The following is a 119,764-nucleotide window of genomic DNA, read 5'->3' on the forward strand; positions in this document are numbered from 1 at the left end:
TCTCAGCTTCAGTATCTGGGATACACAGAAACAACTCTGAACAAGAGTGAAGAGTCAAGTTGTGAATAATGATCCAGTCCAATCCAATTTTATTTATAAAGCACTTTAAAATACCCAGCACAGGAACAAAGTGCTGTACAGAAAGTTAAAACAATAGAATAACAGAAAACAGCAAAAATAAATAAATAAAACACATAATACATAAAATTAAAACAGCCCTATATTAAAACAAAAACAAGATAAAACAGCATCGAATCACCTAAAAACAACTGAAATAAAAACAAAAACCAACATCTCACGTGGTGTCAAAGGCCAGGATAAAGAGGTGGGTTTTCAAGAGTGACTTAAAAACAGATAACGAACTGGCCTGTCTAATCTCTAAAGGAAGCTCGTGCCACAGTTTTGGAGCTGCTACAGCAAAAGCACGATCTCCTCTAAGTTTACGCCCAGTCCTGGGTACATTCAGGAGCAGCTGATCAGCTGACCCCATATGGAAAAGATATATATAAATCTTATAAAGTTTTTATCTGTCTTGTATGAAACTTGTATGAAGAGTGAAAACACATATAAGATCCCTTGAAAAATTATATAATGAAACTTGTATGTTTTGTATACTTACTAAAAAAATATATGAAAGTAATGAGAAAGTGGCCACTTTCATGAGTAAATCATATATGTTTTTACTATTTCTTTTCCATATGGGACCTGAGAGAGCAGGTGGGTGTGTCAGGCTGTAGCAGCTCAGAGAGATAAGATGGGGCTAGGCCATGGAGAGCTTTAAAAGCATTTTAAGAAGAAAGAATTTTAAAATGAATCCTAAAAGAAATGGGCAGCCAGTGAAGTGAAGCTAAAACAAGGGAAATGTGCTCAAACTTTCGAGTGCCAGTTAAAAGATGAGCTGCGGCATTTTGCAACCTCTGTAGATGACTAATATATGATGTGCTTACCCCAATATAGAGTGCATTACAGTAATCCAGCTGAGTGCTAACAAAGGCGTGAATCACAGTCTCAAAGTGCCGTGAAAGAATTGGCTTTATTTTTGCCAGCTGCCTGAGGTGAAAGAAGCTAGATTTTACCACTGCTTGATTATTAAACTTCAGATCACAGTCCACTTTGACCCCCAGATTTGTGACAGTTGGCTTAACATACTGGGCCAGGGAATCTACATACACATTGGGGGTCTCAGTGGGGCTACCAAAAACCATCACTTCTGTCTTTTTATCATTGAATTTTAAAAAGTTAACAGACATCTAAGCCTTAATGTCATCGAGACCCTGAAGTAATGGCTGTGTAAGGTATCTGCCTTTTTTCTTTAGAGGGACATAGATCTGACAGTTATCAGCATAAAAGTGGAAAGCAATGCTGTGCTTTCTCAGTACAGAACCAAGAGGAAGCAGATATAAAGAGAAGAGGAGGGGGGCTAGAACTGAGCCCTGTGGGACACCACACAAAAGGGGAGCGGAGGACGACGCATAGTCACCGAGACTGACACAAAAAGTTCGCCCCGCCAAGTAGGACCTGAACCACTCCAGTGCTGTTCCCCTAATGCCCACCCAGTCCTCCAAACGAGAGAATAAAATGGCACAATCCACAGTATCAAGCACAAGAACAACACAGTCCCCAACATCAGTCGCTAAAAATATGTCATTAAAAACTTTTAAAAGGGCTGATTCAGTGCTATGAAATGGTTTAAAGCCAGATTGGAAAACCTCTAACACATTTGTGTTAGATGATCTTCTAACCAGATGAAAGAAAAAGTAAATTAGTCAATGAAACACATGGTTTCTAAGACTTCTCTTTATTCTTGGATCTGTATGATGTCAGAGGGCAGATATCCTTAATTTGGTCATGTTACCTTCTATTCAAACCTACTATTTCTAAAGTGCAGCCAGTCAAAAGAAAGCCAGCTTAAAGGGAAAAATGGATTATGAGGGAGAGAAGCTGAAACAGTTTGTTTCAGACAGCTTGATAAACTGAGGGGGCTGCACCAAAGCCCAGTATAAGATTAAAAAAAGGGGGGAACAGTGTGTGCATACAAAAATGTATGTCTACAGAACGACAGATATAGTTAAGAATGGTTGGCTGACCAAGGCAATATACTCTGATGTGTTTGCATGTCCCAAGGGATCCATGCCGTGTGATTGTTCACACGGGATGGGGTGTGCCCAAGCACCTATCTCAGGAACATCTCCAACACTGAGGGAGATTTAGCCTGTCTGACCCCTCTGTCTGACCTCTGAATGGTCTTCCACCGGGCCCCACAAACCTCCTGTCTGCTGGCGTCTGGATATAAGCCCCTGAGCAAGATTCTTTCAGGTCTGGTTTATAAAAAAGCCGTGGGAGATAGTTATGTCACATGTACACAAACCTCTGTAAGATTGCAATATTAGCCAAACAATACAGTAAAGCTATCCGAATAGTCCAAGCTAAATCCAAATGGGTGTAGTCTAAGACAGATGTAAAACACGGCTCCGCACGTCATGACCTGTAAGCTCACAATAACTCTGGGCGTGCCACATAACTGATGTTCTACCTATGAAACAAAAAGACAAAATAAACATGGTAAACATGTCCAGCTTAGCATCTGCATGTTAGCACTGTCTACAAGCTAACATTAGCATGTAGCTCAAAGCTTGGTGGTGGATTACTAAAGTCTTGCTATCATGCCTTAGACCTTTTCTTTTTTTTGGACTGCACCCTACTCATTTACCAAATTTTCTTTTTTTTTCTCAGGGGGGGCAGCTTTTCAAATCAAGCAAAAATACATTTTGTGAGGCAAGACAAGGAAATCATGTTAGTGGTAGCAGGAGCAGTTTTATTAACCCTCATGGCAGTGATTTTCATCCAGTCTACTACTGCAGCTAATAGCTCAGGCCAAGAGGCATTATCGGCTACAGTAAGGGGATTAGGCCGCCATGTTGGTTCACACACACTGAGGGGGGAGAAGGGGTAAGGAAAAGCACGAAGGGGTGGGTGAATTGCTGGTGGATCTGGAGATTGGGATTGTAGAGATTAAGAGATTTTCTTTTTCATTCATGTTTTTACATTTTATGTGCTCACACCACACAGTGAACTGCCAGCGAAAACAAGCATGGAGTGACCTCCAGCTGTGTTTTAATTTAGAGCACAATCTTTTTAATAGTGCTGACTACTGAATTTATATTAAACTGACTCTACATTTGCCATCACGAATTTACAGCCCCCCCTTTTCAATTTTGTAGGATTAAGATAGCGTTGCTCTTTATGAGAAATGTATCTCTGTGGATATACTGAAGGGTTATGAAAGAAGCAGTCAAGGATACAAAAATATTCAATTTATTAGCGTTCAGGAGGAGAGGAGCTGACGAGCCTCTACCATACCTTACCCATAGACTGTGCATTAAAGACGGCGCTAGCTTCTGGGTCTAAAAAATTATGCCAGTGTTGAAGCCCCTTGAAACTTGGTTTCAAAAAGAGGTCAATTTGTATAGACGTTTTATTAGAACGTTAACATCTTGACCTGTAACCTTAGCCCTTCCCCGATGAAATTATGCCTTAATCATCAGTTTCAGTTGTCAGTGATTAGAACATGATGCTTATTTTGTATATAATGGCCCCCATTAGCGTCAGAAAGAGTAATAAGGCAGGCCCATCCCACAGATAATGATTTGGGATGGGCCTACTTTGTGACTCACCTAATGTGTTAATTCTTGTCTCAATCCGATTAACCTCTCACTGGTCACATTAGGTTTCAGAACACGAGTTACAATGAGACTTCACTAATCAGTGAGAGATGTCACCATGGCTATGTCCATCTTTTATTGCCTATGTGTTTACCAGATGCAATCCAGTCAAAGAGAACAAAACAGATTTCCAGGCTAATGTAATCAACACACCTAGCAGCCTTAGTCTTTCTGACTGTATTGAACATCTTCCTTGCCACTAGCATTTTCCCATGAGTAGATGGCATCATTATCACTGTGGAAGCACTGCTACTATTGCCCTGGGGTTAGGCAGGTCTCCAAGCAAAGGTCTTCTTTTTACTTTGTTCGTGCATTGCTAATTACATTGATTAAATCTACTGGGCTTGCACTGTCGTCAGTGTTTTTGTCTGCGAAGTATTTGAACAGTCTGTTTTTCAAGGCCATGTGAAGGACACATACCTAGCCAAACAAGGCAGCAATCCACCCCTTGAGAAGGGAACAATAAACAAGGTGGTCACACCTCCAACTTCCTTTCATATCTAGTGTAAACTTACTTACAGGTCTGAGTGACCTCTGCTCTGGTGCAGAGCAGTTAGAGCCAGCATGTAAACAGGACTATTAATATACACATCTTGCTTACATAATGCACTTATATATACATAGAGAGCTTTCATACAGCACACATACATACATGTATGTCCAACAGCTGTACATTTTGCATTGTGTTGTCTAGTTTTATGTTCCCATGTTTTCTGAGTAAACTATGTGGCAACAACCTCGACAAAACTGTGATTAGATAATCACTTACTATAATATTGTGCAGAACTATTTTCCTCTGACGCAGTTAACCCTGATCTTCAGATTGATATATGTGTGTGTGTGTGTGTGTGTGTGTGTGTGTGTGTGTGTGTGTGTGTGTGTGTGTGTGTGTGTGTGTGTGTGTGTGTGTGTGTGTATAAGAACTGAATAGCTGAATCCTTTGATTTTGGGACAAGGTTAACAAGTTTTTTAGGCCTGTGTGAGATTTAGTGCCTTTCTATATGCAGTCTATATGCAGACATTTAAAATTAAAGTTCACCAATGATGCTAAATAACAACCCAAATAAATGTGTAGTGGTGAGATTTTCTTCTAGAAGTACAATGCATTTGCCATTCTTTATTCTTATGTGAGATTATAAACATATTTTTACCATTACACTAATATAAAAACACTCCACTTAAAATACTCCACATGGTCAGTGGAGGCGGTCTTGGGTTTCCAGAGTGTATGCTGCACATAGCGAGTGCAGAGAGCAGATATATGTGTAATAATGAAAAGAAGATGGAGAAAGCGGGATTAGAAAACAGATCAGTCACACAGCTGTTTATTCTTTAGGCCCATGTCATTATCTACACAAAAGAGCTAGTGAACAAGCATGGAGTAGGAGGTAGAAAACGAGACACGGAGAGAGGGTGGGCTGGTGAAAGAGAAAATTCTGAACGCTGTGCCATACAGTATCATATGACTTCTAAAGCAAGACTGTGCAAAGGAGCTGGGAAAGGGAGGCGTTACAAGAAGGGAGTGTTGATCTCAGCAAATCAGACCTCTCACTTGTTCAGTCTGGTTTGTACTGCCCAGACCTGGATGTTCCCTGCAACTGTCCTGTGGGAAGATTGGATTCTGCCTATGTTTTTAGTCTACAGGTTGGCTGCCCTTCTAGGACCTCGTATCTCATCCAGTTCTCTAACTTGAACCCCACTGTGACATTCTGACCAATGGTTCGAGAGACTCTGTCCCCTAAATAGAGTGCTGCAGAGGAAAATAATCTATTTATACTTGTTCTTTTTAAAAATATAAGACACAACAGACCTATTAAAGCCCTGATTTTTTTAAAATGTACATAAGAAAGAAATTTGCTTATAATGGTTACATTTTAATAAGCTGTACAAGGTCAGAAATATTCTATGACATCAACCTCCAGTCAGGACATTCTAACTGGCTGATCTAAATGACTTTGTATAACCTTATGTGTCTCTAAATGAATTAACTTGACTTATTCATTTACAGACTTAGCCTTGTTTATGTATAAGAAGAATGTTCCTTCAGAGCTTTCCTGCTCATGATGTCCGGCACAGGAAAAATGATACGGGAGCTCGACTTGATCTGCTGTTTTCTGTGCCTTATTCTGATATGTGTGAGGTCTGATCCCTGGGGTTGACCTTCAGTGCTGCCATCTGTAAGGGTAAGCATTGTGTAAATAGTCTTAATGTGTCTTCATTTCTCTTTTTTCCTGTTTGAAAACATCAGAATTGTCTCTAATGAGTTCTCAGAATGATTAAAGAGTGAAAAGACTACAAGCTGTCTTTGTTGCAGTAGAGAGTGGTTCTCAAACTTTTCACAGTGAGTACCACCTCATAAAATATATGGCTCATGAAGTACCACCCTTATGTGGTATAGTAGTATTTCTTATTTGAATGTTATTTATTTTAACTGTCATAAACAGGATGTAACGAGTGATAATAATAACAACTGTACTGGCATCCAGGCGACAGTTCCCGACTCACCGACGGCATCTCCCACACCTCCACCGATTCTCCCGGGGGCCTTCGACTCATCGATGGTGGCTGGGATCAGGGCACGGCAGCACCACGGAAAAGGGCTGTGTTTTTACCATCAGTGTGACAGTGCCGTGCCACCTTTGCAGTTTTAAGGCCCAGGGAAATGAGCCCGCCAGTGCTCTGTAGCGGCGATAAGGAAAGGCTGCTCTTCATAGAGGACTCACGCTCAGGGAGCCGTTTTCTGGTTGACTCCGGTTCCCAGAAGAGCCTCGGGAACTCTCGTGTCATCTTTGCATGCTTCCATGATAGTATATAGTATAGTAGTATATTATTTAATCTTAAAAAAAATTGGAGATTTCCTGCGTACCACCAGAGAGAGCCCAAGTACTACTAGTGGTACGCGTACCACAGTTTGAGAACCACTGCAGTAGAGGAGCACTGCTGCAGTGGCAAAAACAGCTGAACTGTTCTCTGTGCGATATTGATTGATCTCAGCTCAATGTGGGTCATTTATTTAAATACTCATGGTGAAACAAACTTAAATGGGCACATTTAAGTTTGTTTTGTCAGGTGAATAAGGTGTCTTATTCACCTGACAAAAAATTTGTCAGGTGAATACCATGTACGCACATGACCTATGTAGTATAATTTGTTCTTGAACATTGGCTAAAAGGAATGTTTGTGACTGTGGGTGTGAACAAACAGCTGTGACCTTCCTCAGGTAACTCAGTGCACCTAAAGCCAACTGACAGACGCAGGGAGAGAGACAGGGCATGCAGATAGATTAGATTACCAATCTGTGAAGAGAGACAGTGCCAGAAAGCGTGCTACTGTATTCTTATCAGACGATAAAAAAGCACGCAAGTTTGAAGAAGCACAGGTTGTCCAAAGGTATTTATGTAAGCAATGGTTAACAAGAACTTGCACTAGCACAGTGTTGAAATCTCCTTGTTGGCTGCCACAATCTACAGTTTTAAAAATACATCATCAATTAACTCAGCAAAACCTGTCAGACTCAGCTAAAATACCTCACTTGCTAACAGCAATTCAAAGTCTGCTTATTCTTCAAAACAAGTCTTAGTTTATCCTGAGACTAAGGCAGGCAAAAGGGGAAAAGAGCCCAGGGAAGAGGAGTATGTGGTTAAACACTTAAAGCTAAAACACATGGAGTAAGACAACAGCTTTCCAACACATGGTGCATTTAAGTACAGCCCATGTGTGGATGCACACACTGTGTGGGTAATTAACTCAGAATGTAGCTTTATCTTATATAGAGGAACAACAAAATACAAGCACGGCTATGTAATGAAATGCAGATGTGATGAAAGAGCACCTTGGCCATTCAGCTTTGTAAAAAAAGGAAAGGTTAAAGCGAAAATCTGGTGCAGCGTATTTATTTTACAGGTGACAGAAAGTCAGACATAGTTTACTCGCTGAGGACAAACTTGATCTCTGAAACTACTAATGTTAAAAGAAAGTGATTGGACTTCTACTGTTAGAAATATTTGTTGTCCCTTTAACATCAAAGATAAGCAACTTTTCATCAATGCATCTGTGAGGACCAAAGAACTTTTAAATCATAAAAATTCCTCAGAAATTCTCGTTGGTCTGTTCTCACATTCATTTTGCAGCAGCGACAACAAATGTCTGCAGTGACCAGCTGTCCACAGAACCCCGATCACGGTGAAAGTAGAAAAGCAGCAGATTTTAATCAAACACCTTTAAATCAAAAATTCTTTATTGATAAACCAGTTAATGTTAAAATGTTAAATTATTTAACAGCACAATATTTCCAAAATTACATCAAGATAATATTTTTATGAAAGATTATTTTTGTCCCTCAGGAAATGTCATAGACTAACTGTCGGTCTAGAGCGTGACACCACAAAAGGCTAAAAAAGGAAAAAGACGAGTTCTTTATTTGATGTCAAAGAGCTGATGAGCTCTTTGAGTTCTCTTTTCATTCGTAATGACTAACTGGGTCCCTTTGTCTATGTATTGTCCTGCTACCTTTTCTTTTCTTTTTCCTTTCCCCTCACCCCCCTACTGTTCACAGCAGATGGCTGCCCCCCTTGAGCCTGGTTCTGCCGTAGGCTTCTTCCTGTAAAAGCAAGCACTTTCCCACTGTTGCGAAGTGCTTGCTCACAGGGGTCGCTTGATTGCTGAGGTTTTCTCCAAAATATAATATGGTCTTTACCTACAGTATAAAGTCGAGGCACTTTAATGACTGTCATTGTGATTTGGCAATATCGAAATAAATCCTCTCTTATGCTGAATCCATTCAACCATTCATTCATTTTCTTCAACTTATCCAACCATCCAAAGCCGAGAGGTAGGATACACCCTGAACCGTTCACCGATCTACCGCAAGGCTTTTGTCCCGAATGCTTTTCAAGTATATCATTTAGGATTAAATGTTAAGCAGTACACTCTTGTTGAATAATTGAAAGTATTTCACATTCAAATGGAAGTTCATTTGTCATACATGGAGGATGGCTCTAGGCACGGCATGTGAGTCTGACTGCGCAGCGCAAATCTGTAAATAAGTTCGGGAGGCCCCTTCTGATCACAGAAGGCTTTAAGAGATCAGATAGGCTTTAGGGGGCCCTCTCATCACTTGTGGGCTGCAGGGACAGTAGTGACAGCGAATCTACACATGGCACATGCATAAGGAGCTTTTTTGTAATGAAGTTTGCTTTGCAGTACTGTGAGGCTGGGCTTTGTGAAAGCAGTGCTTTGAGCCAAAATCTAATGTAGAACATGCACGCTGTTGAAAGTGTACAATCCTGAGAGTGACGGTCGAGATAATGTTTCACTAAAAACCACAACTTCAGTTTACTTTGACATTTGCGTATAAAATGCACACTTCACTTTTTTTTCTCACATAATACTAAATGTAGAACTGTTCAGGAGTCAGGATCAAAGTGCCATTTCAAGAGTGTTTTGTATCGCTGAGCACACACAGTGTATGATTGAACAGCACACCTCACTTATCACAAAGCAAGAAGCGTAAATGTTTGCTTCATAAACATTATGTTCTAGCAAACAGAGTTCGAGCATAATGGCCTAATGGCATGGCTTTCCCCATCTCACTCTCTTCTTGGTTCCTTTTTTCAAGTTTACCATAGTTTGCATGAGTATTATTCCTCAGCCTCTTTGAATATTCAGTCATGAAATTTCCCCTCAAGGGGTCTTAGTGGGGAAAAAAAATATATTATTTCCAGACTTTTCCTCTGTCCAACATTCCTTCCAGATAAACATCCTGGAATATATTTTCATCATGACTCTGCACCTTATCATAACTCAGTACCGCAGTACAGCACCATGAGTCATCACTTTGTCGATTATTTAGTTTGTGGACGACTACTCTTAATTTTGTATTTTTTTATTTATCTTGTTTGAAAAACAGCGTGGAATAAGTGGAAGTGTTTTCATACTTCACCCTGATCCTGCGCGATGACCGCAGCAGACCAGGATAAAAGATAGGGCATTGCTGCACTGGCACATTCAGGTGGAGGGGTATCAAGTTTCCTTTCAGCCTTTCTCATTTCTTTTCTCCCAGTCTCTCACTTGCTCTTCTCACGATACTTGAGACAGCAACGTTTTGTTGTTCACGTCCCCATTTCATAGGTCACACGAATTGCCCCCGTTTGTGCGCCGTGTCCTTATTCATGCTTGATTATCAAGCATCAAACTGTAGAAAAAGAGGGAACTAAACCTCCGGCCAGATGCCACGTGATGATAAATGCTAATGTTTACAGCTGAGGTGGTGCTGAATTTGCCATGTTCTCTGCCTTGGTTTAACGTGTCAGTGTTAAAGACATTTAGATTCAGCTGAGGTTTTCTGGACATATCATAACATATTTCTTCCAATTTCTTTTAAAAAATGAATAAAACCTCATCTCCAAATTAAGTCAGTTACAACTACAAAAACATAAGGGCAAAGTAAACACTCTTGGGCTCAGTGAATATAAAAAAAACCCACTTAGTGCAATTTTAAAATGCCAAAGGAAGCCTTATCCTTATCACAAGGCTGACCGAGATCCATAAAAAAACCCTCTCCAACAAATATTTACTAACTTAAGTGCTGCCTAATAAAAGTCTTATATAAGACTTATAACAACAAGCCAAGGACACCGGTGTTATTGAACCTGTTCGAAGAACAGTACAACTTTACTGACACACAGATGTACGACAAAATGCTACATCCACCCACCAAATTTCGGTCTTCTTTGAAGACTTTCTCTACTTTCTTTATGCGGTCAGAGCGTAGTGAGTCAGTTAAAAACTCCAACCTTCACATTTAACTAAAGTTGAACTAATAACTCTCACCCATACATGTGTTATCATAGCATTGCTGTTGTTTTTGCTCTGAAATATGTGCATTTAGAAGTCAGACACTTCAGTTTTAATATATTAAATAACAGCAGAAACTCATCTTCACAGCGTGTGCATTGTGTGTTATTATAGATGGGGCCTTCTCAGCTCTTGTGCGCTAGCTGGCTTAGCCATTGAAGTTGTCCTTTCTCACAGGGTAATGCACTTTTCACAGAATCACGGTGATTCCTTCAATCATTCACACAGTCAGGGCGAACAGGGCCTAAGCTTTAGATAACAAACTTGGCTTGTAGAGCACAGCTTCCTGCCAGTCTGAGATCTGGTCCTGTGGGCATTATTTGGTGTTAAAGGTGTTTTTCCCACAAATTTCAGCCAGTGGGAGTCTTTAAAAAAGCACTTGAATTGTAGTTTGACTGTAAGCTATCCTCAGTATGTCCTGAACACTTACACATAAATTATAAACAATCGGACTGTAGGCCTCTGTGGCCCAGACAATGAGTCTGTCTCTTATTACATCTTTGTGCACACCTAGCCAATGATTGGAAGTCAGGATACTAACATTTCATGGATGTTTTAAGCCTTTATTTTCATCTGAAAGTTGCTTTCTTACTCAACACTGTATTACTCACTTTCATTCTTAACTGCTGTGAACACATTTCCAAGAAAAACACACGGCCCGTTGCTTCACAGTCATTCACTCATCACTACAACTGGGTGAGAAACAGTTAGCAAAGAACATACTGCTCCTCAGTGGCCATTCTTTGCCATCCAGACACGCCAGATGTCAGATTAATGTTATTACTGCACTTGTCGTTCCACGTGCGTTACCCTTTCATGATCTAAGAGGTTTCTTCTTCGTTGATTTGTGACTTGGGGAGAAAGCAAATAAACCCGCAGAGGAGGGAGGGCACATCAAAGCCCCAGTGGCTTCCTCCACAGTTGTAGAGACGAACCCTGGTGGCTTCCTCCACAGCTGTAGAGACGAACCCTGGTGGCTTCCTCCACAGCTGTAGAGACGAACCCTGTACCTCTCCTCCGCTAATGTGCCCTAGTTCAACTGCTGTTCTAATGAAAAGAGGTAATCTGGGAAGGGATTAAAGCTGACAGATATTCCAGTGGATCTGCATCATTTTTAAATGTGCCACACCCTTATTTAAGAGCCCCAATACAAAGTAAATGTAAATAGTTGTATTCACTGAAAGTTGGAGACTTAAAACTGTATCGTCACACGTGGTTGCCACTTTCAGCCCTCAATGGAAGTGTTGTGATGTCACTGCATGATGCAATATATGTTGCTTGTTTTAATCTAGTGAACACCACACATCATGCAAGCATCTCATTATATAATATGAAAGTACTGTTAATATCTACAGACTTTCTCTGTGCTGTAACTGATGTTAAATTAACCAACTTTCCCTTTTTTAAAAGGTAAAAGGTCTAAAACGTCTCCTTACAGAAACACTTGTTTTTTTCCCAATCATCCAGCCAGAAGCTCATTCATAAGGCCCTTACCATATTCTTTCTTTCTTTTATTAATGTCATGGAACATGTCCCTGTTAAAACATGCCAAAATCTACGTCAATATAAAAAAGCAAGAACATTTTCTTTGTTGATGTGTGACTTGATGAATGCAGTAGCAGGCTCCACACCCTGTACCTCTCGTCAACTCATGTGATCTAGTTGTTTAACTGATGAAAGGTAGTAATCTAGGAAGAGATTAGAGCTGGCAAATATTCCTGTAGCACTGCATCATTTTGAGTGTACCACACCTTTAATTAAGAAACCCATTATAAAGTTAATTTCGACCTTTTTTTATTTATTTGATAAAAGTTGGACACTTTTCAAAGACTTTTCAACGTCTTTTGCACGTGGTTGTAACTTTCAGTTCAGGTGGTTAGGGGAAATTTTTATGCTGTCTTGCTTTTAACAATGCGTGACGCAACGATCGCCTCTTGTTTCAGGGTAGTGAAGACATCAAGCATAAAAGGCGTTGCTGTTACATCAGCGACATTTTTTTTAATACGTTTCCGTCCAAAAACGCTGTTTTTTTATAATGAATGTTGCAGCCTTGGTTAGACACGCCCAGATTACTAAGAGGTGGGCGTGGAATGCTTCCCGGTAGATAAGAACCCACGCGGTCCTCAAGCGACATTCACTAATCGCAGGAGGAAATTTGTATGCAGTTGCCTTAATTTTAGAAAGGTCTCCTGCCACGTTGCTGCTAGTTTTCAGACACGTTTTCCTTCGTTAAGTTTTAGGGGAAGTTTAAACGCGCGTCATGGCCTCGACGGTAGACATGATAGAGAGCAGCAAGGAATCCAACGGTGAGGCTCACCTCGACGAGCCCATGCCCAACGGGCTGGACAGCCCCAAGAAGAGCACCCCGGAGACGTTGTCTCAGCGCGTGCTGAGGATCGTCAAGGCCAACCTGCTGGTGATTCTCACCGTGGCCGGGGTTATCGTTGGTGTTTTTATTGGACTTGGTGTGCGTAACGTAACACTAACGAGAACCCAGGTGATTTACATCGGCTTCCCAGGTGAGATTCTCATCCGGTTGCTGAAGATGATCATCATTCCTCTGGTGGTCTGCAGCCTGGTGTCCGGAGCGGCCAGCATCGACCCCAAAGCCCTGGGCAAACTCGGCGGCTTGGCTATGCTCTTTTTCCTGATCACCACCTTGATTGCGTCCTCGATTGGGGTCGTGATGGCTTTCATCATATCGCCGGGGTCTGTGTCCGTCAGCAAGCCGGCCTACTTGGAAGAAGACGTGCCTGCGCATAAAGAAATTATAGACTCCTTCTTAGATTTGATAAGGTAAGCGAAACCTTAACTCTTGCTCACACACAGTCGGTCTACATACTCTCAAAAAAGTCGTTAAACCTTCACATGTAATTAGGCCTGTATGTAATGACGCGTGTAGGACGCTCCAAAGATCTAATAATAGTAGCCAAGTTACACAGAGTAACCTGTTGTACGTGTAGCAGTACTTGTAAGAACCAGATCGGGCACATGTCTTCTTAGTTGTCCACTACAGCCGGACAATGCAGTGCTGTAATGCCAACAAACGGTTGCATCAGCTGTGTCCTCGCTGAGGGTTAACTCCCCGGCACAGTCCTGTTGTCCCTTCTCGGGCGCTTTATAAAAAAATGAAAAGATTTTATTTTGTGTTAGTGTTTTGGGGTTTTTTTGTTTTTTTTCCAGGACCACTAAACCCATACACTGACTTATTTGGTAATATTCCACGTCTTGTCCAGTGTGACGTTTACACGTGGAATCACAAGACGTGCGTGAAACTTGTCCCTAATCGCAACTGTGGTTCAAACACTTCCTGCTGGGGGCTCACTTGTACTGCTGCTACACGTGTTTTATCTTTAGTCTGACTCGCTTTACGCTTACGCTCACAGGTTTTCTGTTCGCAACTTTTGTCAAAGTTTACTTTGAAACACATAACACGGAACATGGCGCAATGCCGTTTAAACTTGTTGAACTTGTTAAGTAAAAATGACTTCCGTCTGTAGGTGCCCATGCGCCCCCACCCGCCCGACATTTTTATTTTTATTTTTATTTCTTAAATCAATGCGTCATGTTCACAGGGCATTCATGAAGCATGTGTCACCTCTATGGTGTGGGAGAGGGGACACCCGGAAGCCTCTATGACCATTGTACACAAACAACTGCGTCAGAAGGAAATGTTCCACGTCATCTAAATAACTATTACATGTTCCTATTGATGTTGGTCCACTGTGCACGCTTCCCCTGTACCTGCTGTGTTTTGGTCTAACACTAATTGGGGGGTGAGGGCTTTTCTTACATGTCAACAGCAATTCAGTGAAGCTTAGTTTTTCTATTTTTTGGAATTTTTTTTATTTTATTCTAAAGACATAACTACACAGCATGATGCAACAGCATAGTCTGAAATAAAGTACAGTGTCAGTGTTTCCCACCACAGAGGTTAAAAACATGTTTAGAGTGTAAACAAGAAGACTTTGGGTTTACTGTTTGGATCTGTAATCTGAACCACGAATCACGTTAAGCTTATTTGGTTTGCCTCAAGTAGACGAGATGGAACACAGACAGTCTTAAAACACCTGTAAGAGTCTGTTTACATCCAGTCTTAGTAATGCTTGCAACTATTGCATCATTATTCCTGGTTAGTTTGACTGGTCTGTTCATGGTTTGCTCAGTCTGGCGCTCGGTGAATCACGGACTTGTGCGCTATGAAAACCAGAATATTCCACTCGCCACCCACCCCTTGCATCGTGACTTACCCTTGGCAACACATCCATAAAACAGTCCTTGTGCCCTGATGGAGATTAACATTTTTACCTGACGTTAATTGGCACGTTACATAACGTGGGGTGGGAGGCAAAGACAAGAGATGATAAATATGAAACAAGGGTAATGTTTGTCTTGTATTGGACACATGCCACCGTTCCACATGCACGCACATTATCCCAATAGAAGACCCCGTGCCTCTCATTAGCGTGAGCCTGGTCAGCCGGTGTCCTGGTTACCTTTGACAACAAAGGCAGCGTGGAACTTACTGGGTGGAACTGACTGAAGAGCTGTTCATTAAAGTGCAATAATGGCCTGGTCATTGTTTGCAGACGCACACTCATACGAAACAGAGCAGGGGAAAAAAAGACAACACACCACCCACACACCACTCCTACACATCCTTGTTGACATATCTTATCAGTTGCATTTTTTTTTTTTTTCCCTTTTGACCTACAAAACCTGTGGGTGATTCCGCGAAGCTAGAACATGTTTTTGTTTTTTCTTAGTAAACTTAGTTATATGAAGATCTTCTCTTTGTCATCCTGTCCTTAGCTGTCAGGAGCTCAACAGGCCTTTGAGATGCTGGGATTCATTCCCATTCTTTAGAACCATAATCTATTTTTCAGCTTAAGTGTTTCATCCGTTTGTCCACCTTATTAAGTGCCCGAAGTTTCTGTTGTTGGGTTTGATACTAAACGTGTACCATTTTCCCAAAGCAGCTGAGGGATGGTGTAACAGGATGGTGTCAAGACGTCAGAAGATCTGAGCACAAACAATTGTCCGTTTGACATAGGAGACCCACCCGCCTAATAGGCATGTGATGGCCCATTGTTTTCATACCAACATTCCAGTTAAACAATAAAATCAAGTTTATTTACATTCAAGTCGCAAGTTCACCTCAGAGTGAACAGTTTCGAAGGAGCATGGCATCCACATGTAGACTTGAGTAGGATAAGGCGGAAAAAACGAAACATTGTGTTCTTTTTGTTTTAAATTTAATTAGCGCTGCGGTTTGTACCTGTGCCAAGAATAAGTAAACACAGCGGAGCACAAGGAAGTGGAAGTGTACGAGTGAGCCACGCTTGTACTCGGGATTGCCATCTCTGTGCAAATGTAGTGTACGTGTACCTATAGTCAGGAGTCCTGCCTCCCATTAATACTATACAAGGATGTGATGGGATGTGAATTCTAACAATGCTTGAAGTCTGGATTCTCTTTAGATTCTACACACAGATTATTATGCTGATCACTTTTGTGCTGATGAAACATTAAATACTTAAGCCTCTTTCCTCTCGTCATCTTACTACACTCAGACTATGCCAATCCATTTGAATATCCAAATGGTGTGAAAGCTTAGCAGCCGTTTAGTCCCCTTTCACGGCTGTTTGTGACGCAGCCGGTTTTCTAGTTCTGCCACGTCATGCAGTCACATGATCCTTAAGCTTGAAGCACTGCAGCGCCAATGGAAGGGACTGAATGACCGGAAAGCGGTTGAGGAGTTAATGCCTTATTACTCTAGATCTGTTGCAGACAGCTGAGCACAGGGGTAACGGGTGCACTTTGGGTTTTTCGTGTGTTCTTGGGAAATTTAATACACAGCTGTACCTACTCTGTGGAAGCCAGTGTGTATGCATGCACTCGTTAGCAGGTGATGGATAAGGTCACAGCAACACGGGGGGGAAAAAAACCGAGATTAACAGTTAAATTCTCTGAGCTGTTTTTTTACATGGCGAGCCTTGGACTCCTCTCTGTTTGAGCTGTCACTGATCATTTGAAGAGATAGCATTTGTGCTTTCAATGTCACAGGATCAGTAGCAGTATTGCTCTATAGTTAGCTGAAACTCAGTAATGAGTCAAAGCAGGTCAGCCTGTGGTTTTTAAATTAAATTTCCAAGCAGCACATGTGACATTACTCAGTGTTACTATTCTGTGCTTTTTTTAAAAATAAGTAAAATGTATTTTGAGAACAAACCCAAACAACCAAACCTGTTTTCTGCACTTTAGTTCTCAAACCTGTCATTTCTCTGCTCTCTATCACAGCTAGTAATCCACTTCACACTGAGCACAAGGATTTGAATGTGTTGTATTTTTTTATCCACAGAAACATCTTTCCCTCCAACCTTGTGTCTGCTGCTTTTCAGTCTGTAAGTGTTGGATTTGAATTTTTTGGGTTGTTGTGGGTTTTTCTTTTTAACATAGTCATTCCACTGAATTGTGTAACAGAGCTATGACGATAAGCTGATTATGTGCTAATTAGTCTACTAAACTAGCAATTTCTTGCCTCCTGTACAGTATGCGACCTCCTATAAGCTGATGAAAAAGAATGGCACAAACGGAATCGCCAATATCACGGTGGAGAATGTGAGCAGAGTGACTGGCTGGAAAATGAACTATAAATACACTCAAACTACCTGACTGTATTCTTAAACTGAGGGCTGAATAAATGTGTTTTCTTACTCAGTGTTTTGTTTTTAACGTGTGTGCTTTTCAGGTGCCTTTTGGAACAGACCAGGATGGCATGAATATTCTTGGTCTCGTAGTGTTTTCCATCGTGTTTGGGGTGGCTTTGCGGAAGCTGGGAGAGGAAGGAGAGATCCTGATCAAGTTCTTTAACGCCTTCAACGAGGCCACCATGGTGCTGGTGTCCTGGATCATGTGGTAAGGACACCTGGATGCTTTTTGGGTTGGGGAAGGAATAAAAGAACAGAAAATGTTCACGTGTGAAGAGCAAAATATTCAATTACAGCAAAGTGTTTTTTAAAGAGGACCACGCTGCTGTTTTAAACCTGCTATTTGAATGAATAGAAGCGTCTGCATCCTGCAACTACTGTGCATGTGCAGTTGCATAACATTATGGCTTTATTAAAGGCTTGATTCGCAGTGTCGACAAGATCCCCGTCTCTCCTAACATTAGAGCACTCAACAATATCTTTGCTAGTTATTTTTATGGATGCAGTACACCAAGACAAACTATTTAAAAAGTTTTGCTACATTTCTGGCTGGAGTTGTGTATTTAATGGACAGATACGCGAGGAATATTGTTGTTGTTTTTTTATCTTTAAGTGTGCTCTGTATCAGAAACTTAAACTACATCACTGTCTCGTCTCTTCCCTTGCAGGTATGCCCCAATCGGTATCATGTTCCTTGTAGCTGGGAAGATTGTGGAAATGGAAGATGTTGCAAGCCTGTTTGCCAGTTTGGGAAAATATATAGCCTGCTGCCTCATTGGACATGCTATCCATGGAGCACTTGTGTTGCCAGGCATCTACTTCATCATTACAAGGAAGAACCCTTACACCTTCCTCTGGGGGATATTCACGGCTCTAGCCACAGCCTTTGGAACAAGCTCCAGGTAATAAACGTGACTCTCAGGTTGTTAAATACTGAATGACTTAGATTTCTGTCTTCTAAAGCAACAGTGTATCTCTACATCCTTTCTGCACGCTCACGGCCATCGTTTCTTGCTTCTTAGCTCTGCCACGCTACCTCTCATGATGAAGTGCGTGGAGGAAAAGAACGGCGTATCCAAGCACATCAGCCGCTTCATCCTGCCCATTGGAGCGACGGTCAACATGGACGGTGCGGCTCTCTTTCAGTGCGTGGCCGCAGTTTTCATTGCACAGCTGAACCACGTTTCCCTTAACTTCATCCAAGTCATTACCATCCTGTAAGTCCCAAAGCCACCAAAACACACCTTTAGTTAGACAGTGACATGTAATACTAAATCAATTGTACCACTGGCTTACTTATCAAACAGTTGCCTAATAATAGAGGTGATTTCAGTGGCTTTTATAATCATGACAATAGATTTGTGTCTAACTGCTACTGTCCATGCTTTTTGTACTTTAGTGTTACAGCTACAGCATCCAGCGTTGGAGCAGCGGGAATTCCTGCAGGCGGTGTTCTGACTTTAGCTATTATCCTGGAGGCAATAGGACTCCCCACCAGCGACATCTCTCTTATCCTGGCTGTTGACTGGCTTGTGTGAGTATACAAACTTTGGACGATGTTGACCGTGATGCCCTAGATTTACAATAATGTAGGGCACACAGCTGGCTGTAAATACCCTGAGATTAAAATGGCGTGCCATCTGTTTTGTCTTCCTTCAGTGATCGTACCTGCACGGTGCTCAATGTGGAGGGTGACGCTTTCGGCGCGGGGATCTTGCAGTTCTTTGTGGACAGAGATGCCAAACGAAACGGAGCAGAGCTGAGCGAGGTCCGGCTGGAGGCCGCCCCCGAGAGCTCGCCGCTCATTAGTAAACGAAGCGATGCTCAGAAATCAGGGTCTGGTGAAAAAGAGTCAAGTATGTAATGTGACTGATGACATTTTCAAGGACTCCTGGCTCAGTTCTGATACTTGTCTGATATTGTGGGGGGAGAAAAGGAAAACTGAGCATCAAGCCCCTCATTTCCGTTGTCTGCTCTGAAGAAAAGAGTATAGAGAGAGACTAGACAATGTCTCTGACTTCAACACTTTTCTGGAGGGGTAGCTGAAAACACACATGGGGCGCATTTAGCGACCTTTTCAAGATTTTTTTTTTTTTTTTTTAAATTTTTCATTGTGGGTGAGATTGTATTGTACACTAGACTGGCTGCTTTAACTCCAGTCTGATGTTGCACTCGATTGGTCCTCAGTGTGTGTGTGTGTGTGTGTGTGTGTGTGTGTGTGTGTTACTAGAGAGTAAAAAATGTGATTGGTGAGTAAGTTTGTCATGTGACCAGTGCATCCACCCACAAAAGCTGGACCAATGAACTTCAACACGTAATAGGCGGAGCTTAAGTTACATGAATGCACTGGTCTGTCACTAACGTTTTGCCCCATTTCATTTGTATTATTGAACCTGCGTCTTAGTAAATTACCGGCAAACACTCCACGGGACAACGGAGAAAGCCTCTGACTTTATAAGTAGAGGACCAAAACAAATTATAAAAAAAAAAAAAAATTATATATATATATATATATATATATATATATATATATATATATATATATATATATATATATATATATATATATATATATATATATATATATATATATATATATATATATATATATATATATATATATATATATATATATATATATATATATATATATATATATATATATATATATATATAATATATAATTTTTTTTTTTTTTTATAATTTGTTTTGGTGGAAGCATCTGTTAGTCTTTTAGTGTGTTACGGTTATTATGTGAAATGACCTTCTCACAGTGAGGGGATGAAAAGGCAATAAATCTGTCCTAGAGCCTCAGTTCGTCTTCTGAAACACACCAAATGAAAACACGTCCTCAGTAATCACCCAAAGTTGAATGAAGGCCTCTTTGCTCATGGACCTGCAATATGTAATAAAATGGGCGCATGTGGAGAAAAATGCTGCGATCACCAACACATCCTCAGGTTTTGACTTTGGCTACAAGACTTTCCTCTGCGTGCGCCTTAAAATACTCCAGGACCAAAAGTTAAATAGACTCTGCAACAGAATTCTAGTCACACTCTTTGGTCTGCTTTGCTCTTGTGCAGGTACAAGTGGTTTAACACACACTATGCAACAGTGACTGTTTGATGTTATATGTCATATATGAGCAACTAACTTCCTTACACTACAAGGATGTCTCTATTTTATGAGAATGAGAGGTGTACACACCTAAATAACTTTGGTAAAGGGAGAATCTCATAATCTGTCTTGGCTATCATGGGTGTAAATGTGGAGTAATAGCCGGGTGGCCTCCACCCAACCAAGAATTTCTGGTAGGCATTTGTAAATTTATTTCTTTAAGCTCCAAAGACATTTGTAGTATTTAATTTTGTAAATGCTAGTAATTCCAAACTTTATTTTTCCAGATTCAACTTTTGGCAAGTTGTTGGATTTGGATATTTTTATTTATCAGTCTCTTCTATTTGGTGTGAGCTACAGTTTTAAATATATTTTATGAGATGCTTCTTTAAAAAAAAAGTTTATATCAGTGGGGTAGACTTTAAGGCTCTGGAGAGAAGTTGTTAGATCATCGATACTAAAGAGATACTGTCTGGGGTTGGGGTATGGTGATGTATCCAAGAGAGCAATGCAAGTCCGGCTGGCCGGGAACTGAACCTCTTCCCTAATAAACGCTTGGCTATTGAAGTACCCAGACACTTTTTAAATGGATGAAAGTAATATAGCACAATAGTATATCTTTTGCATCCATATCAATTGTTAATTAACATCTTATATAGACATGAGTTGGGCAAATACTGTTAAATCCAAAACCAGATATTTTTTAAGCCTGCTTTCTTAGCCTTCTCATTACATTAGCTTTACAGAATTTCACATGACAATCATTTAACTGCAACCTTGAGGTCTTAGCATTTATGTCATAAGAAAATTCTTTATTTTTTTTTCTGTTCCTTTTGTGGTGCAAGATTACTTCCTGAACTCTTCCATTATGTGGCTTGATCATGGTTTTGTTTGTTTAAAGTGGACTATGGTTGTAAAATAACTTATTGTCTGAATGTACTGTCAGCAACCTTTCAGCAATAAATGTTTTTTTTATACATATAAATAAGAGGATGTGGCTTTTTGTGGACAAACCCTGTTTTTAACTCTTACTGCAGAGACTAATCAGAAGCACACAGTAATACAAATCAGAAAAGACACAAAATACTTTGTCTTTATGTTTAGAGACTGTAAAGCAATGCAGCCTCCCACTGATACATAAGCCTGGGCACATTAACCAGGCCATATATGAATACTAGAAGCAAAAAAACAATATAAACACACCTCTAGGGACACAATATGTAGAGCAACAACATGGGAGAGGCTTGATTGTAATGCTAGTTTGCATGACACGTTGGGTTTGTGATGAACATGTGAGCCGTGTTCCTGTAGAGTTGTATTCCTGCCTACACTCCACCCCTTTGGTCGTCACAACAACAGCACTTGGCGTTAATTAGTTGTGTTGCGCCATCTAGTGGTAACAGCTATTTACAAAATACATGAAACTTATTCTTTTATTGTAGAAGTACATGAAATCATTTGACACCCTAGTACATTAGATACAGGAAAAACTACAGGAATCATGTGGCAACCAGGGGAACTGAGTAGAATACTGAATTTCCTTTTCATAATATTTATAAATATGTAATTATTTACTTGAATTCTAAGGCATGGTAGAGCAATCGTCCATAACAGCATGAATAACACAGGTGTGCTTCTCATTTCATTAGATGGAAGTCTGCTCAGCTGCAGTTACCAGCTGGCTCTACCACAAACTAACATTCACTCATAAACTGAGACGTGCAAAACAAGGCAACAGAGTTCAAAAATCATAAAATACCTGTTAGGCTAAAGCCACTTATTTAACACACATACGTCTGTATAATACCTTAAATCCTGCTTAAGATAAAATACATTTTAGTTTTTAAAAAATCGTTTTTTTTTCAATTATCTACCTTTTTTTTAAATTTTTTTTTATTACAGCAGTAGTAGTTCAATGTTTCTGTACAACACATACACACCACAGCCTTATGTCAGTACACTAGTGTATGGATTTAAACTTTTCAAGTGTGCCTTTCAAACAAAACGCTACTGCTCAGGCAAATAAATAACGTGTGTTCAACATTAGACTTTACATCCGAACCACAGGAAGAACAATCTAAGCATGCAATACACAGTCTTCTGATACACATGTGGTGAAGGTAACAGTAAATGCAGTCGTTTTGGCACCATATTAAATCTCTTTTTTCACACATGACCTCCAGAAAATGTTGAGATGATTAGATGTGGATGTCACACAGACAAGAGGTACTCGACCATTTACGGTCAGATAAGAATGTCGGACATTTGTGCTCTCACGTGAATCTCAGTTTGGTAATGTCTCAAAGCATTCAGGGCTGCAGTGCACGTGTGTAAAAGGCTTTACTTTCCATTATCTTTCACAGACAATTATTTGAGGCAAGATTTTCTTTGTATGTATGTAAACCTAAATGGGTCTGTAGCCCTCCGGTATGACTCATAATTTGCTTCTGTCCAGTCTCTTTTTTGCAGGGTTGGGATACTGGGGGTTCTCAATCGCCCCCTCTCCAAATTTAAGTTCCAAAAAGGCTCTGTTGTTGTTAGGGCCATAGGCAGTGATGCCAGCAAAAGGCATGGGTACCAGTGGCTGCAGGAAGTGTTCTGGGAACTCGACATCTTGTTTATGTTCAGTCCACGTATCTTTGGTCATGACGCCATTACGTGGATAGAACGGCCACAGGTCAACGTGCAGGTGGTTAGCCTCACTGTACTGGACCCTGTAAAAGTCTCCTTCCACCGCACGCTCCCACACATAGCCATTAGCATCCACCAGAGAGCCCGAGTCCAGGTTCTTTAAATGATCGCAGTTGGGTACATCCTCCAGATAGATACCAAGGTCTACATCATAGTCCCATGGGATGATATCTTGATGGCGTACGGCGCCCAACAGAGTACCTCCCTCTAGCCAGTAGCGCACACCTGAGCGCTCCAAGATATTGACGACATACTTGGTGGTTTCCCTGAGTGCTCGCAGACAGCAGGGAGGTGTCCAGCGGTCCAGATAAAGATAGTCTGGAGTGTCATCCTGCACAGTGCCAAAGCAGCGTGGTGTCTCTTTGCTGCAGCCGTACCACTGTTCCCTCCCATCAGGCAGCAGAAGACGCTTCAGACCGAAGCTCCTCATTAGCTTCCCCGTGGCCTCCTTTAGTCGAGTGTCAGCCTTCCACTGGTTGTGAGCAGAGCTGAAGAGAGGCCGATGGTTTGCAGAGAAACAGGGGCCTTCCAGGAGTTTGACCTTCCAGCCTCTCAAAGAAGTCTGGATGAAGAGTGAAGAGAAGAGAGGCCTTCCAAGAGGGACAGAGAGGTTAAAAAGATCCTCAGTCCGAATGAGTACGACTGCATCTCCCTGTAAAGCTGTACATACACTCCCACTGCTCCCTGATGCAGCTGTTGAATAGATAGCTGTCCACTCTCTGAGGTTCACCCGCAAGTGGAGACACTGCACAGCAGATCGAGCCAATACGGGTGCAGCTACTAACCTCACAGGCCCTCCACCCTCTCCTTCCAACTCTCTAATTAACCTCTCAATAGCCCTTGGTTGCTCCAGCTCCACTCCATCAGGCACTAGCAGCACAAACTCTGTTTGCACATGAAACTCAGGCCTGTGAGCTTGTGGTGGTTGGTCTGGGCTGGGGGAGAGGATAAGAAGCCGAGCACCCTCCGGAAGCACCAGTGGAGGGTACGGTGATGTGTCAGCTACAGCCAGGAATGGAAGCTCTGGCCTCTGGTGAAGGAAGGAATTAGCCACATCCCCAACATAGTTTTCAAAATGTTCAAATTCCCGAAGTAGAACAGTTACACGTGGGCCTCGACTGTGTCCCTCCACTCCAACCACTCCAGGCTCACCTCCAGCTCCTGCAAGTAACCCTCCGAGACCAGAGGCTGGTAGGGCAGCCCTTCTTGTGCCCCTGCCAAGTTCTTTCCTCTTCTCCATCATTTGCTGCTGGGCTCGGGACACATAATAGAGAATGAGGAGGTTGAGGATGATGGCAATAGTTAACAAGCCCTGACAGAAACTGATCCGCATGGCAACTAATATTTCCTTTGCAGTTTATTTCAGGAGAATAACTTAAGTTTGAATCAAGAAATCCAGTGGCTGGTCTCGGACCCCCATCAGTGTAACAGAGAGTCGCATACAACCTGTAAATGACAGAAAAATGTTGTGTTTTGGTTCCAATACCACAGGCTTACGTATAAGTATAATGTATTGATCTGCATATGAACATCACAATTTGCACACAGGATATTTAATTTAAACAAAGTAGTCAGTGAATGACCCAAGCCATAATCACATTCTTGTGGAACTAGGACATGATTGTTCCATGACAGGTTCTAGTTGCATTAGAAATTAATGAAAATAGGATAGTAGCAACTCACCTTCATCTGAATGTATCGGTTTTATTTCATATAAGACAATCGTTTGTAGGGCCATAATATCATTCAGAAGTTAAAAGAGGCTTTACCAACGTTAAGCCAATTATGCCCGTTATGCTCGCTATATGTGGATTTCATGATGATCTTTTTGAGCTGGTAGCGTAGTAGCTACCGAGGTTGAATCGGCAGCAGCAAACACAGATATTAACTTGAGTTTAGCTCATATTTGTACGGCTGTGGAAGAAATAGTCTCCAATATTTTTTGGAAGAAACTCACACCTAATGATCAAAAGAATATATCAAAAGCGCAAGGCTTAACACAATCCCAAACAAGAAACCCAGCTGCACGACTTTAGCATTAAGCTATCACATTGTTGCCCGCAGCAACAGGACAACTTCCGGTTGAAATCCTTCAGAATAAAGCTATTGTAGGGGGTGTCCAAATCTGGACCAATCTATGAATCTATTTAATGAAAGGCACATATTTTACGCAATAACCGCTTCAGAGTTATCCCAGTTACCTGGCGTCTATACCTAATCTCTTACGTTTTAAAAGAATAGAAAAGCATATTGCTATAATATAAAATATGAGATATAACTGCAAATGTTATTGCAGAGGTTATAAGGATATAAGCAATACAAAAAAATATAAACATAAATATAAAGATGATATGGGGAAAAACTATAATTCACGTTAACATGTTATATATTACAAATGTGTCCCAAAGGCTTTTGTATTGCTGTTCTTGGCTATGGCTGTCTTCGTTTCACAATTTATTTTCCAAAAATCAAAAATCAAAATCAAAGATAAAATCTCGACCGGAAATAGCATTGTTGATCACTGCAGCTAACTTTTTCGTTCCCGAAACCATTCCTGCTCACAAAATGGCAGGAAATTCATTCCCCTAGCGACATGTTTATTGTCTATTATAGAAAACATGGCCCTTTATTTGTCACCCGCACTGGGCATTTCACGAGGAGGAAACTGATCTGGGATCCGGGATATACAAAATAAGAGCAGCAAAAAAAAAAAAAGGTTAACGTTTATTTTCAGGTGCATTACATTTAATAAACGCTGCCTGGTGTTACTTTATTTTGATGTTAGTTTTAAGACTGCACGTAAGCCGTTTTGTGAAAAGGGATTTGTTACGAAATCAATGGGGCCACGATGTTACACTGCGGTTAGATTGTGTTTTGCGCTGAAGGCTTGGAAGCGGAAGTGTATTATTTTACCAACAGAATAGTAATTTTTCTCTGTGCGTGTGAGAAAGGAAGAAAGGAGGGTAGCTTATAGTGAAGTGGAGCTGGGTTTGGAAAAGGGCACGGGGTACTTTTTTTATATTTATATTCGTCCATTCTGCCCGTTCCCATCTCATTATCCTGGCGAAAGGTTGAACAGTTAAAATGGAGGCGGACAGAACCGGCGGAGGATCTAACCCGAACTCCGGAGGCGGCGACGGCAGCAGTGGAACGGGGCGCAACCCAAACGGGCCTAAAGCAGGACCGGGCCAGGCGACATCAGCTGGTGGGACCGGGGCAATGGCAGCGGCCGCAGCAGCAGCCGCCGGGGCCGTCCCCGGACCGTTGCAGCAGTCACGGGAGCCGCAGGACGGGGAGTCGGGGATGACGCTTCCTGGGATCCTGCACTTCATCCAGTACGAGTGGGGACGCTTCCAGGCCGAGAAATACCGCTGGGAGGCTGAGAGAGACGAACTCAGGGTAAACGTATTCATCACTAACCCCGCGTTTGTGTAGCTGTAACGCCAAGGAAAGGCCTGGAAGGATGTCACCGGAGCTCCTCCGGTGTTGCTTCGCGGATGTACACATGCCCTGCTATCGGTCAGTTAGAGGATGACAAAATGCTAATAGGGCTAGCATTACAGTTGACCAGGATGCGTTATTACTATACAGTAGATGACAATGTGGGAGCTGTTTGACCTCCAGTTGGAAGAAGAAACAGCCACCAGCACTCTTTTAAACATAAAATATTTTTTGTGTCAATAATAATAATAATAATAACAATAATATATATATATATATATATATATATATATATATATATATATATATATATATATATATATATATATATATATATGCCTTAGAAGCCTTCTGGGCTTCTAAGTCGATACAGTCAATACAGATACACACCACAAGATTAGATAATAGACTTTTATGTCTGCCCGGAATAGCAAGCAGGCTGTGGTGCAAATAAAGAGGTAGGCAAACAGTTTAGGTGTGGCTACCTTGTCTTTCCATATTATTTCGTGCAGGTACACATGGAACTCACGCTTGGGTCACACGTTATTTTAAGATTTCTGGCATTTTACTAGGATGTGCAAATACACGTTAGTTTGTAAGGAGACCCTTATCTGATTCTTTTGTACCCCACACAGACAACTCAAGTGATCTGTGAGTCTGTTGTTGTGGTTAAAAAATGATAACAGTGTTAACCAGCTTTGATTTCCCTTAGCAGTTGCTGCATTCAAAATAATAAATGTGTAAGCATTCCTAAACTGCCCTTACTTAAGACAAGTCTCCCTAAAAACAGTAATTTGATGGCTGTGATATGTATTTATAAAATAATTTGCACAATTGATCAGTTTGACCTTTGAACTTAGGCGCACAACACAGAGATGAAGTTCATGAAGGGATAATGCTTTGTGATCTGTAGTACCAATGCCTCCATACCCATGGCACACACACAAATCAGCATTTTGAGCTAGGACCAGTTACACACACACACACACACACACACACACACACACACACACACACACACACACACACACACACACACACACACAGTCAGTCAGTCAGTTGTGTGGTGTATCTGTGTCTATGTATGGACTAAAGTTGTATTTTCATTAGCAATGATTAATACATGAGTATTGATGAATAACAAGTGTTAGGATGAAAATTTGTAGTAGTCTATCTGCAGCCAAACTTGTGCTTGTACTTGTGTTTGTATATATTATCTTTACTATGAATAGTGTGTGATTAGTGTAGATTGACCTTAAAAACAATGCATCTGCCTATAGGCTAGAGAAGTTGACTTTCATTCTTAAAGGTAAATGGTTTAAAGCTGTAAAATACCCGCCCTCCAAGAAAACGAATGTGAGCTTGTGACTCGGTGCCATAGGAAACCCCATGAGCAATACCTGTCACAGTTATTCAGATGCCAGCAGCAAAAGACAGACGTTGTACTATTCACCTCAGCTGTATGCATAAAATTAAAAGGCAGAGAGCATTACTGGACAGATTTTTCCATGATTAAGAAAGGTTAGGAAAACATACAAACATATTTTACCTCTGCATTTGGACAGTTCATTTTTTGTGGTTATCCCTCAAGTAACTACAGTTCTTTTTTGTAATAAGAATGAACTCTGGAGTTCATGAGTTCGACAGAACCACAGAACCCCCCCCCCCCAAAAAAAAAAAAAAACCATATCATTTCCCACTCCTCTGTCACTGTGCTTCTCACATTGCCCCTAACTCAAACATACATAGTTATAAATAGTGGCTTGATAAAATATGAATGAACAATAACAAATGGGCACTGCTTTTATAAAAACGAGGGAAGAGCAGGGAATAGAAAGCAGAAACAGCCAATTGCTGTGTCCGACATGCCATTAAGTGCTTGTTATGGAACTTTGTATGTGCACATTGGCTGCACATGGTCTGGCTTCACGGGTACAATTAGCACCACGCTTGTGCTGAGAGAAAGAGAAGATAACTGGAGTGCCACGCTGAAAAACTGACCTAGCTTACAGTTTAACACCCACGGGCCAAAGGCCTCTGGCTTTTGTTGCCAACATGCTCTCCTCTCACTGAGCCAGTTAGTGTGCCCCCTGGTCATAACCTGCACAGTTAACATGCTGTAAATGTTTCCATAGTGTAGTTTGCTCACATGTTGTCTGCACATGGTATTTTCCACACTTTAATTTCAAAGGCTTTACTGAGTCACATGCAAAATTAACTCACAATCATTTGAGATCTGTGTGACTTTGTGTGCAACAGAGGAGATCTCTTCATGTGTGTCTTAGCATGTCTCTGCAAGATCACGACACGTGCGCCGCTAATGTGTTGGTGTGTAAAGCCACCTGTGGCGCTGTGTCTTCACTGACAGGTGGCTGTGGCTTTTGCCTGTCTATAATTCAATTACTTAAGAATCTGCTCTGTGAAAACACACACAGTAGCAGTCTTGTTTCTAACTAGGCATTGTTTTTGCATGAGAAGAATCCTAATTAAATCTACAGGGTATTCCTCAGATAGTCATTTATTCTACAGAGAAAAGGGATGACCTCAACCTGTTCCTCTTTAAAGTGTTCTCATTTTCAGCCATTTCATTTTATTAAGGATGTTAGTAGACATGTAGAATAGATTACTGGTGACCCAAATTACATCACGTCCTGTTTGGTGTGAGTCTTGCAGTCCCTGGGTACGTATCTCTAATTAATAGCTCTGTGTACTCAGCCGTGACACACATATGATGTCCATGTGTATTGTGTTGTTTCACAGCACTGCTCTTGCATTTGCAGTCTTCAACATGCAGCGTTCATCCTTTATTTTCCTTATTTAAAAATTTCCATTCCCTTTCTCTTAAAAAAAAAAAAATTATATACTGTTTGTCAGTCAAGCATGTTGTAACCTTAGTCATAAAATCCCACTAATTGGGATGTCATTATCTATCTATCTAGCTACCACTCTTGGACTGCACACACAGTGTCACTAGCACACTCCAAGCACACTGTCCCAGAAAAGGTTTTTTGCTCTACTTGTTTGCTCATGGATTCTCTCACGGGGTGCGAAGGGATAAAAAGATGGAGAATATCCAGTGGAGGAGGAAAGCTGCCCTTGACCCTATTCTGCAGCTAGTAGAGAAGGACTGACAGAATAGGCTAAATGTGGATGCGCTCCATGCAACAGCAAACTGTGGAAAGGTCAGCGGCAGCGGGCCTCATGAAGGAAAACCCACCCACAGGAAGGCTAGATCAGATGGCGCGACAGGTTTGCTTGCCCCGTAGGCCCTTTGTACTTTAGCCTTTGTTAGTTTACCAACATATTATGAAGAAAGTAACCACAGTGTCATTGTTAGCTGGGCTATGATAAATGACACCCTAGTGGTTTTATTACTCTTTGACCTGTTTATCAGATGGAAGCAGATAGTTCTTTTGCTTTTGATATTAAAAGCAGTGATAGGTTTCTATCTGCTGCTCCACATCTGTTGTGATTGTCTCAACAGCTTCTGTTCTGACGTTAAGTGACAGTCTTGCAATAAGAGCACCTTGACTAGTGGATGAATGGACGGCCTTGTCTTAAAGCTCCTGGCCTGGATCCCTCACATGAGTGAAAACAAGAATTTGAAGCAGGCAAAGGGCAGAATGACAGAGACAAATGAAAGTGAAAAACAGTGCGGTTATTACATCCCCTTGTGTAATTACACAGTCTGCTGTAGCAGTCCCATGGTACAGCTTTTTTTTTCTTGTTCGTGTAGAAATTTTTAGTTTTAGGACCCTATTTTACTCACAAAGTCAGACATAGAAAGCAGCATTTGTTCTATTTTTAAAGTGAAACCGTAGAAAGGAAGAGCTGTTGGTAAGTCCTGCATAAACACTTCCATATAACAATAAACCCTTTGAACCTGTGTTTTGGTTACCTTTATGTATCAGAGAAAGGTTGCTCTTGCATTGTACTTGGGGTGTGTGTGCACAAATGCAGCCTTGTCTCCAACTTCGCCAACAAGACAGTGTCAAGGCTTTGAGGCATGAACCTGTCCTTCTAGGAGCACAGGGCGAGACTGGTACACAGGGGTGTGATGGTTATCCGTGTCCAAAGGCAAGCTGTAGCTTGTCTGTGTGTGAGTAAGAGTAGAAACGTGTGTCTTTGCCCCACGAGGGTGAAGTAAACACATTGATTTAATGCCTTATTCTTTTACACAACTGATCAAATTTACGCCATTAAAAGAGTTAAGTCATTATTCAAGAAGAGATTTACTGTTACTGTGTCTGTCTACAGGAGGCTGCTGCTGATTTAAGCACTTTTGTTCACTGAAGTACAAGTCTGGCTTATAATTAAGTTCACAAAAAGCACCTTTCTGCATCTGGTGTTATCTACATAACTTTTAGTCACAGTCTTTTAGTAAGCTTTTAAGCAGGACTTGTGTCAAGGCTGTCAGTACACTAAAAAATCTGTCTGAACAACTTGTTTACATACACAAAACCTCCCTGAAAATTCCTCAAATACTGACCTCTACTTAAATCATAGTACACAGAACTGCTGATGTAAAACAATTATAGCATTTAGATTTGAAGTAGGTTTTTTTCCAAGCTCGGACTGCATTCCATCTGTGCTCAGCCATTTATAGTACACAGTATACAGTGTACATGCTGTGCCCACACCATGACATTGCCCAGCTTTGCCTATGTGGTAGTTTAGTAAGTTTATGCACATTCACATCTGATTATGTCGCTCTAAAACAAGTGTTTTTGCTTGCATGTAATGTGCAAAATACATCTTCTGCATCGTCTATTACAGAACCCAACTGCACAATTACTGCATGCATGTGTGGGAATGCAAGCCACAGAAATAGAGCAAATGAGTGAGACTGTGTCTTATGGATGGCTAAGCTAAACTGGTTTTCATTTCATCTCAGTTAATGGCTTAGATGTTATTTCAGTTAATTCATTAGTTATTCTACTTGTGAAAAGACTTTAGATAATGTACATGTACTGACCTGCTCCTCTTAGTTTAGGCCAAGAATAACCCCACAAAATCTCTGTTTTTCATGCCCCTATTAGCCCATGTCTACAGTGTTAATGTACTAGCTTTGAGAGTTCTCTCCAAAACTCTCAGATAAGCATATAAATTCACGTTGCATTAATCAGGATTACTCAGCAGCAGTAGCAGCAGTAGGAAGGTTTGCTTGGCAGATTATCCTGTGTTCCACTAGCCCTCCTAGCTGGTTACATGACTGTGTGTGTATGTGTGTCTGTGTGTGTGTGTGTGTCTGGGTATATATGTGCGCTTTTTCTCAGAGATTGACTACCCTTCCGAGCAGACCAAGTGTCTGCCCCGTGAGACGGCATTTTTAGATTGTTCTAGTTTTATAGAATTGCGTATGTGTGTGGGAGCAGACTCGTGGACACAGACAGGGGCATGCAGAGGAGAAATGGGCTGTAAAACAAGCTGTATTAATGCTTCAGCACCACTTGGCACAGAGAGAGAAAATGCCTGTTGTGCTTGCAGTCACCATCCTGGGAGTAGAGACAGGGTTAGGGCTTTTTAACCTACTTCTGACAGGGATCACTGTTTAGTTAGTTAGTTTGTTAGTTGTTTGTTTGTATTGTTTCTCCTCACTTGGGCATTTTTTTTCTCCTTCTAAAAGCAGGCAGGATATTTGTTGCCTGATGTTAAATGGGTTTTGCACAAAAGTTGCATACTGTGAGCAGGCACAGCCGGGTTGAAACCTGCATTAGCAATCTTTGTCATTAAGTCTGGCAAATATTTCACATTTTTGTCAATTCTTGCATTATGATGGCTTACTCAAGGGAAACCCTGTCTCGGTGTAGTGCTTGGAAGCCGTGTCATCACTCTGTAGTCTCTTATTACCTTTCTATCTCTCAGAACTCACTGGGGAAAAGTCAGAACAGGCAGAACATTTCTTTCCTCAAGGTAAGAATTTTATCAGCAGTGAGGAAGGAAATGGACAGGAAATGAGAGAGGAAACACAGCAAAGGATGGGTCTTGAAAGAGGGTGTTTGAATTTGGCTGCTCCATGTCTTGTTTTTCCTCCTTTGCAGATGCGCAGTGAGGCCTCGGTTAGGAAAGTTAAAATAAGAGCCCTATTCCACAACCCTCTACTTATTGCTCTTGGCTTTCAGAAGTCTTTTTTTCTTTTCTTTTTTTTGCACAGCTAGTCACATCAAACCTTTTTGTTCAGTCTCTCATTGCGATGTTTTGTTGATGTTGAATGATTTACTTTTCACCCCAAACCGAGACGGTGCATGCATTTTGTAACTAATTCTTTTCCAGGTCCCAATTTATCTTACTTTTGTTTATGCTTATATGGACAGATGTGGTGTGCGCGTTCCTCACCATGCTGTGTATATGTGTGTTTCAGGCTCAGGTTGCGTTTCTTCAGGGTGAGAGGAAAGGGCAGGAGAATATGAAACAGGACCTGGTGAGGCGAATCAAAATGCTGGAGTACGCCCTCAAACAAGAGAGGTAAAACGAATGCCTGGAAAGCCCCCCCTTTCTGTCCTAGTCTCCTTATGTCTGTTACTCTTTCAGTCTGTCCTGGGAGTTTGCATGCTCCAGGCATAATGATTCTTCTAGTGAAAGATGTATTTGTGGAAGCTCAAAACGTTGCCCTCAAGTGTTCCTTTGTTGCATTACAGGGCTAAGCACCAAAAGCTGAAGACAGGAAATGACCAGAGTCCTGGGGACAAGAAACCAGAGACAGAGGCAGATCAACGTATGTTTGACCAAGTCCTTATGTGCTCTGTAACTTGGACCCAATATGTTGTCTGCTTCTGTTACATTTAGATTCCTGTTTAGCGTTGAGCGCAGTTCGAAGTTTCTGCTTCTCTCTTTTTCTTCTTTTCTTCTCATGCCCTGCTGTTGCATCACTATTGAACAATCTATTTTCTGTAGTTCCCAATGGGCCGGCTGAGTCAGATTCAGAGCCAGCCAATCAGATGTCCTGGAAGGAGGGACGTCAGCTACTACGCAAGTAAGGCTTCATCATCATCCGTTCCTTTTTATCTCAGTGCCATATTAATGTGTTCCATCACAACTTCATCGTAGACATTACAATTCTGATCTAGGCTTAAATGATTCATTTATATGACCATGTGTGTATGTGGATGTAGATATCTCGAGGAAGTGGGTTATTCAGACACCATTCTGGACATGCGTTCTAAGCGCGTGCGCTCCCTTCTTGGGCGGAGCAGCCCTGAAGCTAACGGGCCCCCACCCAGTGAAAGCTGTCCTGAGCCTGAGCCACGAGCAGGTGGAGAGTCCTTGTTGGTCAGACAAATAGAGGAACAGATAAAAAGGTGAGACAGTGGAAACACACGCCCCTCTTTGATCTTACACCACAGAAGAGCTCCAATGTGAACATTGATGACAGAGTAAACATTTGTTTTTTGCAGCACAAAAGCCTTTTTCTTTTCTTCTTCTTCTTCTTCTTCTTCTCCTTTTTTTAAATAGATGTACTTGATGTAAAGCTACTCCTTAAAAACTGAACTTTTCACTGCTGCTTGTGAAAGGCTGCAACTTGTAAAAATTTGTCTTTCACAGAAAGCATTTACTTGCAGTCTCGTGCCAAACTTTACAGACAAGTGCGATTTTTACATCACTTCATAATCAAACTAGTTCACTAACATGGCAGACTTGCATATGAAGCCATCCCTTAACCTTCCGACAAACACTTCTTACATTAAGTGTATCTGCATTTGACCTCATATATCAGGATTTGACCTGTCTGACTATTTTCCAGTATGGTAGTAGTTCATGGTATCCTTTTATAAACAGTGGACAATATCCAAATTATAAATCCATTTGTGTCTTAAAAATTAATTAAGCGATGGGTTGTTGTATGAGATAACTGTCACTGTATCATGAGACTGCTTAGTGAACAAGATTCGTGTGGAATCTTTCTGCACAAGCAGAAATGTGAAGACGGTGAAACAAAAGCACAGTTTAAACTCCGAAACTGGCAAAATAACACATGACAGAAGAGGTCTAAAAGTGAGGGGATTCCTCATCATGCAAGTCAGGATTTTTAATGAGCACTGGAGGTAAAATTAAGATAGATGTCACTGAAGTGTGCAGAGAGGCTCAGAAGTAAATTTTATAGCTAAATGTGGCATGTTTCATTTTTAATTCATGATAAATAGGGAGTTAAAAGGTCTGGGGTTGATTCTAAGTATTAAATTTGCATTTGATAGCTATTCATGGGACTCTCAACCTTCACTTTGAGTTAAGGAGGCCACCATTCAGCTGAAAATAAACCATACCAAATAGCAGAGATTTTAGCACTAACCAAATTAACAAACTGGTACATTCTTAAGAAAGAATGCAGCATAAAATAGCCCACTGAAAACAACTAAAGTGGGTGATTGCAGAAATATTTCCAGCCAAGTCTGTGGAGAAGGTAGTTTTCAAATCTAGAAACACCACAAAAGGGTTTACCACAAGATGCAAAGCAGTGGGAACACACAAGCACAAAAGAGCAGGCTTTGAACAGAGAAAACCAACAGAAGGAAACAACAGATCAAACGGTCTTCCGTTGAAATACTCTGATGGTGTTGTCCAGAGGCTACTGTGCTACCCATAATTCACAGGTAGCTCACAGCTGTTACAACTATGGGTTTTGAAATAATTTAAAAACAGTAAAACAATGTAAACAATAAATATATAAATAAGCAGTCCTTCTGTTGATCTTTGAGTGAAACATGCAGTCAAGATACTCAGCTGTGCATCTCTTTGTAGGAATGCGGGCAAAGAAAGCTCTAAGGAACGTGTGGGGGGTTCAGTGCTGGATAAGATCCCCTTCCTTCATGGCTGTGAGGACGATGACGAAGACGACAGTGACGAGGAAGATGAATTCCAAGGCATGGCCACCGATTGCATCGATGGCCCGCGCAAGAACAAAAAGTCTCGCGTGAAGGTACGGCAGGCTAAATAAAGAATGACCAAGAAATGTTTTCACAAAAAAATGAATAAATAAACAACAACCTTGCTTTCTGCTGTGTTCTCAGATGGGTTCGGAACCTATGACCACAGATATGGACCCTGAAGACGAAGAGGACGAGGATGACTCGGAAGACGCCCTCAATGAGTTTGACTTCCTGGGCTCAGGGGAGGATGGGGAGGGGGCGGGAGAGGCCCGGATCTCAGGGGATGGACGGGAGTTAGGTACGCTGTTGCCTTAGCAACATCATGAGCACAAGCACTGCCAGGATCACTGCCATAAATGTATCTGTCTTTATTGCCCCTATCCTTGCTCACCTTTTTTTTCCTTTACTTCTCATTGTGTCTTGACATCTCTTCTTGTCAATAAAACCAACCTCTTTTCCCAACCACCTGTCTCTCTGTCCTGTTTCACAAGCTGTCGGTCTGTGACTCCTCAGAGCTGTGTAGCTGTCATCTTTGTCTCTAGATGTACTTTCTGTGGTCCAGGGCCATTTCAGAGGTTACCACGCATGCTGCCTTTTTTTTTTATGTGTTCACATTTCATATTTAGAATCATATTTGCACTGTAGATGTGCTTTTGTAAATAAAATTGTACAAGTTTATGTTGTCATTACACGTAAAGAATGAAGTTTGCCTTTTAGCTTCTTTCTGCCTTTGTCTCTTATCTGTCCAACTGCTGACCTCCCCGGCCTTCCTCGACCTCTCCGCATGACGGTATTGTGTCTCTCTCCTCTTGCTGGGTTCAGAAAACCGCAGGAACAAGTTACAAGGAATGATGTCAGATTTCCCCCCTAAACCTACCCCGCCCCCTTCTGTATCCGGACAGGCTCGCTCCGGGGAAGGTAAGACTTCCCTACAAAATATGCCAATAAAAACATCAATTATTCTCTGCCGAGCATTGCGTTTTTAGTCTTCCCCCGTGCAGTTGTAGCTTAGTTGCTGAATCTCAAATTTAGATGTTTGCGTAGGGGTATGCTTGCAAGGTTTCTCCTGCAACTATAAATATTTCCTGTGGTACACAGTGTGGGAGTAGGGAAGTGGAATAAATGACACTGTTCTACAACTATCTAGGACTTATCACGATATTTCAAAGTGATCTCACCATCCTTTTCTAGATCCCTGACATTTGTCAAGATGAAATCATATCTCTTGTGCTTTTCCATTTACAACCTCCAGGTGGTGCCCTGGGTTTCTCCTCTGATGTCTTCATCATGGATGCTGTTGGCGGAGGTGACATGAACCTGGGAGAGCTGGCTGATCTCACTGTTGCCAATGACAATGATCTTTCCATGGATGTAATTGCATATTTTGTTCTGATCAATACAAACTATGCAATACAAGCTACATACGTACAATGAAAACATTTGAATGTTCCCTCTTTTCAAACATGTGTCCCGTCAGTTGCAGGATAACAGAGAAGAGTTTAAAAAGACATGGAACCCCCGATTCACACTACGCAGCCACTTTGACGCCATCCGCGCTTTGACCTTTCACCCGAGCCAAGCAGTGCTGCTCACAGCCTCTGAGGATGGCACACTAAAACTCTGGAACCTCAACAAGGCAATGCACTCTAAAAAGTAAGAACCCTACTGGTGACGATGTTTTTAAATGAAGACGTGTTATTCTCTGCCACACAAATATAAACTCCAGATCTCATTTTAACGGTGTCTCTCCACAGGAATGCGGCTTTGGACGTTGAACCCATCTATACATTTAGAGCACACAGGTGAGTTCAGCCTGAGAACAATAAAAATGCTGCAATTTTTTTTCTAAAAATGAATGATTAATGCAATCATTTTCAAATTAAATGCTGTGAATACAAAAAAAAAAAGGGATGAACACGAGGTTTTTGTTTTTTGTTTTCTTGGGGGGAAAGGGTGATGTCATTTATACCTGCTTCTCTTTTGGTCTTGCTCTAGTGGAGCTGTTCTTTCACTGACGATGGGTGAAGATGGAGAGTCCTGCTACAGTGGAGGTCTAGATGGATCCATCAGGTGTTGGAAGATGCCGGACCTGAATGTAGATCCCTATGATAACTATGGTGAGTCATTCTTAACTGCTAATTATATAGCAGAATCACAAAGTTTAGTTTTTCTTTTTTTTAAATTATGTGATTCTTTATCCAGATCCTGGTATTGAAAGCAGTGTACTAGCAGGCCACGAGGACAGCGTGTGGGGTCTGACTTACTCTGCAGTTCACCATCGTCTTGCCTCATGTTCAGCAGATGGCACCATTCGTATCTGGGATCCTCAGAACTCATCCCCCTGCATGTCTGTCTTCAATAAGGAGAGAGGTAGACATTTGTCTTGACTTTGTGGGTTTGCTTTGGCGCTTTTTCTATTCAGATCCCACATCCTCATCACGTTCCATTGTTTGTTTGGTTTTTTGTGTGTGTGTGTATTTCATTTATTTATTTATTTATTTTTCCTAGAGCACGGAACACCCACCTCAGTGGCGTTTGTAGCCACTGATCCCAACCAGGTGGTGGTGTCATTTGATGGCGGTGAGACCCTCCTGTATGACCTCAACACAGAGCAGAGTGTCACTATGCTAGATACACAGACCAAAGATGGTATGTTCTGGACACAGTCTCCAACATAATGTGCAACACTTTTTTTTTTTTTTTTTGTTGCCACAAATAATAATTTGGTGAAAAATCATTAAATTCTTCTATTAGACTGAATGTGATGTCTTCCTTTGCAGGCAGGGAACTGATCAACCGTGTCGTCAGTCACCCTTCTGAGCCCATCTCCATCACTGCACACGAGAACCGCACCATCCGCTTCCTAGACAACAAGACAGGTATGTGCAGGAGGTGTACTGATGATTACTGAAATGTGTTTTCTCACATGCATCTGAATAAAAAATTTTTGTGCAGGTAAAGTTGTCCACTCGATGGTTGCGCACTTGGATGCGGTCACCTGTCTTACTACAGACCCTAAAGGCACTTACCTCATCTCTGGCAGTGAGTACTCGGCTTTACTGTGTGCTTACTTAGCTAAGTATCCTAGGCTTAATTTTTAAAATGCTCCTCTGTACACCGAGAAACATCTGTTTAATATCACCTGCAATCTGTATACAAGTAGCTTTTTAAATCACAAATTAATTGATAGTAATAGCAAATTTTAAACAGGGAAATTAAATGAGTTTTTTGTTTAGTTCTTTTGAAGAAATAGGAGATTATTTATGGCTTATGAGCAAAAAGTACCTTAAGAAATCCTGTAAAATCTGTAGTAACCGCAAAATATAACATATCACACTGTAGAAGAGGCGTGTGTTAAATCTAGGTTGTAAAAGGATTCCTTTACATTGTTCTCCGCAGTCATCCCTGCCCCTCGTAACACTGCTGTCTTTGCTTCCTCCCACTCCTCACCTCTTACAGGCCACGACTGCTCGGTGCGCTTATGGATGCTGGACAACAGGACGTGCGTGCAGGAGATCACTGCCCACAGGAAGAAGCATGATGAGGCCATTCATGACGTGGCCTTCCACTCTTCCCAGCCCTTCATTGCCAGCGCCGGCGCAGATGCACTTGCCAAAATCTTTGTCTGACATCACTGTCGTCGTTCTGGTGAGATGGAGGGTGCCAGGAAAGAAGCAGTATGGGGCGAACAGGGAGCGGGTTTTTTAGGAGTTTTTTTGTGAGGAGCCATAAATAGTGAAAAACAGATGGCAATGTCCTCTTGTTATTTACTAACAAGAAAACATCCCTTTATATATTGTTGGATTTTTAAAATCCCTTTAAATACCAAATTGTGCTTCTGTTGTCCCCTTTTTTTATTGGTGTTTCGAGTAGTTCTGAAAAGCTGCTTTCTTTCCCTCCCTTTCTACTTTTAGAGTCCTACATCAATAACTGGGCCAAAAAAGACTGAAGACTACAGTGGATACATTTCACCTGCTCATACATACACACACACAATTAGTCCTGCACCCCACTGGCTGGGTCATCACCACAGGACGTCAACCATCAACTTCCTCCCCCTCCGCTCCGAAAACTCCTCACAGTTCTCTAATGCCTCAGTGACTTCTTGTAATACTAATCACATCTTGTAATGCTTTTTTATAACTTTCAAACTCTGGCTGCTCTGTTTTCAAGTAATCATATTTGGAGTAACACTTTTCTACACTACAATATTCTGTTCTTTTTTTTCCTTTCCTTTTCACAAAGTACTATGTGTGTACGCTTGTGCGCTTCAAGTGCTTGCACAATGCTTGCATTTCACTGAGAGCCGAGGGGGAAACACTTGATTTTAAATTGTTTATTTTTTTTTTTAACAGTTGAAACATTGCTTGTGGCTAACACACATACGTAGGCTTGACTTAAAGGAATAACAGTTCTCGGCATTGACGGAAAACACCTGACCTAACCTCTGCATTGGGAATCAATGTGTTGCATTCCAAAGACTCGGTGAGGAGGATGTGTGTGTGGTGTTGGAGGATGTTTGAGTTAGTCGTGTGTGCTGTGAGGAGGCACTAGAAAGCTGAATAGTGTTGATTGAACAACCTAGTTTCATTGTATGTCTGATTGCTATAGCGTCCCCATGATTCTGCCTCTACGTATGTGTGTGTGTGTGTGCGTGAGATTAGATGTCACTTAGATAACTCTCACAAACTTATTTCTACAGATGTACAGTGCGTATAGAGTCTCTCACACCGCATGAACCAGCTTAGGATGGATATGACTGAGCATAGTTAAAGTCTGTAGACTAGAGAGGTGCGAGGCTGGTCTGGTGCTTTTTACTGTACAGAGGAGTGTATGTGAGTGTGTGTGTATGTTTGTATATGCACTAGTTCAACCACGGTGCTATGAAAGACTTCATCAGTCTTGAGTCAGAATCAGGGACATGTTTTGTGAGTGTTTCTCTCTCACTGGTCCACACGTGTACGTTCAGTAAAATCATCATTCGTGTGACATTTCGCTGTTGGATCATTTCATTAATTGTGGTCAAATTTCAGAATTGACAGTCCATCCTAGTTATGTTTTTCATTAGAGGGATGTGCATATGGTCGGCTTTGAGTGTCTCCGGCTCGAGCAGTGCATCGAGCTGGTAATTATTTTACAGTGGAGGAGCTCGGATGAGAGATTGTCTCTTTGAAGTCGGTGCCAGTTTTTTTTTGCAGGCTGCTCGCGTCTCGTGATTGTTTTTATTTATTCGGGCTTTCACAAAAGGCTGACATCACCTTTACTCGAGTGATGAGGTGAGGATTTCTTCTTCTTGAATGATGAAGACAGGGAGCACATTAGCCGCAGAACTAATCTAGTGAAGCGTGTGTCCTCTTCCTGAAGAGGGATGCTGGACGGGTTTAAAAAAATAAACAAATACTCCATTTTAAATTCAGCCATACAAAAAAAGTGTTGATTTAAGACGTCTGACTCAGTTTAGGAGGTAAACTGTCAACTTTTGGCTCAGCTGGAAGCATCATTATTTTGAGACCCATGTTTGTTGATGTCCTGCATTTGTGCTGTTGACTACAGGACAGTTTGTTTGCTTTAAGTTGCCTCTTCACAGCTGACCTCGTCCCAGATTATTTTTTCATTACCTTTAGAAAACCTCTAAAATCTGCACTCGGTTAGGCGTCAGCTCTTCAAGATTACACACTGTGTGTCACACTGGTGGTCAGATGACAGCTTAACTCTTTACCCCTTGAAAGCCTACTAGAGGTAACCCTTGAAGCGCTTTCCTGACTGAGCGGCCTGCTTATAGAACAAAATGACTGAGTTTGCATCAGAAGTTTATGAGGGTGGTCTCTGCCTATTCAGCTACCCTTGGAAAAACCCAGAACTATTCTAAAGGTCATCAAACCACACCTGCATCCATATGTACTGAGGCGGCAAAGCTTCTTATTAAGAATACAGGGGAGGTCATCAGATGTTGTCTTTATGGGGGAAAGAGTTAAAGTTGGCTGGAGCTAAACACTTTTAATCACTGGTGACACTAGCATTCATAGTTCATTTATATATATATGTAGTGAGAGATTTTTTTTTCTCTCCAAACAGAGTGGAAGACTGTTGTGTGAAATTAGACAAGATGTCACACTGCTGTTCCTTTGACACAAGTCTGTCAAAGACAACAACACGGGGCAACTACATTATTATACTGCTGCTGGGCATGACGTCCTATTATCACGTATTAACTATTTGACCCCTTGTTGCACTATATCTAAAAGTGAATGCTTTACATTACAAGAGGATAGACAGGGTGCAGAAACGATGTATTCGATCTGAAGCGAATACTACAAACGTGGAACTGTTGCCGTTCACGGTTATATGACAGCGGGCGTTACTGACACTTTCTTCTCGCTCTGAGCTACTATGTCCCCTGTCTGAGAATGACGACAAATCAGTGTGACTCATCAATAAGAGGAAAACAAGAGGAACTCGAAGCAGAGGTTGTAAATGATGGTTAGAGTTGCCATTATGTGCTGTAAATGTCCATCATTTCTTTGTTTTCTTTCATTTTTTTCTCTCTCCTTTGGTTATGAATATGATTATTAAGATGTAAGAATACTGTAGTATCATAAGTGAATCATTCTTCCTTGCTAGGCATAGAACTTGCTTGTGATTGATAATGGCAATGTAAAACTTGTAAAAAAGCAAAACGATTAAAAAACACGAAAAACAGACGAAAAGAAGATTAAAAAAAAACAAAATCTGTTACCAGTCGGAGGCCAAGGTAAAGAACTCTCATTTCTTTGTGTTTTTTATTTTTTTATTAGCAATTTATCACTGTGTGATATTTTGTACATCATATTAAGCTGTATTCAAACAATTTCCTCCAACTACAAGGGATAAGAGACCTGCTTTTTATTAATTTTGTTTTATTATATATTTTTGAACTGCATTTTAGCTTGTATCAAATGACTTTTCTCTTTTTGTTTACGGGTCCCCTGTTGTATGTCATTAAGGAAGAAAAGACAAAAAAATGAAAATTTTGTACAGTGAATTGAGAGTTGAGTTTTTTCTTGTCTGTCTGTCTTTCTTTCTACTAAAGGATGCCGTACTTGGAAATACATGAAGATACATGAAGGTGTGATCACTTACACTGTAATCCTTACTTATGATGATCCGGTATAGAAGTAGGGTGATGAATTACTAGGAATTTATTTTCCAGCTTTCACACAGTAAAGTTAAAGATTGGTCTGAAGATTTACATCAGAGACTTTCCTGACTTTCAGGCCTTATGTATACAAACTCCACATGTCCTATAACATGGCTTGATGTCATCTGTCATGGACTCTCTGTGTCTGGTAAATTTCATGACAGTCTTTTGATGTCAAACTCTGCATACATTGTTCATACAGTGTAACCTCATAATGACTTAACTATTCTTGAAACTAGTGTATAAAAGAAGTTAGGTTTTAGTCGTCAAATCTTGCAGTTACAAATGCACTAATTTTCACTGAGTGAGTGTGTTCATTATTACATGTTCAACTGCATAGTAACACAAATAGCTAAGCAGCCAATCACGTGTCAGCAATTTACAGCATTTAGGTATACAAACATGGTGAAGATGGCCTCGTGTCAGCAGAAGGGGGGAATAAAAGGGCTTTAAGTGACTTTGAACATTAAGTATTTCACAGATCACTGATCTGCTGGGACTTTCCAACATAACCACACAACAGGATATACACACTCACCACTTCATTAGATGCACCTCGCTAGCGCTGGGTTGGACCCCAGAACGACCTTAATTCATCATGACACAGATTCAACAAGGTGCTGGAAGTATTCCTCAGATATTTTGGTTCATATTGACATGATAGCAAAACACAGTTGCTGCACATCCATGATGTGGCTAGCAACAATACTCAGCTAGACTGTGGTGTTTAAAAGAATAATCATTTGATACTAAGGGGCCCAAGGTGTGCCAAGAAAATGTCCTCCACACAAGCCAGGATGGACCCAAGCTTTCATATTGTTCTCACTAAATCCTGACCCTACTATTTGAATGTTCTTTTGTCCAGTTTTAGTGAACCCCTGCACGTTGTAGGCTCAGTTGTCAGCTGACAGCAGCGATACCCAGTGTGCTGCTCTGCTGCTGTAGCCCATCTTCTTCAAGTTATGATCGCGTTTAGCATTCAGAGATGCTCTTCTGGTTGTTACAAGTGATTTTTTGTGTCACTGCCTTCCTATCAGCTTGAAGCAGCCTGGCCATTGTCCTTTGACCTCTGGCAAAAGCTTTTTAACATAGGGAACTGCCACTCTCTGGATATTTTCTCTTTTTCTCTTTGGACCATTATCTGTAAACCATAGAGATGATTGTGTGGAAAAATCCCAGCAATGATGCCACTTCAAAGTCACTTAAATCGCTTTTCTTCCCCAATCCGATGCTTAGATTGAACTTGTCTTGATGTTAACCATAACCCTAAGTGTACTGAGTTGTTGTCTTGTGATTTTGCTGGTTATTTGCTTAAAAGTATTTGAGCAGGTGTGTATGTATGTAATGAAGTGGATGGTGTGTATAAAATAAATAGTAAGTCTTTATTGTTTGGCTAACATGCAAACATGCAAACATGCACATATGTATTTAACGCATACTCATTGTGGGCTATAGCATGTTCTGGTACATGGTGGTTTAGTTTCATGCCTTCATTCAGTGGTTCTAAAACTTCTTCTCACAGTTCACACTTCCTGTCCCATATGTTTAAAATAATCCTTTTAGAAAGTGAAAAAAAAGAGGATTTAAACAACATCACAGTTCCCCCTCATCAGAGAGGAGGTGGCAATTCACTGGGGAGCAATTGCCTTTTAAGGAACATCCTTTAACATCATCAAACACCTGATTATCAATTTCCCCCCATGTCCCCATGTCATTTATAACCTAAGATGTAACCTGCAGCTTAACTAATGCTTGGGAATCAAACATTTTATATCCAAATCACACAGGGTCTGTAAGATCCGATTTTATCCAACACTGCCCCCTTGTGGTGGCAAATCGAATCAATTCAAGCGTTTTGTTTTCTGTCTTGTTTCATTCAAGTCTAACTCGCCTTATTTAATTTGTATGAAATGAACATCGGGAGATGCCTTCACAGATATAAGCGCGACAGTGGCACTGAGATAAACTGCACACACTGTTTTTTTGCTTAACCAATCAGAGCGGTTTATTAGAACTTCAACTAGGAAACCACAAATTTCACAAGCATTCTTACTGTGTTAAATGATTAGATTACCAGTGAGGAGTCACAGTCACGCTGATGACTTCATTAACCAAACGTTTTTTTTCCTTTTAATCTGCTGCATACAGCGTGTCATTGTCCAAACCCACCCAAGTCACCACTCTCAGTCCATGAAACTTCTCAATTTTCATGAAACCTGGAGCATGGAAAGAACCTTCCATAGGTGCGGTCCTTTTTCTGCAGTTTATGAGAGGCGTGTCTCCCCCCCAAAAACAAAATACAGAGGAAAAATAAGGCAATTTTAGGAAAGACAGAAGGTGGCTTGTGAACTTAAAGGAAGGACGAGGAAGCGGTGGGAGGGGTTTTATGCGTGAAGCAGCGCCCTGGGCCATGTATCTATGCTGTCTCCGGCTACAGGAGGGACCAAACAAGACAAATGTCCCTAAACTAAGGAAGGGAGCCAGAAGAGGAAAGGGAGGAGGGGGAGGTTTGGGAGTCAGGACTTTCTGAATGCCTATTGGCTTCAAGATGTGTCCGTCATTTCACTTCCTCCTTGTTTAGCGTAAGATGCGAAGGCAGGAGGGAGGGTAGAGGGAGGTACCCTCAGACAGTGCTTTTCGCTCTCTTCTTTTTCACAAAAAAGACCGAACAGGGGTTGAAACTGAAACAGGGCAAGGTCTCGTAAAAAGGAGTGCGGTCTCTAGCTCCCCTTCATTCTCACTGTTTCCTGTTTAAAGGAGGCCATTTTGTAAGTGAGCCTGGAGAAGAGCACAACAAAGTTTGGGCATTGTTGTTGTTTTCTTTCTCTCTCTCTGCCCGCGGCGGAGAGTTTCACAACCAAGTTTGGACTTTCTCCTCTGCAGAGCAGCGCCTTTTGGATGCGAGAAGTGGAGGAGAGAAGGCTGGAGGTGTCGTGTTCTCAGACTCTTTACTTTGTGAGTGTTTCTCTCTCACACACACACACACAGGCACACACCGCTCACGCCTGCCATGCCTGAACAATAAGCGAAGCCTGGAGAAAAGAAGTGCTCCTTCCTGGATAAAGATTTTCTTCCTTGAGCTGCTGGAAGGAAGCGGGTTTGACGCGGGACTCGGAGGAAAGCGGAGCCGTCCACTCAGCGTGCGTGCGTGTGCGTGTGCGTGTGTATCCATGTTTCAGCGTGTGTAGCCCTCCGCTTGAATGAGTGTTGCTTTTCCGAAAACTTCAGACTGCACCTGCGTGTTTGTGAGAGCCAGCGGACTCTGAATGGCTAATGCTAGCCCTTGTATGCCCTCGGGGGCGGCGATGGCTCAGGTCTTCTTCCCCCCAGGTGGCACCTTACCATCAAGCTCAGCTTTGATCCAGCAGGGGACCCCCATCGCCATACACTCTTTGCCCACACCGGGTGGCTTTCCTGTGATGGAGCTGACTCCAGGGCATGGTGGTGGTGCTGGGGCTGTGATGCCCGTGATCCCCGTAATGCCCACGATGCCCCAAACTCCAGCAGGGGTGTCCTTCATCATCCAGATTGGTCTGACCAGAGAATCTGTCCTCATGCCCCAGGCTGCTGACCTGGCCTATGTGAAACAAATGGCCTGCTCCATTGTTGACACCAAGGTAAGAAGCGGGTGGGTGTTTGTGTTTTCTCCAGATGGAAACCGTTTTAGGTGCAAGCCCTTCGTGGCATGTGTAGTTTTCATACCTGTCAGGTGAACAGTTTTTGTTACACCTTTCACTTTCAGCCTGTGTGTGTGCTGATCTTGCAACAAACTCTTTGCGCGCACTCCATTGTTATCAAATTGTAATGAAAGTGGCAGAAGTTTCTAGAATAAACAGGTCCGAGGACAGCGATTAGCATTTTTCCCTGTTTCCCTTTCCCTGTTTTCCCTGTTTAGTCTTCCCTTATTCAGCGTGTATGCGAATACAAAGAGGTTGATATTTGTCACTTTTATCAATTAGTTTCTTTCCCATTGCGTAAAAAGGCTGATTTAGTGCAGGTTAGTGGCATCTACATTTATACATATATAATTAGACGAGCTTCGCCCATTTACTGTGACCTAGGGTTGTAATGGTCAACGTTGCTTTCACTTCTCCATGGCGCAGCATCGGAAGTTTTGCATGTCATGGCATACGAACACATTTGGCCAATTTTAGTTCTGTGCCGTACGCTTCAGTGATCTTTTTTATCTTCTGCTGTCAGTGATCATCAACACTTGTTTTTGTCTTACTTTGCACGCACTGTTTTCACCTTAATGACCTTAATGTGTGTGTTTTTTTTAAAGCACATCTTTTAAAGGACTTGTAGCCTTCTCAGGTTTTACATGTTCAGTAGGAAAATTGTAGATTTCTTGCACAAAACCCCCAAAACACCCTTTTAACTGAAAGAGAAAACCTCAAAAAACACACGTGCAGAGAAATGACTTTTTTTGGGGGGGGAGGGCAGTGACATCCTCTTTATAACAGGAAGCAACAAGTGTTATGGGAGATATTACATCTTTTTTTAAAAATTGAAAACTGTGCTGAATTGTGCTGATTTATTCAACCGTATAGTGTAGTTCCAGAGAACGGTTTTCATTTTAGTGTGTATCCACACGCATACAGGAAATAACATTATCCATTCACTTAAGGTGGCAATTTGAGCAGTTTATGTGTTTTTTATTTGCCAGCTAGGCTGTTGGGTGATTAGCAGATTTCCACAGCCTGCTCAGAGCCGTTCTGTAAAACTCTCCATTACTGAAAATGTTCCAGGAAGCAGTGGTAACTCTCTCCAGCCAGTTTACCCTCTTTGCTAATCTGTTCCTGTGCACAACAGTCTTTGTTCTCCTTGGTCATATGAGTGGCTCACCGCCATGCTCTTGGTATAATTCGGAGACACAGATAATTCAGCAGTGCATCTGCATCTGATGCTTTATTTGTATCAGACACAGTGTTAGTCCAACTAAAGAGCCATTTGATGGCAAAAGATGTGTTGAGTAATGTAAAGAGAGGCTGTTTCCTTTACTCTGCTATTTGCTGTTTTCACACTCAGTGTAGCCCTCAGGTATTTCTTCTTCTTTGTCCTGCTTTTTCCAATTTCCAAACTGTTTCCAGGTTCCGTAATTTTAAAACCCCCTGCAGCTGTTTCACGGTACATCTTTCCTTGGAGTCATTAACAGTTTTCTGTTGTTAAAACTGTTTAGTTGCTCCTCTAGCTAATTAGTCAGTTGCACAGATTATCTTGGTGTAGGACAGTTAAAATGAGTTCAGAACAGAATGCCAGTAAAAGAACGTACTGCAAGCAAACGATTATTTTGATAGTCGACTAGTCACCGATTATTTTTGCGATTAGTCGACTAATCAGATCATCATCCATTGGACGTACAGCTTACAGCTTATTGCACCAGCAGCATCTGGTCTTATATAACTATCATTAGCTTACAGCTTGAAGTGTTTGTGCTAACTAAAAATAAAGACAAGATGGTAGTTTATTAATTTTTAATGAAATTTGCAGATTGTTTCGGTGAAGTTTAATAAACTCCTTGCTTTCTAAAATATAACAGGACACCGGAGTATATTCTCCAGCGTCTCACACTTCTGATAATCAGCTGTCTGCTTGACAGTTTTAGCTGTGCAAAAACTATAACTTTAATCTCAGCCAAACCGATTTACTCAGGAACAAATAAAATACTAAAGAAAGCCAAACAATAACATTTTTAAGTTATCTAAGCGACTTATATATATGTTTAACCTGACTAGCGAAAGACGGCGGTGGGTTTGAAAACGATTTGCCGGGAGTCCGGTGTTCTCACGGCTCTAGTTAGCCTTGCCCCCGCCTAGCTAACGAGCTAGTGGGTAACAGACGTCTCCGAAAACGTCGGAGCGCTTTTGAAAATATGTGGTGTCTTGATAAACTGAGCAGATATTTGAAGTTTACACAGCTACATTCTCGCCTGAAAATATGTTAAACGTTTATTTTGTGACCCAGAAAGAATAATAAGAGTAAAGTTAAAACTAACTAGCTGCCGCCATTGTTGACAGCTGCGCTAGGAATTCTGGGACACAGCTTCTTCTTCTTCGGGGTTTAACGGCAGCTGGCATCCTTGTACATGCAGTGCTGCCATCTTCTGTTTCAGTCCGTTATTACACTCTTAAATCCTACTACTCATTCCTGCGTCCTTTGTGATCTTACAAAGCTTCAAACGATGCGTCGACTATTAAATTAGTCGTCGACGATTTTAATAGTCGACATAATCGTGACTAGTCGACTAATCGTGGCAGCCCTACTGCAAGCTGAGAGTTTGTCATTTCAAGCGTGCTTGTAGCAAGGCTGAAACATCATTTATTTTTCTGTGTGAACTAGGTGGCACCTGTGTCCATTTCTATGGGATTCTTCATGCGTGTTTCCCCTTGCATGTACTTTTTCTCTAACTCCACAATGACAAGCTGGGGAAGCAGCCAGATGTGAGACAGGAAGTAGTGAGGTGGGAGTCACGAGCATAATTTGCTTATATGGTATATTTGGTTGATTAAGTTAATTGCCCTTAACTGAGCCTGGTTCTGCTGGAGGTTTCTTCCTGTTAAAAGGGAGCTTTTTCCATCCCACTGTCACCCAGTCCTCGTTCCAAGGGGGTTTGATTGTTGGGCTTTTCTCCGTATTATTGTAGGGCCTTGACCTTACAATATAAAGCGCTTTGAGGTGACTGCTGTTGTGATTTGGTGCTACATAAATAAAATTGAATTACTGAAGAGGCTAGCAAGGCAGAGGAGCTGCAAATGAGGTGTTCTGCAGGGCCTGTGTGAAATAAATAAATTATGAAAATAATTTATCAGAGCTACATTTCCAGAGAGCTTTTCTAATATGGCGACTGGCAACAAGGAATCGTGTCTGCTTTTTCTGACAGAGAGAGGAATGTTGTTTCCACAGCAGAATGATAAATACACATTTTGGGTACCACTTTGTGGTTCTTGCGCCACAGCATAAACTTTAGAAAAAAAAAAAAGAAACAGCTTGGCTTTATTTTTTGCTTTGCTTCAGTCTTGTTGTTTTCAACATCTTTGGTCAGGCTGTCTTGGCTGAAAGATGCCAAATGTTGGGAAGATGCATAAGCTTCCAAGCATCCTCCAAATGATTTGGTAAAAAGGTGCAGCCCTAGAAGGTGTTATACTTTAAATATTTTCCCTGCTGTAAATGGGACATATAATTCTTTCAGCAGGGCATTGGTTGATTTCGAGCTTATTACCCAAGCTTGATAAGCATGGTTTGCTTTATTTACATATGGTAGTGATGTGTCATGTCAATTGTAATATAACTGCACCTCTGCTTAGTTTGTCCTGCGTGGGGCTTTCCTGCGTTTCGGCTGGATTGTCCATTTCTTCCTCAGTTTACTCCTTAAAAGATAAAAGGTAATGCATGAGGATGTTCCCGCCTTTCTTTTTGACCAAGGCTCCAACCTCAGCAAGCTGCTCCTTTCTTGTAAAAGTTGTAAAGATGTAGTAGTCGTGAAAGAAACTCTGCTGTTCAAATGTCAGCGTAAGGGACAGCGTGTTGTACAGTAACTGCTGGTGTTTCAGCCTCAAGTTTATATGAAAATCAACACAAATCTCTGATCGAGGGGGATTAGATGGTGTGTGCATTGTAATGTGTTATTTCTCGTCTGTGCGTGATGTTTACTGTTTATTTTTATATAAAAGAGAGGGAAAAATGTGCAAATGTAACCGAAACAAAAGGGTCATGTAGCCTTGTCAGACCTTATTAGTTGAGTCTTTCTCTCTCTTACATGCACACGCACACGCACGCGCATGCGCACACGATTAGAAATCCCTGAAATCCCCTAAGCAAAAAAATTCCTGTCCCGTTTGGAGCTGCAGCTTTAGGTGGGAAAGTTGGACAATGGGTGGTTTGTCTTGGCTTGGCCAACACCACCAGTGCAAGACATGAGGTGGACTGCATGAATGCCTACAGTGGTGTGATTTGGGAGGTAGTGAAGGTAGTTTGGTATCCACACCGCCACCCCCACCTACGGTCATCTCTCCCATCCCAGAAAGGGTGAGTCATAGACTCTGTTTATTCACAGGATCCCTCCTTGTGTTCCATTGACACATTTTTCCATTCACTTCTGACTGGAGAAGCACGCTGCGGTTCCAACACAACACCCCATCTTAATTACAATTCTGTTGCTTTTTCGAGTCTCCAGATCGGAGCATTAACCTCAGCCAGCAACACAATGCTGCCTTTAGTCACAAGCACTATGTTGTTTCTAAACTTTTCCAAACAGTGCTATGAATCTAAGATCCTATGTAGTGCAACCCCTCTACTCCTGATGGAGGACGACCTGATAATGTGGCCTGGAAATCAGAAGTCTGTCTTCATTCAGCCATATGCTGTGGCGGCACTCATGCATTTGGTCTTGTTGGACAGGCCTCAACCACTTTCCTTTCTGATCTTTCATGATTTACTTTCCCTTTTCCGTGCAGGTTTCTGCCATCTTTTTAAAATTATAGACAGAACTCCTTTCCTTTTGTAACAACAGCTGTTTCTGCTAACTGTCTTCAGGGTACCAACCTCCTGGACTTCTTCCCTCTTTGCCTTTTGATCTTGTATTTCCTCTCTTATCCACTCATCTTCACTCCCTGCCTTATCTTCAGCCTCCTCCTTCCCACTGCATCCCATCCACCATTCATTCACTGTAATCTCTTTGGTTCTACCTTCTGCCACTACCTCTACCTGCAGGCTGATCTTTGTATCAGCGTTTTTGTTTTGTCATGTTTTTTTGTTTTGTTTTTATTTGTTTTCTCTGTTGCAGACGAAACATTCTGCTTTGTCTGCAATAAGAGAATAGTGGTTTGAACATTAATACTTTCTAGGAAATAAGTCAAATGTCCTTGTTACCCCCCCCCCCCCCCCCCCATGGCGGCCTCATTCAGCTAGTTTGACAAAAGGCGTGCCGCAGTAGTTAAACGTGTCTTTTCTTCCAACGAAGACAATCTGTTGAATTTCGTCATTAAGTAGATGCAGTACAATCTGGCTTGACGTCACTGGGTGTGTAACAGTGTGTGAGAGTCAGCATGCGAACACAAGCGAGAACCTGTCGAGCCCCGTCAGCGTCAACTGTGTCACATTACCGGATTGTTAAACACGTCTGTGATCTAATCCGCGGTGACACACTTAACACGCACTGAACAATGTGGGATCCAGCAGTGTTTGCAAGGAGTCGCGCTGCTGTGAAATCTTTTAGATTTGTTGGAATTACTGTTAAAGTGCTATATATAAAAGCAGTGCATGAATGTGTTTGAGATTGGTTGAACAAACCTTGTAGTAGAAATGGCTTTGGGTGCTTAAACTGAGTAGAAAACTGCCATTGAAGTACCAGTCCATTCCTTAAAAACAGAAGTATATGGAGCCACACACATGCACGCTTTGTGTGTCACACACAAAAAAATATACACGCATACAGCTGCGACTGAGAGCCCCAGCCCTGGCCATTGTTTCCATCTCCGTTTTGGAAGGGGCTGCTGCTTTATCTCCCTCCCTGGAGAAGAAGTTTGGCCCTGGGAATGGGATCGTACACACCACCTCCTGTTTACCTCACTTACTTATACAAGTATAACACACAGAGACGCACACACCAGTGTAAAGTAACTCAACAGCTGGCCCTGATTTTCCAGATAAAGGCCCAGTGTGACAAACAAGGCCATAATACTCATATGAAATGGCACAGTTCCTTGTTGAGCGTTGTTGAAGGTGAAAGCAGTGGCCACCCTACAGTTACACTTTCATTCACTGTAGTGATCTAATGTTGTGTGGGTTTTAGCTTGCTGCTTAGATTATTAAAAAGCCTCCCGTATGTGTCTGAGCTCCTGGGCAAATACACTCTGCTTATCAGAACAAACCTTTGTTGGTCTGTGAATAAATGCCTGTCAATTAGCAAGACACTGGCAGGTGGACGTGCAGGTGAAAGAACAAACCCTGCCTTACGACATTTAATGATTGAGTGAAAATAATGCAGCAGCTCACCAGTTTAAGCAGCCTTAGCCAAATGCTCTGATCTCACTGTGACCAACGTCAGCTAAACCTTTATTACTATAAAGGAGCTAGTGTTTTCAAAGGGGTTTACCTACACATACACATGTGTATGTGTGTGTATATGTGTATGTATGTGTATATATATTCACCTTACCTAAACCCATCGCTCTCACCCCCCTTGATTTGCGTAATAGCGGAACAGCTTTGCATGACTGACTGTGCCTGGTGTCTCCTAGCTGTTGCTGGTGTAGGGGAAGCTTAGCCTGCACAGGAGCATTTGATTATTCAAAGCACACGCTTCTGCCTGCAGTGCAGTGAGGAGGATAGTTATCAGAGAGAGAAGATGAGAGGTGGGATGAAAGAAGGAGATTTTTTTTTTTTTCTTTCGTGTGTTTGAAACCTGATTTGCTGTTGAGATTGTTCACATGAAAGAATAGATAATGGCCAAATCAAATCCCTTGAATCTCTTGGACGGGGGGGAGGGGAAACTATTTCAGATGTGTTGGTGTGATTGTGAGTGCAAATGGTTTTCTGTCTCTCTGATGTTAGCCCTCGGTCAGATTAGGGACCTGTCCAGGGTGATGGACACCAGCACCCCTACAACCCTCTTAAGAATAAGGGAAACAATTTTCTGATTATTAGGAATATAGTTTCTTTTTGTTCTCAGTAATGAGCCCTGTCTCTAAAAGTAAATAAAATGCATTTGTATAAAAATCACAAAGTGCTTCACAATAAAACATAAGACGATATACAAAAGGTTAACATATCATGTCATTGTAAAGCAATAAAACACAACAAAGTTCTACTGCCAGTGCTGTTTCAAAAGAAAACTTCCTGTCTACTGGAACATGAATTTGTGAAGTTTCACAAACACATGTTCTTCCTTTTCTGTTGTAATTCAATTTCAGGTAATAAATCATATATTAAATGGCCTTCTGGTAACCCTGAAAATGAAAGAGAAGCCTTTAACATGGTTTACTTTATGGAAGAGTCTAATTTAACCCAACCATGATGTTTCAGAATCAGAATCAGAATACTTTATTGATCCCTGGGGGAAATTATTTTTTGTTACAGTGCTCCATTTTAAACCAACATTAAGACAAGACAGACAATACGCTAACTAAGAATAGTACAATATATACATATATATACATACATACATACATACATACATACATACATACATACATACATAAGTCACTTATAAATAAATATTTAATAAATAAATAAATATTTTGTGTTAAGTCCTGCCTCAGTAGGTAAACACATGACATCAGTACTGACGGGAATTTGGGGTTAGTGTCAGTGTAAGAAGCACACAGCTCTCAACATGAGATATATAGAGAATATATACACCAAATGCTTTATCTGTGCCTTGTATAATGATCACACCTCAATCATTAAATGGATATTTTACCGATCGTAGCAAACATTAACGATCAGTTACAGGCCTTTGTCCTTTTCATGCACACACGAGTACTATAGTGGTATAAGAACTGTTTGAAATAATAATAATCAGGATAATCATAGATTTATGAATTTGTGTATCATAGATGTCATTGCAGTCGTGTAGGATGCAGAATAGCTCACTGACCCATTGCACGTGTCATGTGACAAGAGTGTGCATACAGGCATGTGGGCAGAGCAAATAAGGTTTACCGTATTTCCTGGACTACAAAGCGCACCTGAATATTAGCCGCACAAGCTAAAATCAGGGGAAAATCCTGTTTTGTACATACATTAGCCGCACCTGACCAAAAGCCGCAGGTGTTTCAATGTTGACTTATCATATGTAAGAGAATATGCACAAAGCGAATTGTCAGGAAAGAGATGGCTGTTTGGAGACACACCCCTTTTATTAATATTTTGAAAAACAAGTTATGGGTACATATTTGCACATGTGCTGTGCTTCATAAATGAGTAACAAATGTATCAGAATCAGAATCAGAATACTTTATTGATCCCTGGGGGAAATTATTTTTTGTTACAGTGCTCCATTTTAAACCAACATTAAGACAAGACAGACAATACGCTAACTAAGAATAGTACAATATATACATATATATACATACATAAGTCACTTATAAATAAATATTTGGAAAAGAAACATGTGTAGTTGTAGCAGCAAACAGTGTGTTAAGTGGATGCGTTGTACAGGGAGATGGCCACAGGCAGGAATGATTTCCTGTGTCGTTCAGTGGTGCTTTTCGGTAATCTCAGTCTCTCGCTGAATGAGCTCCTGTGACTGACCAACATGTCATGGAGTGGGTGGGAGGTGTTATCCAACATTGTCTTTATCTTGGACAGCATCCGCCTCTCCGACACCACCTTGAGGGAGTCCAGCTCCATCCCCACAACATTGCTGGCCTTACGGATCAGTTTATTAAGTCTGTTGGCATCTGCGACCCTCAGCCTGCTCCCCCAGCATGCAACAGCATAGAGGATCGCACTGGCCACCACAGACTCATAGAAAATCCTCAGCATTTTCTGGCAGATGTTGAAGGACCTCAGTCGCCTCAAAAAATAGAGACGACTCTGGCCCTTCCTGTAAAGTGCTGTGGTGTTTTTAGCCCAGTCCAGTTTATTGTCAATGTGTACTCCAAGGTATTTATAGTCCTCCACAATGTCAACACTGACCCCCTGGATTGAAACAGGGGTCAAGTGTTTCCTGGTCTTCCTGAAGTCCACGATCAGTTCCTTGGTCTTTGCCACGTTGAGCTGCAGATGATTCTGCTCACACCATGTGACAAAGGAGTCGACCACAGCCCGGTACTCTGTCTCATCATCCCTGCTGATGCATCCAACCACCGCAGAGTCATCAGAAAACTTCTGAAGATGGCAGGTCTCTGTGCAGTGGCTGAAGTCTGTGGTGTAGAGGGTGAAGAGGAAGGGGGAGAGGACAGTCCCCTGTGGTGCCCCTGTGTTGCTAATCACCTTGTCAGACACACACTGTGGGAGACGTACATATTGTGGTCTTCCTGTCAGGTAATCAACAATCCAGGACACCAGAGAAGCATCCACCTGCATCGCTGCTAACTTATCACCCAGGAGGGTCGGCCTGATGGTGTTGAAAGCACTGGAAAAGTCAAAAAACATGACCCTCACAGTGCTCGCCGGCTGGTCCAGATGGGTGTAGACACGATTGAGCAGGTAGATGATGGCGTCCTCTGTTCCGAGACGAGGCTGATAAGCGAACTGAAGGGGATCCAGATGTGGTCTTACTATGGGTCGCAGCTGGTCCAGGATGAGCCTTTCCAGGGTCTTCATGATGTGGGAGGTCAGTGCCACGGGCCTGTAATCCTGGGGGCCACTGGGACGAGGCGTCTTTGGTACAGGGACGAGGCATGATGTCTTCCACATCACCGGGACCCTCTGCAGACTCAGACTCAGCATAAACAGTTTATGAAAGACTCCACACAGCTGGGGGGCACAGGCCTTGAGGACAAGGGGACTCACTCCGTCTGGTCCAGCAGACTTGCCTGAGTGAAGTCTCCTCATTTGCATCTCAACCTGGTATTGAGTGAAGGTGATGGGTGGGGGAGGGGTGTCAGGAATCTCACAGGAGGCAACATGTGAAGAGAGAGGCTGGCACAGTGGTGTGGCTCTGGATTCCAGGCTGACTACAGGTGAGGTTGTGGGGGTGGGAGCAGACACTGTGGTGTCGAATCTATTGAAAAACAGATTCAACTCGTCGGCTCTATTCTCACCTCCCTCAGCTCCCCTGCTGTTGGTTGGCCTGAATCCAGTGATGGTCTTCATGCCCCTCCACACCTCTCTCATGCTGTTCTGCTGGAGTTTCCACTCCAGCTTCCTCCTGTAATTTTCCTTAGCCTCTCTGATCTTGTCCTTTAGTAACACCTGGATCTTCCTCACCTCCTCTTTGTTGCCCCCTCTGAAAGCCCTCTTCTTGTTGTTGAGGAGGGCTTTGATGTCCTTAGTCACCCACGGCTTGTTATTTGGGTAACAATGAACAGTCTGAGCTGGAACAATGGAGTCGGTGCAGAAAGTTATGTAGTCTGTGATACACTCAGTAAGCCCATTGATGTCCTCGGCGTGAGGCTCACAGAGTGTTTCCCAGTCGGTCACCTCGAAACAGCCCTGTAGTTCCGCTATTGCCTCCTCTGACCACCTCCTAACAGTCCTGGTGGTCACAGGTTCCCTCCTCACAATTGGCACATAGCGGGGGGTGAGGTGAATCAGGTTATGATCTGACCTACCAAGTGGGGGGAGGGAGGAGGAGCTGTATGCATCCTTGACGTTAGCATACAGTAAGTCTAAAGTTTTCTCTCCCCTGGTGGGACAGTCCACATATTGTTTGAATGTTGGTAGTGTATTGTCCAGTGATACATGGTTGAAGTCACCCGAGATCACAATAAAGGCACTCGGGTGCTGAGTCTGTAGCCGAGCTATGGCAGAGTGGATAGTGTCACATGCAGCTGTGGGGTTAGCAGAGGGGGGAACATAAACAGCCACCAAGATGACGTGAGAGAATTCCCTGGGTAAATAATACGGCCTGAGTCCAACAGCACACAGTTCAGTGTCCGGGCAACAAATCCTTTCTTTGATTGTTATGTTGGCAGGGTTACACCACCGGTTGTTAACTAAAACAGCAAGCCCACCTCCTTTACGCTTACCGCTAGCGATGCTGTCCCTGTCCGCCCGAACAGTGTGGAAGCCTTCCACGGAAGCATTCTCATCGGGAATGACCTGGTGCAGCCATGATTCGGTGAAACACATCAGGCTACACTCTCGGTATTCCCTCTGACTCCGTACCAGTGCTGAGAGCTCGTCGATTTTACTTGCCAACGATCGCACATTTCCCATCACGATAGACGGCAGACACGGTTTAAACCTCCTCCTCGCTTCGAGCCTCCGCTGTCTCACCGTCACCTTTTTTCTTCTCTTCTGTCCTTGACCTCTGCATCCCCGATGTGTTTTCCTCCAAATTTCAGCTGGTACTTCTGCGGGCACTTCTGCGGGCCTGGCCAGCGAGCCGGCCGGCATCAGGGCGATCAGCTGATCTCTGGAGTAAACAGTCCGTGCGTGTAGGAGATGTGCCGCGGTCCCGTTCCATGATAAAAGTAACAGTTCCACGGCCACCAGAAGAACAAAAACTCTCTCAATCCACATGATTGAGTAAGAGATAGAAAACGGAGGAAAATACAAGTCAGAAAAAAAAAGAATACGTAAGAAAAAAGAGCTAAACTAAGAGAAAAGCAGGAGCGACTGTAACAGGCTGCACGCTGGTTGGCGCATGCGCACTGTATTAGTAGTAGTACATAACAGTAACCTACAGCACACCAGAAAAATAGATTCGGACTACCTTTTAGGCTCAGGTGCAGTGACACGGCTTTAACAAGAAGAAAAGTCAGTCATTCACCACCATCTTCCTGCGCACTAAAACCACCAAAGTCCTCTTCTCCAGTGTCGGAAACGAACAGGCTCAGGATTGCTTCGTCATCCACTCTCAGCTTCTTTCCTTCGTTGTCACTTTCAAAACCAAAGATAATCCTCATTGTCAGAGTCGAACACCCTCTGAAGGGCCGTGGCGGTGTCCTCCTCTTCATCATGCAGCAGTCCAGCCCTTCGAAATCCGTTGGTGATCGTGGATGTTTGCACACTTTTCCACGCTGTCAGAATCCACCGGTAGAGTTGAGCACAACTTGCTTTTCGCAAGTTTATCGCCGCTGGTCATCCACGACTCCCGCTGAACGCGTAGCGCTACTTTGAAGTTTGTTTTTCGCGCTACTTGTACGGCACTATGTTGCCTGGCGGATGGACATGTGACCAACATACCACTCTTGAACCCCGATCCTTCCGCCAGGCAACGTAGTGCCGTACAACAGCGGAACAAACAAAACAAATCGTCTTACGATATCACAAAAATCATGGACAATCTATAGAAAAGCCGCACCTGACTAAAAGCCGCAGGGTTCAAAGCTTGTGCAAAAAGTAGCGGCTTATAGCCCGACAATTACGGTAGTATGTTTAAGCGGATTCTTGATTTGTTTTATTCATTTTCTATGAAAAACAGGCTTTGTAAGAGCAGAAGCAACACCAACTCATTTCTATAAATGTGTGGCCACACTTTTATCATATGACTGGAGTTCAGTGTTTAGCCTCTGGCTTTTTCTTTCTTCTGCTCTTTCACTTCAGTGCTAAAGCCAGGCAACACATGGGGAGAGGAAAATGGGGAAAAGAAGAGAGGAGAGGGGACAGACAAAAAAAGAGGAGGGGGATGACTCAGAGCGCAGTAATGTGGCCCATTGTGGCCCTCAGCATGCAGCTTTGTGTGTTTGTGTCCCCATGGCACTCTTGGCACATGGGGAATGTACAAACAGTCCTCACACGGGCCATTGCATGTGTGCTTTTTCTCTGGAGAACTTCTTATGGTGTATTCAGAGCAAGTTGAGTAATGATGATTAGGGAAACTGATTGTAAAGAGGAAAGAAAAGGAGAATAGAGAATCGCTGGTGTATCAAGGACAGGCACAAGGTGGTGTTCTGCATCAGTTCTGTGGGTCTCATTCCCGACATAGGGATGGTTGTAAAGGACCCCTAGCATATAGGGTTAGTGATGCAAAGGGGCTGGTTAAACCCAAACCACAATCTTTTTCTTAACCTAACCAAGTAGTTTTTGGTGCTTAAACCTAACGAGAAATGAAAGTAAAAAGGGTGACAGAAAAAAAAACAAGTCGGTGAGTGTAAAATAAATTAAACACAGGTCCAAGCATTGGTTATGAAACTTATGACTTATTATACCGCTACGGCTCTAATCTCCAAATGCGGACTTTGACCCACATTAAATATGAACTGTTACGTCTCGCTGTCCAGCGCTGCTACAGCCATTGTGACAAAGCAAAAAGCAAAAGAAACCCAACCCACCTTGTGCGTGTCTCAGTGACGGTTCTGTTTGACACACTGGAGGGAGAATGCATCGTTTCTGTCAATTATGAGTCGCACGTTTGCTGTTGGTGTCATGTTAGAGTTGGATTTAAAGGAGTTATCTTTTCCAGAACTTTGGGGGATTGTAGCACGCAGCAAGATCCTGGAACGTCACACTGTAATTCAGAAGCAGTCATGCAGAGAAATTCCCAGCTTTCCTCCTATTCCGACATGATCATCACTGTGAATGAGTCATTTCTGTCAGTTATGTGGAGACAATATGTTACTTAAGGTTTATACAAGAGCTAGCTAAGCTAGTTTTTCATGATGCAATCAGAAAGGAATCTTCAGCTCCGTCTACTTTCAGTCCAGTGATCTTCATCAGCATGTAGTTAAAATACAAACAAACATTTGTTTGAATTTAAGTTTTATTTATTTATCTATTTTGAAACATATTTTTTGGGGCTCTTCCTTAATGAGTTACAATTGGCTATTTGAGTCAGATGAAGCCCTGTTCCCCCCCCCCGCCGGCTTCTTGTCATGAATCAGTAAGTTGCACGCAGAGTGGATTGGGTCCGGTGTTTCAGTCGGCTTACCTTCCCAGACCTGTGCCAAGGAAAGGGAGAGGAGGAGGAGAAGGGTGGTGGTTGATGCAGACAGGAGCTGCTACCAACAAAAGACTGGTTCAGAAAGAGTAGTGTGCGCCTCCTTTATCCCCAGACCCCTCTCTCATGCCTGGTTACGGCTCTCAAATTACCTCTCCATCCTCCGTGATGCTTGGAACAGAATGAGATGCTTTGTCCCTGCGCTCCTGTACACACACACAGACACACACATTACACATAACCTTTTACCATTTTCGTTTATTTTAGCTTGATCTATGTGCTGCATGCACTTTTAATATCATGCACAAGAGTGCCTAACAACAGTTTTTGTGCGTCATTAGCTTAATGATTTTTTTTGTGATGATCTTTATGATTAAGTGTTTTCCAACTTTATTGCGTGTATGTTATAATCTATGTGCTTGATGTGTGAATGTGATGATTCACACTCCCTCCCCTTCCAGTTTCTCTGGTTTACACAGAAATCTGTGGTATTTAGAAACCAGCACGCCGGGAATGTAAACTTGATGGCTTTGCTTTCCGGGACTACATGGGTACACAAGAACACTTTACCAGAAAAGCATGAGTCAGGCAGTACCACCGAAGCTGTACTAATTCAGAGGCTTACATTAAGTTTTTGTTCAAAATCCATGCTGGGAATCAGCATCTAACCAATCACCAGTAATTTTACAATTAATCAGCAGTAAGTCATAGCTGACCAAAAAGACTGCGTGAAGACTACTACTGACTACTGTAGAAATCTCACAGATGACTTAGTTTTCTTAGTTTTTAAAAGTTAATCCAGTAAAAGTAAGAAAAGTATATGGGCATCTGTGCAGAGCATGTTACTTGGAAGAGATTTCCTCAATCATTTGTTTGGCAAATCTCGCCCTACTTGTTTAAGCAGCCACTCAGACTGGCACAGATTCACTGCATTTTGCTTGTCTTCAATGTTCAGGCTCATGCAATAAATAAAGCAACCTTTGTTTGCCAGTAGATGTTTATTCATATTAGGTTACTCGATGCTCAAAATGCTTTCCTAGTATCACGTTTCAAACAGGAAGCTCATCAAATCCAGGAAGAAAGAAGCTTTTGCATCTGACCTTCAGTGTGCCTTTTGCAGAGATCATGATAGTAAAACGATTTTCATTATTTCCACTGATAATCTTGATGCAAAATCTCTTGACTTGCTTTGAGTCTTTTACGACATGTGTGTATGCAGTCACATTCACACTTTAACAGTTAAACAGATGAGACTTTCTAGAAGAAGCCGGAAATTTCAGACAATTCCCCACTGTTCACAAGTGATTTACTTGGACGTAATTCTAGTGACAGCATGAGGGCATAGTTTACTTTACTGCGTTATTTACATTTCATTTGTGCTTCTTTTACTCATCCTTGTTTTGCTTTCTTTCTTTATGTCTGCCAAGCCCAGCGGTTAGCTGACGTCATGGGTTTTGCTTAATTCCTTGTAGTCCTGGCACAGAGCTGTCAGTCACTCCTGCAATTTATTATGTGACATTTGTGTTTCAGAGACCACAGCTTTCTTTTCTTTAAATCCAGCATGGTGCACTGTAAAGAGCAGGGATGATTATCATATTTATTTATTTTTTTGTGGACTCCATCTTTTCACCAGCATGTGACCTCACTGGGGTTAAAAATAGAACAACCAGCACAGTAACGCGTTTGTTCCATCACGAACGCTGTCAGCACAAAAGGAAAAATTCCTGCGCTACACCAACTTGTTGTTAGGATCTAATGAGGGCAGAAACGTTGACGTCTTTACGTGCCCGTTGCCATGGCAGCCCCTCATTAAACACCTCATCATTTTCAAAAAGATGGGGTCCTTACAGAGTCCCGTGCCTGACATGTTAACAAGGATGGTGGGATTTATGGTGCAGCCTCAGGGGTGTGTCTGACTGAGATAAAAAAGCAGAAAGTGAAGTACAGGTGTACCTCCACCCATTATCACCCTCATTCTCAAGAGTGTGGCGTCCGCGCACACGTGCACTTTTTGGGGGGAGGGTTACACAGCAAGATGTGGATGCTCAAACAATGTGTGTTGTTTGAAGGGATACAACATGTTTCCTGTCTGCTATAAAACGCCTGGATCGGGTTCCTGTTGTGATAGCCAGCTTCTGCTGCAGAAACACATCACTGTGGAGGACCATGTAAGGCTATGGAGGTCACACTGTTTACAGAGCATGCGGTGTACACAGCGACGCTGACGTCCAAGTTCTTGTCACTGGAGATTGGCCCAGCTGATTCTGAAGAGCTGCGGTGTTTTGGGTTTTTTTATGTTGTGTGTGTTGCTCTTAATGCTGTTTTGAAAATTATTCAGCCGTGTTGCCAAAAGGTCACAACTGGTGTTCTTTGCATACGCAGCTAGGGAAATTCAGTGGCTTTTGTCTAAACTACATGGTTAGTTTTTTAAATAAAATTGGAAACTTTTTTTTGTCTTTGACTTAACACTTTCATTTGTGTGTGTGTGCATGTGTCTGTGCTTGTGTATTCAGTGACAATTCTAAGTGCCTTATTTGAACATGTCTTACTCTCCTTCCTCAGGCCCATATTTTATGTTTATACATCCTTTACACCTTCAAAAAGCTATAAACCATATGCTCATGCCAAGTTTGCAATTTCCTGTTGTGGCGATAACAACAAATTGAAATAAAAGGATAATATTTCTCTTATTAGTCCTAAAACATGGCCGCCTCTAATTCATTTAATCCACCAAGTTAAGTTGAGTTAATAAAAATCTACAATAGTAATGTAAAATGATTGATGCAGAGCTTCCTGCCGTAAGGTAGTCAGAATAGTTTTTTTTTCTTTGTTTGTTTGTCTGAGGTTTTGCAGTTTCCCTGTATTGTCTGAAACAAAATTAACGATCATCATTTCTCGCTAAGCAGCTGACAGAGTACAAGTTACATCCGAAGCATCATGCACATTCAGTGAATTCACAACATCTAAGCTTTGTCAAATGCAGTAAAAGTGAGGAGGATAAAGATCGAAATTTGCTGTTTGTAAGCTGCATAGCTATGGCTAGCTGGCACCGAAGAAGCGGCTGCATTCATTGGGCATACCCGAGCATACATTCTTGCGTGGCTTGGTGGTCGATGATGGCTGGTGCAGAGCTTCAGGAGGGGAAGTGATGGGGAAGATGAAAAGCAGAAGCAACTAGCGAACTCAGCAGGACATAAAAGTCTCTGTTCTTCACACATGCAGTGCCTTTTATATAAAGAGGGTCTATATTTAGAAGCACTGTTCTGTAGCTGTTTGACATAACCTCAACTTTGAAATGGCGCTGACTGAACTGGACATCAGTGGTAATGCTTTACACGTATGCAGTAATGCTTTGGTTAGATTGTAATGACCTGTAGCCGATGTGCTTACTCAAATAAAACATGAAATAAAATCTACGTGCTGCTGCTCCTGCTGCTGTTTTAGTAGAATAAATTTTGGCTCGTCTTTCATTCATTCCTCAGAACAACTCATCATTAGAGGAGGCGAAAGTAGCCGATGTGTACAAAGGGGTATTAAGTTAAGCAAAATAAAGTTTTTCGTCCCTTCTAGAGTTTGAAAAACTTGTAGAATATTTGAAAAAATGATCTAAACTGCCTGCACTTGTTTGATGTCAGATAAAAATCGCTCTCTTTACCACTGTGCATGTGACCTGCTTTATATGACCAAAACCTGAGGTGATTGTAAATAAAGAAAGAAAGCAATAAAGTAAGAGAGGAAATGGCAAGCATTGATGTGACCTCAAGTGTGCATGTGTCTGGGTTTTGTTTTTGTTTGTTTCTTTTTTTTTTTCTCTCCAAGCTAAAATTTCCCAAAAGCCAATACTTTGATGGTATCTGTGTGAGGGCACAAACTGAGATGCTTTGTGTATAAAGAGCACATCACTTATTATGTTTGAATCATTTTGTGTGTGAGTCTGTGTTCCTGTGTAATGTGGTTTAAAAATAAATAAAATAATATATATATATCTATATCTATATATATATATATCTATATATATATATATATATATATATATATATATATATATATATATATATATATATATATATATATATATATATATATATAAAAATCATCTCTTGCTCTCATTAAAGTTGAAAGTTGCAACAGCACACAAAGGCCCACATCAACAAAAAAGTTGATGTGGCATTGTTTAGGGTGACAATGGTCACCTTTGCTTGGGTTATGAATTTAGATACATGGCTGTTCACGATTGCCTTCTGAAACTACTTGAACAGCTTCCTGTCAACCACATCTGTTCATGTAATGCCACCGCTTACATGAGAGCAGCAATTGATCCGTGTGAGGCTGCTTGCTGTGAGTTAGTCTTTGATTGAAAAAATTAAAACAGTTTGTTTCTTAAGACACTATTTGTTATTACAGGTTGTTATAGCAATCTACAGATGTGTATCAGTAGCATGTTTTAGATGTTTTCAGTCAGTGACAGTGTTGGACTGCAAGGCAGCTTAGCACCAGACTTACCACGAAGCCATGTGTTTTTTTTTTTGTTTTTTTTTTCCCCAAACATGCAGAATATGATTTGGCATTGTCTTGCAGAAAGAAACCGCTGTCATGACACCGTTTAGTACTCAATAGTCCTTGTTGCTCATTATTAATGGTGCCTCCATAGGGTTGAGATATGATCTAATATGTGATTTTATTAAATTTTTTTGTTGTTTATTTCAGGTTGTTTTTACTAACTTTTAAGACCTGTTAAGGTCCAGATTATTTTTTATTGTGTCCATAAAATCTTAGTATCGAAAATTTATTTATTTTTTTACCGTAACTGTGTGCTATCATATAGCCTGTTATTTAATAATGTCCCGATTAGATCACGAATCAAACCTTCTGAACAAAGTGTGTTAGTCAAGTCAGTGATGAAGTGAGAGATCTATCTTCCAACTTTACCGTGACATCACCTTGAGTGAGAGGGTGTGAACCACACTAAAGAAAATGTCGGCCTTTATTAGTTTACTTTATAAGGCAGTTGCTGTCCTGTTTCTCATCAGTGTGTAGACAGAAAAAAAGGAGGAAGGAAGACTAATCAATAAAAGAGGCCATTAAAGGACAGTTAGTATTGAAGAGGAAATTAAAGGTGACGGGAAAACAAAGGCAGGGGACATAAAGAAATCCTAGTTCATAATTCATTTCACTCATAATGGCTTCATTGACCTGAATAGTAGAGGGAACACTAGGCAACCTGATCCCTGGTACCTCAGAGAAAGCAGCTACAGATCCACTCCTTCTGCAGCCAAACCTCATCACACTATACTACATCTAACTATATACTACAATACCATCAGGTGTTTGTGCACACAAGGTACACAAACAGATATATTCAGACTCCACATCTTGTAAGAATATAGCTTTTAACCTCACAGCAAAATATACAGTGTATGATTGTAAGGCAAATGTTTAAATTTCTCAGCATGCTGACATAGATGAAAATTATTTGTGGTACTTTATTCTTATTCCACCATTACAAAAAAAAGAAAATGAGTTTTTTTTCTTTTGAGGTAGCAGTGGTTTTACGGAGCTTGGATTTTGTGCTTTTCAGCCTATCTGTAAAGGCTTGTGGTGTGCAGAGACGTGGCAGCTGCAGTTATGATTATTGCATTGTGTATGTTTTGGACGGTACAATGTGCAGAATAATATGACTAGCTGCCTTGATTTGCCTGCTAAGAGGCGAGCTGTGACATCAACAGCGTGAGGTTAATCGCAGAGAGGCTGGCATCAAATAGCGTCACGGGGCTCATAGAAGACGGCTGTCTGTGGATTTGGAAAGAGCTTGGAGTCTCCTCTGATCTGGGCTCTGTGGGTGTTTTGTAATTACTAATGGCTGCAGTTGGTCTTAGTTGTGGCAATCCCTGGTACCGATGCATGTAGCTATTACATGATTCACTCCCATCAGACATCAATCTGTGTGTGATTGCGGGTTTTTAAGTCTGTACTTAGGGAAAGGTTGGAGCCTCTGCTCATTTGTATCTGCAACGTCGGCTTGACTCAAAGCCAAAAACTGCTGTGCCAGAGTGTTGGGAATAAAGGGTCATTTAAGTCAAATTAGAAAACTGAACAAACAAAAACCGAACCATAAAAACATTAAGAACATTAAGATGGTTTCAATTACAACAATTGCAATTGAATTGCAATTGTTGTAATTGAAACCGTCAAATTGCAACATTTCGTTTGTAATCTGCACGATTAGTAGAAGTGTTTTCACAGCAACTAATATTCAAGACTGCGTCTCCACTGTTTTTCTTTCTCATAGTAACTAAACAGACATGAGATGTAGTAGTGATAATGAGAATGCTATGCCTCACTCTTTTTACTGAACCTCACATAAAGCTATGCAGAAAGCTTCCTGCTTTCACCACTATTGTTGTTCAAATAGGGTCCCACCCTCACGCCAGCATCCACTTGGTTAGTTGACTAAAAAGAAGGACCTTTAATACGGTCCCTGGTAAAGCTACATTTGTGAGTGACGAAGCCGCTTCACTGCCTGTGAAACCCGTCTCCTGGGGTGGACATCTCTCAAAATTCTGGTGTAGGTATTTTTTTTTTTTTGTTTAATCCACCGTTTCAGTGTATACATCAACACTGAAACTTTAGAAAAGGATGCCCCATAAAAACCAAAACGACAGCCATGTGAATTTTTTATTTTATTTTTCTGCATCCACTCCATTGTTTCAAGCTTTATAATACTTTGGTATCAGAGAAGTTCACGGTCTGCAAGCTGTCCAGATCCTTTGGTTGCAAAACAAGCCAAAATCATCACTCTCCCACCTCCGTGCTCAACAGTTGTTTGTGCGGATATGCCGTGTTTGGTGGCACACGTGCATCACGGCAACACAGCTCCACTTTGGTCTCATCTATCCAGGGGACATTGCTCTGGAAGGTTCAGATGCACCTTTGCAAAGCTAAGCTGTGCTGCCTTGTTCTTAATAGAGAGAAGATGTTTTCTGATTGGTAACCCTTCAAAAAAAGCCATACTTGTTCAGTCTTGTTCTAACTGTACTATCTTGAACTTTATTCTGTATTTAAGGCTTGTGGCTTTTTTGTTTTAGTTCACTCTCACCACTCTTATCACAAACAAAATCTTAAAAGCTCCTTGCCCAACATAAAAAGCCAGACAGAATTACCAACTATGGTTTTTTTTTGTTTTTAAATCAAGGGTGTGTGTTCATGTCTAATGTTCAAGCCCTTATACCTGTGACTTTTCTGGTTGCAGTGGATGCTGGAGACCTTTAAGTAAATGCCACTATATGTGCTTTTTGTGACTTTTTGTTGACTGTGTGGTCAGTAGCAGCAGGCCAATGTCGGGGCGTGGTGAACTCACTGTGTAGCTTGGCAGCAGTACAGGCCAGGCCTGGATTTCAGATGTGGTGATGTGGAGTGGCTGTTGGGGAAACAGAGGCAGACTGTCTATGTGCAGAGGAGGGGAAAAAAAGGGAAATGAGGGGGGAGAAGAGAGGGTGTGTCTGGTGGTGGTTGTGTGTGTGTGTCATTGTGTTGTTTCAAGTTGGAGACCTGGGTTCCCTTTTCTGTAAGCGATTAGAACTTAGCCAGAAGCGGCAAAGAGTGTGTCTGTGTGTTTATTTTTTATATATTTGTTTCTCTTCATCTTTCTGGTTTCATTTATGCTTACTTAAAAAAACAAATTATTATAAAAGCACACAAAGGTCCTGCTCCCTCTCTTTCTTTGGTGTCCTGTATGGCGTGGCCACTGAAGTGAGCCAGACTGCATTAACTATTCAAGAGAGCAGGGTTTCCCTATGACAGCCTCTCTCGCTCTGCTGACTTCTGATTGACACGCTCATCCGTCATATCTCTGAAAGAACTTCATGGAAACACCTATGCGCGCTTGTGTGTGCCATTGTGCGACTGACAGGAAAAGGGGATAAAGTTTCTCCTTTGTCTTGCCTTCCATGTCGACCGACTTGCTTGATTTGTGGAAATCAGCTTGTGTTTCTTCTTTAACAGCGATAGCATCAGCATGTGTTTGCGTGTTGGCAGTTATATATCCCTGCAGCGTTACATAGCAGAGCATGCTAGAATTAGTTGGAGACATACAGTAGAAGTTATGCTTGAGAACATGCATAGACATGTTCACACTTTATAATAGCGGGAGAATCTTATAACAGATCTTGTTACTGTTAATGGCAAATGGAATGAGGTGACTTAAGTTGTAGCTTTAAGTGCATAATGGACTAAATTTGCATTGCTAGCAGAAACTCTAACAGCCAACCCTTAGATACTTTATTTAGTAGCATTAAAAATAGGCTGGTGTGTTGAGTGGTCTTTGTTGGCAACAATGAGGCCTTGCTTGAAATTCAGTCGTCTGTCTTTAAAGGGGATCAAAGTGGACACAATGTTCAAGATTTGTTTTCCTTGAAGGGTCATAAAAATGCTATCCTTGTATATTATATTTAAAATTAAAAAAACGGAATGACTAAATAAAGTTTGTCTTGTCCTACAGCAAATGTCCATTCACCATCTTTCTAGTTTCAGGAGCTGAGTCATTTATTTGTCATTCATTATTTTGAATGAAATATGACTTAATCAGGGTTCTGCCTTGGCTGCAGTTGATTCTCCTAACCTCTGTTTTTGTATTTTCTAGTTCCCAGAGTGCGGCTTTTATGGCATTTATGACAAGATATTGCTGTTCAAGCATGACACATCTACCAACAACATACTACAACTAGTTAAAGCTGCCAGCGAAATCCAGGAGGGAGATCTGGTGGAGGTAGTGCTCTCTGGTAAGCTCTTCTCTTCTCTTCTCTTCTCTTCTCTTCTCTTCTCTTCTCTTCTCTTCTCTTCTCTTCTCTTCTCTTCTCTTCTCTTCTCTTCTCTTCTCTTCTCTTCTCTTCTCTTCTCCTCATTCCATAAGATAACCATATCAAAAACAAAATCATCTTTCCATTTGTCTTATCTATCTTTAATTACTTCATTGTTTTCATCCTTATCTGCTTATTTTACTACAGGTCCTACTTTACACTACCCTAATCTGTTCTTTCATTGTTTCAAGCTGTAATTTCCCTCGTGTCCACAGTCAGAAACTTGATCTATTTTTCCATCCCGCTTGTATCTCATTCATCTAATCGTTTTCCATTTTGCTCCCTTACAATACCGTGATTGTATCTTGTCCTAATGTGACGTGTTATCTATTTTAGCGGCAGCTACGTTTGAAGATTTCCAGATTCGGCCCCACGCGCTCAATGTGCACTCGTACCGGGCCCCGGCTTTCTGTGATCACTGTGGAGAAATGCTGTTTGGGCTGGTTAGACAAGGACTGAAATGTGATGGTGAGGGAAATAATGAGAAGAAGTGTGAATAGCACTAGACGCTCATATGGTGAAACAAATTTGAACACTCAGTAAATATGGTCCATCTCTTTGCTCCCCCCGTTCTTGGATGCATGCTGCCCCCTGCAGGTTGCGGGCTAAACTACCACAAACGCTGTGCATTCAGCATCCCGAACAACTGTAGTGGGGCTCGCAAACGGCGTCTGTCCACCACGTCGCTGAGCAGCAGCCAGTCCCTGCGCCTTTCGACCACTGAGTCGGTGTACAGCGTTGGGACAGCCTCCACCTGCGCAGAAGAAGCGAGTCTTATTCGCTCACACACTCAAATGGTACTGCCTCATTTATCCACATAATGCTGAAGTCACTTTTAGAATTCTTTCAAGTGCCACATTTTCTGAAACACTGAGTAGATTCCTCAGACATTCCTAATTCCCAAACACTTTTCATTAAACTTCATTAAGCAATATTTTTTTCCTTCTCTGTGTACGCTTTTGAGATATTCATCTGAAACTCTTCCTGTCTGACTGCATTCCGCTAAAGGGGCATTGCACTGCAATATCAGTGAACTTTAAGTAAATAGATTAGGTCCGTTGAGGCTATAATACTTATTGCTGCTGATTTCCTCTGTTCAGCAACTCTATTTGCAAAGAAGATGTAGAAAAACATTTAATTAGATGGGCAGTAACACTTATTACTGACTGATTTCCCCTGGTTATTGGCTCCCAATTTAAAAAGAAGTAGGAAAGGCATCTAATTGGAGAGACCACACACGCACATGCTGGCACGGACACGCATATATATGATGTACCAGATAAAATCATAAACGTATGACGAGTTAATTATCACCCAAAACTGCAGCCTCCTGTGTTTTTTAAGCCATTTTCAGCTGGAAATTTAGTTACAATAGGAAGATGTTTTCAGAGAAGGAACTGAAGACAGTGTAAACACTCCGTCCAACAACAAAGAACAGACAGATACACAGCGACTCGAGGGTGAACAAAGTTTCGCATTCAACAGCTAAGGAGTCACATATTTCCCTTGGGTGTTGTTTGAAAACAAAAACAGAGCAAAAAGAAACTCATTATAAGGGACTTTTGTGAATAGGGAGATCTCAAAAAACATAACAGTGTGGCTCTGTAATTTCTAGATGTGAGTAGCTGGGTCATTCCATATACACCTGCAGCATCTGCTGATTTATTTTCTTTTTGGGTTTTTTTTTTTTCTTTTTCATTAAATTAGTGATTACAGGTCCTCAAAGTAATTAGTGGTGGCCTGACATTTGGCACTTGTTAAGTTGCCTTCCCCCCCCAGCTATCTATATGAAATGACTGAAAGCTCATTGAGGACAAATCCGTTTTACAGCACAGCTTCAAGTGTCCAAATCTAGTAACCCTAACACACATTTTACTTCATGGCCACTTTAATACTGCTTCTACTGTTTACATAAATAATGTGGGCTGTAGGAGGGTAGATGGGAAGCACTTGCTGATGTTCCATAGAGTCACTCAGCTGTTTGCTGACAAATTCACTGATCAAATCAACAGTTATTAAGGTTCGGAGGCTATAAGCAAAAGTGAAGTAATTAATTACTTTGGCTACAGGCTGAATAGCTTCCAAAGGTTTTGATTTAAGCACCTCAACAATTGTGACTGTCGCTAAAAATTTGTTTCCTATTTATTCTGCCAGCCACGGACAGCTAGCGACGCCCGGCGTTTTTACACGGGGCGACCAGTTCATCTCGACAAGATGCTGATGAGCAAGGTAAAGGTGCCCCACACGTTCGCTGTTCACTCATACACTCGACCGACGGTGTGCCAGTACTGCAAGAGGCTTCTTAGAGGACTTTTCCGACAAGGGCTACAGTGCAAAGGTGAGCGCAGCTGAACAGAGTGTCTTCTTTGTATGACCTTCAGTGGGATGCAGAATGCTCACTGGTCTTTCTGGTTTACCTAAACTGTTTCTGCAATCTTCTCAGATTGTAAGTTCAACTGCCACAAACGATGTGCATACAAAGTTCCTAATGACTGCCTTGGCGAGACCATTGGAGGTGAGTAAAGATGAATGTATTAGCTTTTGTGGTGTGTGTGTGTGTGTGTGTGTGTGTGTGTGTGTGTGTGTGTATTACTCTGTTAACCCTGCATGGATTTGATAGCATGTGTTTCCATTGTCAGAATTAGATTACTTGAGAGTATAACACTTTATCTAACAGCTCTGAAACTCACTATACTAATCTTTTTATCTTCTCAGAAAACAGAAGTAACTCTGGTAAGTATTCTTGGTGTTGGTTTGCAACAAAGTGAACTAGCTTCTGTAGCATTTTAGAATTAGACGAATGGTAATAGCATTTGTTTCATAGTATATTTAAGGCTAAGCTGCACTTAAACCCTTCTCTTGTTTGTTTTTTGGCTCAGACATGTTGAGTCCCACTGCGGACCCCGAGGTTCCAATGGACTTTAGCAGCGAGTATGACGGCTCTGACAAGTCTTCAATAGATGACTCGGACGAGGCCTGCAGCATCCCTGGTTCCTTTTCACCTGACAACAATCAGGACGGAACTAATGGAGATCAAAGGTGTGAGATGTTTTGGATAAGAATATTATAGACAGACTGATAGAAATGTAATTAAACTCATATTTTACCTGCTGACTACCTTAATGCTGTCCTTTTCCTTCTAGTGTTTACATCCCTTTAATGAGGGTGGTACAGTCTGTGAGACAAACAACCCGTCGATCCAGCACAGCTATAAAGGAAGGGTGGATGGTTCACTACAGCAATAAAGACACACTGGTAAAAACACTACCCATGATTCCTGTACTGCCTTCTTTCTAAAAACTATACATGAACCACTCTGAAATTCTGCTAGTAGTGGAACACTTGGAGACTTAAATTAATTTATTGTAGATGCATGAACTCACTTTCTTCACTTTCTCTTCTATGATTTATGGCAGTAAATTCCTTCTAGACATCTATTTTTTCTGTCTAGCAGCTTGTTGTGCAGCCATTTCCACCTTGATGAGGTGCCCGCTTTCATGCACTTTATTGCTTTCTTTTCTGTAATATTTCTGTGTATGAGGCTGAAGCACTCAGCAGATATAATAATTTCAACCTAAAATCCATTTCCTGCCTTCTTTCTCTTAAGATCTAAAATCTATATTTGACTTTCTAGGGCAATTTATTTACCTTTTCATTACTTGTTTTGTTTTGTTTTTTCCTTGTTTTTTTTCCCCCTCACTGGCTGAACTAACACTCTTCGTTCACTTTTTCTTTCTCTCGATTCCCACCTGTTCATCTGGTAGCTTAAATTCCTTTTCATCCTTCTTCTCCTTTGGCATTTGGTGACATCCCCTTTCATTCCTGAAATTTACCCCCCCGCTCCATGCCCCATCCTTTATACTCTGTCCTCGCCACACCACGCTCATTTTTGTTGTCCCATCCCAACATCTCACCCTACTCCAACCCCCAACAGAGAAAGAGGCACTACTGGCGTCTGGACTGTAAGTGCATCATCCTTTTCCAGAATAACACCTCCAACAAATACTACAAGGTAACGACAGCTTTTGTCTTAACAAGCTAAGATTCATTTAAAGTCTGCAGCCCTTTTCTTTTGCTAACCCGTTCATTCATCCACCTGCAGGAGATCCCTCTTTCTGAGATCCTGGAGTTGCGTCCTGCTTCTAACTTCAGTCTCGTCTCCCAAGGCACCAATCCCCACTGCTTTGAGCTTATCACAGCCACTATGTGCTACTTTGTAGGGGAGGATCCCAACACCCTCCCCTCTGTGACCCAAAGCCACCCCCAGACTGTCCCACAGACACCTCCCTCCCCAAGCCAGGTGGCGCCCAACAGTGGCATTGGACGTGAGGTGGCAAAAGCATGGGAGAGCGCCATTCGACAGGCCCTTATGCCAGTCATCTTTCAGGACGCACCGCCAGCTGCGGGGAACATGCCTCACAGTAAGTTGAGAAACAGGTTGATGAAATTGTTTTGTGGAAGATTGTATTGCCAAGATGAAAAGACATAATTTAGAACTATTACACTGCATAACCTATGCTTTGTTCCTATCACTGTTTTTCTTTTCCAGGACAAGCTTCTGTCAGCATATCTGTGTCCAACAGTCAAATCCAAGAGAATGTGGTATGACTTGTGGTCTAATTAAGTAACTTCTGTCAATATTGACATCAATTATACATTAAGCATTATGCATGAAATATTGCATCCCTACAGGATATTGGCACAGTGTACCAGATTTTTGCTGATGAAGTGCTTGGATCTGGGCAATTTGGAGTAGTGTATGGAGGTATGGAGACCTACATCCGACAATGGAATTGATCAGTCCATTGATTTGATGGTTAAAGTGCTTTGCTGAAAGCAGTGGTGTCTAAAGTTTGAAGCTAACAAGAAGCAAGATTGTATTTCACAACCTCTGTGTATCGTGCACTGTGCTAAAATGTGTTTTTAGAGTTGACCTGATTTGACACATAATAGGCTGTTTACAGGTTTTAAGGAGTGTTTTAGTCAGTTTTCACAAGTGATGTTTCTCATGCCAGCATTAGTCCAGAGTAAGTGTTAGAAAATGGAATAAAAATCTGGGTGTGTAGAGATAGATGTATATGTATCACAAGTTAGCATTTTAATTGTTAAAGTTCATGTCAATATAGTTAGAAAAGACTGAACAAGTATGATGTGCTAGGAAGGGATGCCAGGGTAAAACTGTATAAAAAAAGAACAAAGCACCGCCGCTTAGGTTTGCAAAGTTGCATCTAAGCAAACCACAAGAAATCTGGAACAATGTCCATTAGACGGACAAAGCCAAAGAGAAGATGTTTGGCCATAATACTCAGCACCATGTTTGGCGATAACCAAACACGGCAACAAATTGCCACAATGATGTGCATGGAGTATATATGTATGTATATTCAGTTTACTGTCACAATGTAAACAATCTGTTACTTGCACAAACTCCCTTCAGGAAAGCACAGGAAGACGGGGAGAGACGTGGCCGTCAAAGTCATCGACAAGCTTCGTTTTCCAACCAAGCAAGAGAGCCAACTGAGGAATGAGGTGGCCATCCTGCAGGTAAACGCACGCATTTCACTGGACTTTCTCTCAGAAGAAATTATGTTAATGATTACGTCTAAAAGTGTCTGTGCAGGTTCTTAATCGTTCAGATCATGGTCGTCTAAGAAGCTTGAAAAGAAAGCGACTGCACTTCTCATCCAAGAAGCATTTTGTGCTAAAACCATTATTAATCATGTGAGTCATTAAATGAGCCAAGGTGTGGAAAAAAAGGCAGAGGTCATTGCTAGCAGAGGTTTCGGGTAAACCCACTGTGAGACCTTGCCAAGAGGTCATATGTCCTATTGAGGTCACAGTCAGCCACCTAAAATACAGTCTTGACATTCTTTCCCAAGCACCTCAGCCCGCACTCACAACCTGCGTTAGGTGATCTCAACAGGTCACGTGATACTGTGGTTTTACCTGAAACATCTGGTGGAAATGACCCATGCCTTTTTTACTTTATCTTTTTTTACACCTTGGCTAATGTGATGACTCACACGATTAAAAGTGGGTCAAAGACTCTTAAGAGACGACCCCCACTAGGGTTTAAATACCTGGGACTCTCCACCGTTTGGTTTTAGAACTAAAGAAGCATTTTGGATGAAATGTGACAAGTCTCCACAAAACTTAATCCAAATGCTTTCTTTCCAAGCTCATTATGCCTGAAAGAAAGTAAAAAACCATTTGTAATATTAAAAACTACCATTAAACACAGTGAGACAGTAATAATGTAATAGTAATCTGTGCTTTGTAGTATCACAATAACCAGATTTTAATCTACACTATTAAAAAAGCTCAGTTTTGCTTATTTAAATGATTAATTTCTAATTATTTTACCTCGCAGTCATTGACAGTATTTAAATAAGTAGTACTGTTTCTCCTTTCCTTATGTGATTGCAACTTCTGAAACGAGCAAAAATGAAAGTTTGCATATAGAATTCAACTAAATGACACGACTGTATAAAACCATTTAACATTTTCATTCATGCCAAATATGTGACAGGGAAAGACTTCACATTAACAACGTCTGTTTAAAATATATATTTTTGAAAAATAACAACGTATGTTTGATTTCACCTTCTTGGGCGGCAGACTTTTTTCCCCAGCAGATGGAGTTAGTGGTGCACTAGTCAGTCTGAACTTCCCCCTGCAGCTCGGCATTTTACACAAATGCAGTTATGCAGTCATTATTATTTATGGAACATATGTCATATGTGTGACTTCTGCGGAATACTTATATTGTTTGCCAAAACAGAGTTTATAAATTTTCTGTTCTCTGCTTCCTTCTCCTGTGGTTTACTGTCTGGTTGTCACGGTCTGGTCCTTTCTGTTTATCCCCTCCTGTGATGTTCTTCCTGTATTGCCCAATTTATATTTGCTATATTTCACACTCTATCACAGTTTATTTCTGGTATTTCATCTTTTTACACACAACATATTTTTTCTTATCGTCCGCCTTCTCCCCACACTCCCCTCACCCTTCTGTTGTTTCTCTCAGAGTTTACGTCATCTGGGCATTGTAAACCTGGAGTGTATGTTTGAAACCCCAGAGAAAGTGTTTGTGGTCATGGAGAAACTACACGGTGACATGCTGGAGATGATTCTCTCCAGCGAAAAAGGCAGATTGCCCGAGAGGCTCACAAAGTTCCTCATCACGCAGGTGTGTATGCATTTTCAAATAAGTCCCATAGCGGTAGAGAGTGGGTAGTAGAGACCCACAAGACTAAAATGGCATTCTGATGCTGCAGTGTTTCGCTGCATGCTTCCTCTGCTGTCATGATGAACATTTACTGAACCTTACATTTCTGCATATTCTAAAACGAAGCTTTGCTGTGTTTGATTTTGTTTCGGATCATCTTGCTCCCGTGGTTTTGGGTATGCACATGACGTCGGTGTGCATGCAGATTCTTGCAGCTCTGAGGCACCTGCACTTTAAGAACATTGTTCACTGTGACCTAAAACCTGAAAATGTGCTACTTGCCTCTGCCGATCCCTCCCCACAGGTAAAAACACACACACACACACACACACACACACACACACACACACACACACACACACACACACACACACACACACACACACACACACACACACAGATGGATTTCCCAAATCTGAGCTGAGGAAAGTAACAGACACTTGCTAATGGCGTTTTGGTTACATGAGTCCTGTTTCTGTTTCTTTCTCTTAACATTCTTTCTCATAACCGTTCAGCTATCTTAGTGAGGACCTTCATTGACATAATGGTTTCCCTAGCCCCTTACCCTAACCCTAACCATTAAAAATGAATGCCTAACCCTTACCCTATACCTAACCATAACCTAATTGTAACCCTGACACTAAAACTACATTTTGAGCCTCAAAAAGGCTTCAAACTTGTGAGGACCGGTTTTTGTGTCCTCACAAATGACTTTTGGTTCTCACAGGTATAGTAGAATGCAGATTTTCTCACAAAGATAGCTAGACAGGAACACGCACACACGCACTTGCCCAACCAGCTCGTTTGCAACACATGTGGTTTCTGCACTTGCTCATATACATTTCCTGCCATTTTGTTATTTTACCAGATGCCTCGCAGTCATGTGTCTCTGTTCTTGACTGTTTTCTTCTCTCAGGTGAAGTTGTGTGATTTTGGCTTTGCCCGTATCATTGGAGAGAAGTCATTCCGCCGTTCAGTGGTTGGCACACCTGCCTATCTGGCTCCAGAAGTTCTGTTAAACCAGGGCTATAACCGCTCACTAGACATGTGGTCAGTCGGCGTCATTATGTACGTCAGCCTCAGCGGGACATTCCCATTCAATGAAGATGAAGATATCAATGACCAGATCCACAACGCAGCCTTTATGTATCCTCCTAATCCCTGGAAGCAGATCTCCAGTGATGGTAATCTCAGAGAGGGAATCAGCTAGAGGAGATTTCTCCTGTTAAACACAACCGTGAGATGGACGTTGATGTACACTTACAATACCTGCAAAAGCTATTGGATTGGTTTTTGTAATCAATATATAAAATTGTTATTTAACATCACCTTTGCCTAGTAGTGGAGAAAAAAATAAAACGTATGAGTGCATATGAGAAAGGGCAGCAAAGAGTGACTAGTACTGAATGTTGTTTTCAGAATGCAACCAATCTGATCTGTGATAAGTTGTACTTCAGTTTTACCACAACTAAAGTCGGGTTTAGTGTCTAGACAAATAAGGTATGATAAAGAGATGACAACTCTGATGGTTTCTGTGTGCTTGCGTGTGTGTGAGTGAGAGGTGGTTTGATTTTTATTGAAAAACATGTGTTTGTGTTTCCAGCTATTGACCTGATCAACAACCTGCTGCAAGTTAAGATGAGGAAACGCTACAGTGTAGATAAAAGTCTCAGCCACGCATACTTACAGGTACTATATTAATGAACTGCTCACAGGCACACATTAGAATGAATGTTCCACTCTATCGTTCCTACAATTTTTTTTTATCCGTTATTATTTGCTATTAAACATACAAGAAAAAGCCCCCTTTTCTGTGGTAAATGCTAGTAACTGTAGTTTCTGAGCAGCAATTTAAGTCCTTAAAATTGCTTCAATAAAATTTGTTGCTTTTAAAGAAAATTGCAACAATAAAGCCGAGGTCTATGCACACAAATCCGAGCGTTGAAATGTCAGCTCAAGGCCGGAGGTTTTTAACTTTATTGAAAACATAACAGAAAGGGGATTAGTTAAAGAAATTGTGTTTTCTTTGACTGCACAGCTCTTAAATGCCTGCTTCAAAACAAAATGTTTAGCGGTGGAAAAGCAGGCTGCTATTGCTGTTGTTTTTTTTTGTTGCCAGAATGTCACCGGATTAATTAATATTCATTGTCACGGTAGCCACGAGTGGGTTGAAGCATAATTTATCATTTCAGTGTCATTCTAGTTCTTATGTACACACATGCACATGTGCCCCCGCAAACAAATGCATTGGCACATGTATCGATCAAATCTTTGCGATTCCCGACACTCAGATTTCATCACCGTGTTTATTCCTGTTTGTCATTTCCCAGGACTATCAGACGTGGCTCGACCTGCGGGAACTGGAGACTAAGCTTGGGGAACGTTACATTACCCACGAGAGCGATGACAGCCGCTGGCAAATGTATGCCCGTGAACACACTCTGCCATACCCTGCTCACTTTGTGCCGCCTCCTCTGGCGCAGGCTTCCGATGACGAGGACGGCGGGGAGGATGCAGATATGCAAGGTCTCACAGAGAGGGTCAGCATACTCTGACCACAGAGAGGGTCAGCATACTCTGACCACAGAGAGGTGGAGGACTCACGCTCATTTAGGAAGGATGAAAGAAGCGGGGAGAAGGAGAAGGGGATGGTGGCCTTGTACTCTAAAAAGACACACTTGCAAAGAATCATGTGGTTTTTATAAAATAAAGTGTCTGACTGATTAGAGCTGCGTGAGAGCACTCGGTTTTACAGCTATAAATCCAATTTCTCTCCTCCAGCCCGAAGAAAACCTTTAAAGCATTTACTCTGCTCGTCTTGGTCCTCTTTCATCTTTTGAATTGTTGAATTTCTTTTATGATAAAGACTGCTCAACTCTATTTCACATTCCCTGTTCATCTGTTCAGGGTGCCTTTACAGATAAAAGGTGCGGAGTGAACCGTAAATCCGAATTTGTCAGAGGAATGAAAAACAGCATGTTCTTTCCCCCTGTCAGTGTAGTGTGCATCAGAGCAAACAAGGAAATGGCATTTTACCACAGGTGCAGATAAGAATCAAAGAATCAAACATTTTGCTATACAAACAGTAGTAAAACCCAGCCGAAACGTTACGAAATTAAAAGCAACGCGATGCTTCTTTTTTTTCTTTAATATATTATTTTAATGGGACTGACTGGAATTACAGAAAATTCAGTTCAATCTCTTTTCAGTGATGGAGCTCTTTACAGCAACAAAAGACTTCCTCTGTGCTGGTAATTACTGAAGTGAGTCCACTGAGAGAAGCCATCTATATTCACAAATGCATTCCCATAAATTCGTGTTCTATAGTGAAAACCAAAGGTATCGATCTGGCGACAGCAAATCCTCCAGTAATTACTGCAGGTTTGTGGCCACAATGGCCTTTTAGAAAATTATATGTAATTAAAGATGCCATTATGAGTTTAAATGAACTAGCGTGCGGGCAGTGTAATACTTCCACTCACCGGACAATTTTCAGTCGTGAGATTTCGTATATCGGTGACAGCTCTCTGTAGCTGCTGCTGAAAATTGCTTTTTATTGTGTTATCATTCGTTGTGAGCCATCTGAGGTCAAGCAGGTCACTGAAATGATTTGTACCGTTAATAATGAGAAGATAAATGAACGCATCTTTCAGCAAAAGCAGACATTCCCCTGTGATGTAAGTGTATGGGTGGACAGTGTGGGTCACTAAACTAGTTTGGACAACTTATCTTGTACAAGTATTGACTACCTTTCATGTCGATGTGTTACATGTTTCTGTGAAGTAGCATTATCTAGATTCATCATTGAACATACTGTAGTTACTGTTTTATGAATGTATAACCTGAAGCTTATATAGCTGTCAAATATGTGTAGACTGTGTATAACTTGTTTGAAGGATGATCCTGGCTTTTAGATAATACAAACCTCCTACAGCATTGTATTTGTCTTGGAAGTTTTATTTAACGTGACGTCCGTGCATGCTTAACTGGAACCTGCTCATTTTCACCTGCTTCCTGAGAAATTGCACACAGGCCTGAGCAGATACGGATTTAGTCCTAAAATATTTGTCAGCCATATACAGATTATTTGCTTTTTCCCTATAAATATATTTATAAAACAAGGGCCATTACTGTGCCTTAGATTGTCTATGGAAAAAGACGTGCTTCATTTAAAGCATAACAAAAGAATAAGGACGACTTGTTCTGCACCACTAGTTTTCTACTCACAGGCTGACAGGCTGTTATTTCTTTTACTCTCAAAAGAAGAGGAGATTTTTTCCCCTCCAAATATGCTGCTGGGTACTTTGGTACAGACATAGGCAACATGGACTAAAGAATTATGATGGAATTGGAACCAGAGACACACAAAAAAGTACTCCCAGCTCTCAAAGCACAGACAGTGGGGTTTTTTTTTTTGGTTTTTTTTTTGGTGTTTTTTAACACCCCACAGTCTGAGTGGCACTCAAGAGGACCCTGTGGCAATGAAGGCAAAGACGCTGAATTTTTTCCCATTGTGAAATGAGTACTCTTCACTCAGTTATACTGGTAGAAGTGCACCCTTGTTGCTCCTACCCTACACCCGTCGTCATTCTCAAACAATGCCAGATGATAGACTCTTCCTTTTTCCTCCCCTCCTTTTATTTCTTTCAAGTGTCAGTAACTTTCGTTCTATCTCATCAGCTTCAATCTTCCAGCCCATTGTTTTTGCACTGTCATGTAGAGCCCTCCACTTAGTAAGCAAAAGAGACAGGCCCAAACCTCCAGAGAGACGTACCTGGCACCAGAAATTACATTTCTATTGAGTTTTATCTGCGACAAGCAATATCAGTCTAGTTTGTTAGAGTAGGTGGAAGACAGCTTAAAAATATTTCTGTTTTCACTCAACGTTTCCACTGAAAGCAAAAAAGCAGTCGGGCATCCAGATTAATGACCTTGTGCTTCTTAAATGAAAGTGTTCTTTTCACCTGCAAGCACTAGGTTTAGCAGTCTACACACACACACACACACACACACACACACACACACACACACACACACACACACACACACACACACACACACACACACACACAGAGGAATAATTGATTGGCTTATTATTTAACAGAGTTAATAATCAGATGGCAGCAATCCAGTGCATTTTGGCCCATAGGACAACCTGTCAAAAGGAACATAAAAATGGGAAAGAATGTGACATAGTTGCTGGTCTGAAAGCGAGAACATATTCAGTGAGTGTCAGTTCTCTGCGTGAAAATAGCTTGTTGACGTCACAGGAGCATTGTCAATACAGTAACTCATATGACTGCTCGTTGTAGAAAAGGTATGCCGAACAGAATCTGACATGCACCTTAAATGCACCTTATGAAACTTAAAACTTAAACAGAAGACCACACAGAGTACCACTCCTATTAGCTAAGAACAGTAAACTGATGCTACAATTCACACTTCTTACCAAAACTGAATAATATAAGATTGGAAAATGTGCCTGCTTATGAGACTTTCTGCAGCAACATTCAAATGGTAGGGTCAGAATTGGGTATAAATGGCATGAAAGCATGGATCCAGCCCTCCTTTTATAAATTGGTCAGATTGCTGGTGGTGGTGAGGATATTTTCTTTGCTCACTTTAGGTCCCTCAGTACCAAATTCACATTTTTTTTAAACTACCTGAGTGCTATTGTCCACCATGCTTATTCATAAATGACCACAGTGTATCATTTAGGAATGTATATTTCCCACCAACTGATGGCTGCCTCCAGCAGGATAACATACTGTCATAAAACTCAAATAATCTCAAACTGGGTTCTCATGATGGGTTCTCTGTACTCAAATGGCCTCTACAATCACCAGATTTGCATCCAGCAGAGCATCTTTGGAATGCGGTGGAACAGGAGATTCACATCATTGTTTGATGCTATCATGTCTGTATGGCTCGGAATTTCGGAGGAAAAATTCTAGCACCGTGTTAAATCTTTTATGGGGGCTTTGAAGGCAAAAGGGAGGCCAGTGCAGTGCTAGAAAATGTACCTAATAAGCTCAATGAGGGTATGTGACTGTTGTAAACAGTACATTCAGGGTTTTTTTTTTTTCTGCTGTAGATTAATATAACACAAAATTGTCTGTCCATGTTTTGGTTGTGAATTAACGTGTAATCTTGTTCTCATTAGTGTGCTCTTTTGTCTTTACCACAGACAGTTTTCTTGAGAATTAGTTTGTGGTGCGATAGAGACGCGGAGGGTCCAGAGAGTGGCGTAATAAAGAAGCCATTTTAAATACACACTCATCACACCACAACTCTTCTCTACCCCTGCTTCCCCGTGTTTTTAAACACGGTGGGCGTGATTGCGGATGCCGTGCCGGTGCTTCCGCCTGGCACCGCCGACCACGCCTCACCACATAGTTCTTTTTGATTTTGTTTTTTTTAAACTAAGAAATATATTAACAATAATCGCAACTTGATACTTTATTAACGTACTCAGAAGTGTAATGTGATCTTTGAACTTGTATTATATTAGTGTCGCTTCCATACGGAAAGAGCTACTGATTACTTATTTCCATAGCACGTTTTGTCATCTAAACCTCTGAGACCTCCCAGTGCTCATTTCTTGTCAGCTTTAGTGGAGTCTGTTTTGTTCTGCAGCTCTGCTTGGGGTGCATGCACATGCATGCCAATTGATTTTAGCCAGTGGGTGCAATTCCATTTTCTCTCAGGCTTGTTCAGAAGTTATCTGTATTAATGAAGTCTGTGGGAGAAAGTGCTGTTTTTCCACAAGAGGCAATTGGCTGTGTGCTCAAAAGGTTACCAGGAGTGTTCATAACTCAGAGAGTGTCATCTTATTTGAACTGCAACTACTCCTAGAACAATTGCAATTTGCACTCTCAGTTTATAGCTGCACCTCATCTGGAAAACACATCAGCTTTTCATTAAATACAAAAGAAAGTAGTGCACGCATGCGGAATTTCGAGATAATGCTACCCAATCAAAATAAGAACTGAACTCCAGAGTTTTCAGTCATTTCCACTTTCTTGTTATTTCATGCTTCTCGAGATAACGATCTGTGTAAACACTGAACACAAAGCCCACAAACCATCATTAGCTCTGGAAATGTTTTGTTTGTGATTGTGTAACATGATCACAAATTCTGATTGCACTTTCCTCCACTTGGTATGACTGCACAACCGATGACCTCCAGCTTGGCCATCAAGTACATTAAACGGCTATACCAGCTGCTGAGTTTGCCCCTGCACTCAGGTGTAATGCATTTTGAAAGGCAATAGATCAACTGTGTAGAGCAATTTGCAAAATTACAGAAAATTGCAGCTCATTTCCGGTTGTCATGTAGATGCATGACCAAAAAGGTACTAAATCTCTTTCTATATCACACCACTGTGTGATGCAACAAAAGCTAAACCCTAAGCTTAAAAACCACTGGGAGGTGTGAAATACTTGCAATCCTACCATTATCATAAAATGTCAATATCTGTATTTATATTACATACAAGACTGTTTTTCTAAAATGACATTTCCATAAATAATCTTTTAAATAGTTTTTATGGAAAATTTATGATGGCAAAATTCACTGTATGCCTACTGCTCTGTCTCATTAGTGCCCTCTGACTCTGCTTCATGTGACCGCAAGTTGGATGCTTGTTACCAAAAAACAGGCAGGTAAACCAACAAAATGATTTATTTTAAGGTGATAGAGGTGAAGCACACTATCATGCGAGGAAACAGTTACAAGAAACTGAAATGCACCAAACATATGCCCACTGCCTTGTCTTGTTCTCTTTTGCCAAAATAGCAAAGAATTTTCCATATATCAGTGTCATACTAAGGAATGAAAAAGGGAAGTTGACAAATTTAATATCCACATGCACAACTTTTAAAAAATATTCTCAGCACTTAAACTTTTTGGCATCACATTATTGGCACCTTGAGGTAGTCGTTAAAAAAGTGTAAAAGCCACAGCAGAAGTGACAGATAAACTTGTTCTGTATTTGAGTTTAAGAAAAAATAGGTTAGTAGCATAGGTAGGTAAAATAATACATCACCAACATGGCCTTAAATAGTATTTAGACACAATTAATGTGGTTGCTAAGTGATGTAAGCTCTGTAAGACTACATTACAGACAAAAAGCTGGATCTGTTAGAAATGACAGACAATAAAAGCCTGAATTCAACAGGAAAATGTACACATTCATGTAATGTTATTTAATCATTTGTTTATTAGAGAAGAAAAAAATTAAAAGAAAGAATACCAATAAAAAGAAAATTACTCATTCTTACTCATATTCTGCTGAAATGCAGTGACAAAAAGCTGAACTTATTGAACATGTGTGTGACATCAAAGCATTACAGAGGAAAGAAGAAACAATGCTTCAGGTGGTGGAAAATCAGAGTATCTGGAAATTCCCCTTTTGAGTATTTTATTTCCATACATTTATCGTTTCCGTTTCAATAATCGTCTACTTTCCTTTCCTTTTTCTTAACGTCATGTAAGGAATGTGTTCTTGCCGTCAACATTCACATCTGTACACTGATGGTCACTCAACGCATAACCAGAGCAACCTCAAGGTTTCGTCACAGACTCCATTTATAAACATGTGAACAGCCTCGACTGAGACCTACACGGTGCTGATACCCAGTGTTCACATCATCTGAAACAGAGCAACGTTCTTTATCTTCTTCGTGTTTTACAGTGACGTGATTGACACATTTTGGTTTTCTCGTACTGAACCAGACTGAAAGTGATCAGCCAAACTGAAAAAGATATTTAGACCAAAAAAAGGAGTGAATGACCCACTCATTAAGAACTACAACTACAATGATGCTATTTAAACACTCACTGTGATGTAAAAGGGGAAGACAGGAGCTATGCAGCTCCCGACCCATAAGTTACAAATTTCCCTTAAATCGGAGAGGAGGAGGAGGGGACTTTTTTCTGGTCTCATAAGAGCATTAACGCATGATTCATATCTTTTCTATAACCGTTTAATTTTTGCCCAGCCCTGAACACTTCCTGCACGCACGTGTGCAGAAGCAAACCTCCCTCCTCCTACGTGTGTCTTCCCCTTTCTGTACTTCGCCCTTCCACACTTCTTACTGACATTTCAGCTGTGGCTGTCAACGGGAACTAGCAACGAGAGCAAACTACACAGTACAGAGAAAAACAACCTCTTGCATCTGTAGCTATTGAACTGGCTGTTAATGATCTGGTTCATTTGAGATTATGAGGAACTGCAGTGGCTTGGCTGCATGTCAGCAGCTCTGAAAAGTCTCTTCTGAAGCTTTTTTTCTGATCTTCCTGGACTGAACTCTGCTGAACCTGAAGCAGGTCTGGAATGCGTCTAACACTCTTCACCCACTGGACAGCTTTCTACAAGATACAACTTTCTATCAACAAACAACAGGTGAGGTCATTCATTACTGACTGGAGTTCTGGAAACCAGATGAGGGAATTTATGTAAAACTTTTTATAAACTGCCCTAGAAAAGGACAAGTTCAAAGGTAACTTTTATTATGTTTGCCAAGTTCTTAAATGTAGTAATTTATTTTGAAACCGCACTTCATATGCTGGGCTTCTTTTTGTACCCAGTGGACTGTTGTCAAGGGAAAGATGGAATGCTTGAGGTGATGTGAGTAACCACTGCAAAAATAATTAGGTTTGAAATGTTGATTCTCTGGAGGGTTGAATGTTTTCTGTGATTCTCCCAGCGGTGGTCACCACAGCATGCTGGAGAGGGCAACAGAAAACTGCTCTGGAAGAAGAAACTGTGGACTGCTTTACCTTTGAAACACCACTTTGGTATGAGGGAGGCAAGCTAAAATGCATATTTCTTCTTTTTGTTTTAAAAGGGGGGCATCTGGCAATCACCACATCCCCCCTCTTTAGAGATAAGGCTAAAATGCTGCTCTCTTAACAATTCATAATGACAACCAGATTTACTTCAGCACATAATGCTAACAAACACATAGTTGGCTCAGATGGAAAAAACGAGTGAATCAAGCCCTGGCCAGCTGTGCAAAGTAGTCGTTTGTTTGGATTTGAAATGTACTGATAGAGACAGCAAAAGAACAAAAAAGATGTATGCAAGAGGAAAAAAGAAAAAAAATATTGTTTTTAAGAAGGACCTGAACAGGACAAATGAACCATTACAGGCATTAGAGGTAAACTCTATCTTTGTAATAGGGGAATACCTGTTTGTCATTAGTCATAGTATCCTAAGTGGTGACTAACAACTGAAATATTTTAGAAAAGTTTTGATTTATGAGGAAAACTTTCCTATAATGCAGTCATGATAAGTCTCCCATTTTTTTTTTTAAATTTTATGAATAATCCATTAAATCAAACCCATTTCAAACACACCTGCACACAGGCACGTGCAGACACACATTATCGTTCTCTGAAGACGATCTGTCTCCAAATGGCTTCTCTATTATTGAGTTTTCTGGACGTTAATAGCATTAGATGCTTCCTGAGCCTATAAACACACCAGGGTCAAGCCTGGAAGAGAGAGAGGGAACAAAACAAAGAGAGGAAACAAATATCAGCAAAAGCCACAGAAATAACGAGCAAAGTTTGATCTCCTAATGCTTAAATTTTATACAGCAAATGGAAAGAATAAAATATCTGTACAAAAATATTTTAGTCTTGTGGTCTACATTAAGAAGAGTGTGTTAACCATTGGTTCCCATTACCTGGTAAAATAATTAATGTGGATTTTTTTTCCAGTGGAACACAAACTAAACATTAACCCCTTAATCGTCACAATGAATGGGTGTATAAGATTGTACTGATGGTGTAAATATGAATAAATACTTCGGTTATTAACTGAAACCAGAGGACATTTTCAAAAAATTCTGTTGTGATAAACTAAAATTTTAAAAAATGTTCAAGGCTGATGACACAGTTTCACAGACCAATAGAAAGCCTATATACAGTCTGAAAGGAAAACCATAACACAACCAGTTGAACTTTGTAACAGTTCCTCTGAAACAACATTCCTAATTATGTAGTATTCATGTGTGAGTTCTTTTGTACAATCAGGTTCTGGCCTTAGTTAGCCTGTCATAGTTTCGTTGAATTATTTTTGAACCAAGCTGAACTCATGCTCGGTCTGCCCAGAAATATCCTTCTCAGTCAGCATCTTAACATGTCTGTTTAACCGCACTGTTAGCATCTGTAGTCAAAACATGGCCATGCTGTAGGAAATCCAAATTTACCCCGAATAAACCACTAAACTGTTTTAACTGTGCAGCATCTTTTGTATTTTTAATGCATTAGTCGTCAATTATGACTATATATTCCAAACCATTTTTAGGTTTCATATTATTTATGAATGTGTCAGAATTTAAAACATTAACAAGAACGCGCGAATAGCCTCCTTCTGTAACAGTTAAGCATGTCACTCTTTAACTTTTACATTAAACAGAGTAGATTAAAACAGGGGGACAAAAAGCCTAAAGCTGTGCATTACTAGAAAACAATTAGGTCTGTTATGTTAAGAGATGGTCATGTCCCATATGAAATGTGTAGGATTTCATTGAAAACAACTGGACTTTAAAAAGTGAAAGTTTAGTGAACTCTATTTATTTGTACTTTGATGAGATGTATAATTGAGTAAAACATATAAAAATATTTATCATTTATACACATTAATGTGTTGCAAGCCCTATGATGTAAGTCATTTTCTGTTAAGCCTGCAACGTGCTGCACAAAATTCATGCGACACGCCTGTAATGTAACTGATCGTTATGCCTGCACGATAATATGTATGGGATATATAAACGTCATAAAGAATTAACTTTATTAAATGTTAATAATAATGTTTTGCTAAGTTATGCACTTTTATGGACACTACCTAATTTTTCAAACAAAGTTGACAACTTCATACATCACATATTGACATGAAGAAAGACAATTAGTGTCATGTGATCATCTACATGTGTGCTCCAAATAATTATTTTTTTTTTAAATCTAGAAAATCTGTATTTCAAAAAAGTCCTCCTGCCGTTCAAAAGGCATTGTTTGCACCCCTTACTTGTCTTAGTCTGCAAAATAGGTATATTTTGTTATCTTTTCTGGACATAAAAAACTGAAAGAGCAGGAAATGCAAATGTGATCCATCATCATTTCAATTATATTTTCAGTCATAGAGCCTTTTATTTTTTTCCCCCAGGAGGTAGCTTACATGGCCTTCAGTAAGAACTGGAATCTGTTCATGGCCTTTGCATTGAATTATACTTCTTCTCTACCAAGCTAGTTAGTGAGCCAGCATTACCATTATAATAATAATAACAACAACAACAACAACAACAACAATACATTTTATTTAGGAAAGTGCCTTTCAAAACACTCAAGGACACTGTACACAGCAGAATAGAGACAAGCAATAACAACAACAAACATAACAACTTACAAATTTATAAGGATAAAACATAAAGCAAATAAATAAAAGAGATTATGTGATAATGCATATTATGGGAAATAAAATGCAGCTCACATGTTACAAGTCACAGTAAACTACAACAGATTGTTTGCAGTTATGCTAGCTTGGCCAAAAAACCTCACTCATCAGTGTATTACAAAGAATACCCAACAAAGAGCGCAGAGGTTCTCTCAGATGCCTTGCCCACTGACCTTGTCGTTATACCACAAATCTCTCACCTTTTAACCCTTGTGTGGTGTTCGTATTTTTGTTACTCAGCCAGTGTTCATGGGTCTGGTGGACCCGCTAGAGTTTTGGCTTTCCAAATTAACACTATCAAACAATTTTATGTTAAATTACTCAACAGATGTTTACTTCATCCCAATTACAAAACATATGAACAGCAAACATGGTTAATTTTTTCCCTTTACCTTTGTTAGATCACATTTATGAATTAATGTGCTTCTCGTTTTTCTTTTATATAAAATGTTATAAATAAATCAGTTATAATCAAGTGGAGTGAGTGGAAAGACACAACACGTGAAAAAATAATTAATTGTTTAATTTTTCTATTGAAAAAAACTGAACACGGGTCTCAGAGACCCGAACACCATACAAGGGTTAAATGTCCAAGTTCAGTCGAATAGTTTCGTATCCTCTCTGAAACTGCACTGCTAGCTTTACTCTCATGGAAAAGAAGACTTCTTCAAAGAGGAAAGGTTCATGTCAAAATAACAAAATCAGTCTCACAGCAGATTATTTGACCTGCTCTTTGTCTTTTATCTTTTTGAAACAGAAAGTATTACTGGATTATTATTAAATTCATTTTGAAATTCTTGTCTCTGCTGGGTTACGCTAATCTTTAAGATGTATCTGGTGTGAATTACACTCAGAGCTCTGTGATGGACCAGGTGTGATGGTTCAAATCAGGGAGAGAATTAATTGATTCATTTATAGAGTGCATGAGTTTCACATTACTCATTCTTGAAGCTGCAGTAAACAACTACCTTCGTCACATCTGCATCTGTTTGTAACGTCACATTTTCCACGTGTGGGACTAATAAAGGTTATCTTATCTTATCTTTAAATTGGAAATAACTGGTCCAACTCACTATATGACTGCCAACTTTTTTGTCCCCCAGAATGCAATTCTGTGGGAGCCTGCAAGGCTCTTATTGTGCTGAGAAACAAAAAGTAACCTGTAATCTGTGATTACTGTAAAATGCAAATAATCAGTTTGCCTGTACATTCTGTGCGATCCTCGCCTGCAACTTAGACCACGCAGGAGAATAAATGCAGCAATTTATAGATAATTTAATAAAAAGTAGCATTAACAACAAGTAATGTTGATCGAGTGCTCAGGTGATCGAGTGCAGAAGGTTCTACATCAAGTTAATCTAAAAGGTATCAGTTCCTTAATGCTGTCTGTTTCCACAACAACGACAGCTTACCTTATGACATGTGTTCTCCATACAGTGCAGCTGAGGCAGGGACTTTTGGCAATTTCACTTTCTATTAAAACCGTGGGTGCAAACTGTTATCATCAAGCAGCATGACTAAACCCATACTAGGAAGCGGAGGACTCCCATCGACACTATGCCTGAACACCATATAGTGTGCAGAATCAAACTATCTCACATTGAGAAACATCAGGACAACCAAATTATTTTTTTTTATCTCTTGAGCTCAGTCAACCATGAAATAGAATAGGGGATACAAAATATCTAAGCTATATTATATGTTTTTAAAGTATTACGGTGAAGTCGTGTTACCATACAAATTGTTACTGTATTTATTTTAATTTCATGGATTTAATGATGTATTTTTGTCTTGCAGGTGATTTTTTTAACCAGGGGAGTTACAGCTAACTAAAGGAACCATGAACTCCACTTTTAAACCAGAAACAGGCAACAACTCAACATGCGTTAACATTGGAGAGAGTGTTGTCAGTAACTTGCTGATGTCTGTTTACATACTGGCCTTTGTTTTTGGTTTGATCTTCAATGTACTGACCCTGGGCCCCATCATTCAACAAGTGAGGCAAAAAAATGTCCTGGGAATCTTCCTGCTCAACCTGTCTATCTCTGACTTCCTTTTCATCATCACTATGCCCCTTTGGATAAATTATTACCGGTTTAACCACCGCTGGATGCTAGGTTCTGGGTCCTGCAGTGTAGCTGGCTTTGTCTACTACTCTAATATGTATATCAGCATCTACCTGCTTTGCTGTATCTCTGTAGACCGCTGTCTGGTGGTCAGCTACCCACTCCGCTTCAAGACACACCGAACTTCTTGCTACGCCTGGATGCAGTGTATCGTAGTTTATGTGGTAGTGGTGGTGATACACATCATAATGCTGGTCTATGATAATCTCACAGACGCCCATGATGAGAACAACAATAATGACCGTTGTTATGAGACCTACCCCATGGAGAAGCCTATTGCTCTATTCAACTTGCTCAGAGTAGGCTTGGGCTTCCTGCTACCCCTGCTAGTGCTGGCAGTGAGCTACTGGAGGGTGTTAGCCACTGTGGGCCGAAGTCCCGGCCTGAGCGCCCAGGTTAAGAGGAAGGTCCGTCTTCTCTCCTTTGGAGTCATTGGGATCTTCTCAGTTTGCTTTGCTCCATATCATATTCTTTTGCTCATACGCTCACTAGTATTTTATAATAACAATTTTGATAAGAGTCACAATGGGAGTTACTGCAAGTTTGAAGAACAAATGCACTTCTTCTTCTCCTGTACGCTTGCACTGTCCAGTTTGAATGCTGTGGTGGACCCAGTGCTGTATGTGTTGGTGAGTAATGGAGTCTGGGAGCAGATGAAACTAACCTGGAGATGCCGCAGACGGACTGAACAAGAAGACTGTGCACTAACTGCTTACAAAGGAGGAAAAGCTGCCACTACTGCCACTACTAATTTAATATGAATAATAAGCTATATGTGATAGACATGTGTACAATTGTATGTGTGTGAGTGTGTATTGAGATATTATAGGATTTTGCATGGCAGCTTTTTCAAGCAAAGTCTTCCTCTCATGAGTTAAGTAACGGGATTATTTCCATCCCACTTGTGTATGTTATTTTGTGTATGTATAAAAGGCAATCTTTGTTGTTACATTTGTATGTTATATCGAGCACAGTGTAAGGAGGAAGCTGAATAATGTATGCATCTGAGTCCTGGTTAATGTGATATTAGTCTCGGGTTCTGCTCTCCCACGAGTTCTTCAGTGTAAGCCACTTCTGGTTTTGTTGTTAGACACTGTTGCCGCAACTGAAGAGCCATTGTATTTTTTTTTGTCCAATCTATGCAATCATAGCGTGACTGAGCAACCCTGATATATTTAAATATGCATTACCTCCAATGCATGCCATACAAAGCCTTTGTTAGCATAACTTTGTGTGCCCAGTGTTTGACATATTTAACAAGAAATAAATCAGTATTATGTCCAGGTGCTCAGAGTTTTTTTTCACGCAGACAGTATGCAACAATTAACCCATACACCCAGTCTCTTAGTCTTCGCCATTAAACATATAGATAATTATAAATGCAACATAGCTGTGTGCTTCACAAGTGTCAAGTTGAAAAGGAAGGCAATAATGATGGATGTATATAAGTGTGTGTCAGGGGTGTGAGACAGAAATGGAGAAAAATAATAATAAAGTGAAAGAAAGACAGCAAAAAGACTGAAAGAGGAAGCGTTTGAATCAACATTATGTCTGTTACTTGGTTCATAATTTATACAGCAGCTTCCTCATGCGTCAGCAGAGCTTTTTTTAGTAAACATCATTACAATCTAAGATGAACATTGACTGCATAGTATAAACCCTGAATAAAACCAGTTTTGTTTAATTAAAGGTCTATACTGCTGATTTCCTGAATTGTACAATCATGTATATCCTTCCATAAGAAGCAGTTTTGGAGGTTTGCTACTCTGGAGAATTCTGGTATCTGTTCATATGATGCCATGATCTTCCCATCAAATTCACCCTACCATGGAGCTATGCTCATAGAAACTACAAAAACCCCAAGAGCAACATTTCAGACAGGTCTCAGTTAACCTATGACAAATTGGCCAAAAAGGGGAAGGACACAAGTGTTACAATAGCCCAATGTCCAGACCTCAAGTCAACTGAAATGCTGCGACAGGAACACAAATAGCTGTGCATAAAAGAATGGCCGCAAACCTCAATCAACTTAGTCAATTTTATAGAGAAGAGTTCACCAAAATTCTTCCACAATAATGTCAGAGAATAATAAATGAATACAGAATGACTCCTTTAGATATCGCTGCTTTGGGTCTAGCAAAGTGTTTTGTTTTTTTAAAATAAAAGGATAAAGATAAAGCCAGGCTTTTTTCCTCTGAAGTACAGAAATGTTCTGGTTTCTAAACCTTACTTTATTTTTAAACCCTCAGATACATCATGTTTAGATGCTTGAAAAGCTCTGTTGGCAAAAAAAGAAAGCATGTATCTATTTTTGAATGGAAGTCACAACTGGTGATGCTGAAGCTGCCCCATTAACTTCTTTTCAGATGGAAAAGAAAGAAAAACCCATGTTATTTTCACCACAATTTTAAAGCTTGCAGCATTTTGAAGAAGCGTTAGTAAACGAATCAGGTTTAAAGAAATTAATGTTGCAGTCAATCATCTTGTGGCATTAGCTCCAACATCTTAAAGATCCATTTTCTCCAGACTCAGCTTTTAATGAGCTAACTCAGGTTGTAGCCAGACTCATAGGAAAATCAATGCGACTCCATTGATTAGCTGTTATGACTCATAGCATTGTAATGCAGGCTTGGTCTTAATGGACTATACCAACAAGCTATACTTAGATCTTATTTTAAGCATTTGGAGTCTTTGGACATATATAACGGAGCACTCAATAGAATGAAGTTTTTAATTTCCTTTTACCCTAATGAGCTGATTAATAATTAATATTTCTACTGAAACGCAGCAGACGTCCTGCTAATTATGTTTTGTATTTCATAAGAAAGAAGCTCTCATAATGAAACTCTTTTTTTTTTTTTTACAGTGTACTGTCTTTGTGTTTTTGTTTTATTTTTTAAAAACTATTTCTGCTTATTAAAGAGTGGACCTTAAAGAAAAAAGATAATTGAAATATTTTAGAAAAGGAAGACAGCAAAGTTATTAATTGTACAATAAAGAGTTTGCGATTTACTTGTGCTGCATCACATCCACTGAAGCATATTAAATTGAATGACACTTAGGAGGGTTTGTCTCATCAGAGACTTGTTCATGTATATTTGTGTGAAGCCATTGTCCATATCTTAACTGTAACAACAAGGGTCCGAAAAATTGAAGCACAGCCAGAGATCATACAGGAAATCAGATAAAAGCCAAGCATCCAAACTTTTACATGCAAGCAAAAACATCTTACATGAGTATTAGTCAGAGGAGCAATTTACACAAGAGAAGAGGCAAAAATGCCCACAAAGGCTAGTTATACATAACAGTGTACAACACCGGCATCATTTTATACACAAGGAACAAGGAAAAGTTTGGAAGTTGAGTGGAAGAATCTGAAAACACAGCCCTGCCAGAAGCTGTCTGGGCATACCACTGAAGATGATCTTTAAGGGCTCATTCGAAGAACTTTTTGGTCACACATTGTATACACAGCAGACTGACACTGGTTAATAAGACACAATTAACAGAACAAAAGCAGTTAAAAGATCCTACATACATATGTTCCCAGTCACACAGGCCTAGAAACGGTGTGTTACCACAGTTGCAATGGAAAAATGTGAATTTCCTGACCTGTTGGCAAATGGTTGCTAATGGTTGTCACTAGATAAAATTAATCGCAAAGAGGTACAGGATACTGCAACAAAAAAGTCCTTGAAATTGTTTGGTTTCTAGTGGGTTGCCATAAAATCCCTGTAATTCCATGGAAGATACGTCAACTTCTCACTGAGCAGTAGTGAAACAATAGCATTTTTCTTTTTTTAAATGTTGAGGCGAGCAACCTCGTTTTACAGTTTAAACCACACGTTTCAGTTTCACTAATGTTCAGAGAGAAGCTGGCAAGAGCTTGCAGATAAGTTGGCCTCTTCCATGCAAACTATGTGCTGCTAACAACAAAAGCAATCACAAGAAGGATTTACTGCACTTCCTTCTTGGCAACCAGTTTAACAAGGTGACCAGCTGGTTGGGGACTACACAGTTAGAATCAGAATTACCCTACAACTTCTCTTTACCCTGTGTGACTGCGGCCTACGGTAAATGATTTACAAAAACAAAACATAACAGATGACTACATAGATGAGGAAGATGAAAGTCGTGCTGCGAAAAGTGAGAGGTGGAAAGAATTCTTCTTTGACACCAGGAGGCAGTTGTAGGGTTAGTCACATGTGAGTGTGCACAAGAGAGTTTCTCTGGCTTAATACAGTCACATAAATAATGTCCACTTGGCTGCCTGGGAGCTGGGTCTCTTGACACAGTAGATATATTCCAGACTCCTCAGACCAAAAAAGGTTGCCTTGCACCCTCCAGTGCTTTCAATCTTCCAAAGCCAGCACGATAGCTAACAGCTTCCATTTCCTAAAGTCACAGTTACTCTCTGTGGGTGCCAGTTTTCTGCAAATAAAGGCTAACAGATTAATCTTGTTGTCAGCATTAAAACACTGGGGTAGCACTACCCCAACCCACACATTCAAGCATCGACCATGTTGCGTAATTGCTTAGGAAGATTTGAGGATGACAGAAGGGCAAAATCCATGTTTAATAATCTTAAACACATGCTCTGTGGCTTTTGTCCAGTCTAAACAGTACAGCAGAGCAACGCAACAGAGCAGCGGTGATGTATAAGTTAACTGTAGCTGTATACTTTAGCAAAGCCCAGTAACGGTTTTTAGTGCACCAACACTATGTGCACTATGTTGTAGCCAATTAGGATGTGCATTGAGCTTAGAATTACCTATGCCTCATGAAACAGAAAGACCGAAAAGAGGAACTGTGAATTATTTTACTACAATTTATCTGTTTGTCTAATCTACTGATTAACTAATGTGACACAGATGTTACGAGACAGTGATGAGAAAAATAGCCCAAATCAGCAAGTCAACAACTGTGGATACATGGCGTAAGAGATGTATAAGTAAAAGAGGAAACAACAGCAAAGTCTAAGTGGCAGTGCGGTAATGGAGAAACATTAGAACTCAGTGAAAGTCTCAAGTGTCCAATTGTCATTCTGAAGGAAAAGGGACTTTCTCTAAATCACATCATGGCTAGACTGAAAGTTTCCCAAGTGTCACTACACGGCATGCTAAAATGTTTTGCAGAAACTGGATTAATTATGTCCAACCACAGTGACGCACAACAAAAATGACCATACCAACCGAAGATCAATACACAAAGCTTTGTTCACTGAGACACAGAAAAACAACTTGGTCACATACAGAGAACTTACGAAAGAAAACAATACGTGATGTCAATTAGCAAAAGTATTCACAAAAGAACACTCTATTAGCAGTGTCAGTGGATGAAAAGACAAAAAGTAGAAATTTGTGTAAAGGTAGAGTACATGGCAGAGGTCTAGGACTGGTGCCCATGAGCTTGTTGTATGTGTACCTAAGAAAACATCAAGCGTGTACGATCATGTGAAAAAGGGACAGGAAAAAGCACATGCAAATTTAAGAAATTTATTAAACTTCACTTCAAGTTTCTGCAAATGAGGTTCTGCAAGATATTGAATCATGGGATATACTTAGTTTTTCACAGGAGTCTTTTGCAGTAAGTATAAAAATAGTCATACAAAAAATGCAAATTTTTTAATGACTAACTATACTTACTAAAAAATACACACTTTTACCATATTTTCCGCACTGTAAGGCGCTCTTAAAATCCTTTAATTTTCTCAAAAATTGATACTGTGTCTTATAAACTGGAACACCTTATGTATGAATTCTGGTTGTGCTTATTGACCTCGAACCAATTTTATGTGGTACACGGGCTCAAAAATCTGTCAAAAAATGTTTTAGAACAACTTTGGTAAGCTATGAAGCCGCACCGCTTAATGGATTCTTGGAGCATTACGGCTGCAGTAGTCAGGAGCCTCGCGGAGTAATCTGGGTCCAAAACTCCGTCCTTTTCAGGTCCCAAAGTCAAACGAACAGTGCGGCATCACTGAGAGTTACAAACTGTCTAAATTCTTTCATCTTTAATAAAATGATTAGTGTAGCTGCTTTACCAGGTGTAACAATTACGTTTAACATCCAGGCCTTCATGAAAACAGATTTTTTTTAAATTTAACGGAGTTAGAAGTTAGCAGGAAGTTAGCTCGCTAGTTTCCACCTAAACATGATATGCCTTGTTCTGACTGAGAGATTTATGAAAAAATTAAAACGTACAGCTCTACTATCACTTCCAACATAAATGAATACAGAAAACCAGTGGCGGCTGGCCCATAGGGGGCGCTCGGGCTCCGCCCCCCCAAATGTGGAGGAGTAAAAATATATATTTTTAAAAAATTCATCAATGATAGTTTTACTATGTGTGTGCCCATATACAGCCAGGCGTATTTTAACATTTTCACCAGCTGACTCATTAAAGTTCAACCAACAAACGGTGTTTTTCTTCTTCTGGGGCGCTCGTCAAAGCGCCCTTGATATGCAGCGAAATAGCCTATCATTAAATGGTTGCCAGGGGAAAATAATAAATATTTGACCTATCAGCGTCGCTGAATTAAATGGTTTGGGGGCGCTTAAAATTGCGCCCCTGCAGAAAACGCGCGAAGATTTGCTGTTCTAGAATTTTACCTCAGTCAGTAGCCTAAGTGAGCTATAAGGTCAGAGAGAGACGATGGCAGCGGTATTGTTAACGGTTGAGGCACAGCCTCCCCCAAATTCGGTTAGATCGCTTCTAACCTACCCTTTTGCCAGAAGGACAATGGCAGAAAAACTGCAAGTTAAAGAGTTGGGACCTGACAAGCCCGAAATTCAACTAACCCAGGCAACGAAGGAGAAGTCAAAAGCATACAACAGGACTTTTTGTCGGAGTTGGTTCCAGCGCAAGTCGTGGCTGACAGGCTGTGGAACAGCTAATGCACTTTTTTGTTTCCCGTGCATACTGTTCAAAAGTGACAAGTGTGATTTGACGTGGACACAATCTGGACAAACCGACTTAAAGCACCTCTCCGAACGAATCAAGAAACATGAAAGCTCACGAGTTCATATGGACAACAGTGTAAAGCTAGCTGTGCTAGGGAAAACTAGCATAGCGGCGCAGCTAGATGATGGACATCGGATTGCTTTAAGAAGGCACAACGAAGAGGTAGATAAAAACCGTCATATTTTATCTAAAATCATCGATTGTATTAAGTTTTGTGGTTGTTTGATGTACTCATTAAATGGGTCATTTTAGTCGATATCATAAAAATTGCCCCCCCTGAGATTTTTTTCAGGAGCCGCCACTGCAGAAAACTAAACAGCAGTGACTTTTTTAGGGTTACTGAAGTTGGGTTAACTGGTACATAATGATGTGCTACGTGATCAATAGCGACACAGCTATGTTAGCATAACATAAACAGTGAAACTGGAAGATGAACGCTAACTTTTTTCCACTCGATAAAAGTTAACGTGAGGGTTCCCGATGGTTATGGAAAAATGCAATCTCATGGGAGGATGCTGTAATCGGACCAAATTTCAGTCAGGAGAACAACTGAGATAATCCATCCACAATACGAGGTTAGTCATTAATATACTGCAACAACATAGGAATAGAGCAGCTGCGAGAGAATTCAACATTAATGAATTAATGGTACGGAAGTGGAGGAAACAAGAAGAATAAGTTGAGTAAAGTTTGACTTATCTGACTGTTTTGTTTCGCTTAATGCGCCTTATAACTCGGTGCGCCTTAGGGTCTGAAAACTATGGTCAAATGTGTGTGTGTGTGTGTGTGTGTGTGTGTCTTCTTAAACACAAATTAATATTACTGTCAGTTCTAATGTATTGATTCTATGAACAAACAAACATCATCCAATGAGTCTTACCATAGTTCACTTCACTGCATTTCAGGCTGTTATTTTATAATGTACAACATGTTGAAGTACATAGTTGTGAGAAATGGCACAGAAATTGTCATTTTTTAAAAATTCAACAATAGCAAAACACAACAACCAAAACATGGAATTTTTGAAATTGGCTTAAATACATAAGACCTGGTTTTCCACCCATTACTCTGCTTGCACATGCATGGTTGTTCAGTAAATGAAATGAACATATAAAGCCACAGTTCAGTGTCTTTTTTTCTTCATTGACTTAGTCACAGATAAATAAAGTGGAAATGTTAGCAGCTTTTGCACACTCATAGCTTACCAGCATAATTTACAGTTTACAAGAGAATACTTGAAATGACTCATACTATTCACACTTTCACACTGGTACGTCATGAAGGTATCTTTATGGTTGGCAAGGGTATATTTTTTTAATATTCTTTTGTTGTGGAACACTCATTAAAATAATAGATTTTTAGTGGGGAAACCCATGTCCACATCTGATGAAGTACTGTCTTATCATCTATATAACCAAAGTTTACATTGACAATGACATAAATACATTCAGGTAAGGAACATTGCTGCCATCAACACACAGAGTGGGGGTGGGATCTGCAAGTGTCTATTATGTGTAGCAATAGGGCATTTGGCGGAAAGAGATGAAATTCAATTAAAAAAATACAAACAAGCAAACAAACAAACAAAATCACTTTTAACAACAATAACTATTTTAAACCCTTTCAGAAAAAAGCATCAGGACAAAAATCCAAATGAGTAGGGGTGAATGCAGTCTCAAGGTTTACTTAGAGAGAAAAGCCAACCAAGCTGCCAAGCAACAGACAGCAAAGTAATTTGATTGTTAAAAGGTGACAGTTGGCATCAGCGAGCATTAGCTGGGGAGCGGTGGCTCATTAGTTTGCACTAAAGGTTCACTGGATATGTTTGAGCAAATGGTGTTTGCTATTTTTGAATGGGCTGATTAGATTTGTTGATGGACATTTTACCCTGCATTATTGCATTTGATGCACTCTATCTACTATCTATCTATCTATCTATCTATCTATCTATCTATCTATCTATCTATCTATCTATCTATCTATCTATCTATCTATCTATCTATCTATCTATCTATCTATCTATCTATTCATTCATTTATCTGTCCAAATAGAGAGCTCTAGACAGATCTACATAGACAGAAATTAGCATCAATGAAAATTTTAGCTTGAAAAAAATTAATTCTGCTTGCTTGCAATTTAGAGCACATTGGCATGTCCTCTGGTGAGTCTTCATACCCAGCCTATGAAAGCATTAATCATACTTGATGGCAAGTCAATGAGAACGGCATCAGCAGAGTAATGCTTTACAGTTATTGTTTTTGTCTGTGCTTTAATTATCTAATAATTAATTATTGTGCCAGTCTCTTTTGTCAGGTAGAGCCAGAGCACTTAACATTTAACTATGAGCTCTCACTCAAGTAAATCCTTTATTAATTTGGTATTGATAAGATGTAATTGAAGACGATTTCCAATACTGCTGCAAGGTGTCATATACAGTAAGATGCATTTTTATCATTATTGCATATACTGTGGTTTTGACCTGCAGAAAATGAAGAGACTGCATACAGCATGTATGCAAAAACACAAATATATATTTATTTACACATACAACACACTTAGACTGTACCACCTAATTACGTTTAATAAACCTAAAAATAGCCAGCAATTTGTTATCCAATAATATATGTAAATAATTGAATGACATTCAGTTCTGTGGACAACATAAAACCATCATTAGTATTTTCCTGATCCACGTCTGGTTTGAGGAGTTCACTGTACGGTCAGCTCCCTGAAGTCAAGTGTTTAATGTTTAAGCAAACCGGTCCATGTAACCAGAGTTAACACCCATGATCTCAAGCTCAAGCATAAGTCTGCTACAGCTGAATACTGTTTATACCCCCGCTGGCCTTTTCAAAGCTGCAGCGTCTGCGTAGCCTCTGCAGCACTGCCATCTAAGCACAACACAGGGATCCCAGTGGACTCTTCACTGGTCTTCTTTTTCTTTACCATCATTGGATTTCTTTGTAAGCAGTGTTTTTTTTAGTTGTTTTTTTTTTAGCTACTACCTTTGGAGATGCTACAAGAAAGGACTAAATGCCATGACGTCACAACATGCTGGTAAAGCATGAAGAAAATGGTTTAAATAAATTTTGAACAGCCTCATTGTATTCTCCTGGATGTCTCAGACATTAACGCTCATGCTGGGGTGCAGGTGCTAGCTTGCGGATAAGAATGGGCTCTGCATATCAAGAGCTGCTACAGTCGCATTGTGGGTTCAACTGGATCTCTCCACCATCCTTCTCTGGTGGTTATGGCAAGGACAGAGATAACCTTTGAGGTGCATTCGCACCTTGCTGTGCAGTGAGGCATAAATGAAAGGGTTGTAACATGCAGAACTCATAGCCACTAAGTGGCAACATACTTGTAAGACATTTATGTAGCGCTTGCCCATAATATGGAAGTCCGGGTCCAAGTCCAGCAACAGGTTCAGCACCTACAAAACACAATGGAAAAAGTTGTTATTGCATCGAATCAGCACTGACTTCTTAAACTATTAGGAACATTTTTGAAAAAGTCTGACCAAGCTGCTCCTCTCTTTCTGCCTAGAAAATCACAAATTAGAAGGCAGCTTGAACTGTGGTAATGGATTTCAGAAATGTGAAATTTGCCAGCATAATTAGATTTGGTTGAACGCTAATACTAAATCATTCCACGTCACAAGTTAAGTTTCGGTGTTTAGCAGCAGGATTTGCAACATGCCAACTGCAATTTATAAAACCAGATCATTTCACTTTTGACTCATTTGGACACGTTTCACTAGCCATGACAAATACCCTTCTCCTAAGTCATGAAGGAGCCTTGCAGAAGCCACGAATTTATCAATTTGCATGCAACATTGACTTTAGAAATGCGACTCTACCAACACTTACGATCTGCATTTAAGCAGTGCACGCAAAGTGCTTTTAGTGAAACAAGGCTCTGAGTGTTTGCAGCCATATTGCAGTGTCAACTTTTCCTTCCAGTTCAATAATGTGACAATGAAATCCTAATCTGTTAGCCTTTTACATGGCTCATTGTGGACATAATATTGGCTTTGTGGACACAAATATCTGATGTTGGGTTTCCATAGTTAATGATGCATAAAATTGAATCATCCTAATAGTAGTTAAACCTGCAGTTTTGCATCATTTTGCTGCTATTGAGGTTATGAGTTTCGAACAGATACATATAGAAAAATGTTACTTTCTTTGTCTAATGCCTATAGATAAGGATTAATGGAGTAATGGTTAGAATTCATCAATGTCTTGAATCACCTGGAGAGGCAGCCAACACAGGGCAAAGGCCAGCACTGAGGCCACCAGCAGAGAGAACGTCTTCTTCCTCCTTTGGCTCCAGCGCTGCTGACTGTTTGATGGCTCCCCAGGCACTGAATAGCGCTTCAAACTGATAGTAATGGCACAGTAGGATACGCTAACTGACAGCAGTGGGATCATATACGAGGTTATTAAAATGAAGCAAGAGTAGAGAAGCCGCAGATTGCCACTATTTGGCCAGAATTCTTCACACACTACCAGGTCAATGCCCGTGGGCCGCAGGTCCAGGTAGTCTGTGTAGTACGATGGAGGTGCGGCCAGGGCCAAAGATAAAAGCCAGACACCCAAAGTCACTGCACCGCAACCCCACACAGAAATCCTCCTCCGTACTGGATGAGCTGAGACAAGGAAAAAATACAGATATAGTATATATTAGGTAAAAACAATAAGGATGTTATTTCATACCGAAATTAAAGTGGCCATGTATAGAAGTGTGTAAAAATTAGAGAAGTCTCTAATTATTTTAGCTTGGTCATCTCAGTATCAGGAGACTAAATCTGTGTGTGGTCAATTTGCATTTCGCATTACAGAAAACACATTTTGGAATATAGTAAGGTTAACTTTTGAACGTACAGTAAATTACTGCTAATCAGTAATGGTAATGTCAAGTCCCTTACCTACAACAATATAGCGGTCCACAGCAATAGCAGTAAGTGAAAGCACTGATGCAAAGACTGTGGCACACTGCAGCAAGGGAACCAAATGGCAGAAAGGTCTTCCAAAAGCCCAGCCATGGCTGTCGAAGGCGTAAGACACTGTCAGCGGAACACAAGTCAAACACATCAACAGGTCACCTGCTGCTAAGTTACCGATGAAAAAGTTGGTGGCATTGTGGAGTTTCTTGTCAGCCAGGATGCAAGCCAAAAGGAAGGAGTTTCCAACAACAGCTACTACCACTACAAGGCAGTACAGAGGCAGGAAGAGAGGCTTGTATCGCTGAAGGAGCTCTATGCCTATGAACATGTCCAAGGGGTTGCTGTGGTTGAGTCCTTGGTCTTTGTTTCCTTCTATTCTTGCTCGTGATGTTTCATGACTTGTGTTGCCAGTCATACTGAAATCCTTGTCCATGAAGACATCCATGTCTCTGCACGCCAGCCTTAAAAAAGACACCATCAACAGTTATCCAATAAATACTGCATGGAAAATCAGCCATTGATTTTTGTAGTCTTCAGGGATCCAGTAGACTGACAACATAATAACGCTGAAGTGACAGAATTCAATTATAGTGGGTAAAAATTCATTAACCTAAATAACTTTATGTTTGCAGCAAATTTATAGGAACAATTTCTCCAGTGGTGAAGTATGTGTAATATAAATAGTGTTCATAGAGAGTTTTTTCAATGCAGGTTTTCAAGGTTGCTAGCTGCATATGTAAAATGCAACTTCCCATTCTGATAATGGCACATTAACTCAATTATGTTTGGAAAGTTGACTAAAACCATAACAAACGTTGGTTCCTTTATAACTTTACAGTACAACCACAGCTCTGTTGTATCACTCTCTTCCTTGAAAGTATATTGAGGCTGAAAAAAGGCACCAGGACTCCTTTACATTTGTGAAGATGTTTCACTTCTCATCCAAGAGGTTTGTTCAGTTCTAAAAACAAATCGTGGAGAATCCCACGTAACCCTGAACACAGAATGTAGATATCTGTACTCTGCATGTTAGTAAGCTAGATGACCTTGTTGCATACTGAGTCTTTAATGTGAATGAGCTATGTCTTGTGGCTTTTCAGCTTCTCATTTCACCACATTGACTAATATGTTGTTTTGATCCAAAAGTCACCTGTTAGTGATGGATCTTGATCTAATGTGTACTCCTGTATATTATCTCTTAGTTCTAAGTGCCACGAAGGTGCTTATCTGTGACAGCAGTTAAAAATGGTGGATCTGATTCACCTTAGCAAATATGTCATCAGACTCATAGTTCATGATCTTCATGCCAGTGCAGAGGTTTGATTTATTTTGTGCATGAATCAGGATACTAAAAACTCACCTGCATAATTCTTCTGAAACTGTTATAGGAAGAAATGAATAATGTCTAAGTTACTTTCTTGTGTATGAGGTTTGAGAATAAATGGCTTCTTTTGAGAAATGATTTAAAAGATTTACTGAGTTATCCAGTGATCCACTTTTTTTTCCATCACCTTGGATTTTTTTTCAATGTAATGTATCATGCACTAGAATATTATACGCCTTCCTTTCCCTTAGAATAACTGACAACTCCCAGTTCTAGGCACCGCTAGCCCAAATGCAGTCATTAGAAGCGGATTATCCACAGACCAAAAAGATCATAAAGAAGAAATGACTATGTACACCTCTAAAACTTTATTTTGCATGAATTTTATGTCTTAGATAAATCATTAATCTGTGATTGTTATGGATAGATGAGTGGTAATATGAGGGTGTTTTTAATCTAATAACAATTTACTACACAACAGGGTGCACGGACATGCCCAGACATCTCGGGACTGGTTTCAAGAATATGTCACTCAAGGTATGATCATCATTCAGGGTAATAATAACATATATAATACTGGGTATTACAACTGTGCTTAACGGTCTTTTCACCTTGGGATTCTGTGTATGTGTGTATGCATTCATGACAAATCTTAACATCCTAGGACCAGGCGTCCACATATGTGGACATCACATTTTGGGATGTCTAGACCAAAATAATAAATTCTGCTCTACAAGGGAGGGATATCCACTTACAAGGACATCATGCTGCCACCGTTCTATCGAAATTTTAAACATATGTCCTCATATGTGGATCAAATTTTTCTCAGAAACAAAAAACAGGTAAAAAAAACCAAATCTGGAAATTTTCCCAACATGCCCAAATATCAAAGAGAAATTAAAAATGCATGCCATGGAAGAGTTCGGGTCTTAGGAGGTTAATCGTGGAGATAATTACTGGAGTGAATGCTAGCAAGTGTTTTGTTTTGTTTTTTTTTATGTCTGACAGTTTACTCAACACAGTAGTGTCACATTGTTGCTAACTAATTTTAGACCCGACCTTGCCTTGGGGCTTGCATTTTCCTAAGAATGAGGAAGTACATGAATGGACAGTACTGTGCAAAAGTCTTCCCTTATTTCTTTATATTTTGCTTCCAAGCAACCTGAAACTCTTGTATTTTTTAAAAAATGGTCTTGATCCGTTGTTTTCCAAGATTTCTGAAGGTCTTTCAGCAATTTGTTTCTTTCTGTTTTTGTTTTTTTTTGTTTTTACATTGGCTATTTTTTTCTCAGTCCAGTTCTTATACCTGTTCATTTATAGAGGAATGTTTTTTTGTGTGTGTTAAGCCACTTAACACTGATCTTTGAATGATTCAAACATTACATAAAAAAGGCCTAACCAAACATGGGAACTAGTGTTGTCTCTACACATAATGAAAACTTATCAATCAATCAATCAATCAATCAATCAATCAATCAATCAATCAATCAATCAATCAATCAATCAATCAATCAATCAATCAATCAATCAATCAATCAATCAGTCTTTATTTATAAAGCACTTTTCATACAAAAAAATGTAGCACAAAGTGCTTTACATAGTTAAAAGCAGCCAACCCCACCCTCCAACTCACTCCCCACACTCTCATTAACATAAATGATGTGAATACACACATATATCCCCCCCCCCCCCCCCCCCCCACACACACACACACACACGCGCACACTTAAAGAGTAAAAATTGGGCTGGGTTCGCATGAGCCAATTTTTAATTATATCTTTACGCCCTTTGTTACTGCTAAAACACAATTTGTTTCAGTTTCTTTTTGTTTCTTTGATTTTATAAATAAAAACACAGTTTGACATGTGTAAAAGAATATTATTGCACAAACAAGGAGACTGCCAAAGAGCAAATGAACAGTAAATTAAATTTATTTCATGAAGAAACTGGAAAAATCCATCAAAGAATCTAACACAGGACTTGAGACATGCATCTAGCCTTTTAATTGAGCCATCTACTGTTCACCAAAGCCTCATCAGAAATGGTCTCAGAGCACCTGTGGCTTTTAAGAAGCCATTCTTGAAGAAGGGAAACAGGGAGAAAAGGCTGAAGTATACGAAATTTAAAAAGAATTAGAGTGAAAGTCAGTGGTAACAGGTCTTATAGGTTGAATACAAATTTAAAATTATTGGTTCAGATTGTTTTTGGTATGCAGGAAGGAGGTCAGGGGAGGTCAACAGTGAGTGTCTACAGCCATCTGTAAAGCATGGTGGAGGCTCTGTCATGGTTTGTGACTGCATTTCAGTCAGTGGTGTTGAGGATCTTGTCAAAATGAAAGGGATTATGAATGTGGAAAAGTAACATCAGCTTTTGATCCACCATGCAATAACATTTGGAAAGCTAGCTTCATTGTTCAGCATGAAAATGAGCCCAAATGCTTTTGAAAATGATCCAGGTATGTTTTTATTGCCAATACCATAAAAGCATACCTGGACAGAAAAACTCTCAGTGAACACTATTAGTCATAGATTGGCCTCCCCTGAGACCTCAACATTTTTGAAGCAGTGTGGGATCAGGTTGACAGAAAACACAACAAAATGTATCCAACATCCAACGAAGAGCTTTGGATGCCCTTCAAGAAGCCTGGAGACTATTTAAATAAATTAGAAGAAGCCTGAATTGGATTATTGGCATTTTGTTTTTATTGTGTCTCTGTCAACACAATTTCAGAATATGACTTTCTCCACAACCTGCAGATCACATTCTCATGCAGTACCAGGCTGGAATAGCTGCTGCTCATCATCGTGTGGCCTTTTAGCTTTGGCAATTAATAAAATAGCAAACTGCTGCTACAGCTCAGACTAAACCACTGCCCGCGCTTGAAATAATTTTCAGATGTCTGTGAATCATTTCTGTTAATGTCAGCTTCTCTTTCTTTTGAAATCAAAATTGCGACCTTTATCCACAGATCAGTATTCACTATATTTATACTGACGGTCAAATGGATTTCCTTTCAACCAAAGGATTTTTTTGCTACATTTTTGTTTTTTTCTCCCTCAAATAATACCAGATGCAGCTAAAGCACACATTAATATAAGAAAAAAATCAATAGATAATTCACATGGAGTTCTATACATTGCCAATCTACTGGACTTCAAGAATTCAAATAGGCGACTTGCTACTTTCAGAAGTTGCAGCTTCCCGTGAGCACATGGTCAACCTAAAAATATTATTTATTCTTGCCTATAAATATATTTTGGGCCTAATCAACTGGTCTAATGCACTGTGAGAACAGTCAGATTTCTAAGTGAGAATAGATATGGAAAATAATGCTGAAAATCATTTAAAGTTGAAATACTGAATGTCTATAAGCTTATATAGTCTGTAATTTTCTCCTTAGCATATTGCCAGTCTTGATATAACTTAATACAGTGAATTCACAAGTTGTTTAATTTTTTTCAGAGTAATTTCCTCAGTGGCAGAGTGAACTGTCGTGTCTGGACAGGCTTGTATTACAGCATGTCTTATCAGTTACATTACTTTTTCTCTAAAAGACTATCAGGCTACACTGAATGAGACTCAACACTTCCTCCAGAACTTTAACTTTTCACATTTAACTGTCTTGTTTTTGCCATTGGAGTAAGAAGTCAAGTACTGATTTAAATTGATCTGAAAAAACAAAAACAAAACTTTAGGACAGAGACAAAGATGAGTATAGCATGTTTTGTCCTGATTAAACTGGAGCTGTGGAAACCAACATCATATCTAATGTGCTATTTGAATTGGCATTTTCAGTCAGCATCTATAAAGGCTTTGTGTTGGCTGCGTCCTTGGCTATCATGGAAATGTATCCATGCGTTACATATGAGAATTTACAATATAACGCTGACATTTGACTTTAAAGATATTTTCTTGAACTAATCGGTGTTTAAAAATACAAATTATACTTAATCATCAAAGGGATATCAATCAGTCCAGTTAGGAATCTGTATTCATTTCACTTGCTGTGATGAATTAAATGTGAGAATTGGTGCACAGGAGGGTAAGAACAAGAAAATGCCCCAAAGCATACAGATTTTAGCAGGTGGTGGCCACAGATCATTGCTCTCTCTTTATCCATCTCTGGGTCTGTTTTTTTTCTTGTTAGTATGCATTGCAGTAAAGGTAGCATAAGATGGTACTGCAGCCCATTCTGATTGCACATTTTGCCCAGTTGCCCAAGAACGGCACATCCATACATGCTGTAACACAAACATTTTCTTTGTCACCCAGGTCACTCTCAAGCCTGGCAGGAAAAAACTACGAGACAAGGCTTTGCACAAGAAGAGCTGGAAGAGATTGTACATGGGGACTGAGTCAGCAGTGGAATAATAGCTCATCTACATCTAAACCTGGATGCAGGTTGCAGTGTGACCACAGTGCTCTTACAGGTGTCACAGGGGAAGAGGACCTGTGTGACTATGATACCCGATCAGAGGCCTCCTCCTTTATAATAATAGCTCTTTCTTTGTACAGCGAGGAAGAGAGCAAATATTGCCAGAGACCTACAAAATGACCTCCAGTAGGCTGCTCTTGTGGATGCTTTTACCAAAATTAGACTCCGTTAGGGTGGCATGAAGGCCCATCATCCTTTAGTGTGATAGTCCAGCACCATACAGTCTGAATGGCAGAGCCATTTGCCAGAGAACACCAGAACTGGCACCTCTGATGCCCCACAGATGGGAGCAGGTCCACACTGAACACAGCTATAAAAGAATCTGGAGACACCGTGGTAAACCTTACACCACATGTGTGGCAACTGTAAAGTGTGTTTTCTTTTACGCCCAAATATCTGCCAATGTACTTTTTCGTATAAAGCTTTATTTGTTTATTTATTATTCTGTTTACACATTATTTTAGTTGCCGTGAGGGGCCAAAATAAGCTGTCAACGACACATTACTGCCAATTCTGCAGAAGAAGCGAGTGAAGTAGACAGAGCAAGGTGTGGGAGTTAAAGAGAGTCTGTGCAGCTTTACCGACAGCGCAGATGGCAACAACTGACTAATGTGTGCATGGACCAAGTAAGTAGTGTAACGACTTAGTTCAAAGCCAGGACCTCCACTCCATCACGGCAAGCTTGTCAAATGATGATGTCAGGGCTGAGATGAGGGTGGAGCTGCAGAATGAGAGCAGTAGTGCTGGATTACTGTTGCTTTGTACAATGAAAGTGAGAGGGCTCTAAAGATTAAAGCCACATACAAAGAACTACGTACAGAGCAAGTTTGAAAATATGGCACAGAGTAAAAAGAAAATAATTTTCTAATGAAACCTGTTTAGATAACTAACTAAATAAAACTGGGTATTTACAAAAAAGAGGAAGGTAATATTGCAGTCAGGGAGTTTACAGATCACTGTTGCAAATATCCAGTGTGAGAGAAAATCCAAAGAAAACTAAGGTGCCTTTAAGGAGGTCTGTCAGCAGGAACAAATTGATCATATTTGGTGGTGATGTACACTAGGTAAAAAGGTGCAGAGAAGGATACAGAACCTGCCGGGTAGCTGAAAGACTTTATGAATAAGGGACATGTCATGACCTCAAAAAAAAAAAGCAAAAAAGTCCCAAAATGACCCAAAACCAAAGCTTAGCTCCCCCAGCACTCATGTAAGTCCCCACAAAGTGAGAGAAGGAGTATTAAAAAATCCCCAGTCACAAAACAAAGGGAACGACTGTCTAAATCATACAAGCCTTACACGAAACACAAATGGTACAGCTGAAAATGCCTTGTTTGTAAAGAAGAGTTGCTGGATATGAAAGCTGCCAGTGGGTGAGAAATCCCCTTATCAGTGTGTATCAAGACTAACCTTAAACTTTATGATCCAAAGGCTAAAATAATAGGGCTGATGAGATTCCAGTTCCAGTAATAGTGAGTATGTACATAGTACAAAGACCACTATTAGTGTCTATGAGGAGATATTGAATGAAACAGAAAAATGACTCGTGATTTTGAAGGCTTAGCCAAAGAACTAGTGGACAATGCTACGGCTAATTCTCCCATTTGTAACATTGAATGACCAAAATTTACAAAATCAATTATATTTTTATTCAGTGTGAAAAGAAAAACAGACTAAGACTATGAATTTGGCGGCAGCGCAATTACAGAGGTCAAGAAAGGAGGCTATTTTCCCTTGAACTTGTATAGGACCAGCAGCCTTTTTTCCATTACAGCTATTGCCATCTGGTATTTCTAGCACTCACATGGGCCGTTACAGACAGTTTAGAGGCAGTGATAATAACTCTGTCACTTATGTGTTGAGCACAGCTAAACTGAAGTCACAGGGCATCACTGGTTGACCGAGCTGTGTGATTTTAACAGAACTCTGACATTCTGTACAGATGCAGACTTCCTGTCCTGTAAATCTGTGAGTATGGGCTGTCCATGTAAAGAACAGTGCTCCCCTGAAGTATTAGGTTCCATACTTAGTGCAGTTTAGACTCAAAAGCACTTGGACTTGATCTCAGCTATTACAGCTATTAGCCTACACATTCAAGAGATAACTGCACAAAGCGAGCCAGATATAAAAATAACACAGACTGAGTTCTTGCAAGTGCAGTTTCAGGACCCTGCCATATCCCATGTCCCCCACCTGAAGATGTCTGGGTGGAAACCATACAAGGATTTATATTTGATATGTTCTCCCTTTTTTCTTTATCCTTTGGCTTTCCTGCTAAAAAAAAGACTAGATGGTGAAGAATTTGAGAACCAGCTATTCGGGCAGGTGCAGAAAGATTAAAGCATTGCAAATTAACAAACAACTTCTTTTCACTCAGAGTGGAACGCAACAGAAAGATTTAATTGGATCTTGCTATCAATGCCCTGGACTTTTTATAAGGAAAAAAGGGAAATTGCAGTGGCTATGTAAACAAAGTCGTACACACCCATAACTGCACAACCAGTGAAGCGCCTGAGTACTCTCCCTTTTATTTGCTTTATGATACAAATCACCATCTGCCAGTTGATCTTATTTTTTGCGATTAATGATGCGGAAGAGTGTAACTCTCAACTGCAATATCCTCTAAAGTGGCAACAACAAATGAAAGCAGATTATGACATTGCATCCAAAAATATCCAAAGGTCTACAGCAAGAGTAAAACTTACATACTGTGATCAAAGGAGCTAGAGTACAGTTCTTTCACCTTTTGACATAGTCCTCATGTCAGAGCATTGTGGGTTTGGCAAAAGGCACTTGTACTGGGGAGATCTAATGCATATTGTGATCTTGCGAATGGGAGAAAATGTGCAGTAAAGGCTTAACATAGCAGAGAGAGAATCTGAGGCCTCCATTGCAACATGAGCTTTTGAGGAACAATTACAGAGTACTATGTACTATGTTGATCAAAAGAAAGCACATTATGCCAAATTAAATTAAATACCAGAGGACCCAGCGAGCTCAGATGAAACGAAACATTACTAAGCAGAGGATCAGAGGTTTGGTGTTAGCTTTTTTGGGCTGATTTTGAATCTTGCTCTCAAAAGGTTGATGATTTTGTATTTCCAGTGACATCTTATTGCTCTCAATAAATTACATTGTCTTTTATCAGTAAAGATTTTCAACTTGACTATTTCTTTCTTTAAAATGTGACATATGAGTCAATTGTTCCCTTAAGTTTTTTTTTAAGCAGATCATGACTTGTAATAGACTGGTCTTCATCTACTAACAAAAACAACATGCCCAGTTCCAACTTAATTGTTTGCTGTGGATACTGAGTGCAAAGTGTTCCAGGAGACAATGCACACCAGTCAGGACAGAGCTTTCACAGAGGAACAAAAACAAAGCCTCAGCCTCCTTCTGTGTACAGGGAAACACATTACCATTCAGAACACTAACCCAAATATTTATGTGTCATACATTTTATTTGTTTTCCAGGAAGGTGCCTGGATAAACTTAAGGTTTTCCCTGAACAAGACGGAAGTTTAAACATCTGGTAGCTGAATTCTACTCAGTAATCTATGAATAATGCATTTTTCAGTTTTTTATTCTTACTGTAGTCTGCAGCAACTGCATTTAAACAGTATATATGGGGGTAAAACATTTAGCATTTAGCATACTTTTATCTATTGCTCCTTTCCTAACTCTGTGTTCACACATAACGTAATGCAAATTTGTGAGGCATGTTATGGACTTGCACTTAAAGAACACTTAAGACTTGCTGACCACTCACAGCGAGATGAGTGAGTGAGAAAGTGAATGGAGCAATGCAATCAGGAGCAACTTAAAAATAGAATTCACTTCATCCACCGAAAGACATTCATCTCAAGTTCAGTGGCAGCCCATCCAATAGTTTTGGAGAGACTTCCTAAACATGATGGTGACACAAAAGGAAAATTTAAAATTGGAGTACAAAATTCATGGCAATCCAGACTAGTAGCACTGACATCCCCAGAAGCAAACATATCAAATGCTAGTTTTTGCAGTGCAGTTTGTGCAGCTGAATGGGTTGATGCTTTCCAGTCAGTAGGTGTCAGACCAATTCAATATGAGCAGAAGATTATAGGCTGACATGTGTGACCTTTCCAGAGCATGCATTACTTGTACCAGCTTTAAAAAATTTTGCAAAAATTCTTATTTCTGCAGTGCACATGTAACAGAGTTAATAATACATATGAAAAACATGCACTTACCTGTTCTTAATTATCATTTTAAGTGTGAATTTTATCTTTTTTTTTTATTGTATTTTATTTTGAAAACCCAGAAACCGGATCTCACCCTAACGTTTAGAAGCTGCTAAGGCTTCCGCTCCTCACAGCGCGCGCTTGCACTGTGAGGGTAAGTCCGGTAATGAAAGGCTCTGGCATTTTTATGGTTTCTGGTGTGAATGTTGTTACATAAGTTATATATGTCGATGTATATAGGTTCATATTGATATTAGAAAGTTTGTGTAACTGAAACAAAGGCGGGTTGCTGTTAAATAGTGTTTCTGCCGTATTTATGCTCTTTGGCAGTTAGTCTTTGTCAGCCCCCTAGTGGTTGCTGCGCATAGCAGGAAATGTGTTTGGATTTACCGTTTTTCTGTGCTTTTTGTGATGTTGCTTTACATTGTAGGAACTACAATTGCCGGTACCACCAGAAGACACCTGTTGAATGTGTTTTATGTCTTCTGCAGGTATGTGAGCTTGTTAACAGCCATTTTGTCTGTAAAGCACAAGCAAGTGAAGATGTAATGCGCTATTGTTAATTTGTCCACTAGAGGGAAATGTTTAGTCGGTGGTATTTATGTTTATCCTGTTATTTTGTTTTATACGATTGTGGAATGTATTTTATTAGTCATAAGATTTCTTTTGTATACAAGCTCAGTATGACAGACTGTAAAATGGGAGAAATTATTATTTTCCACCTTTTCTTTATTAAAAAGTTAATTGTAAGTCTGTTAAGACAGCGCGCGCTTGCACTGTGAGGGAGCTACAATTGCCGGTACCACCAGAAGACACCTGTTGAATGTGTTTTATGTCTTCTGCAGAAGTAAACTGTGAAAAGCCAACCCTTCTGAGCGTCTGTGATTCTTGAAGAGCTGGAAGTGTTACACTGGTGCCGTGACCCGGATCTTCAGATCAGCTTGATGCTCATCGCCGTGGCTGCTGTTCTGCTCCCCTGCTGTTCACAAGTTGAATGTGGGTTGTTGTAACCAAGTGAGTTTAGACAAAAGAAAAACCCAAACAAGCGAAACCCCCCCCCCCAAAAAAAAAAACCAAACAAAAAGGTGAGGGGTGTGACTGAAATAAGACAAGGGTGAAAGTGTCTGTGTTTTGATATACAACGTGTGGTTATACACTCAAATTATTTGGACATTATTATTATATATATTTTTTTTTTTGGTGTTTGTTTGGTGTTTATCAACACCTGTTTTTGCCATAAAAAAAATAACATGATAAATGAACATGCACCTCTGTATTTCTATACACGAACAAAGCAAATAAATTCTGTAGGCCTAGCAAAAATACGACCTACGACCCTACAGGAAGTTTTTGCCAGGCCTACAGAATTTATTTGCTTTGTTCGTGTATAGAAATACAGAGGTGCATGTTCATTTATCATGTTATTTTTTTTATGGCAAAAACAGGTGTTGATAAACACCAAACAAATAGTACATAAATGTGTTTATTGTTGTTAGTTTTTGCAAGCTACATATTCTTTGACAAAGTAATCAGTTACTAATCAATAATAATTAGACTTTTTCACATATATAAATGAGAACACAAAGTTGCACTGCACTAAAAATAGTTTAACAAAATGTATTTAGAAACATACATGTAACGTAACAACATACATGTAACACATAGCATTGCCATTTATTTTGACATTACACCAAACATAACATGTAGAATATATAAGAGGACAATTCACAGTCGCACTAGAGCGTAATGGTGTTCATTTTTAGATCGTCTACAACAGCTCATATATATATAATTGCAAGCAGTTAAGTGTTATAAAAACAATTCTCAAAAGTTATATAAATGTTGATATTCCTTGTAGCCTAAGCAGTTTATATAGCACGTTTCATCCAAACTAGTTAAGGAGCAGAGATATATGCATACACTGTGATCATTATAAGAAGATGCATGTGTCATTCACGCAACATTGACACTGACAATATGGGACACAGATGGCCAGCTTGGTTTCCATACTCAGGCAAGCGCTACTGTCATCCTTGTAATGACTGCAGCTGCATGATCTTTTATTCTTCATCAAACACATTAGTTGAACCCAAATAAAAGGAGGAGGGAGAGTGTAACACTTCCAGCTCTTCAAGAATCACAGACGCTCAGAAGGGTTGGCTTTTCACAGTTTACTTCTGCAGAAGACATAAAACACATTCAACAGGTGTCTTCTGGTGGTACCGGCAATTGTAGCTCCCTCACAGTGCAAGCGCGCGCTGTCTTAACGGACTTACAATTAACTTTTTAATAAAGAAAAGGTGGAAAATAATAATTTCTCCCATTTTACAGTCTGTCATACCGAGCTTGTATACAAAAGAAATCTTATGACTAATAAAATACATTCCACAATCGTATAAAACAAAATAACAGGATAAACATAAATACCACCGACTAAACATTTCCCTCTAGTGGACAAATTAACAATAGCGCATTACATCTTCACTTGCTTGTGCTTTACAGACAAAATGGCTGTTAACAAGCTCACATACCTGCAGAAGACATAAAACACATTCAACAGGTGTCTTCTGGTGGTACCGGCAATTGTAGTTCCTACAATGTAAAGCAACATCACAAAAAGCACAGAAAAACGGTAAATCCAAACACATTTCCTGCTATGCGCAGCAACCACTAGGGGGCTGACAAAGACTAACTGCCAAAGAGCATAAATACGGCAGAAACACTATTTAACAGCAACCCGCCTTTGTTTCAGTTACACAGAAACTTTCTAATATCAATATGAACCTATATACATCGACATATAACTTATGTAACAACATTCACACCAGAAACCATAAAAATGCCAGAGCCTTTCATTACCGGACTTACCCTCACAGTGCAAGCGCGTGCTGTGAGGAGCGGAAGCCTTAGCAGCTTCTAAACGTTAGGGTGAGATCCGGTTTCTGGGTTTTCAAAATAAAATACAATAAAAAAAAATGATAAAATTCACACTTAAAATGATAATTAAGAACAGGTAAGTGCATGTTTTTCATATGTATTATTAACTCTGTTACACACACACATCAATAAGTAAAAGATTCACCATCACAGCCAAAAGAAATCACAATTTATGAGTCACTTTTAGCCACTGATATTAAATCCTGTCTGACAATTTTTCAAAGGGTCATGATCCCAGTCAGGCTGAAATTAAGCCCATGGCGAAGCTGCTGTAGAATGCTAAGATCCTCAAGATGGAATCTGCCTCTCAGGCTTTTGTATAAAGAATAAAGAACACAATAAAATATCAGTATTTTAATTAAGGCCGAGCTCTGAAAGGTGGGAGCACATCTGAGCTATCTGTCCCTTCGCACAGAGAACAAATGTTTCAGACTGTTGATACAATCGTTAGTAGAAAGATCCACTCTAGTGAATCAGTCAGCTCACTCAGCATGTTTGACAATTTTCCATGTTAAATTCAGAACCTGTTAGTACCATCACTTGCTTAGCAGCATTCGCCACTTTGGAGCTTGCTAGACTCGCTGGCAGACCGCTCTGTGTTACATTTACAAATTTGTTCTGCACGTGCCAATAATCAAGAGCAGGAATATGTTTTCTCATCCCATCTGGCCTCACTCTATCTACCTTATCTGACAGCTTGAAAGAAATCTACCCTTGCCTAGTAACACTGTTGCCATGGCCTTTGTGGAAGCCATCCAGACCCTGCAGCTAATTTGTGAAGCGTGATGGGAATTGAGAACCCTCAAAATGCAAAACAGGAAGAGCAACTCCTTTAGACTCTCTCGCACCCCAGTTTGTCTGCTGTCTTGTCCTTATTTTTCTTTACGTTGACCTTTTTGTGGCCTCTCTGACTCTACTGACATTTCCTAACCCAAAACTGATAAAACTCTTGTATTTCTGTCATTCTGAGGCTGCTGAGGCATCCTGAGAGAAAAAGAGGCAGAGGTTGGACAAATATGAGACACAAATGAGGTCAAGGTTCAGTCTATGAAATTCTGATGAGGTAGCTTAATGGTGTCCCTCATTATTTGAATTAAGAATGTAGGCTTGCTCCTGGACGACATTATTGCCTGTTGATGATTCCAGTGCAGACCCCTCAGCGACTGCTGGCCTAACAACTTTGGATGGCATATTTTTGTCTCTACACACAAGACGCTCTGTGTGAACTGGTGCTGTTGCGAAAGTCTAAGCTAGATCCTATCTTAAAACATCCTCAAGACAGTAACAGTGGAATTATAAACAGCAGCATTACTGTCTTTCTTAGTCTGCAGGGCTAATGATTGACTCCTAAATGTTTATGACCTTCTGACCCTTTAATTAAGAGAGGTCAGAGCCTGCCTAATAGTATTGGCTCTGTCTAGGAACAACTTAAGACTTGTCCAGACACACACATATAAACATTCAGTGATTGCAAGGGGCAGAAAAATTTACACTTACCTATGGGTATGATGAATTAAAACTAAAAGACGTAACCATTTCTTTCCAGTTAAGAAGATCTTTTTAGAAGAAAGCATTTAGAGCATGTTATAGCCAACAAAACAGATTCTCCCTATCTGGCTATTCTATTGCCACATCCATGCAAGGACTTTCAGCAGTTTAATTTCCCAATTTTGTGGTCTTGTTTGCGATCACGTAGTAGTGTTCAACTCAGCATTTTTTATTTTTCCAAAATCCACACATTGTGAAATTCTTTATCCAGGCTCATATTGGCTGTTTCCACATTCACGCAAGAAGAATTTTAGTTCCTGATTTTGTGGTCTTGTTTGCGATCGTGTGTGTGCGCACATGCGTGTGTTTTAACCTAAAAATCTAATACTGTTCAGTATTTGGCTAGGTAATTGTGGCAGTGTGCACCAACCACTCTGCATCTCTATTCAATTAGACATGCACAGAGATGCAAAGTGCTGCAGATGCCATGGAGTACCAGATTTTTTTCCCCACAGATTGTGAATTTATGTGCCTACGCTCATGTTTAGAGAACGCCAGTGCTGATGATGTTTTTTTTTTCATCTAATTTTTTATTATTTCATTCGTTTTTTTGTTGCAAAAAATTAATTCCTCTGTTTTGCTCTGGATACATACGAGCATTATGCAAACTTGAATGAATACAAATTCAGTAGTGTGAGCTGGATTCCCAAAACAAGCAACACAAAAATGAAGTCACATCACTGAAAAATTCAGTACAGTACATTTTTTACCTCTTCACCGACGACGATGACACTTGCTGCACAGCAATCAGCATGTATTGGAAGATGTCGATGTTTGGTAAGTGGGTGCATCTCTAATTTAATACCTTCAGTTTTTTACTTTGATTGACCATAAATGACATATCTTGTATTCTATTGTTAAAGATATACACATACCTATTTTTTGTGTGTTTTATCCAGAAAGTTTGTAATTGTATTTCTGCAAGTTATCATCATCGTAAATTTGTCATGCCCAAGAGAAATGAGTTTGATTCCGTAGCAGTTCAAAATTATAGTTGGCTCTAAATCTTTATTGGTGTTTTCCACGAGTACATTCAATATGAGACCCTGGACTGTGTGTTTTTGTGTTATGTGGATAATTTCTATCTTTGTTTTGTAAAAATCCCTTGATGTAAAATCAATAAGTAATAATAACGTCATAAGTAAATTCATAGAAATGTCATCAAAACTCCTGTATTTTATAAAATGGAAACATTTCTAGTTTGCACCTGAACACCCTTAAATGATTACTAAATAGAGCACAGACACGTTGTTCTAACATGTGTATGCAGTCAGAAGTATGAAATACACCAAGTACCCCACAGCCTGCAGAAATAGTGCGCGTGATGAAAAATATACCAGATTATACAATAATGATTCAGATTTGATGGCTGGCTTTCAGGACTAATAAGCACTGATGCGCCTTGTCACAGATGCCTTCCCTCTATGCTTTTTAATTTGCCTCATTCTCCCCTATAAACACTGTTTGCCAGACTTCGTTCAAACCTGACCAATGGTCTTAATTGCCGATCATCCTAAAGGAACCCACTTTAATGACAGCGTTATTAAGTGACTACGTTAGTACAGCATTTGAGCCCCTTTTCACAGAGAGTTCCTATGACTTTGTCCAGTATGTTCCCTCTGTGATGACTGCTTCATGAAGATATTTATAAAATATATATGCTAATAAAATCTAAAAAAAAATTAAATGACAGCAAACAACTATTAGAATTAGAAGTTCTGATTTTTAGCAAATAAGACTAAGACACATTATATTTATACGCACTCCTTAATTAAAAACAATCAAAAATAAATATAATAAAAAATAAACATTTCTATAAACATTAGTAAAAAAAAAAAACACTATATGTTTTTGTCCGTTTCTTTACTTGTGTGAATCTGTATTTGTAAATGTCAGTGCATGCAACAAGAGAGAGGATAGAGATAAAACATCTTACCTGTGCAAATTGGAGGCACTTAGAAAATCCCTGTGTGGTATCTCTTCACTTGAGCAAATTAGGTTATTTTCTAGCTATCACCGTTACCCTTTTTCCCCCCCTGCTTCACGCCTTTTCTTTCTTGCCACAGCTCTTAAATCTCTAGTAACAAATGTCGTATTGCAACCTACACAGAAGCCCACACTGGTATGAAGAGTCAGGCAGAGAGATGGTGTTTCTCACTCAGTCTGAGTGAGAGTGACAGAAAGAGGGAGAGAGTAAAAGGGACCTACATAACCTATCTCCCTCAAATCCTTAGAAAAAGAAGTGCCCCCTCCCATGTATTTTCCTTTATTGTGTCTGGCTCCACACTCACTTCGCATGTGCACACTTTGCACGCACAAATGTATCCCTTGCAACATGCTGTGAAGACGTGTGTAGCAAGTTTTTATTTAGCCTCAGGGGTGAGGACAGCCTATTCTTTCTGCTTTATGTGCTCTATAAAAGCCTTGATTGCTGACAGAAACTCCGACACCTAAAAGGGAACAAGAAAGAAAATTAGCACCAGTGTAAAAAAAAAAAAAAAGGGGGGGGGGGCGCGATATTTACTGTTTGGTCTTCAGGGAAATGAAGAAGACTCGGTGTCCAGCTGCAATTCTATATATTCAGTATAACCAGATAAGCAACTGAGTTTGATGTAAGCTCACATATACTTGCTGCTTCTGCACAGTTTGCCAAA

General features: G+C 40.4%; 6 protein-coding genes across 8 annotated transcripts; 4 read left to right on the plus strand and 2 right to left on the minus strand.

Moving 5' to 3' along the window:
- Positions 1–12,667: 12,667 nt before the first annotated feature.
- On the plus strand, positions 12,668–19,593 carry slc1a5 (solute carrier family 1 member 5). Its single transcript, XM_080890002.1, has 8 exons — positions 12,668–13,373; positions 16,939–16,981; positions 17,130–17,198; positions 17,329–17,495; positions 17,956–18,189; positions 18,310–18,504; positions 18,687–18,821; positions 18,947–19,593. The coding sequence occupies exons 1-8, from the start codon at positions 12,838–12,840 to the stop codon at positions 19,149–19,151; spliced, it is 1,584 nt and encodes a 527-aa protein (XP_080746128.1). The 5' UTR covers positions 12,668–12,837; the 3' UTR covers positions 19,152–19,593.
- Positions 19,594–21,823: 2,230 nt separating this feature from the next.
- On the minus strand, positions 21,824–25,173 carry fkrp (fukutin related protein). Its single transcript, XM_080890001.1, has 2 exons — positions 24,779–25,173; positions 21,824–24,541 (listed from the first exon to the last, which is right to left on the minus strand). The coding sequence occupies exon 2, from the start codon at positions 24,426–24,428 to the stop codon at positions 22,839–22,841; it is 1,590 nt and encodes a 529-aa protein (XP_080746127.1). The 5' UTR covers positions 24,429–24,541; positions 24,779–25,173; the 3' UTR covers positions 21,824–22,838.
- Positions 25,174–25,991: 818 nt separating this feature from the next.
- strn4 (striatin, calmodulin binding protein 4) lies at positions 25,992–42,421 on the plus strand. The gene is made up of 18 exons (XM_080889999.1): positions 25,992–26,494; positions 32,898–33,001; positions 33,175–33,251; positions 33,431–33,509; positions 33,649–33,834; positions 35,273–35,450; positions 35,542–35,698; positions 36,223–36,318; positions 36,653–36,771; positions 36,878–37,053; positions 37,155–37,202; positions 37,396–37,517; positions 37,603–37,770; positions 37,909–38,049; positions 38,181–38,279; positions 38,356–38,442; positions 38,860–39,048; positions 39,315–42,421. Exons 1-17 carry the CDS (start codon positions 26,180–26,182, stop codon positions 39,027–39,029), a joined length of 2,322 nt encoding a protein of 773 aa, XP_080746125.1. The 5' UTR covers positions 25,992–26,179; the 3' UTR covers positions 39,030–39,048; positions 39,315–42,421.
- A 2,698-nt stretch (positions 42,422–45,119) lies between these two features.
- Positions 45,120–80,084, plus strand: prkd2 (protein kinase D2). 2 transcript variants are annotated; one of them, XM_080889997.1, is made up of 19 exons: positions 45,120–46,194; positions 68,707–68,845; positions 69,260–69,391; positions 69,521–69,720; positions 71,078–71,261; positions 71,367–71,438; positions 71,639–71,656; positions 71,803–71,962; positions 72,067–72,178; positions 72,858–72,935; positions 73,026–73,344; positions 73,473–73,525; positions 73,616–73,688; positions 74,361–74,467; positions 75,948–76,109; positions 76,354–76,452; positions 77,065–77,332; positions 77,752–77,837; positions 78,479–80,084. In XM_080889997.1, exons 1-19 carry the CDS (start codon positions 45,844–45,846, stop codon positions 78,701–78,703), a joined length of 2,838 nt encoding a protein of 945 aa, XP_080746123.1. In that variant the 5' UTR covers positions 45,120–45,843; the 3' UTR covers positions 78,704–80,084. The 2 variants fall into 2 exon arrangements, with proteins under 2 accessions (XP_080746123.1, XP_080746124.1); XM_080889998.1 differs by lacking the exon at positions 71,639–71,656 and having other exon boundaries at positions 45,121–46,194.
- A 5,173-nt stretch (positions 80,085–85,257) lies between these two features.
- Positions 85,258–93,756, plus strand: gpr184 (G protein-coupled receptor 184). Of its 2 annotated transcripts, none has more exons than XM_080889607.1 (2): positions 85,258–85,555; positions 90,410–93,756. In XM_080889607.1, the coding sequence occupies exon 2, from the start codon at positions 90,453–90,455 to the stop codon at positions 91,497–91,499; it is 1,047 nt and encodes a 348-aa protein (XP_080745733.1). In that variant the 5' UTR covers positions 85,258–85,555; positions 90,410–90,452; the 3' UTR covers positions 91,500–93,756. The 2 variants fall into 2 exon arrangements, with proteins under 2 accessions (XP_080745733.1, XP_080745734.1); XM_080889608.1 differs by lacking the exon at positions 85,258–85,555 and adding an exon at positions 85,559–85,652.
- Positions 93,757–99,813: 6,057 nt separating this feature from the next.
- Positions 99,814–119,351, minus strand: LOC308401099 (prolactin-releasing peptide receptor). Its single transcript, XM_080889160.1, has 4 exons — positions 119,047–119,351; positions 102,632–103,110; positions 101,955–102,352; positions 99,814–101,134 (listed from the first exon to the last, which is right to left on the minus strand). Exons 2-4 carry the CDS (start codon positions 103,092–103,094, stop codon positions 100,916–100,918), a joined length of 1,080 nt encoding a protein of 359 aa, XP_080745286.1. The 5' UTR covers positions 103,095–103,110; positions 119,047–119,351; the 3' UTR covers positions 99,814–100,915.
- Positions 119,352–119,764: the final 413 nt, after the last annotated feature.

Source organism: Rhamphochromis sp. 'chilingali' (assembly GCF_963969265.1).
Source record: "Rhamphochromis sp. 'chilingali' genome assembly, chromosome: 8".
Lineage (NCBI taxonomy): Eukaryota > Metazoa > Chordata > Actinopteri > Cichliformes > Cichlidae > Rhamphochromis > Rhamphochromis sp. 'chilingali'.

What these genes read in the sequence shown, in the direction of transcription:
- gpr184 (XM_080889607.1), top strand. Translation starts at nt 90,453, where the DNA reads ATGAACTCCACTTTTAAACCAGAAACAGGCAACAACTCAACATGCGTT.
- fkrp (XM_080890001.1), bottom strand. Translation starts at nt 24,428, where the DNA reads ATGCGGATCAGTTTCTGTCAGGGCTTGTTAACTATTGCCATCATCCTC.
- LOC308401099 (XM_080889160.1), bottom strand. Translation starts at nt 103,094, where the DNA reads ATGGATGTCTTCATGGACAAGGATTTCAGTATGACTGGCAACACAAGT. An exon ending in GGACCGCTATATTGTTGTAG is followed by an intron (nt 102,353 to 102,631) that starts GTAAGGGACTTG and finishes TCCTTGTCTCAG; the next exon opens with CTCATCCAGTACGGAGGAGG. An exon ending in TGTGTTGGCTGCCTCTCCAG is followed by an intron (nt 101,135 to 101,954) that starts GTGATTCAAGAC and finishes TGTGTTTTGTAG; the next exon opens with GTGCTGAACCTGTTGCTGGA.
- prkd2 (XM_080889997.1), top strand. Translation starts at nt 45,844, where the DNA reads ATGGCTAATGCTAGCCCTTGTATGCCCTCGGGGGCGGCGATGGCTCAG. An exon ending in GCTCCATTGTTGACACCAAG is followed by an intron (nt 46,195 to 68,706) that starts GTAAGAAGCGGG and finishes TGTATTTTCTAG; the next exon opens with TTCCCAGAGTGCGGCTTTTA. An exon ending in GAAGCAGATCTCCAGTGATG is followed by an intron (nt 77,333 to 77,751) that starts GTAATCTCAGAG and finishes TTGTGTTTCCAG; the next exon opens with CTATTGACCTGATCAACAAC.
- slc1a5 (XM_080890002.1), top strand. Translation starts at nt 12,838, where the DNA reads ATGGCCTCGACGGTAGACATGATAGAGAGCAGCAAGGAATCCAACGGT. An exon ending in TCCTTCTTAGATTTGATAAG is followed by an intron (nt 13,374 to 16,938) that starts GTAAGCGAAACC and finishes TTTTATCCACAG; the next exon opens with AAACATCTTTCCCTCCAACC. An exon ending in GCCTTTGGAACAAGCTCCAG is followed by an intron (nt 18,190 to 18,309) that starts GTAATAAACGTG and finishes CTTGCTTCTTAG; the next exon opens with CTCTGCCACGCTACCTCTCA.
- strn4 (XM_080889999.1), top strand. Translation starts at nt 26,180, where the DNA reads ATGGAGGCGGACAGAACCGGCGGAGGATCTAACCCGAACTCCGGAGGC. An exon ending in ATAGAGGAACAGATAAAAAG is followed by an intron (nt 33,835 to 35,272) that starts GTGAGACAGTGG and finishes ATCTCTTTGTAG; the next exon opens with GAATGCGGGCAAAGAAAGCT. An exon ending in CTTCCTAGACAACAAGACAG is followed by an intron (nt 38,280 to 38,355) that starts GTATGTGCAGGA and finishes ATTTTTGTGCAG; the next exon opens with GTAAAGTTGTCCACTCGATG.